Source organism: Pelobates fuscus, chromosome 4 (assembly GCF_036172605.1).
Source record: "Pelobates fuscus isolate aPelFus1 chromosome 4, aPelFus1.pri, whole genome shotgun sequence".
NCBI lineage: Eukaryota > Metazoa > Chordata > Amphibia > Anura > Pelobatidae > Pelobates > Pelobates fuscus.
The window spans coordinates 315,661,138-315,789,169 of NC_086320.1; the positions used below are offsets into that span (position 1 = coordinate 315,661,138).

At 43.6% G+C, this 128,032-nt stretch overlaps 3 protein-coding genes across 3 annotated transcripts; 2 read left to right on the forward strand and 1 right to left on the reverse strand.

Annotated features, from left to right (window-relative positions):
• Window positions 1–16,376: 16,376 nt before the first annotated feature.
• BTD (biotinidase) lies at window positions 16,377–46,724 on the reverse strand. The gene is made up of 4 exons (XM_063452319.1): window positions 46,619–46,724; window positions 27,038–27,270; window positions 20,415–20,564; window positions 16,377–17,698 (listed from the first exon to the last, which is right to left on the reverse strand). The coding sequence occupies exons 1-4, from the start codon at window positions 46,707–46,709 to the stop codon at window positions 16,523–16,525; spliced, it is 1,650 nt and encodes a 549-aa protein (XP_063308389.1). The 5' UTR covers window positions 46,710–46,724; the 3' UTR covers window positions 16,377–16,522.
• C4H2orf66 (chromosome 4 C2orf66 homolog) lies at window positions 35,772–41,183 on the forward strand. Its single transcript, XM_063450697.1, has 3 exons — window positions 35,772–35,838; window positions 35,943–36,063; window positions 40,887–41,183. The coding sequence occupies exons 2-3, from the start codon at window positions 35,944–35,946 to the stop codon at window positions 41,046–41,048; spliced, it is 282 nt and encodes a 93-aa protein (XP_063306767.1). The 5' UTR covers window positions 35,772–35,838; window position 35,943; the 3' UTR covers window positions 41,049–41,183.
• A 39-nt stretch (window positions 46,725–46,763) lies between the features above and the next one.
• On the forward strand, window positions 46,764–89,285 carry HACL1 (2-hydroxyacyl-CoA lyase 1). The gene is made up of 17 exons (XM_063452318.1): window positions 46,764–46,880; window positions 49,055–49,159; window positions 50,239–50,279; window positions 55,607–55,687; window positions 57,775–57,847; window positions 59,878–59,955; window positions 61,242–61,336; window positions 73,500–73,612; window positions 73,865–74,000; window positions 77,990–78,095; window positions 78,981–79,064; window positions 81,048–81,149; window positions 82,314–82,468; window positions 84,202–84,360; window positions 86,502–86,609; window positions 87,934–88,120; window positions 89,021–89,285. The coding sequence occupies exons 1-17, from the start codon at window positions 46,818–46,820 to the stop codon at window positions 89,051–89,053; spliced, it is 1,719 nt and encodes a 572-aa protein (XP_063308388.1). The 5' UTR covers window positions 46,764–46,817; the 3' UTR covers window positions 89,054–89,285.
• The last annotated feature ends 38,747 nt before the right edge of the window (window positions 89,286–128,032 follow it).

Sequence of the window (128,032 nt, forward strand, 5' to 3'; positions counted from 1 at the left end):
TCCCCAGTGGACAGAGGAGCGGACAGTGAGGGATTGTCCCAGGGGTATGACACACACTCTGACAGCGGGGTTAGGAGTGTACGGGAGGGCCATAAATGTTGCTCCCGGGGACGGCATGATTACAGAGACAACCCTAGGCCTGCGGAGTACAAGAGGCGGCGCAGGACAAGCGCCAGGCAAGACCGGGCAGGGTGTGTCAGGGAGAGGAGCCCGTCTACTGACGGGTGCAGTAGGCGGGGATCAGTCTGCAGGGCCAGGAGGAGAGGGGAACGGCGCTGCGAGTCTGGGTCCTCCGACGGGAGCGCTCAAGGACGGCCGGATAGTTCTTACGACTCAGAGGGCCTGGCTACTAGGCGAGAGAGGCGCAGGGTTGACGACAGGGAGCGTATGGAGGAAGGGCGGGTAGAGGGGCACTCGAACAGACTACCCAGGTGTTCTTCTCCCTACAGGTCGCGGAGCGGTACACCTACGGTCCCACGGAGGGATCTGGCGGAAGGGAGTCGGCGTCAAAGGGACACCCCGGAGCCGCACGCGGCGGAGGGAAGGAAAACGACCCCGCGGCCTTCCGCGGCCGGAGGCTCTGGCGGTGAGTTGCCTGTTACATCACATTCTGATTCCATGTTAACTTGCCTAAAATCATTGTTAGACTCATGGGGCGGTGGGGAGGGGGCTTCACCGCAATTTTCGAGGGTATGGGTTCCGGAAGTAGGTTCCGGGACGTCGGGGCAGGCGAAGGGGGTGGTGAGTGGTGTCTCCGGACGGAGCACGCCCGAACCAGGCGAGAGGACAGGCTTAAGTTCGGTAGGAGGAGGGGAGGTTTCTGACGCGGCGCGGCAGAATGTACATGTCTCTTTCGCGGGCCCCTTGGGATGTCACCTGAAGTCTGAGGTGAAGGACAGGATTTGGAAAGGTGAGTTTGTAGAGGTTTTTTCTCTCCTTCCTTTGGAGGAGTTCCTCGATCTAAAGGATGAGGATAAAAAGGATGCGAAGAAGGAGGAAGAAGAGAAGAAGCGTAGGTATCGGAAGATACCAAAGACGTTTGCGAACTGGTTGCGGGCTTTTTGCATACTGGCCAGCGTCATCGGGGAAAAGTTTCCCGATCGCTGTTCGCAACTTTTTTGCTATTGGGACGGGATAGGGGACGCTTACCGGACGTATGGTGGGATTGCTTGGTGGAAATACGATGAGCAGTTCCGCCAACGTTTAGCAGCGAACCCGAACATGAGATGGGATCAGATGGATCTGCCCCTGTGGATGCGGCTCATGATGGCGCAGAAGGCGGCGCCCTTTCACGGGGCGGCCGGTGCAGCACCTGGAGGAGCGGCGCCGGCCGGGCAAAAGAAGGGTTTCTGCTGGCTTTTCAACGAGGGCCAATGTAAATGGGGCTCGTCGTGCAGATTCAAACACGAGTGTTCCGGTTGCGGCGGTACACATGGAGTCAATAGGTGCTTCAAGAGAGGCAAATCGACTAGCGGGGGAGGTCCCAGTGGCGCCACGGCCCCTGCCGCTGCCTCTGGGGGCAACTCCGGTGAAGGTAGGCGAGATGCTGCCATGGCTAAAGCGCTACGCTAATCGGGCTGACGCGGAATTTCTGAGGGATGGATTCACGGAGGGGTTTAGGATACCGTTTAAAGGGACAGGGTCAGGGACTTTATGTTTGAATTTACGATCCGTTCGGGATCACCCAGGGGTGGTGCGGGACAAATTGATGGCGGAGGTACGGCTTGGCAGGATGGCGGGACCCTTTGCGGTCCCACCTTTGCCGAACTTGAGGGTGTCTCCGTTGGGGGTGGTCCCCAAGAAGGAACCAGGCAAATTTAGGTTGATACACCATTTGTCTTACCCAAAAGGGGCGTCTGTTAACGACGACATTGACGCGGCCCTGTGCTCTGTGTCATACGCGTCATTCGATCAAGCGGTGGAGTTGGTACGGAGAGCGGGGCCGGGAGCGTTGATGGCGAAGGTGGACGTGGAGGCGGCTTTCAGGTTGCTTCCTATTCACCCGACATGTCACCACTTATTGGGTTGTTTCTTTGATGAGGGTTTTTTCGTGGATCTGTGTTTGCCCATGGGCTGCTCTATTTCTTGCTCGTACTTTGAAAAGTTCAGCTCTTTCTTTGAATGGGTGGTGCGTCTGGAGTCGGCTGGGGGTGCAGTAGTGCACTATCTGGACGACTTTTTGTGCGTAGGTCCGGCAGGGTCCGATCGTTGTGGGCAAATACTAGGGGTGTTGCAGTGGGGGCGCAGGTCTTTGGGATCCCGTTGGCAGCTGAGAAGACGGTAGGCCCGACGGTATGCTTGAGCTTCCTAGGGCTGGAAATAGATTCGGTGAAGGGTGAATGTAGGTTGCCTGTGGATAAATTGACAGCGCTCCGCCAGCGGGTGGGGGTAGTCAGGGGTTCGAAGAAGGTGACCCTGAGGCAGTTGCAGTCCCTGCTGGGGAGCTTGAACTTTGCTTGTAAAGTGATCCCTATGGGGAGGGTTTTTTGCAGGCAGTTGGCTCGAGCAACCTGCGGGGCGCGATTGCCAGGTCATTATATCAGAGTCTCCGCTGCAATGAAGGCGGATCTGGATGTTTGGTTGTGTTTTTTACAGGAGTTCAATGGTCGGGTATATTTTAGGGAGGAGGCGACGTCATCAGAAGCGATAGGCTTATATACGGACGCTTCCGGGAGCGTAGGTTTCGGGGCCTACTTGGCTGGGAGATGGTGCGCGGAAGAGTGGCCAGTGGCGTGGAAGGAAAACGCCTTGATCAGGAACCTGGCCTTCCTTGAACTCTTTCCTGTGGTAGTGGCGGTATCTTTATGGGGCGAAGAGCTCGCGAACAGGAAGGTGATCTTTCATTCTGATAACATGGCGGTGGTGCAGGCAATTAATAATATCTCGGCATCTTCGCTGCCTGTGGTATGGTTGTTGAGGCGTTTGGTGCTGCTGTGCATGTCTTGGAACATTGTGTTTAGGGCGAAACACGTCCCGGGATTGTTGAATGTTATCGCTGACGCCTTATCTCGTTCGCAGTGGGAACGTTTTCGGGCAGCGGCGCCGGGAGCTCAGGAGACAGGTCAGTCATGCCCGGCGGAGATGTGGCGGCTCGGGACGTCTTGCTTGGGGGGCTTTATAAGAAGTTCCCTGGCGCCCGGAACGTGGACTGCGTACACCCAGGTATGGCATGAATGGGAGGAGATGATGGGGCAGTCTGGAGGGGCGAATTCGCCGGCAGGTAGGTTGGACACGCTTTTGTGGTTATTGTGTCGGTTATTCGCGGGAGGGGCCTCTCCCGCGAAGGTGGACCGTTACATGTCAGCATTAGCATTTTGGTTTAAATTCACGGGTAAGGAGGATATCACAAAGACTTTTTTGGTGAAGCAGGTGTTGAAAGGCTTTCGTAGAGGACGTAGGTCTGTAGACTCGAGACGGCCAGTGTCGTTTAACATTCTACAAGGCCTGGCTGACAGGCTGCATGACGTTTGTACATCTGCGTTTGAAGTGCTCTTGTTTACCGTAGCTTTTGTTTGGGCGTTTTTTGGGGCGTTCCGCATCGGCGAACTGGTCAGTTCTAATAAGTCCGGGGCGACTGGGATCCGGTTCGAGGATGTGTTGCTGGGACAGGACAAAGTCGAGATACGCCTGAGGTGCTCCAAGACGGACGTCTTGGGGCGAGGTAAGACGATAAGTTTGTTTGCATTGCCGGGGTCGGTAGTCTGCCCAGTAGCGTGTGGGCACAAATACTTGGGCGTGCGCCCTCCAAGCTCTGGGTGCTTCCTCGTTCACGAGGATGGCCTTGCGCTGTCGCGCTTCCAATTTGTCAGGGTATTCCGCATGGGGCTGCAACAACTGGGTTTGCATCCCATGCAATTTGGGACTCATTCATTTCGCATAGGGGCTGCAACGGAAGCAGCACGGCTCGGACTCGGGGATGAACGGATTAAACGGATAGGTCGGTGGGAGTCCGCGCGTTTTAGGACTTATGTACGAACAGATAAGTTGGTTTGAAGGGGGTGTCTGGTTGGGTTTGAGTTGTGGTGTCGATGCTCTGCTAGTTTATAACTTGTGTTTCTTTCCAGGTCGGGTTGTATGGTTGGTGGGTCACTCATACGTTTATTGGGCGCAGAAGAGGGCCGCAGTTCGGAGGAATGGAGCACAACTGGGCTTTCTTCAGGACACTGTACAGTTACAATGGTTTGGTTTTCGTGGTTTCAGTTGGCAGAGCATTAGCGGAGTGATTTTTGGTAAATTGTTGGAAGGAAATTCCCCGGACGTAATACTGATACATGGTGGGGGTAACGATTTGGGGCTTATCCCTCAGAGGGAGCTAATTAGGAGAATGAAGCGGGATTTGGATCGCATCCGGGAGCGGGTGCCGGGAGTGGTTATAGTGTGGTCTGAGATGGTTCCTAGATTTAATTGGAGGCACGCCAGGGACACAGCGGCGGTGTCGAGATGCCGGGGGAAGGTTAATAAGGCCATGTCAGTTTTCGTTAGAAGGTCAGGCGGGGTCCCGGTAAGGCATTGGGAGCTAGAGGGTATGTTACCTGGGTATTATCGTAAGGATGGGGTGCACCTTTCAGAGGTAGGTTGTGACTTGCTAAACCTCGGTTTTCAGGAAGGGATCTCCCGGGCCCTATTTCTGTGTGGTGGGGGGCGCTCGAGACATTAAGGGATCAAGTCTCGGGCTGTGGCGGGATAGGGCTAGGGTAATTGGGATGGAAGTGGATTAGCAAGTGGCTAGGCTAAGCTTAAGTTGAATTAGGCCAGAGTTGGAAGTGGTCTGTTGGTTCGAGCTCATCGGTGGCTCCGAACCTGGTGGTGTAGGGGTGTCTCGGTACACCCCTACAGTTAATAAAGTTACAATTATGGGGCCTCTTTGGTAGGCCGTGTGTTATATTTATGTGTTATTTATATTGTTATATATTGTTTATGGTATGGGGTCATTGTCTGGGTTAATGCTGTACGGATGGGGGTGGGGGTAAATTGATTTATTTGGCAATGACCCCAATTTGTTATCTTGTTTATTGAAATATTTAAATAAAGCTGTGGACTTTTATTTTCCAACAGAAAATTGGTGTCTGTGTTTATTGGTGGGTTATGGGAAAGAAAATGCCACAAGCCGAATAACGACTGTGCGCATGTCATGAAGCCCATGGATCAGCGCAGTCAGGGGAATGGGCCTTGACAGAGCCAAGGAGTAGGCAGGTGGAGCTATAGATTCGGGGGTGGGGTTAGGGTGGAGCATGCTAAAAGGGTGTGGAAAAGTGCGAGTATATTAAGCAGCCATTTTAGCAAACGGCCATTTTAATTCAGAATCCGCACTTACCTGTTAATTGTCCCTCCCACCCTCCCTAGGTTTTTTAGCAGGTCCCGTTTTGTCACAGCGGCGGGATAGGGCTAGGGTAATTGGGATGGAAGTGGATTAGCAAGTGGCTAGGCTAAGCTTAAGTTGAATTAGGCCAGAGTTGGAAGTGGTCTGTTGGTTCGAGCTCATCGGTGGCTCCGAACCTGGTGGTGTAGGGGTGTCTCGGTACACCCCTACAGTTAATAAAGTTACAATTATGGGTCCTCTTTGGTAGGCCGTGTGTTATATTTATGTGTTATTTATATTGTTATATATTGTTTATGGTATGGGGTCATTGTCTGGGTTAATGCTGTACGGATGGGGGTGGGGGTAAATTGATTTATTTGGCAATGACCCCAATTTGTTATCTTGTTTATTGAAATATTTAAATAAAGCTGTGGACTTTTATTTTCCAACAGAAAATTGGTGTCTGTGTTTATTGGTGGGTTATGGGAAAGAAAATGCCACAAGCCGAATAACGACTGTGCGCATGTCATGAGGTTTCTGAGGTAAATGAAGTGTGTTGTGTTCTTCCCAATGATATACGGCAGGTTGTAGCCACACTGTCATTCTCTGAAGTTCTGCCTGTGCATAACACTCAGATCGACAGGCGGATGCATATTAGGGACTTTAACTTGTGGCTTGGTGAATGGTGTTGGGAGCAAGGATTTGGCTTTGTTTCTCTATGGTAGCTCTATTAAGATGGTTTGCATCTTTCTCAAAAGGGAACAAATGTGATCAGCGAGCAGTTCAGAGGTTTTGCTAGGAAGTATTTAACCCCTTAAGGACACATGACGTGTGTGACACGTCATGATTCCCTTTTATTCCAGAAGTTTGGTCCTTAAGGGGTTAAACTAGGAGGGGAGGGGGGCAAAAGGGTGATAAAACATCAATCCAATTGCCCCATAAAACAAGGACAGAAAGTAACTGTAATGAGTGTGTTAAAAAATATAAGCTTAGAGTCATGCAGTTTAGGGAATAAGATCCATGAACTTGTGGCAATAATGGCAACTGATAGTGTAGATTTAGTGGCTGTAACATAGACATGGTATAATGAGAAAAATGTCTGGGACATAGCAATACCAAGGTACTCTTTATATAGAAAAGATAGAGAAGGCAAGAAAGGGGGAGGGGTGGTCCAGTATGTGAAGGATAGCATAAAATCTAGCCTAATAAAAGTTAGGGAGGCGAACATTTGGGTTACGTTAAAATTTGGAGATCACACAGTAACTCGTGTAGGTGTGATTTACAGGCCCCCAGGACAAATAGAAGAGTTAGATAATCTACTAGTTGAGAAAATAGCTAAAATGACAATGAAGGGGGAAGTTATCATCATGGGTGACTTTAATCTTCCTGATGTGAATTGGAAAACCAAAATAGCTGCTTGTGCCAGGAGCACACATATTCTAAACTCCCTACTGGGATTGTCTCTAAAACAACTCGTTGAGGAATCAACTCGTAAGGAGGCCATACTAGATTTAGTGTTAACAAATGGAGATTTGGTATCAGATATTACTGATCCAGTGATCATCAGTCAGTGTGGTTTAATCTAAGAACAGTGACTGAGTCACATCACACAAAAACTAAAGTTTTACACTTTAGAAAAACAGACTTTTCTAAAATTAGAATATGCGTAAAGGAGTCCTTGTCAGACTGGAGCAGTTTAAATGGAGTCCAGGAGAAATGGCATTATTTAAATGTTGCACTGCTGAAGGCAACATAAAATTGCATTAGGCTTGTCAGTAAAAGCCTAAAACATTTAAGAAACCACTGTGGTATTCTGCAGATGTGGCCAAAATAGTAAAAAACTAAAAGTTAGCATTTAGTAATTATTTTTTTATGTATCAATAATTTTTATTGAAGTGTTATAGGGGTACAGAAGAAAATAGGGATGGGGGGATTATTAGTAAGTAACGTATCATACATACATTGTATAGAAGGAGATAAAACATTATACATACATATTATGGTCAACATATTGATACGTAATTAGTGTGTCGTGTTAGGTGTGTTTGTCATGTCAAGTCTTCCCAGCATTGTGGGGGGATTCAAGTTGAACCTTGCAAGGTTCCCATCTTTATCTTGATTTGTCTCGTTTCTTCATGTCGTGAGCACCCCTTGCGTGGGGGAATTGGGGGGGTTAAGTGACAGATAGAAGGAAAGTAGGAGGGGGTGGGGTTTTAGGGTTTTCCCAGGTACCCAGCATTTAGTAATTATAACAAAAACCAGAGTGAGGAAGACAGACAGGTCTATAAGATTAAGCAGAAAGAGTCTAAGCAAGTAATGAGAGCCTCCAAAGCACACAGAGAAGAGAAAATAGCACAGTCAGTTAAAAAAAAGGGGGATAAAACACTTTTTAGATATATAAATGAGAAAAGTAAAGTAAAGCAAGGATTAGTTACATAAAAACAAAAGAAGGAAGGTATGTATAAGAGGATAAAGGTCTAGCTGATTGCCTCAATTAATATTTTTGTTCAGTATTTACAGATGAAAATGAAGGAAAGGGGCCTCAGTTAGGAAAATGGACAAATGAGTCATTTGTTACATGTGAGTTTAGAGTGGAAAAGGTTCTATTTCAACTTTTAAAAGTAAAGACAAATAAGTCGATGGGAGCTGATGCGATACACCCAAAGTTATTAAAAGAACTTAGTGATGTACTAGCAAAACCATTTGCGGATTTATTTAACCAATCATTGTTAACAGGAGTAGTCCCAGAAGATTGGAAATTGGCGAATGTTGTACCCATTCACAAGAAAGGTAGTAGGGAGGAGTCTGGAAACTATAGGCCAGTAAGCCTGACTTCAGTAGAGGGGAAAGTGATGGAAACCATGTTAAAGGATAGGATTGTTGAACATCTAAAATTACATGGATTTCAAGATCAGAGACAACATGGATTTACTTCAGGGAGATGATGCCAAACTAATCTTATTGATTTTTTTGATTGGGTATCTAAAATAATAGATCAGGGTGGTGTAGTAGACATTGCCTACCTAGATTTCAGTAAGGCTTTTGACACTGTTCCACAGAGAAGGCTCATCAATAAACTGTAACCTTTAAGTTTGGATTCCAATATTGTTGAATGGACTAGGCCGTGGCTAAATGACAGGTAACAGAGGGTTGTTGTCAACAAAGTATATTCGAAGCAAGGTCTAGTTACCAGTGGGGTACCTCAGGAATCTGTACTTGGACCCATTCTCTTTAATATTTCTATTAGTGATATTGCAGAAGGTCTTGATGGTAAAGTATGTATTTCTTGCTGATGATATTAAGATATGTAACAGGGTTGATGTTCCAGGAGGGATAAGCTAAATGGCAAATGATTTAGGTAAACTAGAAAAATGATCAGAGCTGTGGCAACTGACATTTAAATGTGGATAAGTGCATGATAATGCACCTTGGATGTAAAAACCCAAGGGCAGAGTATAGGGTATTTGATACCCTACTAACCTCAACATCTGAGGAAAGGGATTTAGGAGTAATTATTTCAGATGACTTAAAGGTAGGAAGACAATGTAATAGAGCAGCTGGAAATGCTAGCAGAAGGCTTGGTTGTATAGGGAGAGGGATTAGCAGTAGAAAGAGATAAGTGCTCATGCCATTGTACAGAACACTGGTGAGACCTCACTTGGAGTATTGTACGCAGTACTGGAGACCGCATCTTCAGAAGGATATTGATACTCTAGAAAGAGTTCAGAGAAGGGCTACAAAGCTGGCTCATGGATTGCAGGATAAAATTTACCAGGAAAGGTTAAAGGATCATAACATGTATAGCTTGGAGGAAAGACGACACAGGGGGGATATGATAGAAACATTTAAATACATAAAGGGAATAAACACAGTAAAGGAGGAGACTATATTTAAAAGAAGAAAAAATACCACAACAAGAGGACATAGTCTTAAATTAGAGGGGCAAAGGTTTAAAAATATCATCAGGAAGTATTACTTTACTGAGAGGATAGTGGATGCATGGAATAGCCTTCCAGCTGAAGTGGTAGAGGTTAACACAGTGAAGGAGATTAATAATGCGTGGGATAGGCATAAGGCTATCCTAGACTTAAGATAAAGCCAGGGACTAATTAAAAGTATTTCGAAATTTTGGGTAGACTAGATGGGCCGAATGGTTCTTATCTGCCGCCACATTCTATGTTTAACATTATACTCACTAACATAAGATTTATCTTGTTTATGTTATAATATAAAATTGTGCAATTCCTTTCTAATACCCCAATTGTAACGTATGATACTAGGCTTGAGAAATGCCCCCCCCCCCCCAAAAAAAAGAAATGTAAAAACAGCCATGGTCCTTAACAGTAAGAAAATGTAATACCGGTCTGGCCACTAAGGGCAAATCTAAATATCTATCTATTCCATCTATCTCAGTCATTCTGTATATAATTTTGTGGTTCATACATATAGTCAGATAGCTTATGAGGTGGGCATCCTTATACGAACACTATAGCATTAGGAATATAAACCTGTACAGGTAATGCTATAGTGTCCCTAGCTCTACAAAAGGTACCCTTTCTCCCCTTACCCCCCATGTTTGCACTAAAAAAATATAGTTTTTTACTTGCCTTTTTCCTCAGTGCGGTTCACCTCTCTGCCTCCCGCAACATCACATAGGAGGCATGGCTTCCTCCCTAGAGGAGCATTGGAGACATAATGAGCATGTACAGTATGTGTTGCACGTACATTCAATCGTCCCCAAAGGGAAGCATTGAGTCAATACAGTAGTTACATTAGTCATGGAGTGAATGGCAAACAGGTTCAGCCCAGAGCAACAGCATGTATAGGGGATCGTAGGAAATTGGCCTAATTCCCGGCATAGCGCACCGATGAGCCATCAGGATTGCAGATAGTGTAGTCTGGCTCGCTCTGCAATAATGTCTAAGGTATTACGTACAGAGAGAGGGGAAAAAAAAATAAATACAAAATAAACTCAGGCCACTAGCCCGGCACACATGATGGACCACGCAACACGGCCCAACATGGTCTTGCCCCGGCTACAGGCAGGGTCAGAAGGGAAGCCCGAGGGGCAGACTGCACCCAGGAAGAAATAACACTGACACCCCACCCAAGGGAAAGAGAACCCCCCCCCCCCCCGAACGAACGAGGCACGCAGACAGAGGGACACACCACTCCCCTACAGGTTCCGTCCCCGACCTTAGTGAATCCGGACTATAGGTGGAGAGCTCCCAAACGCCGTTAGGCGGGGGACGATATAGAACCCATCCACCGAACATGAGACGAATTAGCACACAACATTCTCTATGCAACATTTCCGCGGTGTGGCAGTCACATGGTACAGGAACCCCCATCTCATACTCCCCTCCAGTGTAGGGACATGGGACAGGGAACTGCACCCCACACCGACTAGGCAGTTAGTAAGACCAGGCCTCACTCTTCGATTGCTTTGCTCTTAATCTATTCTTTATACTACACTTACTTCTCTACCCCCTCTATTTTCAACCCCCTTCCTGCGTCAGAGTCCGTGGGCGAACGGTGCGGTGATCCGGCGACTTGCCAAGGGAATCCCACACAAGGACCACATACGACTGAGAACGTACACGCGAACAAACAGCAATCCCCACAACTAGGAATATGGCGTTAAAACTGTCATCCATTAACGTTAAAGGGTTGAACGCCCCCAAAAAGAGACGGCTGATGTTTTGGGAGACCAAAAGGATGGGATCGGACATTAACTTTTTACAAGAGACGCACATACCTAAACGCACGACATTCCAACTAAGGGACCGCACCTACTCAACCACATACGAAGCTAGGTCCCATCGAAAACACAATGGGGTAGCCATTCTTATACATAGTAAATGCCCAATCCACATCACGACCTATGATCCAGACCCGGAAGGGAGATATATCATACTCACCGGTACCTTACACTCCCATCCGATACACATGATCAACATATATGCCCCCAACTCACCTGATATAGCTTTCTGGGACACCCTATCCTCTAAGATTAAGACACTCCCGCACGGCATGCTTATTGTCGGAGGAGACCTAAATGCCGTATCGTGTCCGGCCGCGGACAGGAGCTCTAGACCGGGCCAGTTGAGGTCACAGGGCAGAGGTAGCCAAGATCGGTTGCTACACAGATTTACAAGAGACAGCGGACTGATAGATGCATGGAGAGCGCAACACCCCAGCACGCGGGACTACACATTTTATTCAGCTCCACACGGGACCTATTCCAGGATCGACCACTTTCTTGTAAACAACATATGCATGGCCAAAGTCGTAGGCACGGAGATAGGTTCCATAACGTGGTTGGACCACGCAGAAATCTCCCTCACCCTGGGAAACTTGTGTACAGCTTCATCCTGGAACTGGAGACTCAGCCCCCATCTACTGAGGGACCAAGACATGCAGGAGGCAATACGTAAAGACATACAAGAATATTTCAATACAAACAACATGGAGGACATGTCCCCGAGCACCATATAGGTGGCGCACAAGGCAGTGATCAGAGGCACATGCATCAAACTAGCCACACGGAAGAAGAAGCTCAAGACGCAGAGATTGACTCAACTGCTCGCTTCACTGAGAAAACAAGAACAGCAACACAAGACGGCACAAACTCCGCAAGTACTAGAAGAAATAGGAGGAACCAGAAGAACCATTACAGAACTCCTAGATGACACCGCCAAAGCCATCACCTGGTCCAAGAGAACGTTCTATGAGAAATCAAACAAGATGGACACGCAACTAGCTAGGACTCTACGCCCGTGACAAGATGGGACACATATCACTGCAATCAAACACAGGGACGGAACCATCAAAAACACTCCGACAAAAGTAGTCTTCACGGATTACTACAAGAAGCTCTACAACCATACCCCAAGAGACACTCCTGCACAGATGGCGGCGAGACAAAACGCACACGCGTTCTTAAGCAGCCTAGATCTTCCTAAACTTCCGACGGCAGCGGCAAAACTCATGGATGAAGACATCACGGGAGACTAAATCGACAGGGCAATAGCGCAACTTAAGTGGGCTTTATACCAGATCGACAACTGTTCGAAAATACCAGAAGGAACATAGACCTCATATGGCGACAGCAGACTACAGACACACCTACGGCAATCGTAGCAATCGACGCCGAGAAGGCCTTCGACAGGGTCGAATGGCCCTATTTGTTTCAGCTTCTGGAATATCTGGGATTCCCGGACAAATACGTGGCCACGATCAAAGCCATGTACAACCAAGTATTTGCCCAGGTTAAAATCACCGGAGCTAGGTCCACACCATTTAAGCTGGGTAACGGAACACGACAGGGATGCCCCCTCTCCCCGCTGTTGTTTGTGCTGACCCTGGAACCGCTCCTACAAGCTCTTCGTAAACACCCACGTATACACGGCGTTACAGTGGGGGGACAGGAGTTTCTAGTTTCCGCCTATGCAGACGACGTCCTACTGACGATTACAGAACCGAAAGATTCCATGGAAGCACTACAAGACGTCCTGGCACAATTCGGAGAATTCTCAGGCTATAGGGCGAATCTGGAAAAATCAAGTGCCCTACTTTTGAGCCTGTCCGCGGAGGAAACGGTGGCGTTACAGGCAAACTATAATATTCCCATAGCTAAGGAACACATAAAATATCTAGGGATACAACTTCCAAGTGACCCTGCTAAACTTTATCAGCTAAACTATACCCCACTTATGCGAACCCTAATACAAGATTTGGATAAGTGGTTAGATAAACCAATATCCTGGATAGGGCGTATTCACACAGTAAAGATGAATGTGTTACCCCGCATCCTGTTTCTGTTTCAGGCGTTGCCCATTAAACTGCTAAAATCTGATCTAGCCCCACTGCAAAAGGCAGTCGGAGACTTCATATGGCAAAACCGGCATCATAGAATTTCCCGCAACATCTTATATAGACACAAACAACGAGGAGGGTTAGGGCTCCAACATTTTTATTTTTATTATCTAGCCGCGCAGGTGGCCATGTGGCACGCACCCTTAGAGGTGAGGAGATAGGTGGACTTGGAGTCCCTCCTCACAGGCCCAGACCTACCACAATACCACATGTGGGTACCCAGAGAAGATAGGCCAATATTGAGAACCACCTGCCCGGCGGTATTAAACTCCCTAAGACTCTGGGACGCATCGACGTCCAAATACAAACTAGCAACCTCCCCATCCCCACTTACCCCACTATTAAGAAACAGGGCATTCCCCCCGGGAATGGCGGCTAGAGAATTCGCAAACTTGGAAAAAGCAGGTCTGCAGAGAGTCTGCCACATGTTTGAGAACGATGGCATAGTCACGTTCGAACAACTAAAACAAGCATCCCACCTCACCCCCAGGGATTTTTTTAGGTACCTACAACTTAAAGATTATGCACAACGCCCTCACGTACAAAGAATAGGGAAAACCCCATTGACATTTTACGAGAAGATGTGTCTAAACGAAACCATGCCAACAAGACTTATCACCACAATGTACGCACACATTTGCTCAGAAACAGAGGAATGGGGTACATTGACATACACTGACACATGGGAGAGGGAGCTGGGAGAGGTCCTGGAGGGAGTAGAGTGGAGAGAAATATGGGAGGCGAATAATGCAGTGTCCATATGTGTATCCCTCCAGGAACAATCCTATAAAACCATGTTTCGGTGGTACGCCACCCCAGTAAAACTATTCCACATGCACCAAACTCCGTCCGACGACTGCTGGAGGGGATGTGGCCACAGGGGCACATATATCCACATGTGGTGGGAATGCCCACGGGTACAAACCTACTGGTCAAACATATTCGACTTACTTAAAAAGATGTTCCACAGTGCACCCGAGCTAAACCCCTGGACATATCTCTTGAATAGATCCCTAGACGACTGGACCAACAGGGAACAAAAACGAATACATAAAGTGACGTTGGCAGCACGTAGAACCCTTGCACAGTCGTGGTTAAAGGTGGACCTACCTCCCATACGGAAGGTGATATGTCCAACCTAAAATAAGTATACTTAATGGACAATTTGACAGCCAGGGTAAGAGGTTCCACATCTAGATTTGAAAAAATATGGGAACCATGGACAAGTAGCAAACTTTCCCACTACATAAATTAGCCCATGCCCCCCTCCCCCTCCTCTCCTCTCCTCTCCTCCAGGGTAGAGGTCTCAAACTAGAGGAGTCACCTTAACAGATGGGAACCATTGGAGAGACGCTGGACACCAACGCGCTTCGAGGATATGACGCAATTTCCCCCCCCCCCTCCTGTTCTCTACCTAATCACAATCTTCCCCCCCTTTTTCTTTGCTTCATACTCTACCTCTTCTCTTCTTCTCTTCATTTCGTTCCAAGCATCGGAAAGAGGGTTGAACCCCAAATCCCTGCGTAACAGCGACATAACCACCCCTGGCCGGACCAGGACTGCATCATAAGGGATTGGTGACACAACCCCCCGACTGAAGTTCAAAGTTAACTACGTATCAACAACCACATTAGCGTAGATAGTTTGTCATTCGACACATGCTGCTGGTTTGATATTTAAGTTATGTGAAAAACAAAAAAGTTAAATGTCTTTGTTATATAGCATGCATGACAACGTTGGCGGACGAAGGATTACCTGTAATAAGTCAGAGATACTGTAAATGCCTATGTCATATACTCAAGATACAACGAACATTGTATGCTTTTGATGTAACAGGACTTTTGCACAAAAATAAAGTATTGAAAAAAAAAAAACGACAATTATTTTTCAAGGGCAAATGGATAACTGAAGACGTCAAGAAATTATGATGTTTTTTATCCAACAAACCTTTTTAATACACAACAATCTTAACCTGCAGATACCAAAGATAAATAGACAAATGTGTATCTTTCGATGTTTGGCAAACATGCGATGAGCATTTTCTAAAACCTGACTCAAGCCTACCAAATAGTCTGCTAAATTACAGCTTCTTAACCCCTTAAGGACACATGATGGAAATATTCCATCATGATTCCCTTTTATTCCAGAAGTTGTGTCCTTAAGGGGTTAAAGGAGTTTGCAAAAGTGTTTAACCCCTTAAGGACCAAACTTCTGAAATAAAAGGGAATCATGACATGTCACACATGTCATGTGTCCTTAAGGGGTTAAACAGCTTGTGTAGAGTTCAGACAGAATCTTTATGAAAAGCTCTTTTGACTGTGCTAGAATTTTTTTTAAATTCCATTGCAAGTAAAAGATATACATTTGACAAAGTATAGACTACTACTGTCTCTTGTGTAATTAGCAAAAATATTAGGTGGCAGCTGGTACCTCTCACAAAACTAAGGCAGGCCAGGAGATCTATGTCCAACCTACTCATTAACGTTTCACCAAAATCTGTTTTCTGCACTGTATGATGTCACCAAGGGCTTTTCTAGGTACATGCTACATTTCTAGGTGGGCCTGACCATTATGGGTGTCACCAGTGACCTAGGTCACCTCTCAGATCCTTCCAGATTCCATAACTTCCATTGTTGGAAATTATGCTATTCACCAAATGGTTCACAGTGAGAATAGTGCCCCGTGGGATCACCTAGTAAATTTATGTGTGCACGATTTAGTAAATCATTCCAACTATATAGGTATATCATGTCAAGACTTAATAGAACTTGTTCACAAAATACTAATACGGTGGGAACTAATTATTAAATCATGCACACAATGTAGAGCTCCATACTATAAAAGTACAAAAACCAATTAGCCCATATCCAGGTTCAGACAATCAGATGTAAATATTGGATGATTGGTCATTGTGGTTGGCCACCAAAGAGTTCTTGAATGGCCCATTCATACTGCAAGCTGCTTTGCTATGCAGCCTTGCTATCTCTATTTATTCAATTACTCCCACAAAGTTATTGTTATCGTGTGCATGTTCTATTAAGTTGTGAGCACAATTTAATTTAAAATGTATAAAATCCTCGGTGGAACCAAAATGCCAGCTAAGGACAGTAAGAATGGCAAAGACCCATTACAGATATCTACACAGCCCAGGAAGGTTAGTTGTGCACAAAAGAAAAGAAAAAAATACACACACAAAAAAACAAAACAGCTTTGTTTATGATGCGCAGTTCAATAGTCATTCTAATCCTCAGAGTAGTTATATAATTTACTGTGCTGGCCCACAAATCTTACAAATCACAAAATACTGGTTTCCACAGTTTGTACACAGTTAATGCACATTAAATCTTAGTCTCTTTCATAGTACCGTCCATACAAAGCAGCAGTCAATAGGCTAGATGACATGTTGTTAGCATTCATATAGAACGTATTGCCTTTCCAGCCGCTGAAGTCAGGTAATTGTACAGTTACACCTGATGTAAGCAATAGAGGAAAGATGTGCTTGGTGCTAAAATTCCCCCACAGCTGGAGATTTATCACACTGTCGGCATTTGTTACCTCGTGTCCACAAGTACTGGGCTCCAGTCCACCACATTTCACCAGAGCACAGATCTGTAGGGAATATGTGCCATGCACCGTATGAAGACCATCATATACACCTAGAGCATACAGTTCATCAGATAAAATGGTTTTCTTATACTTCAGAGAGCAGCAGAGTGTTCCAGCACAAACATCCAGCATTCCTTTATTTTCCAAGAGAGGAACAAAAGTGAAATTATCATACATCATCTCACTATAGAACACAGGATGTGGAATCTGGTCAGTGTTAACGTCTCGCCCACAGGTCTCCTCTGTTTCTTCTGTTTCACAAACTTGATGTTTAGTTAATGTATTACTGTATACCACCTCACTGTTCTCTGGCCAAATCTGGTCCTTGGGACCTACAATAACATCTTCCGATGGGTTCACTGGCAGCTTTGCCAAAATAAGAGTACCATTTTCATTTGTCATATCATAGTGGTAGGATGAGTGTGAGGGGCTAAATATCCCACTGCCCGTCATACCAAGTGTTGTGTGGTGAATGTTTGCTGTGATAAAATTAATGTTAAAAGCAGATGCAAAGCCTCTCTGTATTTGAATGGCAGACAAGAGCGGCAGCTGATTCATCCAGGCTGTTGGGTACACAACATGCTTTACGTTGTACTTCTCGATCAGGCTCACCGCAGGTTCAAAGAACAGGATATCGAAACATGTAAAAGTGGCAAACTTGCTGGCAAATGGAGTGTCAAAAACCACATGCTGGACCTCGGGAGGTGTATCAAAGCCAAATTCAAAATACAAGTTTTGCTTAAAATAGGTGGCAATGAGTGTGCCATTGTCATTAAACACCACATTTGTGTTAAACTGGAATCTTCCATCTGATGGACATTGGGCTTTCAAAGGTTTACATGACATCTTGGTTCCCAGGTTTGCAACCAGAAACATTCTGCCCTTTGTTGCCATACAACTTAAGCGTTGGAGAACCTGCAAACAGACAATGAGGACACAACACTGTTTATTAATGGACTGTACATAGTCCACACAAAATGCAGTTCATCCAGGCTAACCTTATTGCAATTCTACTGTTGATTTTCAGTAGCATACATTTCACATATTGCAATATGTATGCAGCTTTCATGCCCCCAACAGTCCCTATTTCGGCGATACATCCCGATCTTCGGTTTCTGTCCCACTGTCCTGGCTTTGTTCCCTGGTATCCCCCACAAGCACGTAATTAGACTGAAATCTCCCTGCATGTCCTGCCTTCAGTGGGTCGGCCTGCTTTATTAGTAGTAACCTACCAGTAATTGGGGCGGACTCACCCCCTTTCTGGGCATACCTGCGTCTTTTAGGGGCTACTGCATTTAGCCAAAGTGTTATGATGTTCTTCATATACAAGTCTGCATTGGATTTTATTTACTTATTTTAAGTGATTTTTTACTTTCTGGAGATTTGCCATCCCCTGGGTCTGAAGTACCAGTATGTTATTGACATTTTACTACTGGGTATGTGTGTAGTTCCTATTGGATTCTTTGGGAACCTGCGTTATGTTCATGTCGGCTCCCTGTCGAGATTTTAAAGATGATACCAGCATTGGATGATTTGGGAAATAACAGGATTATCCCAACTGAAATACTGAGACATTTCTCTAGTTGAAATGGGGTCCACTAATTATAAGGGTGGCCCTAAATATTTCTATAAAGACAAATGCAAAACTAGTAAAACATATTACCAAATCAATGTTCTAGAAAACTGCAGTTAATGGGACACTATAGTCACCAGAACAACTACAGCTTATTGAATTTGTTCTGGTGAGTAGAATCATTACCTTCAGGCTTTTTGCTGTAAACACTTTCTTTTCAGAGAAAATACAGTGTTTACATTACAGCCTAGTGATAACTTCCCTGGCCACGCCTCGGGTGGCTGTTAGAGATCCTTCCTGGGTCATGGCTGCCTAAAATGCATCCAAACATTCTGTGTCTCCTCCCTCTGCATGCAGACACTGAACTCTCCTCATAGAGATTCATTGATTCAGTTCATCTCTATGAGGAGATGCGGATTGGCCAGGGCTGTGTTTGAATCATGCTGGCTCTGCCCCTGATCTGCCTCTTTGTCAGTCTCAGACAATCCTATGGGGAAGCATTGTGATTGGATCAGGCAACCACTTCTGATGATGTCAGCAGACAGCTTGTTTTTCTGAGGCAAAATCATGCAGATCTACAGTTTTTTGCTATATTATGGAGACACGAGGGGCCCAGGGGGGCTAGATGGTGGTTTTAACACTATACGGTCAGGAATACATGTTTGCGTTCCTGACCCTATAGTGATCATTTAATTATAAAAATGAAAGGATGACCGAATGACAGTTATTGGATTTGGCATGGTTTCACAAAAAGTAAATATGTATAATAAGCACTTGATAATGAATAACCTCACTTGTGACTTCTTTCATCTTCACTTAGACAGAGAAAGCCAAATACATAAGAACCGAAACCCATTTAATGCACTGTGTTTGTTCTCTTTGATGTTCATAATGATATCAGGTACACATGCTATCACTTAATCAAAGCTATTAAAGTATTTATATCTTGAAGGCTGCAGTGCTTTAATCTTTGCTCTCATTCACCTCTAAACATAAAGGAACATTTGCGGCCACATATGTTCCAACAGTTCAGGCTTTGGTGATGCCATCTGCATTTGATGCCCAAACCCAACTACCTCTGTTTGCCCTGCATCTCTAAGTCTCCAGAAAAAAAAACCAATAAAAAGGTTTGAAAATTTTACCTGGGATCACTTGAGAAAAGACACCTGTGTAATGATGTGTTCTTCAGTGCTCTCTGCATGCATTAGCCTTTCACAAGACTTGTAAGTCACAAAGTCATGTCAGTACTAGCACACAAGTCAACCACTGACTGATATTGCTTAGCGTGGGGCAGATAACTATGGTTATTTTGGAGCCCCCACCCGCCAACCCTTGGGTGGAGGCTTGGGTGGGACACTAAGTCCCCCTTATTTGTTATATAACTAAAGGGCTTGGGAAGGACACTAGTTTCCCCATGTATATCATAATTAGAGCTCCCTCCCTCTTCCCATGGGTGTGGGGTACTCAAGGTCCACCTCTATTTCATAACAGATGGGGGCAAAAGGGGACATTAGGATGTCCAAACTCCCTTTTAATTAATAGTTCCTTTCCGCAGTCCAATGGAGGTATTATGTATATATAGAGCCCCACTATGGGGACACTAGGTAAAAGTCAAGGAATGTACTGTACACCTCCCTTCTCCTCTGTTTGAAACGCACATTTTAGTGTATGTGATAGACATACCAATGATTTTAATTGCAAGAACATACAGGTTTATTTACTAAAGTGAGAACTGACGGTGAATTCAAAGTGATTTTCAAATTTGAGATCAAACTCAAAATATTTAAAATAAAAACGGCAAACTAGAAAAATTCTTAAAGTCAGTCAAAGTCGGTCATGCTTTACATTCAGCTACTGTGGCTTTACATTTAAAATTTACTTTGAATTCTCACTTTAGTAAAGAACATTGATAATAAAAAATGAAAAAAACAAAAACAAACCGACCATAAAATAATGCAAAAAAGTAATGATGGTCCAGGCCCTCAAGTTCAATCCAGTGGGCAGATTTATTGGAGCAAAATCTAAAGATCATAAAATAACGCAAGTCAAATGTCTCACCTCTGTGTCAAGGAACTTGGAAGGCTCCAGACATGGATTCCATGGTAATAAGTGGGAAGGAGGGATTTGGTCCAAGTACGGGTAAATGGATTGTCTAGTGTAGTTAAATCCATGGATTCCATCTTCAGGGAAGACAATTATCTGTGCACCCTGACAACAAATAATTGTAAAAACATTCATTAAAAAAAAAAAAGGCAAAATGAACACATACTAATAAACATTATAAATATATAGTTTTTGAAATGTTCCTTTAAATACATTTATTTGCCTTACTGTATCTGATATTATAATAGTTTAACTGAACAAATACGTGTTGCTTATAATATACTGAAATTAGAAAGGTGACAGCAGAATGGGAAACCCCAATCAAACCGTTTCTTGTCATTTCAAGGCTAAGTCACAAGCAAATATAATAATGGATTGTCAAGATGTAATTACAGTGTGATGTGAAATACACCCACACGGTTCAAACAATTCTTTTCATTTATACCATTTCTAATATATGGCTCTGCCCTTCGTCGACATATTCTAATTCTACGTATTCTTTTCATTGTAACCATTTTTACTACATACCAGTATTGACAGACTGTGTTGTCGTGAGCACTGTCTTCCATTAGTCAGAGAGATCTATTGTTATCATCGCACTGCTTTCTGGCTTAATAAACATAATACAATTTGCCGGAAATGACCTTAATTAATAGTATATTATATAGATAATGCAAAAAAAAAGACTTCAAAGTTGCTAAACATGTTAGTGTCAGTAGCATGTGGACTCCTCTATGGTCAGGAAGAAGTCCCACCACTTGGAGCCTCTCCTTCTGACCTTATTCCATAAACCCATGTTCAGCAGTGTAACTGGTCAACAAACCAATGGCAGTAATACTATGGTTTCTATCAGTTTACACTCAGACTAGTTCACAGCTATATTGACAGCATGCACACAAAAATACAGTTTAAACAAATATGGGGATTTAGTTTTACCATATGAACATATCGTATTAAGCCCTCCACTATGCCACAGTAGCCCAATGTATATTACAGTAATTCCAAATTAACAATGGTAGCATTTAAAACAAAAGAAAAAAATTGAAATAACAGTTACTAACTGTACTTAGCAAGAGCTAAGTTTACAAAGTATCTAGTATATATGGCCATCCATTTATCTCATCCACCCTACCATTCCATCTCATCCATCCAATCCACGACAGTCCTAATTTGCATTACCTTAACTTATCTTCATATACACTTTCCCTTTTGATAATTATTATCGCCATTTATATAGCGCCAAGATTCCGTAGCACTTTAAAATATTATGAGAGGGGGGATTTAACTATAAATAGGACAATTACAAGAAAAACTTACAGGAATGATAGGTTGAAGAGGACCCTGCTCAAACAAACTTTCAGTCTATAGGAGGTGGGGTATAAAACACATTAGGACAGGAACTAGTAATTAAATAGGGTGGGAGTGGAGCAGAGCTGGAGGAGAGAGTAGAGTGCTGCCCTTTAGGAGAGAGCAAGAGACAGGTATGTAAGGTAGATGTTACTCTGGGAGGCCATAATCTTTCCTAAAGAGATGGGTTTTAAGGCACTTCTTAAATGATTGAAGACTAGGGGACAGTCTGATGGCGATAGGCAGGCTATTCCATAAGGAAAGGAGCTGCCCCGAAAAGTCCTGCAAGCGTGAGTTGGCCATATGGGTGTGAGCACCGGACAGGAGGTCACGGGCAGAGCGGAGAGACCGAAAAGGGGCGTAGTTATGGATCTGTAAAGAGATGTAAGAGAGCTAGAATTGTTCAGTGCTTTATAGGTACGGGTCAGCACTTTGAATTGACTCTTATAGAATACAGGAAGCCAATGTAAGGATTGACAGAGGGGTGAGGCGCGAGAGGACTGACTAGAGAGGAAAATCAGTCTGGCGGCAGCATTCATTACACACTGTAGAGGGGCAATACGGCAATACGGAAAGACCAGGAGAGGGTTACAATAATCCATGCGGGAAATTACTAGAGCATAGACAAGCTGCTTGGTAGCATCTTGCGTAAGAAAAGGGTGGATGCGGGCTATATTTTTAAGGTGGAATCTACAGGATTTGGCAACATAGACAGCGCGTTTGCAAGGATGGACTTATGTGGATACCACTAACTTGAAGGGAGAGCGAAAGAGAAGGATCGGTATTAGGAGGAGGAAAGACAAGGAGCTCAGTTTTAGAGAGATTGCGCTTCAGAAAGTGGGAGGACATACAGTCAGAGATGGAAGAAAGTCAAGCAGTGACACGTTGCAGGACGGCAGAGGAGAGGTCCGGGGAAGAGAGATATATCTGGGTGTCATTAGCGTACAGATGGTAGTGGAATCCAAAAGAGGTAATAAGTTTGCCAAGAGAGGCAGTATAAAGAGAAAATAGAAGGGGACCAAGGACAGAGCCTTGAGGGACTCCGACCGAGACAGGACGAGGGGAGGAGGTATCATTAGAAAAGGAGACGCCGAATGAGCGTTGGGAGAAATAAGAGGAAAACCACAAGAGGAGAGAGTCACAGAGACAGAGTGATTAAAGACCGAGTTTGAAGAAGGAGAGCATGATCAAAAGTGTCAAAGGCAGCAGAGAGGTCACGAAGAATTAGTATGGAGTAGTGGCCTTTGGATTTAACTGCGATTAGGTCGTTAGTAACTTTGATAAGAGCAGTCTCAGTAGAGTGGAGAGGGCGGAAGCCAGATTGAAGAGGGTCAAGGAGAGAGTTGGAATTGAGGAAGTGAGACACACGGGTAAAGACCAGTCTTTTCAGAAGCATTGAGGAAAAAGGGAGCAGGGATATAGGATGATAGTAAGAGGGGGAGGATGGGTCAAGAGATGTTTTTTTCAGGATAGGTACTACAGTGGCATGTTTAAAGTCAGCAGAGACAACACCTGAAGAGAGAGAGCAGTTAAAGAATGAGTGTTAAGGAAGGCACAAGGCAAGGGGAGAGAGATCTGATAAGGTGAGATGTGACAGGATCGTGCAGGCAAGTGGTGGGGCGAGAGGAAAGGAGAAGCACAGCCACCTCTTGTTCAGTAGGCAGGGAGAGAGTCTGAGGGGTAGGAAAGGCATGATCTACGTGTGGTTGAGAAAGAGAACGGCAAGGTGGGGAGAATTCTTTCCTTAGCTGTTCAATCTTGTCAGTAAAGTAACATGCAAAGCTATCAGCTGTAAGGCTAGTTTGGGGGGTGGCCACAGCAGGGCGAAGAAGAGAGTTAAAGATGTCAAAGAGATGCCTGGAATTGCGGGAGCATGAACTAATGAGAGAGAAAAAGTATGACTGTTTGGCGAGGACAAGGGCTGCGCTGTATGAACACAATATGAATCTGTAATGGAGAAAGTCTGACTGGGTGCGAGACTTCCTCCATGAGTGTTCAGCACAACGGAAGCATCTTTGCAGGTAGCATGTTGATTTGGGGCATGTCTTCCTTGAGGTGCATGTTTGGAGTGGGGCTGCAGCGTTCAAGGCAGAGGTGAGGGTAGTGTCAGGGCCGCCATCATGGGGTGACAACCATAACTTAGGGCCACCCGATGGGCCCACTCCTTCAGGGGCCCGGTCAGCGCTGTGGCCGGTATAGCGCGACCGGGCCCCTTTAAAAAAAAAAAAAAAAGCAGTCGCAAGTGCTGCTGGAAGGAAGTGGTTACTATCTCCCAGCTCACTCCACGCGCGAGGAGCGCGCGCGCGCAAGTAAAGAGGGAGCCGCGCCGACTTCCATCATCCCCAGCCACCCTCCTGCAAAGAAAAGGTAAGAGACAGGAGGGTGGCTGGAAAATGAGCTGTGTGTGTGTCTATGTATGTATGTATGTCTGTGTGTGTATGTCTGTCTGTGTATGTCTGTCTGTGTATGTCTGTGTATGTATGTCTGTCTGTGTATGTCTGTATGTCTGTCTGTATGTATGTCTGTATGTATGTATGTCTGTATGCATGCATGTCTGTATGCATGCATGTACGTCTATGGATGTATATATGTAGGTCTGTATGTCAGTATGAATGTATGTCTGCATATCATTATGAAGGTATGTCTGTGTGTATGTGTGTATGGATGTCTGTATGCATGTATGTCTGTCAGTAGGTCTGTATATATGCATGTCTGTCTGTGTATGTCTGTGTATGTATGTATGTCTGTGTATGTCTATGTATGTATGTATGTCTGTGTATGTATGTCTGTGTATGTCTATGTATGTATGTATATCTGTCTGTGTATGTCTGTCTATGTATGTCTGTGTATGTCTGTCTGTATATATGTCTGTGTATGTCTGTCTGGATGCATGCATGTATGTCTGTCTGTCTGACTGCATGCATATATGTCTATGTATGTATGTATGTATGTATGTCTGTCTGTATGTATGTATGTCTGTATGCATGCATGTCTGTATGCATGCATGTATGTCTATGGATGTATATATGTATGTCTGTATGTCATTATATATGTATGTCTGTATGTCAGTATGAATGTATGTCTGCATATCATTATGAACGTATGTCTGTGTGTATGTGTGTATGGATATCTGTATGCATGTATGTATGTCTGTATGTCATTAAATATGTATGTCTGTATGTCTGTATGAATGTATGTCTGCATATCATTATGAACGTATGTCTGTGTGTATGTGTGTATGGATGTCTGTATGCATGCAGACAGTAGGTCTGTATATATGCATGTATGTCAGTCTGTATGTATGAATGTATGTCTGTATGCCATTATGAATGTATGTGTGTATGGATGTCAGTGTCTGTATGTATGAATGTGTGTATGTATGTATGTGTGTATGTATGTATGTCGGTGTCTGTATGTATGTATGTGTCTTTATGTCCTCATGCATGTGTGTCTGTATGTATGTTAGTATGTGTCTGTCTTTTACTATGTATGCCTGTGTGTAAGTCTCAGTATGTGTGTGTCAGTATGTATGCCTGTATGCGTGTATGTCTGTTTCAGTATGTGTGTCTGTTAGTATGTATCTGTGTCCTTTTGTATCAGCGTGTATGTTTGTGTCTGTGTGTGTATTCCTGTGTGCGGTATTTGGTGGCGGTCCCAGTGGGCGGTATTTGGAGGCGGGCCCCTGGGGGCCCAGACCCTAAGCTGAGTTAGGGGCCCCAAAATTTCTGGTGGCGGCCCTGGGTAGTGTTATATGTGGAGATGGCCAGTGAGGGACAGGAAAGGGAAGGGATGGATAGCAGTTGTGAATCATTATCAGCTGCTGGAGTTCAATAGAATTAAGGTTCCTCCTTAAGTTGAGGGTGGTAAGGCTGAGGTTGTTGGATAATGAATAAATTAACATGTGAACGTGGAAACTAAATGAATTGGGTGCAATTCGTATTTTTATTTATAAGTGTTATGCCAGAGAAAAAATATGATGGATCACAGTAAACTGAGCTGGAGCTACAAAATGCTAACATTGTGAGCCAAGAGCTATGATGAAGAGTGTCTCAAACGCTGATAAACTGGCATTCACTCCTAACAGCTCATACTCTGAAAAAAATGTTTTGCAAACTCCACACACAGCTGATTCTGCTTGTTCATCCATGAAGTAGTTTTTTATGTTTTATTTGTTGTAGTGAGCTGGGCATGGGCTGTTTATATGGTCCACAGCAGGGGAGCTCAACCTTTGGAAGTCGTGGACCACTGTGAAAATTTAGCACATATAACAGGCCACACAAAAGACAACTCTTGTATACAGTGTAATAGCAATGAAAGGAGTGGAAGAGTAAGTTAATGAGAACATGGACTTATTTTTACTCCTTACTAATATTTCTGTTAGGAAATTGTTAGGAACTATTTCTGTGGTAACTAATCCTGATGACATTAATTTTTGTCTTCAATTTTGACTTGGAATGCTACCTTCTGGAAAACATCTGATCACAAGAGTATGTTCTTACAAAGAAGGTGATGATTCAAAATTCTTGCAACATGGGGAAAGCAGGTGCCTACTCTGCTATAACACTAAGCATGAACTTGCGGCTCGCCGGGCCACAAAGATGTCCATCGTGGGCCGCGAGTTTGACATGCTTGCTCTACAATAATACATAACACATCCCCTACACACATACACTCCACTCCCTGTGAGCGAACTCATGAGTGGGCCTTGTAGGCATAAGGCTTATGGGCGGGCCTTGCATACTCCTGGTCAGACCCAGTGGCCCCAGACTGTGATCTGTGTAAGGGGCCCCAAAAAAATGGAGCTGCTTGCTGTTAGTTTATTTTTGTGAGCACTGCCTCCAGAGAGCCTGTTTCAACACCAGACCAGTGAAGCCAGACTACAGCCTGAGCCCATCATCATCCTCTTGTCCTCATCTGGTGGTAAGTAGGCAATCCAATATATTATTAGTGGCACTAATCTCTAATTTACCTCACATTAAAGGGACACTATAGTCACCAGAACCACTGCAGCTTAATGAAGTGGTTGTGGTGTCAACAGCCTGTCCCTGCAGGCTTTTTAATGTAAACACACTGCCTTTTAGAATAAAGACATCGTGTGCAACACTGGCATTGGCTCATATGGGTGGGGTGTTGTGATGTCACATAGTGGGCAGAGCATATGGGGGACAGCAAATTTTTGTTAGCCTAGGCCGGCAAGAATCCTTGCACTGGCCCTGAAGACACGTTCTTACTTTTTTTGCAGCAACAGTCACTTGAGCTTCATAAATATCTAGATTTTTTGACATAAACTCCAGCGCAGACCTGCGGTCAGATAAAGCTGTAGCGTTGGGGTTCAATATTGCATGATGTTCATACACAGCTGCCATATAATAGTCCAAGGCATGGACTTCCCGTGATGTAAAGTTCCAGCAGAAAAGGTAAACAGCAAGATAATAAGCTGTAGGCAACATCTCAAATGCTTTCCCTAGAATAAAATAAACCACAAACGTTAACTGTCTGATACAGCAAAATACATAAAAAGAGAAGGCATGGATGTCATAAAAATATTAAAGGGAAACCATCACTTTTCAGGATTTTTACTATTATGTTTACTTGTCCCCTTTATTTCCCAAATATATGTGTTTATGAGCAATAAAAAAGCCAATTAAATGTACAAATCCACACATCTTTATTTCTACTGGGGGCTACCATCTTGGCTCCCAGTAATTCATTGATATATGTTCTATCTTGCCTCTGGTAGTCAGCATAGTCACGACATAGAAAGAAGAGGAAAAATCAAACCGTGTTCCTGGTTTTCCAGTGATGTATTCAACAGTGTTATATTTAGATAAGTGACACTTCCCGTTTAATTGAAAGCAGCATATTTTTTTTTAAAATGTGAGTTTATCATTCCAAAAGTGTCAGAATATGTGTATTGCTTGTATCATTGAATGCTAACAATCAGCTGAGATGGCTAAATAGGGAAGAAAAGCTAAATACCCCGAGGGGAGTCAGCTTGGTGTGTGTCAGGGGCGGCCAGAATAGGGAATAACCCTCACATTTGTGAAATAAAGAGAAACAGACCTGGTGGGTCTGATAGGAGTTGGACGCCCCCTGGTGGGTATATATATATTTAAAACTTAGCTTTTAATAGCACAAAAAAATAAAATAGAAAAACCCTCAAACAATGAAAACAATGAAATAAAATAATGAGTAAGGAGAGAGAGAATATATGCTCATAGATGGGACATTAAAATATCTAGAAGATGTCTTATAATAAGCACAGAAGGAATCTTCAAATAAAGATAAATCCCATACAGGTGCTAAAATCGTTATTGTGAGGACACCTGTATAGCCTCGGAACAAGGCGCGTTTCTCAGCGCCGAAACACGTGTCAGGCAACAGGCAGTTAGGTCAGATAGACGCTCGTGTGCCATCGTTATTACTACTAGCTAGTCAGATAGAATTGGACTCTTTTCATTTACCTCAACTAGCGGAAAGTGTACTTTATTTGGGGATTTGGTCGTGGATGCAAGGGTTGGTGTAAGGGATAGTGTAAGGGATGGTTCCAAGTTGGTGATTCTCTCTCTATCCTCTCAACATACTCCTATATTTCTCTTGCAGAATCTAGTTGCAGCCATTTGTTGTTCTTTAGCTATACACTGTACACCAGCAAATGGATACAAGCTGCAGCAACTCTGTACTAAATCCTCACTTATACAATTCAATTCAAACAAGCCTTCCCTTCTATGTAACAAATTGTTACACTTTGCTACTCTGTTAGACCTTAAGACTGTGTAAGTCTTTACACAGAGATCTCTAGGCAGTGTGATTTATTAACATAGAAGGTAATCTCTATTCAGTAGCTACCAGTAGTCTACAACAGCGGTTCCCAAAGTGTGGGTCGCGACCCACTGGTGGGTCGCAGGGCGATCCCCAGTGGGTCGCGCTGACCCACACATCCAGGGCCGCCGGGCAGTCAGGCATGCAGACTGACACCAGGAGGGAGCCCGGCGGCATACAGGGCAGCCCTGTATGCCGCCGCGCTCCCTCCAGTCAGTCTGCCAGCAGCTCCGGTCTGCAGCTCCGCCGGGTGCAGAGCTGCAGACTGTGTGATAGAAGTCTCGCGAGCTCCCAGAGCGTTACCATGGCAACACTCAGGGAGCTCGCGAGACTTTTATTACACTGTCTGCAGCTCTGCACCCGGCGGAGCTGCAGACCGGAGAGTTACCCCACCGGACCACCAGGGAGACACTGGACCACCAGGGATGTTTAAAGAAGGTAGGGCACAGAGCCCAAACAATGCCCCCCCCCACCCCAATGTAACCCCTTCTCTGTCTACCCCCCACCCACTGTAACCCCTTCTCTGCCTGCCCCCCTCCCCCCCACTGTAACCCCTTCTTTGCCTGCCCTCCCCCCAATGTAACCCCTTCTCTGCCCTCCCCCCTCCCGCCCAATGTAACCCCTTCTCTTTCTGCCCCCCTCCCCCTGTAACCCCTTCTCTGCCTGCCCTCCCCCCCCCCACTGTAACCCCTTCTGTCTGACCCCCTCCCCCCCACTGTAACCCCTTCTCTTTCTGCCCCCCTCCCCCTTTAACCCCTTCTCTGCCTGCCCTCCTCCCCCCCACTGTAACCCCTTCTCTGCCTGCCCCCTCCCCCTGTAACCCCTTCTCTGCCTGCCCTCCTCCCCCCCACTGTAACCCCTTCTCTGCCTGCCCCCTCCCCCTGTAACCCCTTCTCTGCCTGCCCTCCTCCCCCCCCACTGTAACCCCTTCTCTGTCTGACCCCCTCCCCCCCAATGTAACCTCTTCTCTGCCTGCCCCCCTCCCCCCACTGTAACCCCTTCTCTGCCTGCCCTCCTCCCCCACTGTAACCCCTTCTCTGCCTGCCCTCCTCCCCCCCACTGTAACCCGTTCTCTGCCTGCCCCCCTCCCCCCACTGTAACCCCTTCTCTGCCTGCCCTCCCTCCACTGTAACCCCTTCTCTGCCTGCCCTCCTCCCCCCCACTGTAACCCCTTCTCTGCCTGCCCCCCTCCCCCCGTAACCCCTCCTCTGCCTGCCCTCCTCCCCCCCACTGTAACCCCTTCTCTGTCTGACCCCCTCCCCCCAATGTAACCCCTTCTCTTTCTGCCCCCTCCCCCTGTAACCCCTTCTCTGTCTGACCCCCTCCCCCCCAATGTAACCCCTTCTCTGCCTGCCCTCCCCCCCCAATGTAACCCCTTCTCTGCCTGCCCTCCTCCCCCCCACTGTAACCCCTTCTCTGCCTGCCCTCCTCCCCCCCACTGTAACCCATTCTCTGCCTGCCCCCCTCCCCCCACTGTAACCCCTTCTCTGCCTGCCCTCCTCCCCCCACTGTAACCCCTTCTCTGTCTGACCCCCTCCCCCCCAATGTAACCCCTACTCTTTCTGCCCTCCTCCACCCCACTGTAACCCCTTCTCTGTCTGACCCCCTCCCCCCAATGTAACCCCTTCTCTGCCTGCCCTCCTTCCCCCACTGTAACCCCTTCTCTGCCTGCCCCCCTCCCCCCACTGTAACCCCTTCTCTGCCTGCCCACACTGTAACCCCTTCTATCCCTGCCCCCCTCCCCCACTGTAACCCCTCCTCTGCCTACCCCCCACTGTAACCCCTTCTCTCCCTGCCCCTCTCCCCACACTGTAACCTTTTCTCCCCCTGCCCCCCCACTGTCGCCTTTTCTCCCCCTGCCCCCCCCCACACTGTAACCCTTTCTCCCCCTGCCTGCCCACTGTACCCCTTTCTCCCCCTGCCCACCCACTGTAACCCTTTCTCACACTGCCCCCCACACTGTTACCAGTACACACACTCCCTCCCACACTGTCACCCTCACCTCCTGTCTCTGCGTGTCCTTTTGTGTCAGTGTGTGTGTGTATTTGTGTGTCTGTGTGTATCTGTGTACATTAGTGTCTGTGTATCTGTGTGTGGGAAACTAAGTGTCATTGTGTGTATCGCTGTGTCAATGTGTGTATTTGTGTGTCTGTGTGTCTGTGTGTGTGTGTATACACTGCACACATACTCCATACAAAAATCATGCTTACATTGAAACACACATTGTGTATATGTATATTTTATAAACACAATATACACACACTGCATCCACTACACACACACACACACACACTGCAATCAAACGCAAACATTACATACAAATACACCCCCTGCATTAAAACACTAAAATGATCTACAAACACCCCTTCATTCAAACACCAACACTACACACAAAAAGCACACCTGCATTTAAAGTCCTACACTACATATACAAACACCCCTGCATTCAGATGCAAACATTACGAACAAGTACACCACTACATTCCAATAGCAACAGTACATACAAATACACTCATACATGCACACATATACTTAATACAAAAACATGCTTACATTCAAACACTGCTCACAAATATAACCCTGCAATGATGTGCAAATGGTAGATCTCCATCTGGCATATTATTGTTGAAGTTCTCCGATGGAGATCTACCTTTTGGCCACACTTTCACTAGATGGGGGCCCAGAAAACATACTTGCACCACGGTCCTCTCTACATTAGTTCCACCACTAGGATAATCAATGTGAGGTGCCTGGATGAAAGAGCAGGACAACAAAATTTCTGATTCTGAGCCTGTGAGTAAGCAGTTGTATGTCTCTAAAACTGATTGCCATGATGTGTAAAGTTTCTGCCTCTAAAACTGCCATGATATATCAAAATTATGCCTCTAAAACTGCCATGTTATGCCAATTTTATGCATCTAAAGCTGATTGCCATGGTGTGCCAATTGTATGCATCTGACTGTTTTCAATGGTGTGCCAATTGAATGCTTCTGAAACTGATTGCCATGATGTGCCAAGTTTATGCATCTAAAAGTGATTGCCATGATGTGCCACGTTTATGCATCTAAAAGTGATTGCCATGATATGCCAAGTTTATGCATCTAAAGCTGATTGCCATGGTGTGCCAATTGAATGCTTCTGAAGCTGATTGCCATGATGTGCCAAGTTTATGCATCTAAAGCTGATTGCCATGCTGTGCCAAGTTTATGTATTTGAAGCTGTCATGATGTTCCAATTGTATGCCTCTATAACTGATTGCCATGATGTACCACTTTTATGCATCTAAAAGTGATTGCAATGGTATGCCAATTGTATGCTTCTGAAGCTGATTGCCATGATGTGCCAAGTTTATGCATCTAAAAGTGATTGCCATGATATGCCAAGTTTATGCATCTAAAGCTGATTGCCATGGTGTGCCAATGGTATGCATCGGTTTTCCATGGTGTGCCAATTGAATGCTTCTGAAGCTGATTGCCATGATGTGCCAAGTTTATGCATCTAAAAGTGATTGCCATGATATGCCAATTTTATGCATCTAAAGCTGATTGCCATGGTGTGCCAATTGAATGCTTCTGAAGCTGATTGCCATGGTGTGCCAAGTTTATGTATTTAAAGCTGTCATGATGTTCCAATTGTATGCCTCTAAAACTGATTGCAATGATGTACCAATTGTATGCATCTAAAACTGATTGCAATGGTATGCCAATTGTATGCATCTTAAAGGACCACTCTAGTGCCAGGAAAACATACTCGTTTTCCTGGCACTAGAGTACCCTGAGGGTGCCCCCACCCTCAGGGACCCCCTCCCGCCGGGCTCTGGAGAGAGGAAGGGGTTAAACTTACCTCTTTTTCCATCGCCGGGCGGGGAGCTTTCCTCCTCCTCTCCATCTTGATCGCGACGTCATCGGCTGAATGCGCATGCGCGGCAGGAGCCGCGCTCGCATTCAGCCGGTCGCATAGGAAAGCATTTACAATGCTTTCCTATGGACGCTTGCGTGCTCTCACTGTGATTTTCACAGTGAGAATCACGCAAGCGCCTCTAGCGGCTGTCAATGAGACAGCCACTAGAGGATTTGGAGGCTGGATTAACCCTCATTATAAACATAGCAGTTTCTCTGAAACTGCTATGTTTATAAAAAAAAGGGTTAATCCTAGAGGTACCTGGCACCCAGACCACTTCATTAAGCTGAAGTCGTCTGGGTGCCTAGAGTGGTCCTTTAAGCGGATTGCCATGGTGTGCCAATTGTATGCATCTAAAGCGGATTTCCACGGTGTGCCAATTGTATTCTTCTGAAGCTGATTGCCATGATGTGCCAAGTTTATGCATCTAAAAGTGATTGCCATGATATGCCAATTTTATGCATCTAAAGCGGATTGCCATGATGTGTCAATTGTATGCATCTAAAGCGGATTTCCACGGTGTGCCAATTGAATGCATCTAAAGCGGATTGCTATAGTTTGCCAATTGTATCCCTCTGAAGCGGATTGCCATTTTTAAAATACGCATTAAAAGCAAGTGGGTCTCGAAAAATTACCATTTTGAAAAGTGGGTCTCGGCCCATAAAAGTTTGGGAAGCCCTGGTCTACAATAACGATTTTAGCACCTGCATGGGATTTATCTTTATTTGAAGATTCCTTCTGTGCTTATTATAAGACATCTTCTAGATATTTTCATGTCCCATCTATGAGCATATATTCTATCTCTCCTTACTCATTATTTTATTTTGTTTTTTTCATTGTTCGAGATGGCTAAATAGCTGCCTAAATTTGGCAATTTCATTTTCAATTCACTAAAATGTGTGGTTTAGAGAATAAACCCCAATATTTTCAGAATTACACATGTACAGCTGTCTATGTATCATCTAAACTGTATCTGTCTGGGTGCAGGAGGTGTCAGCTGTCTAGGGGTAATATCCAGGGAAATTGGGGACCGTCATTATGTACCCAACATTAAGTCTGCTGGTTGTAATTGTAAGGGGCAGATTTATTTACACAGAGTTCTGTCACAGCTTCATAGCAGCAATGGTCACATAACTGCAAACATGGTAAAAGGGGGCTAGGTAAATACATATTGAGAAGAAGGACGGTCATGGACAAATATGTATATTGAAGCCTGTCTGTGGGCTGTGTGTGATGGGAGTAGCTGTCAGTGTGTGTTTACTCTCTGTAAAACATATAATCACTTCTCATTTTAAAATTTGACAAAATGCTAGAACGTGCACTATATAATGTTTTATTTAATGTGAAGTCACTACTTTTGAGAGATACATACAGGGAAATCACAAAATGACTATATTGCAGAGAACCACATCAATTAAATTGTACATAAAAGTAGCATTTTAAGACATTTTTCCAGTCACTGAAAAAGTAATTTGGTCGCCAATTTCAGTTATTTAGAGGAACAGGTCTAAATGTATGTGACCTGAAAAACCTACCACAGAAGAAAAAAAAGAGCATATTGAGTAATTCCTGTTATTAAATGGTTGTCTTATATTTTGTAATCACGGGGCAATCAAAAACACATTCACCTTACTGCTGTAAAATGTCAAAATGCCCTTTTAAAAAGACAGTTATTTATACAAAGTTCAACTCTTCCAGTGTGCTACTAAAAAAAAAACCCCCAAAAACCTAAAAAAAACAAACTGAAAAGTGGTGTTAATGCATCTATTACACAAGGGACTTTTCAGTCTTCCGAACAAATCAGTCTGGCTATTACCTTATCATTCCAAATGCATGTCACAAAAATATATCTGTGAAACATTTTGTTATGAGTTAAATATGGAGGATACGCATTGCAGGAAGCAACTGCAAAACATAGCCCAAGATGCTAGTCCATGGGGTTTATTCACTAAGCCGAGACTTATGGAGAATGTAGCCAAAGTGGATAAATTCTGTATCTCAGATATTAAAAAAGTATACCACCACCACCACAACAGGATTATTTTCATCAAGGTAAGCCATTATACATAAGCTGTGATCAGCTGTGGTTTTAGGTATGGATGTGGCCATTTTGGGATGGAATCCAATACTTTAAACTCTTCTTCAGAAATACTGATAAAAAAGAAAGTTGCTAAGAACATGCAATTTTCATGGTTGAGTGAGTAAACTAAGCTTCTAGAATTCGGTTGTGAAAAAAATGCACTACATAAAGAGTGCAGTGGGCCATTCACATACCGCCCAAGATTTCAAATGGATAATGAGGTACGCTTTCATTTTGGGGGTGTGACCAAGGACAGGGCTATTTAGGAGAGGCAGTCCCTTTTTTCAGTCCAAATCTAAATATCCCTCTTTTCTATCCTAATGTCCCTCTTTTCTAGGCGTGAGCGTATAACAGAGCTCCACAGCAATAATTCTCACAGTAATGTGTCTTTAAACCACAATAAATGTGTTAGAAATCAGTCTGTGTAAATAAGAGACATTGTTCTAAATTACATTTTAGTTGCATAAATTGTTATTAGTAAGTCACAAAAATAATTCTCAGTACAGCCTCGCATCTCAACACCCCTCCTCCCCCCCAATCACTCCCCTAAAATTAAAGTGCTCCTCTTTGTCCATGTGATATGTTGGGAGATATGGGTACATAATAACTCAAAGCAGGGGTAGGGCGTGTCTGACACATAAACCATATTGTCACACATGTGGCAATTAGTACGTGTTAGGCCTGGCTAGTAATGTACGAACTGAAATCCTGACCAGCACTACACCACATCAAAAGTTTTTTTTTGTTTAGTTTTTTTTAACAATAATTGCTCCTCTTTAAGTATATAAATAGACATTTCCTTTACAGGAAAATTACAGGAATTATAAACACACTTTTAGTCCTAAGTGTTTTAAAAAAAACAAAAAACGAGAGAGAATATCTCTGGGGGCAACGTCTATGACGTAGGATTGAAGCATCTCTCCAACACAAGGGCCTCTTCAAGTTTCATCAAACAAGACATTTCGTGAAACTTCTTTTCATGCGCAAAACCTTTTTGAGCGCACGTTGCAGCACTCTTACACATGACAGACAATCTCACAAGGACGCTAATTGCTACTCCATTTGTAGATGAACAAAGCAGGTCAACGCACGCAGCTCTGCACTATTTCAGTGTGGGATGAGTATTGTCATTAAGATGTATAAATTGAGGCTGTAAAGCAGACTGTCACTCTCTTTAGTGGATGACAAGAACGCGGTGGTGGACAGAGCAGCAAACACATTGTATTTGAGGTAGGAAACGGTTTCTCATTAAAAATATATGAAGCCTTCTCTAGCATTGAAGGTACGGGTACAGAGATGATTTATTTACGTGCATCTGTTCTGCTTTTTGTTAGGATGAAGCACACACAGTTTGCAGTAGCTACAATAATATCCTTATTTATTGCATGTGTTGCGGCTCAGTCTTCAAGGGAAGCAGAATGGAAATCCTTGGGGAACCCCTACAACAGAGATCTGGTAAATCTCAAATATTTGGATGCTTATTTTTTGGCATCTGTGTGCTCTGTTATGTGTCCAGATTGTGCTCAGCATGTTCAAACTAGTGTAAAAAGTAAATGAGCCGTTTTGTGGCAAGTAGAGTATTAACCGTAGCTAATTTGATGACAGAGAAATGGCAAGCTTATAAAGATTGAACCCGATAAGATATACAAATGTAAGCATTATTTATCTTTGGTTTTTAGTGAATCTTGACTTTTCAGATTGTCTTTTTAAAAAATAATTCTACTAAGTGTTTTTTTGTTTTTTTAGAATCTTGAATTTTCAAATAAATACCTTTTTTTTTAGTTATTAAAAGTTATTTAGTTTATACTTTTTATAGCATCCGACGACTACTTTCCACTTTGTAAATTAATCTGGGAAAGATGCATGTGCATACAGATTTCGAAATATCTGAAAATGTCAAACATTTACACGGTTATTCAAAGTGAGTTTTGTTAAAAATTCTAAGTGAATTTGAAATTTAAGGCCAAAGTAACTGGACTTTTGAACAGCTGATATCACCATTTTTTCCAGTTTGCTTATTTTGGTCTTTTAAAATTCCCAACAATTCTCACTAAAGTGAATAATACCCTGTTAGTGTTTGTTTGATTTTTTTTGTAATAACACTGTAATGTGTGTTACATTTTACATATCTGTTCATGTTGTGCATCACCTGAGTTGGGAAACTCTCCTGTAGCATAGAAACTCAGAGAAATCGTGTATCCCAGAGTTCCTCGCTTCATGGGCAAATGAACACAGAAAGGCAATGTGTTTAAGACTTCACCCTGTACCCCTAGCAACGTACACTTGTTTGTTTGTTTGTTTTTTAAAGCAAAGCATGGGTTATGATTTAAAGTGATCATTGACCAGAAACCAGTCATGCTCATTTGCATGTCAAAGTGGGAATTCTGGGGTAGTCGTGGAAACATGATCTCTCAACTTGAGATATGCAGGTGATGCACAACAGTAATTTTTCTGTCTGCACATTGAGTTTTTTCATGTCTGGTCTCTATAAAAATAATAATAATAATATATGTAGAAAAGGTAAATATTCACCACACATTTTTTCTGCTGGTGATTCAATATATATCTAATATGCCCACAAAAAAGAAAGAAAATTATAAAATAATATGCCCACAAAAAAAAAAAATTAAAAAAAATTCATCCTTGACTACAAGGTATCAATTAGACTTATCCTGGCATTACTAACTATCATAGTGTTGCATTTACTGCTTTTCTAAAATAGTATGCTTTTTTAAAAAAAAAAAAAAAAAAATCTACTGAATTTTATGAAGTAAGTATGTAAATAATGTATATATATCCTATCTGAAAATTCTTTATTGTTAATAACTAGTGATGTACCGAACTGTCCGCCGGCGAACAGTTCCCGGCGAACTTAGCGTGTTCGCGTTCGCCGCCGCGGGCGAACACATGGGCGGTTCGATCCGCCCCTATTCGTCATCATTTGGAAAACTTTGACCCTGTGCCTCTCGGTCAGCAGACACATTCCAGCCAATCAGCAGCACTCCCTCCCTTCCACACCCTCCAACCTCCCTCCCAGCATCCATTTTCGATTCATTCTGAAGCTGCATGCTTAGTGAGAGGAGGGAAAGTTTAGCTGCTGCTGATTAGATAGGGAAATTGATAGCTAGGCTAGGGTATTCAGTGTCCACTACAATCCTGAAGGTCTCATCTGATCTCTGCTGTAAGGACAGCACCCCAAAAAGCCCTTTTTAGGGCTATAACATCAGGCTGCTTTTTTTTTTTTTCCCCTGTGTAATGTAATTGCAGGTGCCTGCCTGCCAGCTTCTGTGTGAGGTTCACATTGGATACTGTGCCTACTTGCCCAGTGCCACCACTCATATCTGTTTTAACAATTGGTTAAGCTTTAGATTTAAAATAAATAATTTGTTTTCACTGTAATAGAAGAGCAGTTGCCTGCCTGCCAGCTTCTGTGTCAGGTTGGATGCCTTGCCCATTTGCACAGTCAGTGCCACCACTCATATCTGTTTTAACAATAGCTTAAGCTTTAGATTTTAAAGAAATCATTTTTTTTCACTGTAATAGAAGAGCAGTTGCCTGCCTGCCAGCTTCTGTGTCATATATAAACTACAAGCAGCGTGAAAACTATAAAAACTCAAGTGGCCATGCTGATCAAATTAAATAGTATGCTTTACACAGCGTATAAGGGTGATGTCACAGCACAACGGGAATCTAACAGGGGAAGAGGTGAAAGTCATCCTCCCCCTCCCATGACCCGCCATATCTGCCAAGTGACCCTATGTAGGGGTAACAGTCTCTATTCTGCTCTGTGTCAGTGTGTATCATGGTCTCTGAGGACGGGGAACAGTCTCTATTCTGCTCTGTGTCAGTGTGTATCAGGGGCTTTGGGGACAGGTGTCAATGTTAGGTGATTTCTGCCCTTTATGGATTAAAAGCAGACTCTGCATCAACTGTGTAATTTTCCATGGGAGTTTTGCCATGGATCCCCCTCCGGCATGCCACAGTCCAGGTGTTAGTCCCCTTGAAACAACTTTTCCATCACTTTTGTGGCCAGAAAGAGTCCCTGTTGGTTTTAAAATTCGCCTGCCCATTGAAGTCAATGGCGGTTCGCGCGGTTCGCGAACATTTGCGGAAGTTCGCGTTCGCCGTTCACGAACCTAAAATTTCGGGTTTGCGACAACACTATTAATAACTAAAGAATCAATTCCTCTAGCTAAAGTTAAACTTTATTTTTCAAAATCTCAATGGATGACCACTTGTTTTGTGTACAGTCATTAACAGTCATGTTAATGAACAAATCCCAAGATATATATTGTATATATTTGTATATTGGGCAAGCCCAGAGTTTCAACTTTATTCACTAAAATGAGAATTGTCAGGAATTAAAGAGACACTGTAGGCATCAGACCACTTCAGCCCATTGAAGTGGCCTAGGTGCCAATTCCCATCCCCCTTAATCCTGCAAGTGTAATTATTGCAGTTTCTATAAACTGCAAAAATTACCTTACAGGGTAAAGTCCTCCTCTAGTGGCTGTCTACCAGAGAGGGATTTCCGGGTTCTTAGACAACTTTTGGTTGTCTAAACGACGCTGGAAGTCCTCACGTTATGCATGAGGTCTTCCAGCGTTGCCGAAATCCCCATAGGAAAGCATTCACCTGGTAAACCCCTTAAGCTTACCAGGTGAAATGTCCTGGATACCTAGTGGTCCAGTGGGTTATCATATTTCTTGACTGTCTTGTGTGTGTAATAGTTCCCATGCAGTCCGGCACTTGGTGGGTCAAGGATTCTCAGCCCGTGCTGTGACACATTTGTGAATAATGCTTTCCTATGGGGAGGTCTAATGCGCGCGCGGCCGTTGCCCCACACTAGGTCTCCCCCGCTGGCAGATAATGGCGTGGGCAGAGCCTGACCCAGTACCAAGGGACATCGGCGCTGGATTCAGGTAAGTATCTGAAGGGGTTTTAACCCCTTCAGCGACGCGGGTTGGGGGGGGGGAGGGCTCCAGTATTCTACAGTGCAAGGAAAATGGGTTTGTTTTACTGGCACTAGTGAATCCCTTTAAAGGTTAAGTTCAAAGGGACACTAAAGCTACCCAGACCACTTTATCTCAATGAAGTGGTTTGGTTGTAGTGGTTCTGTCATTTTAACCCTGCAATTTAAAACAGTGCAGGTTTGCTAAAACTGCAAGTTTACACTGCAAGGTTAACCCACATCATGTGGCTGTCTTCCTGATGGCCACTAAAGTCACTTACTCTTCCAGAACTGAGTGACACGTGGTCATGGAATCAAATAGCTGATTATAGCAGCATTTAATTGGAGGACTACAGCATTTGGCTGCACATGAATAGTTCCAATCCAGTACTTCTCTATGAGATGCCCTGGATGAAGCAGATTGCAAAGCAGGCAGCTGCAACAGATGAGGTATGCAAAAAAAATAAAAAAAATAAAAAATACTGTGCATTACAGAAATTTAAAAATTAAAGGAACACTGTAGGATCAGGAACACACATATGTATTCCTGACCCTATAGTGTTCAAAAAACTATCTAGCCCCTAAATATAATAAAATCTTACTTTTATACCAATCTACTGCTGGCTCTGCCCCTGATCTACCTCCTTGGCTGACATAATCAGAAGTAATGATCTCAGCCAATCACAATGCTTTACCATTGGAATGCAATGGGTTGGTTGAGATTGTCAATTATGATGATCTCAGCCAAGGAATCAGGCAAGGGGGCCGAGCTAAATACCGCCCTGGCCAATCAGCATCTCCTCATAGAGATGCATTGAATCAAGGCATCTCTATGATAAAAGTTCAGTGTCTCCATGCAGAGGGTGGAGACACTGAATGTCAGGAAGAACCTCTAGTAGCCATCTGAGGAGTGGCCAGTGGAGGTATCCGTTGGCAGTAATGTAAGCACAGCCTTTTCTCTGTTTACTGCAAAAAGCCTGAAGGAATGATTATACTCACCAGAACAAATACAATAAGCTGTAGCTGTTCTGGTGTCTATAGTGCCCCTTTAAACTTATTCAGGAAGTGTAGGGAGGCACAGCCAGAGGAGTTGTGGCTACAACTGCATAAACAAAGTGATTTAACTCCTAAATAGAAAATAGTTGAGAGGCATGACCTATACAACAAAACCAACCACTTCAGCTAAGGTTGAGCTAACGTTATTTTGGTGCATAGTGTCCCCCTTTTAAGTGAAATCTATGGTATCTATGAAAGCAGACTATAACATGGTTTGCAATAATCTTTATAAATATTCCACCATTTATTGATTTTATTTATCTCCTTTTAGTTTTTCAAATTCTTGAAATCTTATATCACTGGAAGAGGGGGAAGTCACATGGTGAGCCCCGGAACAAAGGACAAGCTTGTGAATGATCTGAGAACAAACATGGACTCAAAGTATAGCAACCTTGAGGAAATTATGGACAACAATGAGATAGAAGATATATAATCACCGACGTTACGTTTTAACAACTGTAATGTAAGGAAGTGGTGTTCAACATGCCATAACAAAAACACTCATAACAATCCAAACAATTTATGCTAACATGTTTATTTGATTTCTAGCCTCTAGCTATTGCATTCCTTGAAAGTATGTTTTATTTTGAATTGATAATAAAAGTTGTTTATACACATATCTGCTGGATTTTTTTTTAATATTGTTTAATGTCAAAATATTCTAAAATAATTATAATAATTATTTACATTGCTATTTCTGCATCATACTTAAATAATTCAATGCATTATATGGTTGGCTTTAAACGTGAAAGTTGAAGGGAGACGGAAGGCTGGAGATGTTCCCTTTATTAATGCATTAAAAATTTGCAAAAAATAAAACAAAAAAAGAACAAAATACTTGCAGAATTTTTAAAGGACTTCTGTGACTCACTTTAACATCAGCATGGAGGTAGGCACTGTAACTGCTTCATCTCCTTGAAGGGGCTCTAATGACAAGGTTCAGAGATTAACAGGGGTATGAAAACTTGGAAATGTAATCTATTTTCCCTGTATTTGGTGAGTGCTGTTGGCATATTCTTTGTCCCAAACCCCCTTAGCTTACCAGGTGAAATATCCTGGATACCTAGTGGTCCAGTGGGTTATCATATTCCTTGACTGTCTTGTGTATGAGTGTGTGTAATAGTTCCCATGCAGTCCGGCACTTGGTGGGTCAAGGATTCCCAGCCCGTGCTCTGACACATCCGTGAGTGCCAGGACCACAAGGGAGTGATTACTATGGTCTGCACCCAATGGAAGAACAGACCACATGCTCCATGCCAAGACTGGACCCTCCCAGGTTCCCCTGCAGCAGTTCTGCCGCTTGCCCATGACCAGAGCCTGCCATTTAGTGCTAAAACCTGCTCAAAAATGGAGGACTGCACCAGAGGACTCCAGCTACCATAACCAATTCAATTAGATGAAATGGGTATGCTGCCAACTACAGTGTCCCTTTAACATTTTCAGCCAATCAGTTCTTTCTCATACAAATGTATTGGAGCAGCACCAAGCGCTCATAAGTGTGACATCTCATGCACGTGCACAGCATTCATGTGACTTTACATGCGTGTGTGCTACATGGTGTTTTTTTTTTTTTTGTTAAGCGCTAAAGCAAATGCTGTAGTGTTTGGAGATGACACTGACTTTAATGCAAGTGCTGCTGACTGCTGCTGTGGTATTTATGGACTCTTTTAGACATTTGTCTGTTTAGCCTTAGGTTAGCCCAAATATAACATCACAGATGCTTTATTCAATAAAGAATGAATTGAGGTAAATTGTAAACAAGATTTCAAAATGAAGGCTATATCGCCAAGCTGTTACTAGCTGTTACTGCTCTGCTCCGGTCCTCCCGTCCCACCACCTGTTCCCTCGATCCTATTCCTTCATATCTCAGCCGCACTCTGTCTTCCTCACTCAAATTTTCAATCTCTCCCTTTCCTCCGGCACATTTTCCTCACCCTTCAAGCATGCAACCATAACGCCGATTCTGAAAAACCCAACCTTGACCCCAACTCCCCATCACACTATCGCCCTATATCGCTACTGCCATTTGCCTCCAAGATCCTTGAGAGAGTTGCGAGATTGACAGACTTTCTCGAATCCAACTCTCTGCTTGACCAGCTTCAGTCTGGATTCTGCGCTCGTCACTCTGTTGAAACAGCTGTGACCAAAGTATCCAACGACTTAATTGCTGCTAAATCTCACGGCCATTACTCTATCCTAATCCTCCTTGATCTTTCTGCTGCCTTTGACACTGTTGGTCATCAACAGCTTCTTCTCATTCTCCGTAATCTCGGTCTACAGGATACTGCTTTATCCTGGTGCTCCTCCTACCTCTCCCAGTGCTTTTTCAGTGTTTCTTTCTCTGGCTCTGCCTCTTCTCCCCAACCCCTCTCTGTTGGCGTTCCCCAAGGTTCTGTCCTTGGTCCCCTATTATTCTCAGTCTATACTGCCTCCCTTGGTAAACTCATCAGCTCCTTTGGCTTCCAATATCATTTATATGCAGATGACACACAAATCTACCTGTCCTCTCCTGATCTCTCCCCGCCCATCTTGACTCGTGTCTCTGACTGCCTCTCTGCGACTTCTAACTGGATGTCTACTCACTTTCTTAAACTCAGCCTGTCCAAAACAGAACTTCTGGTCTTTCCTCCCTCAAGTGTTGCTACTCCCGTGTCTGTCTGTCTCCAAGTCAACGGCGCCACCATCACCTGTACCTCGCAGGCTCGCTGCCTAGCTGCTCTCTTTGACTCCGACCTCTCCTTCACCACTCATGTCCAGTCGATTGCCAAATCCATCCGACTCCATCTCAAAAACATAGCTTGCATCCGCCCTTATTTAACACCAGACACAGCTAAGGTGCTGGTCCATGCCATTGTTCTTTCTTGCCTTGACTACCGCAATCCCCTTCTCAGTTGTCTTACGTGTTCCCAGATTGCACCACTGCAATCTATAATAAATGCGGCGGCGAGGCTCATTTTTCTGTCCGCCCGCACCTCCCATGCCTCCCCCCTCTGTCAGTCCCTACATTGGCTTCCAGTTAGATATAGGGATCAGTTTAAGATTCTGGTGCTTGCTTACAAGTCCCTACATAATGCTGCTCCAACCTACCTATCCTCCCTAATACACAAGTATGTCTCGTTGTGGCCCCTGCGCTCTGCCGAAGACCTACATCTATCCCCTGTCAGTACTCCCACATATGATGCTCTGGAACTCCCTTCGCTTCTCCGTTAGACTTTCACCCAGTCTCCACTCCTTCAAAAAAAATTATGAAAACACACTTCTTCAGGAAAGCATATCATCTAAACTGTTAGCGAGTTTTCATCCTCCCCCTCCCAATGACTTCTCTCCTGCAACTGTCAAAAATAACCTACTAAGTTCTCAGTGATTACTTTTCTAGCAAACCTAATTCATTACCCCTACTTATACCCTTTGTGTCACTATACCCCACTCCCTCTAGCATGTAAGCTCATTGAGCGGGAACCTCAACCCCTCTGTGGCATCCATTTGTCTCGTTACAATTACGTGTCTGTTAGTCCACCCATTGTACCGCGCTATGGAATTTGCTGGTGCAATATAAATCATAAAATAATAATAGTAATAATAATTAGAGAATGCTTCTAATTTATCTATTTTGGCCTTGAATTTGCAATCCAGTTTTTATTTTACTACAAATCATTGTTAAATTAATAAACCCTCAATATATGATTTGATATAATGATAACAAGCCACGCCTGACAAATACATTTGTGTACGGGATTATGGAAGGGGCGCACATTAAACTGTGTGTAATTTAATATATGAAAGTCGGTTGAGGTGTGCCGAAACCGACGTGAGGTTAGGCCTGCAAAAGAGGGCCCACCCAGGTATAATGATATATGAAGAGGGTGTGGTGGGAGGGAATTTCCGAAATCGTCGCAGACAGGTGAGTAAGGGGATTTGCTGGGTTTAAATAGCCATAAAATCCCTCCCACAATTTCAGGCATACGCCTTCTATATATCTCCCAAAAATTCCAATGAAAAAAAAAAAAAAGGTCACTCTTGGGTCCAAGTGTGGTAAAAGGTCAGGACATGACTAAGAACCATTTTGTATTTATAGTAAAAACCAAAGAAAAAAGTTACCTGCGCTCGCTCCTTAATCCCTATGTGTTTTTAAACAAATGGAGGTCATTTAGTTACTCCAATGGCCACTGGAGGAAATGCCAGCCTGCCAACGTCAAGGCAGACCCCCCCTAGACGGGTCCTACTTTGACCCTTCACCTTGCTTCCTTGAGCTTCTGGCAAAGATATCTCTAATGAGACAAAAAGGGTTATTTCTATATACACCCCTATATACTTATTAACCCTTAATAGGGAACACATGGGTCAGAGTAGGACCCGTCTAGCTGGGGTCTGCCTTGACGTTGGCAGGCGTTTCGCCGCCAGAGTTGTACTTTCTCCCAATTCACAGTGAGGCTACAATAATCCCAATCACGATAATCAAAGTCACGGTATAGCTGTTCCCTACAAACATGAGATGAGACTCTATGTTGAGGGTAAGCAGGAACTGATTTATTGGCAGCCACAACTGGCCTTATATGCAGGTCCCTATGAAAGGGGCATTCCCCACTGGACCTGAGAGGGGACTATGACAAAGTACACAACTTAATGACATTAACTATCAGGTCCAGGACATACACATTAATAACACCCCAAAATGCATATAATAATAACAGGTACCCCCTCAAGTCCTATATCCCCGGACAGCCTGAATCTAATCGCCCAACATATCCTGAAAGCACTCAGATCCCACAAAATGCCATTGGGGTATAGTTTAGGGTCTCCTTAGGGGGTACGAAACACAGAAAATATACGAATGAAACTCTTCGTACATGCTCTCAATCTGTGTCCCTTGTTTGGGAGCTTGTTCCCACCGAACGCCACTCTCCTCATACGAACCCAATCAAACATACAGAGAGATGGAAGTCCCCGCAGTGTTCGCGCCGTCGAGTGTCTGATTTGAGTTCCATGCACTCGACGACCAAACACCGCGGTATGCGCTCGCGGCTAAAGATGGCCGCCACCACGTGTTCGCACATACGAATGACGGCCACCCAGCCGACTGTTCTGAACGTTGGGTTAATTGCAGTTACTGAGGTGAGACCAAGGGTCAACAGGGTCAATGAGCAGCACACGACTCCCCTGGGTGGTCTGGCTGTTTGGCAGTTTGGTCGGTATACGAACCAGATGTCTCAGAGGTTCGGTGAATCCCATATACCGAACCACCCAGTGTAGCAAGTAAACGGAATAAAAGGGGAAACAATCCAGGGATAGGGGGATCTATCACATGCACCTTCATTATTAATTTTAAAAATAATGGTTTACTATTTTTAACATCACATATATGCAGAATGTAACCAGTGCATCCCCCCCACCCCCCTCTTGCTGTTACTAGTGACAGACAGTACATGCTTTGCACCTTATACACAGTCACCCATGAACCAGACAGTCATACCCCAGGCTCTGCTGTATGATCAGACCTTTGAAAATACTACAAGGTTTTGGACTTTGTGACAGCCATGTGCACTTTGGCCAGCATTTATTATTGTTTTGCTAATATTATCAGTTTGGCTCCAGGTTTGTGCCTGCAGTATAACCAAGGTACAGCCTCAGCCTTGCTCTATGCTCTGTGTATAATTAATCTGAAAAAAGGTGGCCATTATGGACAAACATATCTTTATTTTATGCATGAAATAAGGTAGCACTTAGCACGGAAATGTTTAATCTGGCAACATATTCTACAATGCATCTGATCCTATTGTACTGCGCTGCAGAATTTGTTGGCGCTTTATAAATATTGATAATAATAACTGTACATTATCAGAGGGTAACATCATGACACCTCAACTATTTGGAATCATATTATAATGGAAACACATGATAATGATCACAAGCAGGTGCAACTTGCAGCTGATTTGATCCGTTTGATAGCAGGATGGAATTCTCATTGCTAACAGATCTACAAGAACACCGACACATGGAACTCACCTTTGATACAGTTACTCTCCAGCCATGGACATTGTAGCCACGCCCCGTGACAGCCAACAGCTCTGTGTCCGATTGGTAGGATCAATTCCATGCTTAGAACCCTAGCGAATAGCTGTTGCGGTGACGTCACGGCGGGCTGTTAAGGAAGTGCAGTGTGCTGGTGCAGATTGGCACAGAGTCCTCTCAGCCAGCTGGAGAGATGGCAACCCTTGAGGAGACTGTCACCGGGGCACAGATTGTTGCAGAAGCTTTAGTAGCACAAGTAAGGCTTCTTATGTGTTGTGCTTCTCTTGTGATGCTGACCTACCTATTATATCACTTGGTGAACCTATATGTCTTAATCTACCATTTAAACTAATTATAATAATTACCATGGTGGTTAGTTTTGGGCATAGCGTCCTTTGTAAGCTATATTTCCATGGAATGTCTGGCTGAGCATCATGGGATGCGTAGTCATTAGCAACTTGGAGTGCCAGAACTTGACCATCACTATATCTTAATGTTACATTAGTGATCCCAGGTGAATCCCATAACACTGATCAGCAGCTGTTCAGTGCACTAGCACTGCATTCCTATTGCAATGTAAATCAATATAACACTGGGGAGAATCTACAGTATTATTCTACAAGATTAAAGTGAATTCAGGGACACTATAGTCACCAGAACAACTACAGCTTAATGTAGTTGTTCTGGTGTCTATGGCCTGTTCCGGCAGGCTTTTTAATATAAACACTTTCTTTTCAAAGAAAAGGCAATGTTTGCATTGCTGCCTAGGAACACCTCTAATGGCAGTCAGTCAGATGGCCACTAGAGGTGCTTCCTGGGTCAGTGCTACAGTGTAGCTTTGCATGGATTTGCTGATTGTTCCAAATAGAGATGCATTGATTCAATGCATCTCTATGAGGAGATGCTGATTGGCACTAGCTTTCCATTGGGAAAGCATTGGATTGGCTGAGATTGTCAATTTTGATGAAGGGGGGCCGGCCATCTAATGTGTTTTTAACACTATAGGATCAGGAATACACGTTTGTATTCCTGACTCTATAGTGTTCATTTAAATTTGAAATTCACTTTGAATTCTCACTTTAGTAAATAATCCTGCTAATAAGTGTTTTGAAGAATTCATCTTAATACAATTGAAGAATGTGCCACTGAAATTATTTTAAAATAGAATTGTTTGGCAATCTCATTCCTTGTGCATATTTTTGGTCTCTGCAAAAAAAAGGTTGAGACCATCCATCCCGATACAAGTCTCAAACCTTTCACTGGACACAAAACACATAACTTTGTTGTGTAATAAGGCCAGAGGATGAGAACACTTGCTTATGAAACAGCATTTTACCAAAGCCAATAGGTGGTTGGGGTGAAAGAGCCATGTACTGCACTAGAATATTGCAGGTGCTATATATACATGGACCTATGTTCTTAACACTATAGTCACCAAAGCAACTTTAGCTTAATGAAGTTATGGTGTATAGATCATGCCCTGCAGTCTCACTGCTCAATTCTCTGTCATTTAGAAATGAAAGAACTTCTAAATGTGTTTATATTTTTTGTGATTTTATAGCCATATCTCCCCTGGCTATGACTCACACAGCTTGCATGATAACAAATTGGTTACTCTTTCAATCACATGTAACTTAATTAAAAGGTTTTTATCTCTGTAAATTGAATGTTAGCTATTAGCGGAGAAATGTTAAATTAAACAGAATCTACATTAAAGGAAGTATAAACATTAGATGATTCTTTACAGGAAGTGTTTAGGAAAGCTGTGCACATCGCATGCAAGGAAGTGTGACTAGGGCTGCAGAGAATTGAGCAGTGAGACTGCAGGGACATGATCTATACACGAAAATGGCTTCATGAACGGGACTCCATAGGCACCCAGTCCACTTCAGCTCATTAAAGTGGTCTGGGTGCAGTGTCCCAGATCCTTAACCCTGCAAAGATAATTATTGCAGTTTAAAAAAAAAAAAAAAAACACAATAATTACTTTTCAGGGTTAACTCCCCTACAAAACAGCCACTAGAGGGACTTCGAAGTTGCTGTTGGGCAACTCTTTGTCATCTAACTGACGCTAATCGTCCTCACGCTATGCATGGGAACATCGTGCGTCACCCAGACCCCATAAGAAAACCTTGTATAATGATTTCCTATGGGTAAATCCTAATGCGAGTGCAGCCATTGCCGTGCATGTGCATTAAGTCTCCCCAGCCAAGGAGCGAAGGCGGACCCGAGCCAGCGCTGGACTAAGGTAAGGATCAGAAGGGGTGATTAACCCCTTCTGCATAGCGTGTATCTCTAGTAAATTAGTTTGTTAATAGAACAGCCTGGAATTGTGTCATTAACAGGTCCTGTACATTTAAATCCTCAAGAAATCTGAATATCACTTTTAGAATTGTTTATATATTTGTATTATGTTTTTTTTTTCCTTAGAATGTAAAGTACATGTTTGGTATTGTTGGCATTCCTGTTATAGAAGTGGCTATTGCAGCCCAGGTAGCTGGAATCAAGTACGTGGGGATGAGGAACGAGCAAGCTGTAAGTTTTCCAAAATTTTCTTCAAGAAAGTAGAACGGTCATGTGAGATTTATGCACAAAATAGTTTTTATTTATTTATTTATTTATTTTTTAAATTCTCAACTTTTTAAAAACATCATTATTATTTGTTAAATTTTCATTGTATGACTAGCTATCCTGGCCCAGCCAGAGCATACTATTTCATTATGAAAAAAAGCCCGTATGCGGAAGCTTTTATATAGCATTTATCTGCAGATACCCATTCCTGTGGGAAAGCATTGTATTGGCTGAGATCATCAAGTTTGAGCCATGGAGGTGGTGCAAGTCGGAGCCAGCAGTGGCGAGACTGTCGCAGCGTGGGGGGGGGGGGGGGGTGAGAAATGCGAGTAAAATCATCTTTTTACTGCTCTGACAGCGGGGTCAGGGACCTAAATAGTGGGTTTAAAACTATAGTGTCAGGAATGCAGGTTTGTGTTCCTGACACTATTGTGTTCCTTTAATTGAAATAGGTCAAATTTTGCATTACAATCTTAGATTTTTTTTTACTTTGTTGTTTCACCCTACATGTAAATATTAATCACGACTTGCTGTCTTAGTTATTTTATACTTTGAAAATCACATTCTGAAGGCACATTTATTTAACCCCTTAAGGACACATGACATGTGTGACATGTCATGATTCCCTTTTATTCCAGAAGTTTGGTCCTTAAGGGGTTAAATAAAAAATTTAAGGAGAATAATCCGCATTATGGCAGAACTGTGAGCTCTGTTTGTGTAATCTATGGCATGGGAATACCCCAGCTTTAGAGAAGTGATATTTATGCACCATTCCCCAAATACCATAAGCCAATGGTAGGCCATCTTTGGCACTCCAGATGTTGTGGACCAAATGTCCCCTGATGCTTTGCCATTATTATGGCAGTAAGTGCGTTATGGGAGATGTAGTCTACAACGTCTGGAATACCAAAGGTTGCCTACTCCTGCCACGCTAATATTACTTAATATTCTTAGATGACCTTTTCTCATCACTGTTCAGCAGAAAGGTGTAAATGAACTTTGATATGGCTATTAACGTAGAATGCTAAAACCTCCTTTTGCAGGCCTGTTATGCGGCTTCAGCTGTTGGATACCTGACCGGTCGGTAGGTAAAGCTATTTCTAAATTTAATTCTATGGATCTTGATTTGTATACAGAAGTAAAATAATCTAAAGCCAATCACCGTGACTGGGGCTTCTCATTATGTAACAGAGTTATTCTTCTGAATTCATCGTAAACCTGCCTTTCTAGTTTGGCCAATCTCATAGTTTGTAGGGTTACAATAATTGGGTAGGGCAAAGCACAGACGTGTGCTATCATGAGCTTTGTACGTACTTTAATATTATTATACACAGAAAACAAGTAAAAAGTAGACGCTCGTAATATAATAGTCTCCAATTATGTATTATATTATATTATGAAGCTGCACCAAAAACAAGTGTAAAAACTCCTCAAAACACTCTTGTGAATATACTAAAATAATAAGGTGCGCTGTGTCTTTAAGACCCAATGTTACAAAGTGCAACAAGTGCAAAATTTTATAATAAAGTGCTAAGTGATATAAAGTGCACTTAAATGTGTAATATTAATAAAATATTATACATACATATGTCCTCTCGAATGAAAATATACATAAAGAGAAAGAGACACAAAAAAACACTAGTGTAAAACCATATTAAAAAATATAAATTTTAAATGCCAAAAGATGCACTCACAAACGTAGAGCAGAATGAGCCTGCTCTAGCTTAAACAGCTTCTTCAAATATAGGACTGCATAGACGGAGATACTTTAAAATATTTATTGCCCAGCACAGCACAGATATGTCACCTTCCTCCACATCCAATTTCAAGTATCAAACGTTCGGTAATAAGCAGCTTCAGGGTGTCGACTGTTCCCTCTGTTCTGTTTGCCACCGTTGTTACCGTCTGTATCCAAGAAAAACTTCCGGGGGAGGGACTTCCTCAAATGCGTGACGTAAGGTGCGTAACTTTCGTAGCTTGCGTGATGCCGTGTTTCGCCGTGTTCACGGCTTCATCAGATCTGCCCATCCATGTCCTATGCGTTCTTATATACCCATCTTAATGGGTGGATTCAGGTGGTTGGCATACAAAGTCCATTCCCTATCGCTGGTATCAATTAAATATATATACAAAAACCTAAAATAATACTTTATTGCGAAAACATCATAATTAAAAATATTTCGTTATAAAACCATATAGATATATTTAAAAAAAAAAGAGGAAATTATATATATTTGCAAACACATAATTTCCTAAAGAGTTATATTTAAAGAGACATACTCAAAAACTTATGAAAAACAGCATATTACTTAACCCCTTAAGACCGCAGGACGTACTATGCCGTCCTTATTTTGGTGGCTCTAAAAGCCGCAGGACGGCATAGTACGTCCTGCGATCTTATGTACTTACCCGGTCGCCGGCGATCGCGGTATGGGGGACTTACCTGGGAGCCCAGGGAGTCCCCCTGCGTCCTCTTCAGCCGCCCAGGGCCATGTGATCGCGAGGTCCTTGCGAGGACCCCGCGATCACATGGATGGCATAGCCGTCCAAGGCATTGCCAGCAGGGGGAGTGCCTGTAATGACAGGTACTCCCCCTGCTGTCTGAAAAAAAAAAAAAAAATGTTAAAACAGTGTAAAAATAAATTATATATACTTAGATCATATATATATTTATTATATATATATATGATCTAAGTATATATATACACACATATACATGCATACACTGTCTACGTGTATTTTAATATTAATATATACATAATTATATATATATATATTAATATCAAAATACACGTACAATGATATTGATTAAATATATATATATATATATATATATATATATAATTCATTATATATATATATTTATATATAATAAAAAATAAATAAATATATAAATACGTAAAAAAAATAAATAAAAAAATAATAAAAAAAATAGATAAAAAATATATAAACATGCGTAATTTCGTTCTAACTGTATTTTAAAATTAATATATATATATTGATATCAAAATACATGTAGAACGAAATAATATATATATCTATATACATAAGTATATACGTATATATCACTGTGTATATACCTATATATAAATAAAAATAATTAAAAAAAATTATATACATATATATACACACATATATATATACACACATATATATATATAATAATTCTACGCATATATTTATGTAATAATTTTACATAATTAGGTCATTTTATTAATTACAATTTGCAGGACCTGCCTGCCAACCCAGGCCAAAAGTTCAGGGAATTACATTGTCTAGCACTATATTTAACTCTGTAACTTTCCAAGACACCATGAAACCTGTACATGGGGGGTACTGTTTTACTCGGAAGACTTCGCTGAACACAAATATTAGTGTTTCAAAACAGTAAAATATATTACAACGACGATATCGTCAGTGACAGTGACATTTTTTGCATTTTTCACACACAAATGGCACTTACACTGACGATATAATTGTTGTGATACGTTTTACTGTTTTGAAACACTAATATTTGTGTTCAGCGAAGTCTCCTGAGTATAACAGTACCCCTCATGTACAGGTTTTATGGTGTTTTCAAAAGTTACAGAGTCAAATATAAGGTTTGCGTTTCAGTTTTTTCACATTAAAATTCGCCAGGTTGCCTTTGAGACCGTATGGTAGCCCAGGAATGAAAATTATCCCCATGATGGCATACCATTTGCAATAGTAGACAACCCAGGGTATTGCAAATAGGGTATGTTCAGTTTTTTTAGTAGCCACTTAGTCACAAACACTGGCCAAAATTTGCGTTCAAATTAGTTTTTTGCATTTTCAAATATTAACACTAACTTTGGCCAGTGTTTGTGACCAAGTGGCTACTAAAAAAGACTGGACATACTCAATTTGCAATACCTTAGGTTGTCTACTTTTGCAAATGGTATGCCATCATGGGGGTAATTCTTATTTCTGGGCTACCATATGGTCTCAAAGGCAACGTAACCAATCTGGCGAATTTCAATGTAAAAAAACTGAAATATGTAACACGCTATATTTGACCCTGTAACTTCCCAAAACACCATAAAACCTGTACATAGGGGGTACTGTTTTACACGCGAGACATCGCTGAATACAAATATGTGTATTGTATTGCAGTAAAAGCAAACAGTATTATGACATTCACAGTTAGAATGTCACGTAGAACTAAAAAAATTTAAAAAATTCTTATTTTCTCCCATTTTTTAAAATATTTTTTTCATATTAAATTATGTTCCATACCTAAATATTTGATGTTAAACGAAAGCCCCGTTTCCCCTGAATAAAATGATATATAATAATGGGGGGTGCATTTAATATGAAAGAGGTGAATTATGGTTGGACAGACATATTGCGCAAATGCCAGGTTTTGTTTACGTTTTTTTGGATCACAACTTGTACATTTGGCTGCGGTCTTAAGGGGTTAAACTCCTTCAAAAAAAAAAATATATATATGTATATATATATATATATATATATATATATATATATAATTTTTTTTTTTTTAGAAGGAGCTGTTTTTGAGTATGTCTCTTTAAATGTGTCTCTTTAGGAAATGATGTGTTTGCAAATATAGATAATTTCCTCTTTTCTTTAAAATATATCTATATAGTTTTATATGAAATATTTTTAATTATGATGTTTTCGTATTATTTTAGGTTTTTGTATATATATTTAATTGATACCAGCGATAGGGAATGGACTTTGTATGCCAACCACCTGAATCCACCCATTAAGATGGGTATATAAGAACGCATAGGACATGGATGGGCAGATCTGATGAAGCCGTGAACACGGCGAAACGCGTCATCACGCAAGCTACGAAAGTTACGCCACCTTACGTCACGCATTTGAGGAAGTCCCTCCCCCCGGAAGTTTTTCTTGGATACAGACGGTAACAACGGTGGCAAACAGAACAGAGGGAACAGTCGACACCCTGAAGCTGCTTATTACCGAACGTTTGATACTTGAAATTGGATGTGGAGGAAGGTGACATATCTGTGCTGTGCTGGGCAATAAATATTTTAAAGTATCTCCGTCTATGCAGTCCTATATTTGAAGAAGCTGTTTAAGCTAGAGCAGGCTCATTCTGCTCTACGTTTGTGAGTGCATCTTTTGGCATTTAAAATTTTATATTTTTTAATACGGTTTTACACTATTGTGTTTTTTTTGTGTCTCTCTTTCTCTTTATGTATATTTTCATTCGAGGGGACATATGTATGTATAATATTTTATTAATATTACACATTTAAGTGCACTTTATATCACTTAGCACTTTATTATAAAATTTTGCACTTGTTGCACTTTGTAACATTGGGTCTTAAAGACACAGCGCACCTTATTATTTTAGTACTTTAATATTATGACCCTACTATTTTGCAGATGTGCATTCTGTAACTGCAAAATGCATTTGCTCGGGCTCTCCTTAAGCTAAAAGGGTAATCCAGATATGGATCCAATGCTCACTGTGCCTAAATGGGTATAGAAACATAGGAACCTTTCGGCCCATCTAGTCTGCCCAATTTTCTAAATGCTCTCATTAGTCCCTGCCCTTATCTTATAGCTAGGATAGTCTTATGCCTATCCCATGCATGCTTAAACTCCTTTACTGTGTTAACCTCTACCACTTCAGTTGGAAGGTTATTCCATGCATCCATTACGCTCTCAGTAAAGTAATACTTCCTAATATTATTTTTGAACCTTTGCCCCTCTAATGTAAGACTGTCTTCTTGTTGTAGTAGTTTTTCTTCTTTTTAAATATAGTCTCCTACTTTATTGTGTTGATTCCCTTTATGTATTTAAATGTTTCTATCATATCCCCCTCGTCGATGAACAATCTACGGGGTTACAATCTCGTGCAGTGAGATGCTGGCATTTCGATTCTGGACTGCCCTTATGGGTGGGATTAGACTGATCTGCAATGCTATAGGTTCTCTATGAAATGGCACAAGTAAACAAAAATACTTTGAGATCTGAATGTGGACTAATCGAAAGGCATGCTATTTTGTCTGTTCTCATATTCTCTGTTTTTGTAGCAATGTGCATTAACATTACATATGTGAGTTCTAAAATTTTTAAATGAGCAAAAGTGTTCCACATATACTCTTTGTTCAGTTGCACATAATTTGTAGTGACAGTTTGCTGACGGAGGGTGGCATATGCCAAAATTGCACATTCCCCACAGTGGGGGCAGTAAAAGTGAGCAGAAAAATGTATACGTTTTCTTTTGCAAATTTTCTAAATGTGCAAAAAAACAGGAATACAATTTAAAGATATTGTCTCCATTTCTCTCTGGAGACTAGTGCAAGTTAGGTTATTGCTGAATTATTTGTATCCATCCTTAATTATGTAATAATCTGCATTTAAAAAATAAAATACAAATTATTTTACTTTCAGACCTGGTGTTTGTCTTTGTGTATCAGGACCAGGTCTCATCAATGCTCTCAGTGGCATGGCTAACGCCAATATGAACTGTTGGTAAGCTTTTCCTTTTCAACTTTATTGAATCTTGCAGAGTTATTGACTACAGTGAGTATTCAAAGTGAATTCAAACTAGATTTAAAATGTGAAAATAGCCGAACTGTGAGAATTCTTGAAGTCATCCATGCTTTCTGTTCAGATACTCTGGCCTTAAAATTAAAATTCACTTTGAATTCTCACTTTATTGAAAAACTCTGTAGAATTTTAAGTACATGGCAATTTAAATATAGTGTTATATTTGTATATGCATCATATTTTCACTTGTTGAATTATGCCTTGCCAAGAATTGTAAGGAGACTCTTCCTTCTTTTTATTTTTTAAACCTATAATTTTTTGTCCCCTGTTGCCATATTCCCATTTTTATTTGGCTGATGATGAGAGCCCCAGGAGACCTATTATTTGTGTGAACTCTCACATGTGAATGAGCACAACCAGTGGCTCATTGAAGATCCCATAAGACCTCTGGATCCTAAATGGTTTTTCTCACAAATAGCCAATTAGATGTCACAGAGCGCCTTTCGCCACATTTTGTCTGAAATCCGCAACTAGTCCTTACTTTGTCTTCATTTCGTTTTATTCTTTTTTAGTTATCTTAAGAATTTAAGTGAGGTTCTTTTGCAGTATATATCAGTTTTTCTTAACAATACTTTTGATTAAAAACTCAGAAGTAACAATGCTGCTTTCAAAACAAGGTTATTTCTCAGAAGTGATAGGAACCATACATGTATAGGATATATAGAGTTATTCACTAAAGTGGATTTAAGGCCAGAGTAGCTGAGCATAATGCATAGCTGACTTTAAGAATGTTTTCAGCTCGGCTATTTTGATTTTAATTTTGAATTCACTGTCAATTCTCCTTTTAATGAATAACTTTGGTACAGTATGTATATATGTATATATATATATATATATATATATATATATATATATATATATATATATATATATATATATACAGTTTTTTTATTACCAGAGCTGGATTTGAAAGTTGGCAGCTGTATACAGACTCCAGTCTACTAGTGGTGCCTACCTTGACTATAAATGTGCTGGTTTTTCCTTTTTTAGATATATTTTGATACACTTTTTCATTTTGATGCCACCTGTCCCTGTTTCCATTATCTCACTATATAACTGAATCAAATTTCTATTCAAATCGTTGAGAACAAAAAATACTACTTGAGATAAGTTATGTTACTTAGTTGTTGCTGTTACACAAATAAATTATGATGTTCTAGGTTTTGGAATACCTCCATTCGAGGGAAGATCAAATGAACAGCATGCCCAGTGTCTCTCTCTCTGATAATATACCATCATCATCTCTGAGTGCCAGGGGAAGGAATTTCTGTATTTCATGTTCTTGCCCCTCTGAATTTCTGGGGGTGCGAGAGGTCATACTTTGCTTCAGTAGTTGGTAGGTAGGAGGGGGACTGATGATGGTTTTGGCAGTGCTACCTATAAGCTCTGGCAGCAGTCATTAATGTCGTGGAATAAAGCCTTTAGAAAACCCAGATTGTTGCCTGGAATGAGTCAGAATTTGACACCATTTAAATATTATTCTTGTTTATTGTCCTGTGCCAGCAGCCTCTGCAGTCTAGGTAAGCAGTAAACATATTTTTTTTATAAAGATATGCTCATGCCTAATGTGTTTTTCAAAACATAATTTTACACTCTCATTGGAACAGTTTCGATACAGTTTATATTATTTATTTGTCATTGCCGATTTTTGTGTTCTTTTTATGTTCCACTTATCCACTTATATGTTGGGCAACATATGTAAAATAAAATATGTATGTAGGATTTTTGGATTGCTTCTGAAAACCAGAATTCCATAAAGTACTTAAAGGTGTTTGATGTTTTTGGCTAGTATTGACTAATATCCTTCAGAAATGCAAGGCTGGCAATCTTAGTAGAGACTAATGCAAAACAATATTATTATAAAAGTTGTCATTGGCTTTTTTATTTTCAGTGGTTACTCTTTTTTGTAAATTATATTTTTGTAAATTATATTTTTTAAAAATGTTTGCGCGTTCTCTCTCTCGATTGGGAGGGAATGTAGAAAGTCATGTTCTTCTTTCTTTTTCTAGGCCATTAATTGTGTTGGCGGGATCGTCTGACACCAATCAGGAAACAATGGGAGCCTTTCAAGAATTTCCCCAGGTACATGCTGTTTTCCACATGCAACTTAAAACTCTGTTTTACCACATAGTGACAAATGAATGAAACAAAACTTGGCAAAGAAGTAGATAAGATAAAAAATCAAGATAAGAGCCACAGTAATAGTTACACTTAAATGTAAGTGGTGCGGACACTGTCAGGAACTACCTAACTTTAAAAAAAACTGGTCATAACCGGACCGATGCATACTACTAGGTCTTAGAACAATTGGGATTAACGTGGGTACTCCCTGGGCTTTAGACAGGCTAGAATAGCTTAAGCAGCAGTCAATAGCTTAAGCAGAGGTGAAGGCGTTTTCAGAAATGTCACAATCTCATAAACAAAGCCAAGTCTAGGACGTCTCAGAACAGGAACTTTTGTCAAAGTATGTATGTGCTATTGGAGACATCTGTGGTGGGCAGAGGAGTTTAAAAATCAAACCCAAGGTGTGAAATGTGATGAAACTGAACTGACGCATAACTCTCTGAGTGGCACCGGGCTCAACACCAATAATTTGAGCTGTGGCAGAGCGTCAAGCATCACCAATGTTGCAGAGATACACAAATGGCATTGTAACGAACCCTGATGTGGTAGCTATGGGTTCGTCTGTTTCCACCTGAACTGCTAGGAGCAAGATGTCACGGTAGTGTACCCCAACACGCGAGATTTCTTCCAACAATAGACCAGATAAAGCAGATACGTCTTACTGGACCTTAGAATGGCCGGACTCGACGTAGAACAGAGAAGTGACAGAGTCAGGAGCGAGCCGAGGTCAAGGGAACAGAGAGACTGCGAAAACAAGAACTAGCCAAGGTCTGGTACACAGGAATCAGTAAGCCGGCAAACAAGAAAAAGCAGGGATAAAGAGAAAAACTGAGTCAAATACAAAGCCAAGGTGAAGCGCGAAAAAAACACAACTGAACGATACAAGCGCTAAAGGGAACTGAATCAGAAACCACGATAGGGCAGGGAGTTAAGGTAAGTATAAATACCCTAGTATTCAATTTGATTGGCCCCTGTCATATCCACGCCCCCAAAACGTGAGTGTATGGGGAATGTGGAATGACAGGGGCCAATGGGAGACCGTTTCACGTTTCGGCTCCCACTGTCCCTTTAAGAGCGCGCCCGAGACGTGCGGCGCGCTCTTAGAGCTAGGTGGGACATGTGACCGCGTCTCGTGGTCACTGCCCGCCTTCGTCTGAACTTCGGGTGAGCCGCGCGCAGCTCGTGCAGGACCGCGCGCGGCGGGAACAGAGGACCTCGACCTGCCCCCGGATAAGGTAAGTACCGCTACACAAGAGTGATTATAGCTCGCAGTTCGGGTTTCCATTAATTTCCTTCTCCAGAGCAGATACAGCTTACTCAGCAACTTCTCCCAGTGTAGTGAATAGTTACCCAAACATCAACCGAAACATGATGAAGGGTGTAACAAGACGCTGCCTCCTTTCGTGCAAACAAGATGGCCGCTGTATTCTCTCGCACGTGGCGTTCGGCTATACAAATGGCGGCCACACAGGGAGAGAGCTTAATTGGTGAATTCCTTTGGGTGAGAATGAGCCAGGGGGTGGTCGGTGGTTCGGTAATTTTGAAACTACCGAACGAATAAATGAACACTGGGGAAATGGGTGAAAGATTGTTCGAACCAAAGTTAGGAAATTCTGGTTTTCTGACAGGCATCAAAGAGGCTCGATTTGAGTCTGCGAAAATGATACACCTAAAGGATGTGAAATTTGTATAGCGCGACGCCCACAACATGCAGTTCTGGGCATCAAGCCTGGTGTCCTGCCCATACTATAGGCAAAGGGTAGGGCTGCTACTGGGGGCAGGGGGGTGGAGGGTTATTGCTGGGACAGGGATTGTGTGACTTGCATCTCTGAGCACAGCAGCTGGAATTCCCAGCCAAGACGTAGTTTAGCTGCTATTACCTTTTTGTGGTTTTGTTGCTTATGTGATCTGTGCAGAAGCATGTTTGGTTGCAATATAGAATTCAACTGATATTGGAATTTTATTTTATTTTTATTTTTTTTTTCAAGGTTGAAACCTGTAGACTTTACAGTAAATTTTCAGCCAGGCCAAGTAGCTTGGAGGCTATTCCTAATGTAATCGAAAAGGTAATTTTCATTTAAATATTTTTTGGGGGGGGAATTGAATAAATGTACTGATTCAGTAGGGTTTCTATCCTAAACTGTGAATTGCAAAGCGTTAAGGATGGAGTTACAAATGTTGGGTAAATTAGCTGTGCTGGAAATAGCAAAGTTGTAAGTTTCCCTTCTCATTTCTCCTCGACTGTGTGTGTAGCAAGTACATTGCATTGTGTTCTAACAGAAAATCTTAAAGGGTGTGGTTAGGGCTGCATAAACAAAGTAACTTCTTAATGACAAAGAATTGAGTTAGACAGCAGTGGCAAAACCGCTTTATTATGTTAAAGTTGTTTTGATGCTCACAATGACCATCTAATTGACCCACACTTGCCACTCCAAGCTGTAAATTCACTTTAAGTAACTGTTTTATCTCTCTTCCTTAGCCCCAAATCATCAGCTATACCTGCAAGGTCTTTTAATTATATTCCGCTCTACCCATCCGCTCACCCTGGTTCCCTCTAACTATATAGGATGCTCTTTAGAACCACAGCCAATCACCTCCTTATTCCCTGCACATGCTATCAGCTGCTACAGTTATCCTATCAATTCTCTCTGCCATCACATACAAATTCCTCTACCTCTTGTCTGATCTCCCCAGTTTAACCTTTAGATTTTAGGCTTACGGGCAGGGGCCTCTCTACCTGTTGTATTGGTCTGTTCTTATTGTGTGGTCTTTCAGAATTGTACAGCGCTGCAGAATATGTTGGTGCTTTATAAATGGCAATAATAAATAAAATAAAAAGTGTGTGTGTGTGTTTGCACTCCACGAAACACTACCAATATCTTTATTGTAATCTTAAGTCTGGCTGACTTTTTTTTTTTTTCATGACTGTAGGGGAAGGGGGAGACATAAACCTAAAGTGTAGGTAAGCTAGAGTGCGAGCTTTGGGGGATAAAATGTTAAAAGCAATTGGTCAGAGAGAAAGAAGTAGGTCTGGGGCCAGTTTTGGAACCTATCACAGAAAGTAAACCTGGTTAGAGAAAATGCATGGCATAACATAATAGCACAATGTTGGATTATATTTTTTAAAAATATATCCGTGTCTTACAGGTTTATTCACTAGAGAGAATTCAAAGTGAATTTCAAATTTAAGGCCAAAATAGCTGAATTGGAAAAATTCTCTAATTCAAGTGTTAACATTCACTTTGAATTCTCACTTTAGTAAATAATATTGTTGTCTGTTCTTCCACTTCATTATTTGGATCTTGATCCTTTTTTTTTTTTAAATAATGTGTGCATTATTTCTTCTCCCCAGGCTGTGCGAACCAGTATATATGGCCGCCCTGGTGCTTGTTATGTTGATATTCCTGGAGACTTTGTAAATAAGAGCATTAGTACGAGTGATGTGAGGTTTGTTTACCTTGTGTAATAAGGTTCTTGATTTTGTAAACCGGTTAGAATTTTGTAGTGGTATAGATAAACCATTAACATTCTAAGTTTTTTATATTCTTTTTAGAGCAGTTGTATATACATTGCAATTAGCAATATTTTTCGATTGCACTATGTATTATAGATCTGTAGTTTCACTTTAAAATGCAGCAAACTCCTGTTACTGAATCAACAAACTAACAAGATACACTTGACCCGTAGCTTTCAAGTAATCCTGGCCGGCCAAAGTTTGACAGTTAATGTAAATGTTAGTTTACAGGGGCCGGGTCATACAACCATTTTTTTATTTTTTTTGTCAAACTGCTAGAAAATAGAGATGACACCTAAGACTCATGATGAGCTGGAGTGGTTATGGTGTTAATGGTTATGGTGATAGTCTGATCTCTGAAAATCTGCTATTTCTTATACTAAAGAATAGCATTATAACATTAGGCATGTCTGATAGGGTTGCATTTTACTTGTAAAATAGAGGCCAAAACCGCTATGTTAAAATGTAGGTGCCAATAAAATACTAATCCGATTTATAATTGTAGACTGTATGTAGTACTTTTCCCTGATTTGATGTCATTTTCTGAATAATTGAGGTTTTGAGAGATTGTAAATATCTGCATCAACCATTGCCTACTGTTGGCACTACATGACTGCTGACTACTTCTATTCTCAATAAGTTTTTATTTAAACCAGCATAACAAAATACTGTCAGCTGCTGGTTTTACTCAGCAGACAGGTACACTTTAAACTTCTTCCAGAGCCTCTTCAGCCTGTTCTTTGTCATCAAAGCGACTCCCCAAGCCCGTCCGGGCATTATTCATTTACCAAACTTGCTGGCGCAGGACCGCCACCGCAGACCCCACCCCACAAAGCCAGCGCCTGTGTAATTATTGATTGTAACCATACAGTGCAATAAATGCTTTAATCACATCTTCCCCTCACATGAAGTGCATCAAAATTTGAAAGAGCTGACCTACCCTGTTCCACTGACACTGATATCCCACGATGCCGCAAGTCAGAAAGAAAGGCTATAGTGGATAACAGGTTCTTTCTGAAGAAGACCAACCAAATTCTCCTACCACACAAATCTATTGATCCCAAACTGTCAGGTATGCTGCTCAAGATGAAGGAGCCAGGGACCTCTCAATCAAGTCAGTCAAGTTCTGAAACTGAGGTTCCAGAAGCATTTGGGGCCCTCCACAAGCCTCTGGAGTCACAAAACTCCAAACTCCCAAAAGGCGAGTAAAGTTAAAAGGTAGATGAATACCAACCGCAGCCAAGGAAAGTCAGTAACTGAAAGCATGTTACATGGGCATGACTTAAAGACAAAAATCAAATGGCCCAGTAGGGATTACAGAATTCAAATAGCCCAATAGGCAGCCCCTCGAACCTGATCCACTAGAGATGACAACCAAAAGCTTGGTCTCCAGCAAGTGAAACACTTTATTAGCCAACTGTATGTAAATCCCCTGGAAGAAATAATCGTAGAGCCCTCTGTTTTCTCCTCAGCGCCTGGAACACCAAAATCTGCCATAAACCCTGTGAAAGTGGAACAACAAGTCTGTACAAACCTACTCGCAAAACCAAAAAAGGAACTGGATAACTATAATAATAAAATGTAAATCTAATAATAGTATAAACATGAAGGTACATGTCGTAAAATAAATTCCTATTAAACTGAAAACCCAGTAAATGAAAATAATCCAAAATGACCTGGCAAGAAACCAAATACAGATTGAATTTTAGATTTTGCCAACACTGCCCGATCAAAAGACTCATATCGTACTCGACAAACCTCTTTAGCAATGCCCTCATTCACCGACGATCCAAATGGGAAGGATAAATGGTGAATGATCCGTATGCTCAGTTAATTTTTAATTTTATTTATTTTTTTAAACAAAGACCAAAGGGGACACCCGCAAATTGTCAGTGACCCAGCCTAAACTTCTTCTTTTCAAGTTTCTCTGACAAGCTGTTCTCCTTGCCTCGAACCAAAAACAATTAGGCGCAAACGTTGCCTCCTGCGATACATCCAACAGAATATGGAAACCATCCTTAAAAAAACACCCTTTCATAAAGTTAAAGCATCCCTACACTTAGGTTACTGAACGAGTCATGTGAGCAGCCTTTCTGCCTTCACTGGGGTCCTCGCTCTAACTAATGTCGTTCTTGGGAGGGACTTATCCAGTTTGAAACCGTGCACTGTCATGTTTGCTTCCCTACAATGGGAACACTTGTGATTAAATCAACCGCTGCTATACCACCTACAGTAGCTCTCATTAAAGGGCCAACAGATGCCCTTCTTGTGACCTGCTGACACTCTTGCAGGAGTGTTGGTGGAAAATGGGTGGGCTACACAGAGTCATAAGTAGCAACCAAAGGTTACGGTGCTGTTCTCCAAAATCCAATTGAGCTCAAATCGCCAAATCTTTCTTTTTCTGCACTGCTAGTCATGCTGATCAAGCACTGACCTCCGTATAGCTTGTAGGCAACCCAAATGAGGTCCAAATAGGTGAAAAGCGACCAGAGCCCTCAGGAAAAAAGCCTTGGAACCACTTTCCAAAAATTCTAAGCAATTGCTTACCTTTGTCCCCCTCCCCGACTTCCCTTTTGCCGTGGTCTGTCCACTGACTCACCCTTAATAATTTATTAAAGCCAGCGTAGCAACATTACAAGCTGGACTCAGAGAGTGGGTACTACTTAACTCTACTGGTCCTGAATCCATAACTCCCAAAAGGGACACCTCAGGACAGGGAGGGTATCTGCCCATGGACCCAGCAGCCCTGAATCCTGCGCAGGGGTGAAGCGCTGTAACACTGCCCTGAGCAACTGCACTACTTCCCTGTGATACCCACTACCCCCCGCTGACTCGGTCTGCGCAGCAGAAGCGCAAGCATATTCATGACCCTGAAGCAGGGGAACCAGTCTCTCCATCCTCTGAGAACCGAATGCCAGGAAAACTGCACTTCGCTTTCCGAATTCCTCCTGCGAATTGCCTCAGAAACCAGTGACTGAAGAACATTCTAATCCCAAATGACATCCGAATTCAATTACAAACTTGCCTCAGAATGCAATTCGCAAACTTCTCCTGAATTTGATCTGGCACCACCGAATGACGTAGGGGCCTGTGAAGTCCATGCAGCGGTGCATATGGACATCACGTACGTGCCCCTGGGGGAGGTTCGAACATCACTCCATCTCCCTGGCATGTGGCCGCATGCTCTGATGTGACCTCTTGCCCAGCCAGAAGAGAGGGGCTAGGGCTCAGGAACCTTACCCGGAATCCGGCGCCATCTTGGGAATGCGACCCAGATCTGGAAATTTGACACCTGACACTCTACCAGACCTTCTCCTCACCGCAATCCCCAGGATTTTAGTCCCCAAACCAGCCTCACAGGTGAAGAAGCTACTTCTCTTTCCGTTCCATGTTTTCCCAAGCCCTCCATGAGACCTTCTGTTAAGGAAGCATAGGGCTCTCACCATGAGCCCTATGGGAAAACTTGCAGCAGAGTGAGTAATGCTTCCTTCGACATCTCTCAAACACTAGCCATTTTATTTGGGAGGAAAACTAAATTTCATAAATGTAATTTTTACAGAGACTACCAGAGGAAAGAAACTGGCAGGCTCCCTCAGCATTGTTCGCCAGTAGTCTGGTAATTTTTCTCAGAATTCCCTGCTTCCAAATGTATCAATTTGGTTGGTATGCCAACCCCTCAGGGCAGCAGTCATACTCCCCCCTCCCTCTTCGCTCCGGGGGTTGACCTGATATTTATGAACTACATTAAACATGTCCGAGAAAACTGGCCTGTGAGTTGTCCCTCTACTAGAGTGTTCTGTACGAAGTCTGCCCTTTTGGCCAATGGAGCAGCTGTCAAACATACATTAGACCATTGGATGTACTATTAGGGCCTTGATTTAATGCTCTTGGATACGCTTTTCAAATTAATATTAAGCTTTTTTTTTTTTGTGTCAATCTGTTTTTATTGAGGTAACGTTTATCAGAAATTCCGTAAGCATACGGTGTGTAAAACAATACAAGAGTACAGTACATACATGAGTAACAATATTTTTCAAAGGTAGACTTTGCTTAAGAAAGGTGAGTTCCGTCTGATTGCTAGTTAACACCCGTGGGGAAGGGAATTTGATAGTCCTGTGGATTAGTAAGAATGGGCCTTTGTGGCTGGGCGGCTTTCCCCTTTAGGGTCAGCGGACCATCTGGTGCGATTATGGCTGGGTGTTGGCCATCCTTGTGTCACTGCCTAGTACCCTGAAGTACTCTCCTTGTGTTCAACCGTTATCAGTTAGGGTCTGTCTATAGTGGGTGTTGTGTTGGGCTCCCGTGCCCTCTTAGTGAGTTTTGGGTCAGTTCCCTTAATTAGGTGTGGGTAAGTATAGATGTCCAGCAACCCGGTGGCATTGTGTCATCGCGTATTTGTACGCCGCCCCTCGGCTTGTGTGCCGGGAAGGGCGAAGGCCTGCTTTGCCGGGCTAAGTCTGTCTGTGGCGGTCATTGTGGGTGTAGATGTATGTTGTGTGTGTGTGTGTACGCGGCTGAGTGTTGTGGCTGTCTATGTGTAGTTTGGCGAAAGCCGGTTTATCCTATGCATCTCGAACTAGGTACGAGTATCGAAATATACAGGAGAGAAAGAATGAAGGACAGAAAAAGAGAGGAAAAGAGAGAAAAAATAAAATAAAAAAAATAATAAAAGTAAAATAAAAAAGGGTGCGTGGGGGGGAAGGTAGGTGAGGGAGGGACTGTGAGGTGGGGGGGACATGGTGTGTAAGCTGCGTGGTCCATCCTCCCCGCGGTGGTGCGGGGTCTGTGTGGCCCTCAAGCCTCGGATCGGGTCATCTAACTCGTGCGGGGGCTCAGATCTCTGGGGACTCAGGCTACGCCTCTAGAAATGTATAGTCTCCATGGGTACCATGTCAAGGCGCACTTATCCGAGCGCTCTCGCAGGGAGGCAGTCAACGATTCCATGTCGTAGATACTCTCCACCCTATCTATCCATTGCCTGAACGTGGGTACCGAGGGGCCCTTCCAGTATAGGGGTATGAGCGTTTTCGCGGCGTTAAGCAAGTGGATGGTCAGGGAGTTTTTGTATGCCTGCATGGGAATAGGTGTGTGGTGCAGGAGCATTGGTAGCGGCTGTAGGGGAACGTCATCGCCCGTGATCTCTTTGATCTTGGCCTTGATCATCTGCCAGTAAGGTTTGATACGGGAGCACGACCACCAGATATGTAAGCTAGTGCCCCTTTCGGTGCCACATCTCCAGCATTCGCCCGCGTCCGACCCGTATATGTGTCTGAGAGAGTCTGGTGTTCTGTACCATCGTGTTAACAGTTTGTATCCGGTTTCTTGAAACTTCGAGCTGATTGAACATTTATGGGTGAGGAGGAATATTTTGTTCCATTCTTCTTCAGTTAGCTGGGCTCCGGTCTCTCTCTCCCATTTGCTCGTGAAACCCAGAGGGAGGTTCTCTCCTGACCTCTGGATCATAGCGTATAGGAGCGAAACCCCGTGGTCTATATGCCGTCTGTCCGTGCACAGTCGTTCGAATTCCGTGAGTTGGCGTTGGAGTTGCGTTCGCCCCTGTTGTTTGGCATAGTACGTCCTAACTTGGTGGTAGTGGAATTTGTCTAGTTGAGTAGGTTGTCGTTCCGCCATCAGGGCCTCGAGTGGTAGGAGCGTTCCCCCCGGACTCCACTGGCGCATATAGAACCAGTCTGTCTGTCGGAAGTTGTGTAGGGCGGACGGTTGTAGGCCCCCCGCCAGTCCTGGGTTGTGAGTAATGGGTGTAAGCGGGCTTGGGGAAGTGGTGAGTTGATGGGCATACCGCTGTCCGCACCAAACCCTGAGGGTGGCGTCTATCATCGGGTTCTTAGTTTGGAGATCCGAGAAGGTGGAGCCCCCGAGCCAGAGCCTAGATGGGATGGTGCCCCGGGACTGTTGTATTTCCATGGATACCCATCGTTTGGTGGTGGGACGCGCGTGCCAGTCCACTATTCGGTGCAGGTGCGTGGCCCTGTAGTACGTGAGCACTAAAGGAAGCCCCACCCCTCCAGCCGTCTTCGGTCTCTCCAGGATCGACCTGCGAATGCGCGGCTGTCTCTGGTTCCAGACAAACCTGCGGATAGCTGTGGACACTGATTTGAAAAACGTCTGGGGGATGCTGGAGGGCAGCGCGGCAAAGAGATACAGCAGCCTAGGAAGGACATTCATTTTGACCGCATTAATGCGGCCAAACCAGGAGATGTATTTCTGTGTCCATCGCTGGAGGTCCCGTTGGATGGTCGCGAGGATAGGGAGAAAGTTCAACCTGTAGATCTGCGTCAGGTCAGCTGGGAGCCAGGTACCCAGGTAACGTATCTTTGTAGCGCACCATGAAAAGGCGAACTGAGTACTGAGCCGGCGGACATGCTCCTCCTCCTGCATTATCGGCATAGCTTCGGATTTTTCCACGTTTAGTTTCAGGTTGGATACCTGTTGATAGGTTTGAAATGCCTGTAGCAGGTTGGGCATGGAGATCCTAGGTTGTTCCAGGAAGAAGAGCATGTCGTCGGCATAGGCCGCCACTCTGTGCTCCTCAGCCCCCACCCTCACCCCCGTTATACCCCCGTCCTGTCTGACCGCCTCCAGGAATGGTTCTAGAGTGAGGGCAAACAGGAGGGGGGACAAGGGGCAACCCTGGCGAGTCCCATTGCATATCGGGAAAGACTGCGTCAGGGCTCCATTGATACGGATCCTGGCCGTCGGTGTGGTGTAAAGTGCTAACACCCATGTTCGCATGTGGTGTCCAAATCCCATGTGACGAAGTGTTTCGTCCAGGTAGACCCAATCCACCCTGTCGAACGCCTTTTCGGCGTCCGTGGAGAGGAGGACTGTGTCGCGTCCCGAGGTCCTCGCGCTATGTATGACGTTTAAGGCCCGTATCGTGTCGTCCCTAGCTTCTCGTCCTGGGATAAAGCCCACCTGATCTGGATGTATGAGATCCGGCAGGATCCGTGATATCCTCCGGGATAAGGCCTTTGTGAATAGCTTCAGGTCTGCATTTAGTAGGGAGATTGGTCTATAGCTCGAGCAATTGGAGGGGTCCTTTCCCTCTTTGGGTATGACCGTGACTGTAGCTGCTAAGGAGTCCGTGGGGAATCGTCCCCCTTCTTGTATGGAGTTTAAGCCCCTCAGGAGGCGGGGCAGTAGGTTGTCTTGGAATGTTCGAAGGTAGGCTATAGGAAGGCCGTCTGGGCCTGGAGCTCTGTGTGGTTTGGAGCATTTCATGGCAGCGGTCAGTTCCTCCAGTGTCAGGGGTTCGTCGAGTTCCTCAGCTAGTTCTGGAGTGAGTGTGCGGGACACGTGTCGCGTTAGGTATTCTGAAACTCTCCTGCGGTGGTTTTGGGCTGCAATCCCTTGTGTGAGCTTGGATTGGTTATATAGGTCCATATAGTAGGTCCTGAAGGCGGCCATAATGCCTTCAGGCATTCTGGTACTGTGACCGGGGCGTGTGTGTATCTGGTGGATATGTTGGGTTCTACGTTTCTCTCGGAGCACTTGTGCGAGAAGTCGACCGCTCTTATTTGAGTGTTCATAGAAGTGTCTGGTGGATTTCCGCATGGTGTGTAGTAAGCCCTGAGATAGGTGGTCTCGGAGTGCTCTGCGTGCCTCTGTAAGCCGTAGGTATGTGTCGTCTTCTAGGGTCCGTTTATGGGAGTTTTCTAGGTCGGCAATCTGTGTTGTTAGTTCTAAGATGTGACGGGCTCTGTCCTTCTTGCGTTGCGTGCTGATGGATAGGAAGTGACCTCGAATAACGCATTTATGTGCTTCCCATAGCGTCAGTGGCGGCATGTCGGGAGTGTCGTTGTTGTCAAAGTATTGTGTGATAGCCTGTAGTGCTGTGGTGCGAGTCTCCAGTTCGGTCAGTAGAGTTTCATTAAGTTTCCATTGGCGCTCGGCGGGTTTAAATAGCGGGGAGCTCAATATCACCGATATCGGGGCATGGTCCGAATGGTTTATAATCCCTATATCCGCATCCTGGAGTAGAGCTAAACTTTCTTGGGGCATAAATACATAGTCTATCCGACTGTAACGTTTGTGTACTGATGAGTAATATGAGAAATCTTTATCGTCCGGGTGGGCCACTCTCCAACAGTCGACCAGTCCCATTCCGTGCAGGGCTCGTCTTATTGAGCGTAGGCAGTGCGCTGGAATAGTGCTGGTCCCCCTGGAGGAGTCGACTCTCGGGTCCAGAGGAACATTGAGGTCCCCCGCCACTATGAGCAGGCCGGACCTGAATTTTTCTAATTTGGCTAGCGTTTTGGCTAGGAAGACATGCTGTATATACACGCGAATGTGTAGGTTTGGTGGGCAATGGTACCTTTCAGGAAGATATACCTCCCTCCAGGGTCCGACATCGTGTCTGTATGTTGGAATGGAACGGAGCTAGCAAAAAGAATCGCCACCCCTGTTTTCTTAGAGTCTGGGTGGTTGGCATAGAACCCCTGCGGGAAGCGACTGTTCTCCACCTTTGGCGAGTCTTGGCCCCTAAAGTGCGTCTCCTGCAAGAGCGCAACGGACGCTTTTTCCGCCCAGAGCTGGCGAAGAAGTTGGGACCGTTTCTCCGGTAGGTTTAGCCCCCGTACGTTGTTGGACCATACTTTAAGTTGTGCGGGGGTGAATCGTCCCATGTCTCTCTGGCGTGAGTCTCCCCCTCCGGGCCCTGTTGGGAGAGGCATGGAGCAGCAGCCCACACGTGGATTAGGAGAGGAAGGTGGGAGGGGAAGACGGGAGGGAGAGAGAGAAAGAGGAGGAGGAGAGTGAGATGAGGAGAAGAAGAAGAAGAAAAAGAAAAAAAAAAAAAAAAAAAGGGGAAAGTGAGCAACAATGAGCCTCGGTCGGATGGAGTCGTTCGGTAGCTGCTCTTCTGCAGTCCTGCCGAACTCCGACCAAAATATATACAGTGGGTCTGTTGCGTGGGGTGCGAGAAAGGTCACCTACGGTGTCTGTCGCACGAACGTGAGTGTTGAGTGTGTGGCTGTCCCCAGGGGCTCCCAACCCGCCGGTCGCAGCTATGTGATGAGTGTCGTAGTCTTCCCGTTATACCTCAGAGTATGGGGTGTCCCGGTCAGTTTGTCCGCGTCATCGTCACTCTATGTCTCTGGCCTGTCTCTCGTGGTATGTGGGCGGACCCTCTACTGTTTCTCTGGCCTATCCCCTGTTAGCAGCCCCCTGCCTCTCTACTAAATGGCTCGCCTGTGACCTCTACTCCCTAGGTCCTCCTCCCCTCTGGCCCGTCTGTCAGTCAATCTAGTCAAGCTAGGTCCTGTGTAGGCCGCAGTCCCCATAACTCTCGTGGTCCAGGTCAAGTCTGGGCATCCAGCTTTATAAGTGACGGTTTGCAGTGGTGAATAAACAACTGAACCAAACAACCAGTAAAACAATTTAACCAATTGTAGCGTGCCTCCTGGGCATAAGTTTGTGCTCCCTCTCGGAGCCTCCCGGGACGCGGACTTCCCACCCCTCTCCAGCCCCCCACCCTAGCCAGGGTGGGGGAGAGGCTAAATTGCCCTTGGGCCGTGAGGGGTGTGACGGGCGCATAACCATCTCTCCCTCCCCTCTCTCCCCTGCCATCCTGGCAGGTCACGGGCCCCCCCTCCCCAACCAACCCCCGATCTTTAAGGCCGCCTGCCAGCAAGCAATCCGTGAACCCATCTATCCCCCGTAGACCTTCAGCCCCCAGGGGACAGGTCATCAACAGCTAGCTGTAAACTCTGAGGCAGTCCGGATGATCCCCGCAAGTTCCCAAAAACATCTCCCCATGGCTGCCCTCCTCCTGGGCTTTCGGAGATTGACCTCTTCTGCTATATGAGCCCAGGCCCCCGGGAAGTGGTCACCACCTACCCCCACTGGGGACGGGGCCCACCCTTGGGATCCATCGGGCTGCTGTGAGCTGGGGAGTGTGAGCCCGACCCCCGAGCCCCCCTCCCAAACAAGCTCATACCCCCCTGGGACTGCTTGAGGCATTGGTGGCCTACCCTTCCTTGCCTCTCTCTGTATGCTTCCCCTTCTCGGCCCATACCCCACCCAATTTGTGACTTCCAGGGGGTAAGGGAGTGTTCGTGCAGCGTTAGGGACCCTTGGCCTGGGGGGATCACAGTACATACCCAGGTCGATAAGTCTCAGTGTCTCTGTGTGCAAACGCATTCCCAGGGAAGTTGGGTCACTTGCGGTATTCCGGTGTGATGGTCACAGGGGCCCCTGGGCCACCAGTCCGGCAGGAGCGCTCCGATGGGACCCGCGCCCGGGGAACCCCTACCTTCTACTCCTCTGAAGCATTGGGGCCACCTCGGCGCGTGGAAGAGCTAGGCGGATCCCCTTCAGCAAGGTTGTCAGCCGGGACAGTAGGGCCCGCGGGCCTAGCTGGCGTGTTGTCAAGTATCCAGTTAGGGATAGGAATCTCTGGGAGGCCCGCAGCGCGCAGGAATCGGGGAATGTCATTGGGCCATCTTACAGTGAGCCAGTGGTTGTCTATTCTTGCTTGCAGACTGAAAGGGAATCCCCATTTGTACGGGATCCGCTTCTGCTGTAGGAGGCCGGTGAGTGGCCGTAGCGCCCTTCGGGCATCGAGGGTCAGGGTGGAGAGGTCGTGGAACAGAGATACTTGAGAGTCCATGAATCTAATGGAGCGACTAGCCCTGGCAGCTCTCATAATAGTCTCCTTTAACTGGAAAGATTGCAGGCAGCAGATCAAGTCTCTGGGTAATCCGTCCCTCCTCGGTGCTCTGAGAGCTCTATGGGCCCTTTCCAGGCAAAAGTCTGACGGTGCTTCTTCCCCCAGGAGTTGTGTGAACAGGCCCTCTAAAAGTTCCTTTGGGGATTCCCCATCGGATTCCGGCAGGCCTCTAACGCGGATGTTGTTGCGCCGGCCGCGGTTCTCGAGGTCTTCTACCTGGCGTCGTAGTTCTAGGAGGAGGTTACCCTGTCGTGAGGTCGCCATGTCGGTGGCCTGTTGGTGGTGGTCAGCTTGCATGCGTTGGACCTCCAGGTCATCCACCCTGTGTTCCAGTGTGGTCAGGTCTCTCCGAACCGCCGTTATTTCTTCCCTAATAGCCGTGCGGAGTTCGGCTACCAGCTCCCTCTTGTCCTGTCTGGTAAGCATATTTGCCGATATGGATGCCAGTTCTGCGGACATTCGCGTGAAGGCGTCTCTCTGTGGGGAGTCTTGTGTAGGGCTCGCCCGGCTGCTCGATCCTGGGGACGCGGGCGCCATTTTGTCAGGGCCTCGAGCTCCGGTTATGCCTTGTGGGGTGGAAAGATATTCATCCATCGGCCCGGATTGCTGGCTCATGGTGGTCTGTCGTTGACCAGGGGTAGCCCCCCTTTTCGGTTTGCCCATATAGACGGGGACAATTGCTATGTTTAATGGGCTTTGGCGGGTTGGGGCCTAGGAGCTCTCACTGCCTGCGTCCTACTCCATCGGCAGCCTAGCCACGCCCCCAATATTAAGCTTTTAAAGGGATTTTTCAACAAATTCAAATATCATAGTATATGTAATATATTTAAAAAAAATTTTTTTTTTTTTTTTAAATTAGATTTTTAAAAATAATACATTATTTTAAATGTTTATCCCAAACAAATATTACCTCCAGGCCAAATCTCTGACACTCTGGACCCCTAAAGCAAGTTAGCTTGTTGAAATGCTTTATCTGTGAAGTGTTTATTTTATTTTTTTACAAAAACCTTGTTATATACTCCTGCTGTTATTTAGACAACCGGTCCTGTTATTTCCTGGTTCTCTAGCCCAGAGCACCTGCCTTGCAAAGATCTCTCGTTGAGCTGCATTGGGAAGTCTGTGATTGGGCAGCCACAGAAAGTGTGGGCGGGGTTATAATGGGAGGGTTTGCAATGTCTGCAGATAAGATATCTTCAGGTTTTGCAAGCTGTTTTTAGATAGATATACCCCCAATGAAAAAAATGCATAATAATATGCATGCATGTTTTAATTTGGGGTATACAATAAATGGTGGTTTTATTTTATTGCGGGCAATGGAGTGTCCCTTTAGACATGCAATATCTACAGATGGGCTGCTAGCACCATGAAAAGTGTTAACTACCATCTCTCTGATGTCTGACCTTCAGGTACCCTGATTGCTGTTTACCAGCTCCCATCAGTCTGGCTGATACATTTGAAGTGCACAAAGCGTTGCAGGTCTTAAAGAATGCTCACCAACCCCTTGTAATAATAGGGAAAGGTAAGTTACCTGCCACTTCACTTGGTGTGTTGCCATGGCAGTGTTTGCATGCAAGCTTTATGCATAGACCCAGTGAGAGCATGACATTCTGAAGTCTGGTGTAATAAGGGTCACTAGTTTAAGGAATCTTATCTGTACAAACAAAAACAAATCATACATTGAAACATGTACAGAAGGATTCAAATTTGTAATTAATCTATATGTGTGTTTTTTGTTTTGTTTTTCTTTAATTATCTTTTCTGTTATTTTAAGGGGCTGCTTCTTCACGAGCAGAAAACAGCATCCGAAGATTTGTGGAAGACTATGGACTTCCATTTTTACCCACTCCTATGGGTAAAGGAGTTGTACCCGACAATCATCCAAACTGTGTATCTGCAGCACGATCCAGGTGAGCTTCATACAGCATTTTTATAACACACGAGCAAACTGAGATTTTTCATTTGTGGCATTCAGTTATGGTAAACACATGTTGGCAGAAAAAAACAAAAACAAACTAGTAATTCAAATTTCCTTCCACCTGACTATTATCCCGACGCTAAAGAGCTGGTTGGATTTGAGAAACCTGAAATCGATCTCTCCCCATTGCTTTGTATTGTTAGACTTTGACCATTCATAGATTTTAGTTAAAGCGGCACTGTCACGCCAAACTTACCTTTCCCTAATTGCTTCCTCTTCTCTCCCTCTGTCAGGATCTGTTCTTCTTTTTCTTCCTAACTGATCTAGTTTTCTTTAAAACACAAGACAAGTAGAGACTATTATGTATTTTTTACTACGCTTGCCCAGCAATTCCCCAAGTAGTAATAATTCAAAGCAGGTATAGCTTTTCCCCACAGACATTGGTCGAGACTGACTGCTGGGAGTGAACTGTTTTATTCAGGGCCACACAAGGCCTTTTATACAAAAGCCCCTACATGGTGTTTCCAATACAACATTACAGGGTAATCCTGCCCATAATACTCTGTGCCTGAGAGATAATTACATGGGGGGGGGGGGGGGGGGGGGGAACATAATTAAATTATCTCTCCGGTACAGAAAAATCTACAATTTTTATGACACCCCAAAACCTACATAAAAAAACAACCATGTACCTCCTCAAGTCTCATATCCCTGGATAGCCTGGATCTATGCGCACAACATATCCAAAAATTGCTCAGATCCCGCAAACACAGCGAAACGCCACTGGGGTAAAGTTTTGACTGACCACACACGAGGCTCCTGCCCAAAATCGTTCTATAGAACAAGCGGTAGCGGTCGGTCTCTTTCGGGAGTACGAAAATACCGAACTTAGGCTTGAGCCGGTATGAAGATGGTGTTCACCTCATTCGTGGGGATGATTACACCGAACAGTGTTCTTCCAGGAGGTATAGAAACGAACGCAGGCGGGAATGGAATTTCAGCAGTGTTAGCGAGGTCAGGTGGGGGAGGACAATAGGTCCCCCCCCAACCCTTATTGTTATTTAGGGCCTCACCCTCTGCTCAGTGGTGGGGATTGGGGGGAGGGCACAATAGGTTCCCCCTTTAGTTTAATAGCCCCTTCTAAATTACAGGAAGTTTGGGAAAAGTGAAAGGAGGCATTGCGAGATCATGGAGGAAAGGTGAGAATTGTGGGGAAATTGCTTTGACCACTGGAAATTATTTATTTATAAAATATTTTACCAGGAAAGATACATTGAGATTTCTCTTGTTTTCAAGTATGTCCTGGGTCCACAAATCATTGCAAGCACACTGTGTTCCTCCACTGGTCAAGCGTAGGAAACTTCCATAAGACAAAGTAGTCCCTACTTTGTCTTATGTTTTAAAGATAACTAGAGCAGACAGGAAGAAATGAAGAACAGATCCTGACAGAGGAGGAGAAGATGAATCGATTAAAGAACGGTAAATTCGTCATGACAGTGCCGCTTTAATAATCGTAATATCTTAGAACCCACACCCGCCCTTATTGTATCTTAGGGCCTCAGGGGGCGGGGGAGGGTGGACACATCATGTGGCATTCACAGAGGGATTCAAATGTGGGGAAGTATGGGATACAAGTGTGAGATGAGGAAATATGGGCAGATGGACTATGTAAAGGGAGAGAGGGGAATATAGGGAGAGGAAAACCGTAGGGCAGAGGGACACAAGTGAAGGGATAATGGACAGAATGGTTATGCAAGGAGAAAGAGGAAAATATGAGAAGGATACCAGAGGACAAAGGGACACTAGTAAGGGAAGAGGGACTATGGACATAAGGATACAAGCAGAGGAAAAAGGGGTATTAGATATTTTGAACCTGATACAGCCATTTTATATGCTTTTGTATGTAATGCCAGAAGAACCGTTATCTATCCCCATCCTTGTAATTTTGGGGATTTGGAACGGATGAAACAAATTAACATTAATTCCTATAGGAAATGTTGATTTAATTCTCGAACAAATCGGAACTCTAACAGTGTTCTGAAATGGATTAAGTTCAAGTTCCGAGGTTCCACTGTACTAAGTAATCTTTACTTAGTATTAGTAACTTTGGCTGAAAGACCAATTTAGGCCTTTCCACCTTTTAGTAGATAGCTCCCTAATACTGTGGGAATTAGGGAGCTATTTACTAATCTGCTGCAAGATGCAGCCGCGGCACGAATAGGATTTGAGTTTCATTAATTTGAATGAAATTCTGATCCAACCAAAGTCCCGAACTTCGTCCTAACACGATAGGACAATCATTTTTAATATGTTTATTCGACACAGCCAGCCAAAGTGGGGCTACGCATGCCAGCGAGGTCTTGTGAGATTTCCTGTATCGGAGGGGGGAAATTGATTTAGTTAAGACTGGGGGAGTAGAACTCCAAGATATTTAATAGCTGTGGGGGGCCCAGATGAAGGGAAATTGTTCTTGAATGGACAATTTCACTGTAGGAGTGATGTTGAGTGCTAGGATTTCACTTTTTGTAAAATTAACTTTGAAATTAGAAAGCTTATTGTACCAGGTAATTTCTTTGAGGAGATGTAGCATGGCATCAAGGGGGTTGAAAACCATGAACAGATCATGAGCGAATGCTGCAACTTTGTGTTCGTGTCCAGCCTGTAGCCCTTGTATACTTGAATTGAATCACATACCTTGGAGGAATGGTTCCATTATCAGAACAAATTAAGGAGAGGAAAATGGGCACCCCTGCTTCGTGCCATTGCCAATGTTAATGGGATCTGATAGCTGTCTATTGATTTTAAGCCCAAGAGAAGGTGTAGAATATATCGCCCGAAGCCAATTGGTCCAAAGCCCATAGCTTGTAGTGTGCCAAATGGCATAGAGCAACCCTTCCTGTCAAATGCATTTTCAGCATCGATTGAGTGTAAAGGGCTCTATTTAATAGAAAGTTTGGAGATGTACATGAGATTCAGCAGTTTTGGCATGTTATTTTTAACCTCCCTCCCAGGCACAAAGCCTGCCTGATCAGAGTGGACTAGGTTTTGCAATAGTGTATGTGTGGATGTTTTGTGTTGCAGTTTTGAGCTGTGATCCTAAAAGGGTCAGGTAACTATAGATGTTGCTTTTGAATACTGAGGGTTTTGAACTCTTCGTTTTGCAGCTACAAGAGTTATATTACTTTTATGACTGTATTTCCTTTTAAATTAATACTCTTTAAAAAGTTCCTGATACTTGTTAGATTTAGATTTCTTTTTTCTGTTATTGTATTTTTTTTCCCGTCAACAATAGAATCACAATAAACGTTGTTAGTTATGCAATATTTCCTTTAGCCTGATCCCTCTTTGATGAAGTCATCAATACTAATATCTTTTGTCCAATCATATGCTTCTCAAAGGAAGTGTAGTGAACACACAGCACATGCACAAGAATTCCCACGCTCCATGGATCCGATGCCTCTCTGTGAGAAGCATTCCATACACTCAGTGTCAGCATGATGGGAATTATGATGCAAAAAATCCTTTGAAGGTCTTAAGGAGGAAGTGACTCACGTAGCTGTCTGACAGCCACTAAATGCGTTTTCACACAAATGTAAATATTGCTGTTTCTCACAAGTAGCAATGTTTTTGACTTTATCCAAGAAGAGGAGCAACACCTATGTTCTAAAATAGCTACATTAAGATGTAGTGTAGTGATTTTGCTGCTTGGTGTTCTTTTAATTTTGATTCCAGAAAGTGAGAACCATCATTTATAGAAAAGGCAGTTACTGTGTGGTGTATGTGTGTGTGTGTATATATATATATATATATATATATATTTTACCTCTCACCAGGTAAGATTTTTGTTAATAAATGAGTTAAACAAATAAAACTGACAAATGCAGGAAGGAAACTGCCAAGGCAGATTTCAGCTTTTCACAACTGTTGCCTGGATACCGTCTTTAAGTTTTGTTATATACTACTTCTTTCTTCTCATGTTAGTGCTCTGAAGAATGCTGATGTTATATTACTGCTTGGTGCTCGGCTTAATTGGATTCTGCACTTTGGTCTCCCACCAAGGTTTCAAGAAAATGTGAATATTATACAGGTAAAAAAAAATAATCAAATATAATACTATATGGTTCATAAAAAGGCTATGCATGGCACTGAAAATATTTATTGAAGGACACGCCACACCTCTAAAGCACTTCAGCTCTCTGAAAAGCTTTGTGTGAAGGGTGACATTTATTTTTTTTATTACAAAAAATGCAGATTAATAAAAATGGGCACTTTTATAAATGAACCTTGTTACACTCCCTGGCTGTCAATCAGATAAGTGTGGGTCCTGTTACTTCCTGGTATGGATAGTTCAGTGGAGCTAAACTCAAGATACAGGTAATTGCCCTGAGCACCTGCCTCACAAATACTTCTCATCGAGCTGCAAAAGTCTGGACTGGGTTAGAAGGGATTTCATAGGTTCCTGAGAAAAGATCAGCAGCTCTTGTAAGCAATATACTCCCAATGTAAAAAATGCATAAGTAAAAGCATGCATGTTTACATTTTTGGGTATACCTACTAAACAGTGATTTTTATCCTTTGTATTTGGGCAGTGTAGTGTCCCTTTAATATTAAATGCTGCAACCAATCAATGTTTTGTGCTGACAATAAATAAAAATAAAATGTTTAAATGTCAACTGGTGCCTGAAGAGATGTGGCTGCATTTAACTATAAATCCGCTCAGGTACAACAAATTCGTTTTTTATACAGATTCGGCGTTATGAGATACTTACAAGTGACAGTGTAACTTTTTAAATAGGCTTCAGCAGAAAGGGACATGGCATACCAGCTGCTCTCTCATCTGTATTTGTCCCCTCCTCTCGTCTGTCTCTGTCACACATCAACAGTTAAATATCATAGTCTTCATTAATTCGCAAGTTGCTTTCAGTTATAGCTCCGAAGTGACAATGATGAATTAATATTTGGTCCTTTACAGGTGGATATTTGTGCAGAAGAGCTTGGTAATAATGTTAAACCTGCAGCCAGTCTCCTGGGGGACATCGATGCAGTGACTAAACAGGTAACCAATAATAGATTTGAGCACACAGCATAAAGTAATAAGTGAGAGATAACATATGCACAAATAAAACGAAAGATTGAAAAATTATCATTTAATTTTCTCTGTGTCCTCATCAACAAGTATTTATAATCAAACAAACTCCTAATGAAATACCAATCCTAATATACATTCCAGACAGGGCCGTCTTTCTGCATGGTCTCGCTGGGCAGTTGCCCATGTACCAGGGGGCCGACAGGGGAGATGCTTTGATATCCCCTGCCAACCCATGGAGAGTCGGCCCTGTTCACTTGCTTTGGGTAAAGGTAAGAAGGGGGGGGGGGGGAGGGGAAGGGGAAGGGGAAGGGGAAAGAGCACATAAAGCTTTTATTTAATGGTTTTTTTTTTTAAATAATATACATATGCTCCCTTAACCCTCATACATACACTCTGCATTACTCACACACAGAACCCCTTGCACACTCTACACCCCTCACACAAACACACACTCTGCATCCCTCACTAGCACAGCACCTCTCATTGCACATACACGGCACATCTAACACACACAGCACCCATAATTAACACTGAGCTCACACATGCTTTACCCGGGGGCCTATAATGCTGTTAAGATGTCACTGATTCCAGATTGGATTGGTAGTGTCTGAAAAGGTGGGCTAATGAAACAAGTAATGGCTTGCTGACAGAAAATAAAACAACTGAAAAACAACTTTAAAAATGTTTAAAACAGCAGTTTGCACTAAGTTACTGGCTAGGCTTCATAAATTAAAAAGAAAGGAGGAATAGACTGATCTATTTCAGTCGCTTGTAGTAGAGTGATTCAGACTAGCAAATGGCTTGTGTCGAACACAATACCATCCTTGCCGACATGGAGGCCATTTTAATTTTGCCACAACGACTGGCAATGGTGTGAAATATAGGTTCAGTGCCTCAAGAACCGCAAAAGATTCTTCCCTGGTGAAGACGGGGATAACATTCACCAGTCCAAAGTGAAGGGGTGGAGACAGGGCACAAACGTTAGTTGTCAGAGGCACCCGCAGCTCCAGGCCTGGAGATCGGCCATTTCTCATCTCATCAGAACCCATTAGGCCATGTAGGCCGCAAACTGGATTTCATGCTGTAGGCTAAAAGGTGAGACTTGGTACAAGGGAGCCCCACTGTATGCTGCTGGACTGGGTAAGCAGTCACTTGAGTATGGTCTAAAAATAAATATGTCAGAACCAGAAGACGTGTGGCTACAACTGCATAAACAAATGCGATTGAAGTCCTAAATGGCAGAGCATTAAGCAGTGAGAATGCAGGGGCATGATTTATACCAGGGGTACCAGGTATCTGTAACAGAGTACCAGGGGTAGGAACCCGTGGACCATATCTCCCCTGATGCTTTCCCAGCGTTATGGATGTAAGAGCATAATGGGAGACAGTCCATAATATCTGGTGTGCCGAAGGTTGCCTACCCCTGATCTATCAACTAAAATTGCTTCATTAAGCCAAAGTTGTTTTGGTGTTTGGAGTGTCACTTTAACAGTTATCAAATAATGACTTAAAGAGGCACCATAAGTATAGGCTGTTGTAGTGGTTATAGTGCTAGTAGGTTTTTGACATCATCCCCTGGTTCTGTTGTAAAATGTTTGGTTTTTTTCAGTGGTTTAATACAGACCGAGGATACCACATGTGACCATAGCCTGGCCCCTATTTCACTGTATCATGAATGTAAAACTTATATTAGTGCATGAGGAATAGTAAATTTATCAATATTTAGATGCCATGGATTGTCTGCATGCACCTGTGTGGACCCTTTGATTGTGTCAAAGTGCTGGAACCCATTTGAAACACAATCCTGGGATAGTACCAGAAGCCTGCTAGCACCATAACCACTGTAACAGGCTGTTATGACTATAGTGCTCACAGTAGCCCTTTAGAATACTGCTTATCTTTGCTACCTAGATGATCACTTGAGTTTCAAAAAAAATTATGATCCTTCAGCTTTTAGAACATCAGCGCAGAACCACCTGGAAGTTCCCATCAGATTCTTCTTGGTGGAAGGACCTCAGGGCGAAAATAAAGGCCAATGAAGAAAATACAAACGTGAGTCTTTTTCCTGGAAGGGAAGTTACCATTTTTATAAACTGCATATGTCAAAGAAATATAAACGATTTAAAAGATATATTACCAACAAGCTGCTTGTTGTCACTACTAATCTGAGAAGGGCATAGTAAGCCTGAGTACGGGAGCACCGTTACAATCCTTGAATTAATTAACCCTTTCAGGCCAAGAGGTTATGCAAATATAATTATATTCTGATGGTCATATCATGCCATCTGTTATGAAGGGGTTAAAAATGTGAACATAATGTGCTGATTTCTTGCATTAAGATGCTGATGGCGCACCATGCCTGGTGTAAACTTACTCTAATAAGCTTGTAACCCTCAACTATATGCCATAGTCAGTTAGAAAACCACGCTGTGTACCTAATGAATAGCCACTCATAACTGACAAGTTGATCTACACCTCGATGAAACTTCGTTATATAAAATTACAAAATGTGCTATGTTCTAACTTGCCATGCAATTGTTCCTATATGTTGACAGATAAGGCAGATACTGCTGTTGTGGCTTTACCTGCTCCATTGTATGTTTCTTGCTATGCACAATAAAATAAAGAATTAAAAAAAAAAAAAAAAATGTGAACATAAATGTGTTTCTTTTATTGTGTAAAATTTAACCCATTGCATATGTTTAGGTGTAAATACAGTAGTGATAGCTTTGTGGATGATTTTGCAAGCCAATTCTGTCATTATTCTTCCATTTTTATTCCCTATCTTTTCTCAGATTGTCGTTCGGCATTCTATTATAGTCTACATGTTTTTTTTTTTCTCCCTCCACTGCTTCCCCCCCCCCCATAGTTTTTCTCCCCCGTATTGTAAATGCCTGTTTTTTCAGATCCTCTTCCCTTTTCCCAGAATTAATAAGCCGTGCCAGTAACGCTTGCTTGCTTTATATAATTAAATTAAAGCTGGTTTGAAAAACTGCCTCTTCACTGGTCATGTATGCTTCAAGGGATACCTATATATTTTATCATAAATGTACTTTATATATTCAAAACTTTTTTTTTAACCAAACTACACTTGTGTATATCATCTGGTGGTTTTTTTTTGTTTATTCCTTTTTATATTGTTTGCAAAGCTTTTGGTAGTGCTTATTTGTGTATTGTGTCCATAAAGATATGTATAAATGATGTATCTGGTTCTAGGCTTTGGCATCGCAAACCTCCCTTCCTATGAATTACTACACTGTGTTTCACCATGTCCGAGAGGAGTTGCCTAGTAACTGCATCATTGTGAGTGAGGGAGCTAATACGATGGACATTGGCCGGACCATGCTTCAGAACTACCAACCACGACACAGGTAAACAGCATTTTTATGGCTGCTTTACGATCTTGCACAAAATAATAGTACACAATGAGTCAACAGTTAATTAAATTGGACCTTTCATTGTTGTGTAATATGCAATTGTTTCCAATATACCCAAGTGTGCCATGTCTAACAAGTACACAGAAGGGTCCAATGAAGCTGTGGGGTTCTTGACAGTTGCATTTTCCAGCTTTCATAGAAATGCATAATGGTGCTCTTTGGAAGTGTGGATACGTTTCGTTTATATTGTTTAAGAAGATGCCAGTAATGTTAGCTATCAACGATTGGTGGATGATGTCCCTTGGAAGGCTTACCGGCAGTTAGGCTCTCTACGTACCTTCCACCATTGTAAGTACCCAAACTATTCTAGAATGGTTTGATTTCTTAATTGGGGCCCCCTGGGCACCGCTCTTTTAAATGTAAAAAAAAATAATCTACCTTTTATTAAAAAGTGTAAGGTCACAGGTTGACTTTACAGTGGTACTGTCATTTATGTGATCTTTGCATTTTTTACATAGACCCTCCAGAGTGACATGTTTGCTAACACGGGGAACCTGTGAAAATGGGGGACGGATTATTTGTAATGTTCTTGAAGGGGAAAGATGCTTGACCATCTCTCTCTGCAGTGGCACCATAATCCACTTGAGCTCTGCTAACCGGTCTGGTAGCTTCATCTGCAAGGAGCCCACGTTTATGATGATACAAAACAATGGTTTATGGAACATGCACGGGGGTCTCTACAGATGATTGTGATCAGGTGCCGTGAAATACCATAGGAATCTATTGGGCATCACATAAGATGCCTGTTGCCGTTAGTTGTTGCTTACAGTTGCAAGATGTGGAAGCAGAAGCTACCGATCCTCAATCCTTTGCCATATTTTGGCAAAATGTTTTAAGTCCATGTCGGGCAGTGAGTAAATGTAACTTACAGGGGAAAATCCAGTTAAGTATGTATACTCCCCTTGAGGCATATTTTTGCTATGTGTTTTTTCACTTGTTTCTGTACAAATCACCACACACTGTCTCATCTGCTTTTAGCTCTGTCCACTCCAGAAAGTAGCTTGTTGTTCTGAATGTTTGCACATGCGTATACCAATGCATGGATTAAACGTTAGTTGGGCACTTGCTTGCTTTTTTTTTTTTTGCAGAGAGTACAAATGGATCAGTCACTAGCGGACACAGATCAATCACGCCTGTATGTCTGCACTGTATGTAGTGAATACAGACTGCTTAGCAAGTTTCAAAGTTCTTTGTAAACTGCCCCACTCTAGGGTGGGTTCTGTGACTTCTCTGTAACTAGATCAGTTACCAGCTTTCTACTAATATTAGTTATTAGATTAATTAAACCCATAATTCTTTGCTGTGCTTCTGGTTGACAGCTGTGTTATTTGACATTGCATGTTTGCAGGGAAGTACAGAAAATCTGATATTTTCGTCTTACATACAGGTTAGGGACCAGCAAAAAATAAGTATTTTAGAATGGGGAAGGTGACAGAGGAAGCAGTGTTAAGATACAGATTGCTGTAAAATATTTTTTTCTGTAAACATAGTTCATAAGGCAAGCCAAAAGCTTGGAGTGTTCTTAATTTAAAGTTCTAGACTTAACCCTTCATTTTTTTATTTATTTTTCTGTGTTCAATTTGTTTCAGCATTTAAAAAATTGCATGTACATGTGTGTATTACACCATAAAATACATCCTCATTACAAACTCATTGTTTTGTAACAGATTGGATGCTGGCACATTTGGCACAATGGGAGTTGGCCTGGGGTTTGCCATAGCAGCAGCAATGGTAACAAAAGAACAGAGCCCTGAACAGCGAGTGATATGCGTGGAGGGAGACAGCGCCTTTGGTTTTTCTGGTATGGAAGTTGAAACAATGTGCCGGTAAGATTTCTTGTAAAGTAGTTTTTTTTTTGTTTGTTTTTTTCTTCAGTAGTGTCTAAGGATATGCATCATGTAGAAAAGAAAGTGATCTGTGGTAAATTTGTTTGAAATAAAACTCCCAAGGTTATTTGCTTTGTATGAACTACCCAGTCACTTCTAAAATAAAAGTAAATCTATCACTTGAAATATGAAACAGATTAAAGGAACACTATAGCATTAGGAATACATATTTGTATTCCCAACGCTATAGAGCCTATGTCACCTTTTAGGGGACAAGGGCCCCGTTCTGCGGCAAATAAATGGCTAATTAACCATTTATTTGCTTACCGTAATCCAGCGCCAGGCTCCCTCGGCACTGGTGACCTCTCCTCCTCCATCGACGTCGGTTCCCGAGTGGAGCCGCATTGAGCGCACATTTAAACCCACCCATAGGAAAGGATTACTCAATGCTTTCCTATGGGGATCTTTTTTGATGCTGGACTTCGTGAGGACGTCCAGCGTCAAATAAGTGCGATTTACTCTGTATAAATCGTGGAAGCGGCCTCTAGTGGCTGTCAGGGAGGCAGCCACTAGAGGCTGGATTAACCCTGCAGTGTAAACATCTCAGAAACTGCTATGTTTTCAGCTGCTAGGGGGACCTGGCACCCAGACCACTTCATTGAGTTGAAGAGGTATGTGTGCCTAAAGTGGACTTTTAACTATGGAAAATATTTTCAGAACAATCCTTACTGGTTCCAGATATTACATGTATTGAGTGTGATTTAAACATACTCTTCCACATATTCTGATGAATATAAAATGTTATAGCGTTACTAATCTATAGAGGACATTGTCCCTATTACTTTCATACCAATGTCCTTGGTTTGTGTATCAAATGTTTAAATATTAGACTTGTAATCAGTGGTGTATCCTGGTTTTGTGCTGCCCTAGGCAGGACAAAACTCAGGCACCCCCCCTCCCCCCGCGCCACCCCCACCCAACCTTTCCCCCCCGCCCCGCATTCTAAATACACACACACACACACACACATTCACTGACAGATACGCATACACTAGCTAACAGAAACACACACACTAACAGACACACTCAGTAACAGACAAACACACTCACTCACTAGCAGACACAAACTAGCAGACACACACACTCACAGGCAAACACACACTAACAGACACACACACACACACACGCACACACACACACACTAACAGACAAACACACACACACACTAACAGACACACACACACTACATACACAGACAGAAACACTAACAAACACACACACTAACAGACACACACACTAACACACACACACACACTAACCGACACACACACTAACCGACACACACACTAACCGACACACACACTAACCGACACACACACTAACCGACACACACACTAACCGACACACACACTAACCGACACACACACTAACCGACACACACTGACAGACACACACACTGACAGACACACACACTGACAGACACACACAGAAACCCTAACAGACACACACACTAACAGACACACACACACACACACTAACAGACACACACACACACCCACATTAACACATTTTTGTAAAATTAATTTTTAACACTTTTTTTTTAATTTAACACCCCCACCCCCCAGCCTCCTTACCTTTGGGAATGCTGGGGAGGGGGGTGTCTCTTCCTCCCTGGTGGTCCAGTGGCTGCTGGGCGATCGGGCGGAACTGCTTGGCGGTCGGGCGGCGCTGGTGGGCGGCCGGCGAGGGAGCTCTTCCCCTGAGCTGTCTGCTCAGCTCCCTCGCGCGCCTCAGAGTGAGGCTGGGAGCCGGAATATGACGTCATATTCTGGCTCCGCCTCCCAGCCTCACTCTGCGGCTGGCGAGGGAGCTGAGCAGACAGCTCAGGGGAAGAGCTCCCTCGCCGGCCGCCCACCAGCGCCGCCCGACCGCCAGGCAGTTCCGCCCGATCGCCCAGCAGCCCGCCGGCATGTCAGTTAGCCGCAAGGCTAACAAGACATTTGCCTTGGGCATTTGGGGGCGGCTTTTTTTTGCCGCTCCCTGGAAAATGCCGCGTTTGCCTCGCGGCGAATAGCCCCTGCTTGTAATCCTGATGGTAGTCTGTACTTTAACAAATCTTTTTTTAAATGTATTCTCTCTAGATACAACCTGCCCATCATTATCATAGTTGTAAATAACAATGGGATATACAGTGGATTTGATGAGGATACTTGGGCTGAAATGTTAAAGTCTGGTGATCCAGAGTCTATGTGAGTATACGCCTGCATGGAGGACAAACCTTGTAAGGATGGCCATGATATATATCAATAATCCCCAAAGTGTATGGGTTATGAATACATTCAAGTGTCCTTCCCAAGTAGAGGTATATTAGGTTCCATCCTCAGGCTTTTCCTTCAGTTTCTGGAGAACTCTCTCTGATTTTCCCAAAGTTTAGTAAGTCCACTACTCATTGCAATGAACATGTTGGTGTTCCACCCATCAATCCCAGTGTTATTCTAGTTGTACGTACACCAGACTGTGCATGATCTGATGCATTTCTTTGGGTGTCCAACAGCCTAATGTAATCAGAAGAGATGCACAGTGTCCTTAACACTTTTCTATCTCATATTTTTTAATACAGTTTATTAAATCTGTCGCATTGTTTCCAGCTGTTGCTTTTTCGTGCCTTAACTTTGTTTTTTGAATGTACATAATTGTAATCGACGCGGGGATTTATGAATATTTCCGTGGTTTTCTGAACTGATATTTCTAAGAAAACTAATGAAATTTGCTATTCTGAAAACCATCACTTACGCAAATATGTTCAAAATAATGATGGAATTAAACCTTCATGTGTGATGGCCTTTTACCGGAACCACCAGTCTCCGCTATGGGTGTGAGATCGCATCCATGTGTGTTATCAATATACATGTTATCCCCAGAGTTAAACCTGGTAGATTTCCATCTCCGTATAAAGCTTCAGGTGTCCTGCACTGAGAACAATAATCTCATAGTTTCCTTTATATCCTTTAATGATTTATTTATTTTTATTTTTTTGTATCCGGATGACCTGTGTGTGACTCCCAATTGTCCAATTCCTTCACATCATCATACAACTGATAGAAGTCTGCCCTACAGCTAGCTTGAATGAGGCCACAGCCTTAGCTGAAAGGATCCCTAGCCTTGCCACAGTCTTATTATACCTTAGTACTAAGCCTGGGTGTTGCGTCTTCAGTCAGTCCCTTCAGTAACTAGCACTGCACAGTAACAGGCTTTTTGGTGTCTTATTTCACTGGCCCGCTGAATTTCGCACAGGTTAGGCATATTTAGTTTGAGTTTTGTTTATGGTTTTCACAAGACTTAGTACTCCTTTGCCAAGACATAAGCCTTTGATGCTTGACTCATTTTTCAGGCATCCTGTAGTTTGTTCTGTTTGTCTGGCTCATCTGTCAAGAATTTGGTTAAATTGGGTCTCTAAATTTTTGTACTTTCTGTCACAGAATTCATAATTTCATAAGTGACAAACCAGACACCACTACGAATTGGGAACAATATTTTAGGCATTCATAGGTTTATTCTGTTTGCTATTTCCAGTGCACCTCCTCTTTCTCTTAAGCCAAATGCTCACTACGAGCAGGTAATGACTGCGTTTGGTGGGAAAGGATACTTTGTTCGTACTCCTGACGAGCTACAACTTGCGCTAAAACAAAGTCTAGCCGAAAAGAGGTTGCCATCGCTTATCAATGTCATGATTGATCCGCAGTCAGACAGAAAGAAACAGGTAACTTTTTACTATTTTGGGATGACTTACAATTTGATACAATATTTCTTCATGCGTCTGCACAATGTATATAAGACTCCACGGCCATCCCATACACACAAAATGTTAAACAGAAAAGTTTGAAACACGACTGTAGTTATCTAAATTCATGGCTACCAACCGCTGGGCTCTTCTTCCACCACACTGCTCCCCTGCTCAGTGCTAGGAATAATGTATCCAAAACAATCCATGCTTTAGCAGAAGTACGAGCACATTGAAGGACCAAACTTCAAATGGGACAACGCTGTTCCATTTCTTTAAATTGTAGCTTTTATGGGAACATTTAAAGTAAATGTTCCACATTCCAAGGAGGGGGCATAACAAAAGCAAATTAAAATAAACAGGAATATAAACATCTAATTGCAGACATGCATTCTTCATAGGTACAACCAACTCAAGCACTAAACACGCAAGCAGAGCTGTCTTAACACATGGACATGCTTGGCAGTTGCTGGGGGGGCCCCAGAAGCACATGAGCCCCACTGGCTTTCCAACATTTCAGTATATTATTCCGGGAGATTTATTTAGAACCTTTAAACAGTCTTTATTAAAACGTTTAGGTGTACTAATCACTTCAGTATCAGCCGTTATCTATACATGATATCTTGCTGTAGTGGGAAAGTAACGCACACATACTAATTATACATAAAGACAAAATCAACCCACAACATTTTTTGAAGCTGTAAAGCTATAATCATTTTTAAAAGTCCATATCAGTTGCTTCCCCCTGCCACTTTAAGAACTTGGTTTAACTCTGGCCATCTTTTGCCATAAATATATGGTAGTGTTATCTTCCTTGTGTAAATTCCAGTATTCATTTACTTGTTCTGATGTATTTTTTTCTTTTTTTTTTTCTTTCAGGAGTTCCACTGGCTGACCCGTTCCAATTTATGATTGATAAAGTCATATCTGCAGGCCCAGAAGATTGTATTTTAGATTTGAAATTATCCAAACCCTCCAGAATTAATATCAAATGTTGAAGCTTTCCTGCTCTTCTTTTCAAAACACCAGACTTGCATTCTTCTGAGTAAAATGTTAATAATAATAATAATAATAATAATAATAATAATGGGAAATATGTCTAACAACTAATTTCAAATTTTTTTCTCTAAGCTGATGCTTTACATGCTGATAATTATTGAATAAATGTGTAATTTATTTAACAAATTACTCTTTTTGTTATTTTATTCTTAATAAATACAAACCATGTAGATAGCATGTAAAAATGTGGTAAGTAAGGAAAGAAAAAAAGGTATGTTTTGGTTGGTGAACATAGGGTGTTGTCCATGAGAATCCTGGGAGTATCAACTTGTTATAGGCCTCCAAGGAGGGATGGATGTCTACAGATGCGTTGACCTCACAATGTAAGAAAACAACTTTAAAAGGACCACTAAAGCCACCCAGGTCACTTTTACCTCAATGAAGTGGTCTGGGTGAGGTGCTGTTTTAGCTTTAACCCTGCAATGTGCAGTTTTTAGAAACCGCAGTTTACATTGCAGTATTAGGTCCACCTATAGAGGATGTCATACTGACAGCCACTGTATGCACCTCCGCAAAACTAACCAAGTAAAACTGTCATGTGATGCGGAAGCATCCATGAGGAGCATTAGATTGGGCTATGCCTCCTCAATGACGTTGCAGATGGTGGAGAGGTAAGCAGCGCCGTTTGAGCCTCGTGGCTGGAAAACGGTAATTAAAACGTTTTGTTTGCAAAACCAAAAAGGTAAAGAGAATTAATAGTAAATATACATGAGTTCGAGAGATGGGTATAAGTCCTGATGACTGTCCTTGTATTCCTGCTGATCCTTTTTTAATATATGTATTTCTATTTTTGCACGTATGGGGGAAGGGACTAAGGACCAAGCACTAAAAGATAAAGTGAACTAACGACCATTTTACAACAAAGCTCAAAAAACTAAATTAGGTTGCATAACCACATTGGCTTGCAGGGTTGCCAAATCTGACTGGGTTATTCCATAAAGTCTGAACAGTCAAGCTGAAGTGAGACTTGGCTATCAGTCTGGTTGGTTGGCATATATTAGTTGGTTTTAGGGTTTTTGTTTTTTCCTTCGGGCATTATTTTTATTGGCCCTTCCTCACTATAAAGTATGTAGGGGGGTCGGTATGGCTGATTAAGTTTAATGCGGGGTGGCTTGGGGATTGGGAGGGGGTGCCATGCCACTGTTTGAGGGGGATGGGAAATGGCATGCCCAGTGCTAGTTTTAATTGTTTTTAATAAATATGCCCTAGGGAGGATAAGGACTTCTATAGGCTTTTTATTTCATTTGTTTTATTATTTTTTTTTTATTAATGTGGTGGCTGGTTAGCAAGAGCTGGGCGGTTGTTGCAGATCTGCTCAGGCCAGCCGAATCCCGACCATATTTGCTTTAGTAAGTATGAGGATTATCACTGCTGTCATAATATGGTAATTTTTACCAGATTTTGTTCACCTAGGGGGGGGGGGGGGGGGGGGGGGGGGGGGGGTGTCATAGGGTGTCTCTATTGCATGGTTTAATGTGCATCTTTTACCGCAGTAGTAAACATAGCTCACTTTGGTCAAATCATTTGAGTCCATTACAAGTAACATCATTACCTGTATTGACCCTGCTGGTGATGAAATACAGGATATACTTTGCAAGGATCCTTGGGGGTCATTTATTCATCAAGAAAAAGTACAGCCTAAATGTTTTAACAGGTTAAAGCAGCGGTTCCCAAATTGTGTGCCCCACGTACACTCAGGGGTGCCGTGGAATATTTTCCCGGTGCTATAATTATAGCACCAGGGAAACATTACTGCTCAACAGGGACCCGGTCGAGTGCACGGCTGGGCCCCTGTAATGTCGGCCAGCTGGGAGGAAGTGACAACCTGTCACTTCCTTCCAGCATCCTGCAGGGAAACAGCGCGGTAGGGAGAGGAGGTAGCCGCAGCGTGAGGGTAGAGGAGCATGAAGAGCTCCAGACCCCTCACTCCCACAGCAGCAGGACTCCAAACCAGATAAAATAGAAAGGTGAACAGCGCTAAAGATCAGAAATTGTACATACGTTTAGTAGAAATACTGACCAGCGGAGTAACTTAAAAAAAAAGGAAAAACAATGATACAAATAATGGTACAGTATGTATGAACGATATAATTCCACAAGAACAAAGGTGTTATATTCACACTCACACTTTGAGGAGCTATATCAGCTCGGTGTTAAGAGCTTGGACGGAATAATCCCGTCTATGGATTTCTTGAGGTTCCAGATCGTTGGTGAGTTTATAGGTGTAAGTATTCGTTATATGAAAAACAAGAGTAAAATACGCCACATGGTATAGTACGTAAATATAAAATATTGTAGTAAGAGTAGATGATCCTACTTACATATACTAGAGCAACGACCTGCTCTAGTTTGGAGAATTTCAGGTGGAATAATCCCCACCTCGGGATATAGTGGACCCAGGTATAGCAGCAAAGTAGTATTAAATAGGAAGGAGGACAAAAAAAATGACTGGATGGTTTAAAAATTATATATACTTTAATACAATAAGTAAAAAGTGAATAATACACTATAAAACCAGTCCTGTATAAAAGTCCAAAATTCTTCCTCACTTGACGCGTTTCGCCAAAGCTTTCTCAAAAGTGAATGCTTGCTGCTTGGGGTCCTTGAGATTATATACCTTCTCTGATGATGAAAATCGATTCTATTATGTGTATTTCCGCATTTCCAGTTTCCAGCAAGATAGCATAGACAGGAAGTTCTCCGGATGCCATCTTGGATGTGGGCAATTTGTGGGAAAATTCAAAAATAGGAATCAAAGGTATACAATAACATAATAACATATTGGATCAGATAAAAACTTGAATAATTACAGATGTGAACACACATGGAGTATATAAGTGATATAAAGGATATAATAATAAGTTACTTAATAGTGTCATAAACGAAACTATTCCGGACGCCATTTTGGATGTGGGCTAGTGACAGAAATTGAGCTCAAAGGATGCCATATCGGAAAAGGGCATACTTTAAATGGAAAGGGGACATGCATATGTTATGGTACTTTTTAGCAGTAAACCAAAATGTTTAAATGTCTATCTGTTCCTGTCCAAATTAATAAAATTGAATTGCGTATATACGCTGAAGTAATTAAGTCTGACACACAAGGTTCAGGTTAAAATAACTTCGAGAAAATTTATTGGCAAGTGATTAAAAAGCGGGCGCGCAGGCCCTTTTAAGAGGCATTTTACGTCATCATTGATTATTAGAATATCAGCAAATAAACATCATTAATTGGATTAATTGTTAAGTGTCGGGATTCGTGTCCACCTATCAATATTATTAATTGGCTCAAAAACTAAGTGATTAGTCCCGTGTCCACCCACCAAGAGGTGGGATTGTTCTGGACACGGGTGGGGACAAGGGGGTCTTGAGCGTCATTTTACACGGTCGGTGATCTCAGGCCTCGTGGCAAGGTGCAAGTTCTCTTATGAATAGAACATTTCATTACTACTGTGTTCTCATGGCCTTCAAATTATACTATGTTGCAAGTTAAGGAAAAGTCAGCAGTTCCTGTGTTAATCATGTCTTTATACTAAATACAGTCTTTGTCTATTGTATTAGATGTGCTGGGAAATTCTGTCATGTAAGGTAGTTTTAAAATGAACAAGTTAGGTTATGAGGACAAAATGGAGGAATGAAGAAGTCAGGTTAGGAGGACAAAATGGAGGATTCACAATATGAGGTTAAAATGGAGTTAGTACAATACTTGAATACAAGTACAATAAGTATTTTTAAATAATCCCACATCACATATACAGCTAGGGGAAATATAAATAGTATAAAACCACAGTAGTCTCTGCATGAAAAGGGTGTAAAAGAATTTATAAACACCCATTGAAAGTGGATTATAGAACATAATTATAAAAAATGGATTTTACAAAATGAGTTATAAAAAATGAACCAAATCGAATTCTATATTAAGTCCATTTGGGTGGAGGGTATCTAAACGATAGACCCACTCCATTTCTAACTTGCCTATGTTTCTGATGGTATCGCCCCCTCTCCAATGTGGTTTATATTTAGCAATACCCAAGAATATAAACAGGCTCCTGGTGTAAAAAGTGTGCAGATACAGAGTGATTTTTGTAGCCTTTTTCAATATTACTGCAGTGTTCACTAATTCTTACTTTCAATGGCCTTATTGTTCTGCCGACGTATTGTAGTCCACATGGACACTCTAACATGTAGATTACGTTATTACTATTGCATGTTAAAATTTCATTAATGTTAAAGAGCTTTTTGTTTCTGTTAGACTTAAGCTCTGATGTGCATTTTTCCATTTTGTGTGTTTTTCTACATGATATGCACGTGTTACATCTAAAAAAAACCTTTATTAATAGTTAAAAAATTGTTTTTTTTGTATGTTTTGATTTCTAGTGAAATTATTTGTAAGTTGTAGTTTTAGATTAGGTGCACCTCTATATATTATAGTGGGTTTATCTGGTAGGGCTTTACTTAGTATTGGATCCTCTTTAAGTAGATGCCAATTTTTGTTAATAATCTTTTTGATATGTTTGTTTTTGTTATTATAGTCGAATATCAGAGGAAAGGTGAATCTGTTGGTTTGAGGGTCCTTAGGTGGTTTTTGAAGCAATAGTGATTCCCTCTGTTTCTCATCTATTAATATTATAGTTTTGTCTATTGTTTTGGGGTTGTAGCCTTTTTGTATGAACTTTTGTTTCATGTTAGTTGCTTGAGTGTGGAATACTGATGCTTCTGAACAGTTTCTTTTCAGTCTGAGAAATTGGCTTTTGGGTATTCCATTAAGCCATATGGGGTTGTGGCAGCTGTCATAGCTGATAAAGGTGTTAGTATGTACTTCCTTAAAATGTGTGTGACTGTTTTCCTGTTTGTGTGAATGCCTGTGTGTGTGTGTGTCTGACTGCCTGCCTGTGTGTGTGTGGGGGGGTGTTTGTGTGACTGTCTGCCTGCCTGTGTGTGTGACTGCCTCCCTGCATGTGTGACTGTCTGCTGTGTGTAACTGTTCGTGATTGTGTGCCTGTAACTGTGTGTGACTGTTTTCCTTTAACTGTGTGTTTGACTCTGTGACTGTCTGCCTGTAACTGAGCGTGTCTGACTGTCTGCTTTTAACTGTTTGTGTGACTGTCTGCCTGTACCTGTGTGTGTGACTGTATACAGGCAACATGGTGGGGAGTAGGGGCTGGGGGAGGCGCCGTGAAGTCTTGTCGCACAGGGCGCCTAATGGCCTAAGGCCGGCCCTGCTTGCTGTATTGCTGTAAATTCTAATTCATTAGGGTTTGAATTATGTTTAATTAAGAAATGATTTGATACACTTTTCATACAACCTTATTTTAAGAGGTCTGGAAGTCTTGCCTATATATTGTAGGCCACAAGTACACTGCAATAAATATATAAAATTTTTAGACTCACATGTAATAAAATAGTTAATATTGTACCTTTTTTTCGTTATATTGGATACAAAATGATCTTTCTTTTTTATGCCTACTTTACTATTCTTACAAGCATGACAGTTCCCGCAGTGATAAAAACCCTTGGTTGTCTTAGACCAATTACTTTAAAAATTATTGCTCTCTCCTTCCTGTTTGTCCACATAATTCGTCGTTAAAATCTGCTTAAAATTTTTTGCCCCTCTAAAAATAAACTTTGGATTATCACCAATATATTCATGGATATCCTGATCTTAGTTTAAAATATTCCAATTATTATTTATGATCCTTTTTAATGACCCTATATTACTACAGTAGTCAAATATCAATGGAATCTGTTTAGTTGGTATATTTTGATCCCTCTTTCTGTAATTTAATAATTGGGGTCTATCTAAATTACTTACTGAAGTTTTTCTTCCGTGTACCCCTTTTGTAAAAATTGCTGTTTTAAAATTGACGACTGTGCTGTAAAATCTGAGCAGTTTCTTTTGAGTCTTAAAAATTGACCTTTGGGGATATTCTGAAGCCAAGGATCATAATGGCAACTACTGGTTTCTATAAAGCTATTTACGTCCACTTGTTTAAAAAAAGTTTGAGTCTTTAGACATTGTTCAGAGACATAAATATTGAGATCTAAAAAATCTATAGTGCTTGGGCTTACATTCTTCGTAAGGTTAACCCCCCATTCATTAACCCCTTAACGCCGTTACGGCGTTCTATGCCGTCGCGGCTTTAAAGGGCTTTAAAGCCGTTGCGGCGGCATAGAACGCCGTAACGGCTGAAGCCCCCAGGAGGTACTGTATACTCACCTCCGCCGCGATCCTCTTCTGGGGGGCTGCCTGAGAGCCTAGGCAGCCCCCCTCCGGCAAATGAGGCCCCCGGGGGCCATGTGATCGCTCTCAAAGAGCTGAACTCAAATATTAGTGTTTAAAACTGGTAAATTGTATTACAACGATGATATTTTAAGTAAAAGTTACGTTTTTTGCATTTTTTACAAACAAACGCCACTTTTATGGACTATATTATTGTTGTAATATGTTTTACTGTTTTAAAACACTAATATTTGTGTTTAGTGAAATCTCCCGAGAATAACAGTACCCCCCATGTACAGGTTTTATGGTGTTTTGGAAAGTTAGAGAGTCACATATAAGGCTTGCATTTCATTTTTGTGACATTTAAATTTGCCAGATTAGTTATGTTGCCTTTGAGACCGTATGGTAGCCCAGGAATAAGAATTACCCCCATGATGGCATACCATTTGCAAAAGTAGACAACCCAAGGTATTGCAAATGGGGTATGTCCAGTCATTTCTAGTAGCCACTTAGTCACAAACACTGGCCAAATATTAGTTTTTTGCTTTTTTCACACAAACACAAATATGAACGCTAACTTTGGCCAGTGTTTGTGACTAAGTGGCTACTAAAAAAGACTAAACATACCCCACGTTCAATACCTTGGGTTGTCTACTTTTTCAAATGGTATGCCATTATGGGGGTAATTCTCATTCCTGGGCTACCACACCGTCTCAAAGGTAACATTACTAATCTGGCAGATTTCAATTTGAAAATGGAACGTTCTATATTTGACCCTGTAACTTTCCAAAACACCATAAAACCTGTTAATGGGGGGTACTGTGAGACATCGCTGATTACAAATATGTGCATTTTGTTGCAGTAAAACCTAACAGTATTATGACATTTACAGCTAAAATGTGAGGCGGAACTACAAATTAAAAAAAAAAAAATCAAATTTCTCAGTTTTTTTTTAATTTTATTCATAATAAATTGTTTCATATATAAATATTTTATATGAAATGAAAGCCCTGTTTCTCCTGAACAAAATGATATATAATAAGTGTGGGTGCATTTAATATGAAAGAGGTGAATTACGGTTGAACAGACATATAGCGCAAATTCCAGTTTTTGTTTACGTTTTGTTTTGATCAGAACGTGCACTATTGACTCCGTCCTGAAGGGGTTAAGATTTAAATGATAAAAAAACAAATTAAAATCTGCTTCAGATCCTCTCCAGATGATAAAAATATTGTCTATATAACGTTTATATGAGACCAGGTTTGCACCCCAGTCATGTCCCTGGTATATAAACATAGCTGTACCTCTAATTTGTAGATAAAAGTCGCCATCGAACCCAAAAAAATTGTTGGTTAAAATCATTTCTATTCCTCTAACAATAAAATCAATTTGAATATCTAAAAACTGTTTAGACTGCTTAAGAAAAAAAGTTACTGCCTCAATTCCTTTTGAATGATCTATTATAGTATATAGGCTTGTGACATCGCAAGTATTCAATAAAAGACCTTCCTCCCATGTTTGTTCTTCTAAAGTTTTTAAAAGACTCATTGAGTCTTGTAGATACGAGGGGCATGTCCTGACTATCGGTTGGAGAAAGAAGTCAATAAATTGTGATAAGCAGGGGCGTACCTAGAGCATTTGGCACCCGGGGTGGACCCCGAGCGTGGCACCCCCCCCCCCCCCCCATAATAAAAATGTAAGAAAACACCCACAATTTTTTGCTTTCCTATGGACTGTTTGCAGGGGCGGACTGACCACTCGGGCACATCTGTCGTGGACCGAGGGCCCGAGGCAGCCAGGGGCCCGGATGCACTGATATGGTCTAGATGGGGAGATCGGAAGATCTCTCCATCTGACCCGGCATAATTGTAGTGTCCATTGCAGGCCTCTGCTGGTGTAGAGCCTGTGTTCTAAGTGCTATACACTTTTCAAACTCCTCCCACCAGGGGCCCGGTCGAGCACTGTATCTGCACATCAGACTGGGCCCCTTTCCCCCTGCAGTTCCCCTGCGCGGCAGCTGAATTGGGAGGAAGTGATTACTTCACTTCCTCCCATCGCATAGAGAGCCTCAAGTCCAAGGAGGATTGAAAGATGGAAGCCCCTGGCAGCCGATGCTATCATCCCCAGCAAGCTCCAGCCCCCCACTGGACCCAGAGAAGCCATCCTCCTCCTACACCAAAAAGGTATGGGGACATGAGGGTGGCTAACAATATGGTATAGTAATTTATTTGTGTGTATATGTTTCTATGTGCATCTGGCTGTGTGTGTCACATTGTGTATATGATCTGATTGTGTGTGTCACTGTATGTATATCTGTGCGTAAATATATGTGTGTATATGATCTTATTGTGTGTGTCACTGTATGTATATCTGTGTGTAAATATATGTGTGTATATGATCTGATTGTGTGTGTCACTGTATGTATATCTGTGTGTAAATATATGTGTGTATATGATCTGATTGTGTGTGTCACTGTATGTATATCTGTGTGTAAATATATGTGTGTATATGATCTGATTGTGTGTGTCACTGTATGTATATCTGTGTGTAAATATATGTGTGTATATGATCTGATTGTGTGTGTCACTGTATGTATATCTGTGTGTAAATATATGTGTGTATATGATCTGACTGTGTGTGTCATACTGTGTATATTATATGACTGTGTGTGTCACTGAATGTATATCTGTGTGTATATTATCTGACTGTGTGTCACTGTATGTATATCTGATTGTATATTATATGACTGTGTGTGTCACTGAATGTATATCTGTGTGTATATTATCTGACTGTGTCACTGTGTGTATATCTGTGTGTATATTATCTGACTGTGTGTGTCACTGAATGTATATCTGTGTGTATATTATCTGACTGTGTCACTGTATGTATATCTGTGTGTATATTATCTGACTATGTGTCACTGAATGTATATCTGTGTGTATATTATCTGACTGTGTGTGTCACTGAATGTATATCTGTGTGTATATTATCTGACTGTGTGTGTCACTGAATGTATATCTGTGTGTATATTATCTGACTGTGTCACTGTATGTATATCTGTGTGTATATTATCTGACTGTGTGTGTCACTGAATGTATATCTGTGTGTATATTATCTGACTGTGTGTGTCACTGAATGTATATCTGTGTGTATATTATCTGACTGTGTGTGTCACTGAATATATATCTGTGTGTATATTATCTGACTGTGTCACTGATTGTATATCTGTGTGTATATTATCTGACTGTGTCACTGTATGTATATCTGTGTGTATATTATCTGACTGTGTGTGTCACTGAATGTATATCTGTGTGTATATTATCTGACTGTGTCACTGAATGTATATCTGTGTGTATATTATCTGTGTGTCACTGTATGTATATGATCTGACTGTGTGTTCCACTGTATGTATATATGTATGTATATGATCTGACTGTGTGTCATACTGTGTATATGATCTGACTGTGTGTCACTGTATGTATATATGTGTGTATATGATCTGACTGTGTGTCATACTGTGTATATGATCTGACTGTGTGTCACTGTATGTATATATGTGTGTATATGATCTGATTGTGTGCATATTATCTGACTGTGTGTCATACTGTGTATATTTTCTGACTGTGTGTCACTGTATGTATATCTGTGTGTATATTATGACTATGTGTATATATTATCTGACTGTGTGTGTCAGACTGTGTATAACTGTGTGTATATTATATAACTGCTCATATTCGCACACAAACACTCTATCCCTGCATCAATACACAGACTCTCCACATTAATACAGACAGACATTCACACACCAGCCGTCTCCTTCATTTACACACACAGCTTCTTCAACACAAATGCATTTTATATCCCTTCATTTACTTAGACACAAGCACTGCACACAAATACACTCCTACACACACCGATACTTTAAACACATATACTCCTGTATTCACACAACAAAATTCCATAAAAATACACATATTGGCATTCTACAAACACATATGCATCCATAATAGTACAATATGCAAAAGTGTCCATTGACGATGATTTTAAATGCTCAAATGCAAACATGCAATCATAATCAACATTATAAGCAACAAAGGTAATACCCAACATTATATGAAACTTATATTTAAAATGTATCTAATACATATACAGGGAGTGCAGAATTATTAGGCAAGTTGTATTTTTGAGGATTAATTTTATTATTGAACAACAACCATGTTCTCAATGAACCCAAAAAACTAATTAATATCAAAGCTGAATATTTTTGGAAGTAGTTTTTAGTTTGTTTTTAGTTATAGCTATTTTAGGGGGATATCTGTGTGTGCAGGTGACTATTACTGTGCATAACTATTAGGCAACGTAACAAAAAACAAATATATACCCATTTCAATTATTTATTTTTACCAGTGAAACCAATATAACATCTCAACATTCACAAATATACATTTCTGACATTCAAAAACATAACAAAAACAAATCAGTGACCAATATAGCCACCTTTCTTTGCAAGGACACTCAAAAGCCTGCCATCCATGGATTCTGTCAGTGTTTTGATCTGTTCACCATCAACATTGCGTGCAGCAGCAACCACAGCCTCCCAGACACTGTTCAGAGAGGTGTACTGTTTTCCCTCCTTGTAAATCTCACATTTGATGATGGACCACAGGTTCTCAATGGGGTTCAGATCAGGTGAACAAGGAGGCCATGTCATTAGATTTTCTTCTTTTATACCCTTTCTTGCCAGCCACGCTGTGGAGTACTTGGATGCGTGTGATGGAGCATTGTCCTGCATGAAAATCATGTTTTTCTTGAAGGATGCAGACTTCTTCCTGTACCACTGCTTGACGAAGGTGTCTTCCAGAAACTGGGAGTTGAGCTTGACTCCATCCTCAACCCGGAAAGGCCCCACAAGCTCATCTTTGATGATACCAGCCCAAACCAGTACTCCACCTCCACCTTGCTGGCGTCTGAGTCGGACTGGAGCTCTCTGCCCTTTACCAATCCATCCATCTGGCCCATCAAGACTCACTCTCATTTCATCAGTCCATAAAACCTTAGAAAAATCAGTCTTGAGATATTTCTTGGCCCAGTCTTGACGTTTCAGCTTGTGTGTTGTTCAGTGGTGGTCGTCTTTCAGCCTTTCTTACCTTGGCCATGTCTCTGAGTATTGCACACCTTGTGCTTTCGGGCACTCCAGTGATGTTGCAGCTCTGAAATATGGCCAAACTGGTGGCAAGTGGCATCTTGGCAGCTGCACGCTTGACTTTTCTCAGTTCATGGGCAGTTATTTTGCGCCTTGGTTTCTCCACACGCTTCTTGCGACCCTGTTGACTATTTTGAATGAAACGCTTGATTGTTCGATGATCACGCTTCAGAAGCTTTGCAATTTTAAGAGTGCTGCATCCCTCTGCAAGATATCTCACTATTTTTTACTTTTCTGAGCCTGTCAAGTCCTTCTTTTGGCCCATTTTGCCAAAGGAAAGGAAGTTGCCTAATAATTATGCACACCTGATATAGGGTGTTGATGTCATTAGACCACACCCCTTCTCATTACAGAGATGCACATCACCTAATATGCTTAATTGGTAGTAGGCTTTCGAGCCTATACAGCTTGGAGTAAGACAACATGCATAAAGAGGATGATGTGGTCAAAATACTCATTTGCCTAATAATTCTGCACACATTGTATATTGGCCTTCAAAGGGCCCAGGACCTAATTTCGCCCGGGGGCCCAAATGGCTGTCAGTCCGTCCCTGACTGTTTGAATGTGCGCGCAGCTCTTGCCGCGCATGTGCATTCGGCTCCACTCGGGAGCTGACGTCGGCGGGGGAGAAGAGGTCACCCCTTAAAACCCATTCAGCCACTTACCTTTCTCCAACGTCGGGCTCCCTCGGCGCTGGTGACCTCTCCTCCCCCTGCCGACGTTAGATCCGAATGCGCATGCGCGGCAAGAGCCGCGTGTGCATTCAAACTGCCCATAGGAAAGCATTACTCAATGCTTTCCTATGGACGTCCAGCGTCTTCTCACGGTGAGTTTTACAGTGAGAATTGCGGAAGCGCCTCTAGCGGCTGTCAGTGAGACAGCCACTAGAGGCTGGATTAACCCTCAGTGAAACATATGTTTTCAGCTGCAGGGTTAAAACTAGAGGGACCTGGCACCCATACCACTTTATTGAGCTGATCCTTAGAAATAGCATAGGAAAGGGATTTGAGTTCAAAAGATGTAGCGGCTAGGGCAGAGGTTTTGTAGAAGGGGGCCAGGGCATGGGGTTTTGTATAAATGCGCCATTTTTGTAGAAGGGGGAAGACCAGTGCTTTTGTAGAAAGGGGCTGGTGAGAAACTTCTAGAAAACTCCTCCCCTGCCCCTTTCTACAAAGCCCCTGGTCTCGCCCCTTCTAGAAAACCCCTACCCTTCGCCCTTCATATAAAAACCCTGCACACTGATCACATAAATTTCATACACTCGCTACACATAAAAACCCTGCACCCCGATCACATAAATTTCATACATTCCTTACACATAAAAACCCTGCACAACCCCCTTAATTAAAAAAAAAAAAAAGCTGCACACCCCCTTAAAAAAACCAAAAACCTGCACAACCCCCCTTAATTAAAAAAAATCCTGCAAACCCTTAATAAAAACCCTGCACATCCCCTTAATAAAAAACAAAAACTTTCACAACCCCCTAACAAAAAACATGCACACACCCCTTAATAAAATCCCTGCACACCCCCTTAATAAAAAACAAAAATCTGCAGTGCACATTCCTCCCTTAATAAATAAAAATAAATAAATAAAATACTGCAACCCCCTTAATAAAAAAAATCTGCACCCCCCTTTAATTAAACATACCCCCTCTAAATAAACTTCCCCCGTGCTGCACCCCCTTTAATTAATCCACATCCTCTTTAATTAATCCACATCCTCTTTAATTAATCCACCCCCTCTTTAATTAATCCACCCCATCTTTAATTATCCACCCCCTCTTTAATTAATCCACAACCCCTCTTTAATTAATCCACCCCCTCTAATTAATCCACCCCCTCTAATTAATCCACCCCCTCTAATTAATTCACCTCCCTCTAATTAATCCACCCCCTCTAATTAATTCACCCCCCTAAGTAATCCCCCCCTAATGAATCCACCCCCTCTAATTAATTCACCCCCTCTAATTAATCCACCCCCTCTAATTAATCCACCCCCCCTCTAATCCACCCCCTCTAATTAATCCACCCCTCTAATTAATCCACCCCCTGTAATTAATCCACCCCCCTTTAATTATTTCAGCCCCTCTAATTAATCCACCCCCCTCTAATTAATCCACCCCCCTATAATTAATCCACCCCCCTCTAATTAATTCACCCCCTCTAATTAATCCACCCCCTCTAATTAATCCACCCCCCTCTAATTAATCCACCCCCTCTAATTAATCCACCCCCCCTTTAATTATTTCAGCCCCTCTAATTAATCCACCCCCTCTAATTAATCCACCCCCTCTAATTAATTCACCCCCTCTAATTAATCCACCCCCTCTAATTAATCCACCCCCCTTAATTATTTCAGCCCCTCTAATTAATCCACCCCCCTCTAATTAATCCACCCCCTCTAATTAATCCACCCCCCTTTAATTATTTCAGCCCCTCTAATTAATCCACCCCCCTCTAATTAATCCACCCCCTCTAATTAATACACCCCTGTAACGGATCGCCTGGCACCCCGACTTGGTACCTCCGTTAATGGATGCTCCTAGCGCTCCTGAGGACTTCAAGCACTGCAGCAGACACCACAACCACCGAATCTGAGAAGCATATGAATGCTCTCAAGCCTCTGAATGCTGTAGACAGTTGAATAGGAACCATACGAATAGGCTTGCACTCCTAGCAGTCAACCGGAACAGCATGCAATAAATCCTTCCCCCAATAATGAGACGACACTTCACTTTGAGGGTAAAACAGGAACTCTGGACTGGCACATCCAGCCTGGCTTTTATTACAAGAGTACACATACAGGCCACACCCAGGGGGAGGCATACAATAACCAATGACATAGATGTTACCTCCCACACATCCCCTCCCCTTAGTGTGACACATAATCCCATTATTCATACAGTTTAAAATATACTTTTTACACAATATTTATAACTTCAAAACCATACATCACATTCACACAAAATTACATATCCACAATCAATCCATTCAGGGGAACAACATATTAAAAAATGGCATGGATCAGACCAGGGGTTCAAAAGTTAGTAAAGTATCTTTTAAAACCCCTAGTTTTCCAGCTCAGATGGGTTTTTACAGAGCCTTCTCTGTGCTGGAGAAGTAATTCAATTATCTCCAGCACAGAGACAGACTCCATTGAGCACATGGGAGCACAAAGACAGTAAAACACTTTAAAATACATAAATTCACCTTTTACACATAACACGCAGACATTTCACCTATCCCCAGATAGCTGGGATCTGCGCGCACAAAACTACCGAATAGCGCGCAGATCCTACTCACACAGTTCACTCGCCACGGAGCCGAAGTCTTTAACTACACGAATGGGCTCCATGGCATAACTATCTGGGTTAACACATTCACATATGGTCTGGTCCATAGTCCAAAGGCAAGAGGCGGGCAAGCAGCCCCCTCCAAGGACACGTGGCGAGGTCGGTTTCGCCACAACCCCCCTCTAATTAATACACCCCCCCCTAATTAATACACCCCCTCTAATTAATACACCCCCCTCTAATTAATACACCCCCTCTAATTAATCCACCCCCTTTAATTATTTCAGCCCCTCTAATTAATCCACCCCCCTCTAATTAATCCACCACCCTCTAATTAATCCACCCCCTCTAATTAATCCACCCCCCTAATTAATCCACCCCCTCTAATTAATCCACTCCCTCTAATTAATCCACCCTCCCTTTAATTAATCCACCCCCCTCTAATTAATCCACCCCTCTAATTAATCCACCCCCCTCTAATTAATCCACCCCCTCTAATTAATACACCCCCCTCTAATTAATACACCCCCTCTAATTAATACACCCCCCTCTAATTAATACACCCCCTCTAATTAATACACCCCCCTCTAATTAATACACCCCCTCTAATTAATACACCCCCCTCTAATTAATACACCCCCTCTAATTAATACACCCCCCCTAATTAATACACCCCCCTCTAATTAATACACCCCCCTCTAATTAATACACCCCCTCTAATTAATACACCCCCCTCTAATTAATACACCCCCTCTAATTAATACACCCCCCTCTAATTAATACACCCCCTCTAACTAATACACCCCCCTAAAATTAATACACCCCACTCTAATTAATACACCCCCCTTTAATTAATCCACCCCCTCTAATTAATACACCCCCCTCTAATTAATACACCCCCCTCTAATTAATACACCCCCTCTAATTAATACACCCCCCTCTAATTAATACACCCCCTCTAATTAATACACCCCCCTCTAATTAATACACCCCCTCTAATTAATACACCCCCTCTAATTAATACACCCCCTCTAATTTATACACCCCCCTCTAATTAATACACCCCCTCTAATTAATACACCCCCTCTAATTAATACACCCCCTCTAATTAATACACCCCCCTCTAATTAATACACCCCCCTCTAATTAATACACCCCCTCTAATTAATACACCCCCCTCTAATACACCCCACTCTAATTAATACACCCCCCTCTAATTAATACAACCCCCTCTAATTAATACACCCCCTCTAATTAATACACCCCCCCTTTAATTAATACACCCCCCTTCTAATTAATACACCCCCCCTTTAATTAATTCAGCCCCAGACATAAAATAACTACTTTATACTTACATTTTGATGATGCCTTGCTTGCCCGCCGAGTCCGACCACTGGGTGCCTCACCGCCCGGAAATGGATCCTTCCGCTGAAGATCCGTGAAGGCGGACTGACGGCGCTGCGCACGTCGTCATCACGTTGCGCGACGCCGCGGCCCGCAACGCTCCTCCCCCTCCTCCTCATAAAGAAGGAAGTCCCGCCTGTGTTTTTCCGCAAAGGTGCTGCGGCTGTGCGCAGCGTAATGATGGGGGGTGACACATGACACTGGAAGTCATGGCACCCCCCTAGTCAGTGGCACCTGGGGCGGGCCGCCCCCCCCTTAGTACGCCACTGGTGATAAGACAGATAAAATCGAGTCAATTCCAGACACAATTGGTCTGCCTGGTGGATTAACTAAACTTTTATGTATCTTAGGTAGAATATACATAACTGGTTATTCTAGGATGTTTAGTCTGGAGAAAAGCTAACTCAGTTTTATCTAGTACTTCATTCTCAAGGCCTTCTGCCAATAAACTCTCATACTTTTTTATTATTTCGGTAGTAGGATTTTTATTCAATTTCTTATATGTAGTAATATCTTGAAGTTGTCTTTTTATCTCATTTAAATAATTTTCTTTATCAAGAACTACCACCCCACCCCCTTTGTCTGCTGGCTTAATTACAATACAAGGGTCCTGTTTCAAGTCTTTTAACATTTGTTTTTCTTTTAAAGTCAAATTTTGTTGGTATTTTGAGAGAGGTTTTATATTATATAGTTCTTCAAGGCACGCCTTTTCAAATACTCGCATACTTTGTGACTTAAGATGTTGGGGATAAAAGGTGGATTTTTTCTTAAAATCGGTATGAATTATCTTAGGTATCAGGCATTGATGTCTCCTGTACATTAATTCTTTCTTAAATATTAGAAAATAATTTTTTTAAACAGAGCTTCCTCGTGAATCTATTTATGTCAATAAAAGCCTCGAACTTATTAATCTGACAGCTAGGGGCATACTTGAATCCCTTTCTTAAAATGTTTTCCTCTATTGGTAAGAGTGTTTTTTTTAGATAGATTAAAGATTGTTATTTCATTATGATTGTTTTCTTTCTTTCTTGGTCTATTTCTCCCTCCTCTAGTTCCTCTTCTGATATCCTGTACCTCTTTGTCGGAGTTTTGTATTGGTCTGCTCTGCTCTCCTCCTCCACCCTTCTTCTAAAAAAAGTCTCCATTTTTTTTCACTTTTTTCTTTCCTCAAGGTCTCAAACCTATTTCTGGTGGGGATTTGGAAAGATCTATCATAATCATCCCTTCTTTTTTGGAGTTCTCTCTTGGGTTTTGGTGAATTTGGCAGGGGTGTTCTATTAGTGTACCTCGATCTGTATTGATTTTCTTTGGGAGGACTCTTCCAATGTACCTTTTCTACATTTGGAAAAGTCTTCCTCCTTACTTGCATGGGGGAGGGGTTTTGGGTTCATAATCTGGATCCCTTTTGGTCGGATTCCTGTTTGTATGAATTTTAGCCTCATATCTATTATTAGTTCTTTGAGGATATCTTGTTCTACTATAGCCCTTGGTCTGTTTCCCAGGTATTTTTCTAACATTGTTAGTAGCGTAATCCTCCATATCCCTTTTATATTTTTTCTTTTTATTTCCAATTATAGAATTTTCAACTTTATCAATATTTTTCCTTACTCTTTCTGATAACATGTCAAAGTCCTTAGTCCCTATAAAGGGTTCCAATTTACTATGCAACTTTTTAATAGTTACATCAAGCTCTTTCAGATCCTCCTTTCTTTGAGTGATGATAATATTAATCATTGTGATTGAGAAGGACGCTAATGCAAAAGTCCATATACCCATAAATTTAGTGTTTTCAAGATCAAAAGTGGGGAATTTGGTGAATCTTAAACCCCTAGGTGTTATCTTGTCTTTTAAATATTTTTCTAGGGTAAACACTTCCCACTTAATTTTGATTTCTCTACTTAAAACTTTCTCTAATTGGTAAACCATATCATCCAGATTATCTGTCACAATTAACTCTTCTTTTGATTGGAATTTATCATTCATAAATTTATCAATAGCTGATTTAAACCAGTGATTTCTCTGTTCAAACAATGTATGTTTGTATGTGTGTATGTATGTGTCGGTGTCTATATGAATTTGTATGTGTCTGTTTATTTAGATGCATCTGTTTGTTAATGTGCATGAATATCTGTGTAAGTATGTATGTATGTATATACATCCAAGCAGTCAAACAGCACAACATACAAGCACACTCCTGCAATCTAACACAAATATTACATACAAATACAAATACTTCACACAAACGTACATCCATATTTTAAAGTGAACAATACATTCAAACACACCCCTGTATTAAAACACAATAAATGTATACAAGCGCTAGTAAATGCGGCAGCGCTGTACAGATATACAACCAAGACATTTTGACTTGGGGTGCCTTGGAAAAATACTGAAATATTAAGGGCTCCTTGAACCTAAAAAGATTGGGAACCACTGGGTTAAAGAGTTGCTGTAGGAGACAGGACCCCAGCCCTTCCTCCTGCAAAGTCGATGATAATGTACGAAATAGTTTTGTAGACTTGTTAGTATTTTTGGATAACTGATCTGTGATCCCTGCTTCATCAGTCTTATGAATTCTGGCTCTACCTTGCAGCACTGATGTATAAGACATATTGAAAACTGTAGTGTTGAAAATAAATACTCTGAAAAGATTGTAGCTGTTCCTGTACAGTTAATGGCTAACCACTAGAGGTCACTATTTACCTGTACAAGTACTATTCAAGCCCAGGTACTTTTTTTCCTCTTCAAGAAATTGATTTGTCAATGAGTATATATATTTTTTTGCATGCTCACTGATCAATCGCATTGCAATACTAGTAAGTGAGCTAAGAACACTGCGGAAAATTAACAATAATATTGATTGACAGGCTGGTATAACTTTGTTACATAGTTCCCTAGTGATTACTGTTATACTGATAGATGTGCCCCATTAGTTTGATTACATGCCTAATTGAAAATAAGGAAAATTGTGTCATATTTACCGTACTTTTATTTTCCTGACCATTATACATGGCAGCATTTACTTATGGGTTAGCTCCTACCCTCACAGCAGAAAGGACCGGAAACAGAAATTGGTATAAATAGATCCTTCCCCTTCCCATCAGGCAGTCTTTGTAACTAGCTTCACAACTCTCAGTAGATGAGTGTGAACGTAATACTGCCATGAATAATGATCAGGAAAAGAAAATTACGGTGAGTATGAAACAATTTTCCATATTCTTGACCAAACATGGCAGCATTTACTTATGGGAATACCAAAGCAGTATATATAGAGGGAGGGGCAGAGTTAAAATACAGCCAATAGTTATAGAAACCAATATTTAGCTGCACAAGCCTAATAAAGCCAAACAAGTAATCAATTGGATATTGCCATAATAGCTGCTCTGACAAGTCATTGTACTCCAGAGTCTGCTCGTCAGTAACCCCATGGTATTCAAAGATAGGGAAGATCCTATCCTAGGTGTTCGCTTTGACTCCAACTTCTCCTTCACCCTCATGTTCAATCTATCACCAAATCCTGCCGCTTCCATCTCAAAAACATTGCACGCATTCGCCCCTACTTAATGCCAGATGCGGCTATGGTTCTGGTCCATGCCGCTGTCCTCTCTCGCCTTGACTACTGCAATCTGCTTCTCAGTGGTCTTATGTGCTCCCAACTTGCGCCGTTACAGTCAATAACGAATGTGGCGGCAAAGTTCATCTTCCTGTCCTTCCGCACCTCACCCCTCTGTCAGTCCCTACATTGGCTTCCCGTAAGATATAGTGCTCAATTTAAAATCTTGGTTCTTACTTACAAATTTCTACATAATGCTGCTCCCACCTATCTATCCTCCCTTATACACAAGTATGTCCCGTCTAGGCCCCTACTCTCTGCCGAAGACTTATGTCTATCTTCTGTTCATACTCCTACCTCTGATGCTCGCCTTTAAGACTTCTCTAGAGCTCACCATTCCGCTTCTCAGTGGTCTTATGTGCTCCCAACTTGCGCCGTTACAGTCAATAACGAATGTGGCGGCAAAGTTCATCTTCCTGTCCTTCCGCACCTCACCCCTCTGTCAGTCCCTACATTGGCTTCCCGTAAGATATAGTGCTCAATTTAAAATCTTGGTTCTTACTTACAAATTTCTACATAATGCTGCTCCCACCTATCTATCCTCCTTTATACACAAGTATGTCCCGTCTAGGCCCCTACTCTCTGCCGAAGACTTATGTCTATCTTCTGTTCATACTCCTACCTCTGATGCTCGCCTTTAAGACTTCTCTAGAGCTGCACCATTCTTATGGAGCTCCCTTCCCTTTTCCATCAGCCACTCACCCAGTCTCCACTCCTTCAAAAATCATTAAAAACGTACTTCTTCACAAAAACATATCAATTAAACTGTTAATAGCTCCCAACTGATTCCTCTCCTGCAACTGTCATTACTTCTCTAATACTATCCTTACCTTTTGTGTCACTTTACCCCACTCCCTCTAGCATGTAAGCTCATGGAGTAGGGCCCTCAACCCAGGGCTGGCCCAAGACATTGAGCTGTCCGGGTTGAAGGATGAAATGCTGCCTCCCCAAACCTCATGCACATCCAGGAGATGCAGTGTGTGTATTGTATGCAGTGTGTATAGTAAATGAATTGTATGCATGTGTAAAGTGGATACAGTGTGTGTGTGTGTGGTGCAGGTAGTGTATGTGTGGATGCAGTTTCTTTGTAATGGGTGCATTGTCTGTTTGTGTAGTTGAAGCAGTGTAGTGTGTGCAGTGTCTGTGTATTGTGTAAACTGTAGTGGATGCATTGTCTGTGTGTAGTGCATGTCCTCGATGCAGTATATGTGTAGTGTATGCAGTGTGTGTATGTAGTGTATGCAGTATCTTGTGAGGGGTGATATTTTTTTTAAATGTATGATTAAGTGTATTCCCCCTCCTCCCTGCCTCTTACTTGTGGTCAGGGAAGTGGGGCACTATTGTCCATAGTGGTTCAGTGGCACATTTTGCTGTGTCCTGTGGAGAGGAGGCCCAGAAGTCTGATGTTTCCCTCCTGCAGCTTCCTGTAATCTCCTCTCGCGACCTGAGTGAGCTTTGCCGCGGGTTGCTATAGCAACGCTCCGCGCAGCAAGTAATGCACATCGGAGCATTGCCATGGCAGACAGGCTCATACACAGACAGTCACATACACACATTTACAGAGAGTTACACACAGTTACATTCTCACACATAATGTTACAGACAGACACACAAACAGTTACAGTCTCTCTGTCTCACACACACACACTTGCAGACAGTAGCTCACACAGACACACATGTACTTGCTTCCATTATGTGCTGCCTGGCGGAGCAGGGGCACTGCAGTCCCTTTTGTTTATGGGGAGCAGGTACTCCTTCATGCATCTCCCACAGCTCACAAGTTCCAGCTGAATGTAGCCCTGCCCCCTGCCTTATCTACTACACCTAGGTGGAGGATAACTAAATCCTCCTCAGGTGCAGCGCGGCCACGGTCCTCATAGCACTCCTGCATTGTAGGAGAACTCCCTTCACTCCCTGCTCATATATCACCCTGCTGCCATGGCGCCCTGTGCAACTGCACAGCTCGCACACCCCTAAGGCCGTCCCTGCCCACAGCAGGCACTTTAAAGTGTACAGGGGCCGCCAAATGCCATCCCTGTAAAAGTGCCACCTGGAGCCGTGGCCCCACTGCTGCCTATAGACGGGCCGGTCCTGCCTCAACCCCTCTGCTTCTGTGCGTCCACTTGTCTGCTTACAATTACATGTTTGTTAGTTCACCCATTGTAAAGTGCTGCGGAATTTGTTGGTGCTATAAAAATATTAAAAACAATAATAATAATCCTGGATAAATATAGTGCCAGGTAGGAATTAACGTCATGATAACTAGACCTATAAAGGAACAATTCTTCATGATTGATGTTCACATGTCTAGATTAATACAAGTGAAACTACTATAAGAAATTACACCAGTCTTGGTATAGATAATAACAACATCCTCCTTAAAACATAGAGTCACGGTCTGGAAATTACAAACATATTTTGGAGAAAACAACAGACGTTCATGTCCTTCTCTAATATAGAGGAAATACCCAATGGTTAGCACTTTCAAATCAGAACTTTGTCAAAAGCATAACTTCCAGACACCAGACTGGAACAAGCCCTAAAAATTACAGACAATGCTGAATGAACACAGTCCTACCCTGCTATCACACAGCGAGGAGAAATTAAACTGAAAATCCCACTGAAAATGAAGTCTGCTTAATTTTGCCTTGTGAGATTCTTAACTGTAGTTATAGAAAATACAAAACAATATCAGCCTGTAAGAAAAGGCAGAGCCTCATGGATTCTTTGATACAGTAATCATAATTTACAGGTAGAAACCAACAACACAAATAGTATATATTAATGAAGGCCCGAAAGAGCACATCATACAGCTAGTAGTGAAAGAATATCAGGATTAACCTGCGATAGTGGCAGATAATTGCGCAGTGAAACTTCAGAGGCACGATCTATACACCAACACTGCTTTATTAAGCTAAAGTTGTTTTTGTGACTATAGTGTCCCTTTAATTATAAGGGAAAGCTGGTCAACAACATCAGGACATTAAAAAATACTGTAAATAGTACAAATTATGTCCAGTGGTGTACCTAAAGCGGTCGCATACCTTCACGGCCAACGCACAACCGCACCGACCAGGGACACACGGGCGCCGGCAGTAGGGGAGCACATAGCACAGTGCTCCCCTGTTGCTGGTCACTGTATGTAGCATGGCAGAGCGGTCTGCGGTCTAACAGGAAGGGCTCACTGAGAAAGCACTTAGTGTTAGACCAGATACGGCGGTCCACTCAGCCACGCTACATGGAGGTGAGGGGGTTTGGGGAGGAGACATACGGAGGGGCTGGAAGGAGAAAATTAGACACATGGAGGGGCTGGTGTGGATGGAGACACATAGATGGGGCTTGTGGACAAAAGGAGATACATGGAGGGGCTGGGGGAGGAAAAGAAACACCTGGAAGGACTTGGAGACAAAAGGAGATACATGCAAAGGTTGAGGGGGAAAGGAGACAAATGGAGGGGCTGGGGGGAGGAAAGGAGACAAATGAGGGGGCTGGCGGCGGGAGACACATGGAGGGGCTGCGGGGGAAAAGAGACACATAGAGTGCATAGAGGGAAGGAAAGGAGACACATGGGGGGGTCTGGTGGTGAAAGGAGACACATAAAGAGGCTGGTGGAAGAAAGGAGACACATTGGGGGCTAGGGGAGGAAAGGAGACACATTGGGAGGTTGGGGGAGAGTGAGACATAGAGGGGCTAACGGGGGAATGAGACACGTGGGAGACGAGACACATGGAAGAGCTGGGGGGAATGCGACACATGGAGGAGCTGGGGGGAGAAAGAGAATGGGGGGGCCCCAAGACAATTTTTGCACCGGGCCTGGTGGTTTCTAGTTTCATAGTCAATAAGATTAGATACTATTGATCTATATAAGCAGATATTATGTAATAGGCAGGACATCAATGAAAAAGTGTAGCCAGTGGCACAGGTCAATGTGTATTTGCGCAGTAGAATATTTGCAGAGTGCAGGAGTAGTGTATTTGCAGAGCAGAATCTTGAAATAATTAAAAATCATTACTAAAGTTGTAACCTGGTAAAATAAACAGCTAGTTTTCACAACTTTTAAATCAAAGGCAAGTTTCCCTTGGCAATGTAAAGCAGACCTATGAAAAACAGTCAGGTAGTTGCTTCAGAGAGTTAACTGTTCATGGGAGTCAATAATTCGTCCAAGCTGTACACCTACAATCAAGATCCACTAATATGTGTACCTGTAATTATCAATATATACCAAGGTTAAAAGGACACTATAGTCACCTAAACAACTTTGGTGTTATGAAGCAGTTTTGGTGTATAGATCATGCCCCTGCAGTCTCACTGCTCAGTTTTCTTCCATTTAGGAGCTCAAGATAGGACTGACCCAGCTAAAGCAGAAAAGCTGGCCACTATGTAGAGTGGTAATTTTTCTAAATGAGCTATTTTTACAAATTGTTTTTTTTTTTTTCTTTTCCTTTGTTGTTGTTTATTTCGCTTTTCAAATTGTGGAAAATGTCACAAATGTGTCATGGTTTTTGACTCCTACCTTCCCTGCAGGGCATGGTATAACTGTAGCAACAATTCTTCATTTTTTAACAGTTGCAAAATATAATGTCAAGTCAGCCATTCTGCCTTGTGGTGACTTTCAAAGATTTCCTTAGAATTGTTACCGCAGATCTGCCTCTTTTTAGTATTTCATTAAGATACAATCTTTATGAAATACTGATTAAGACTACGTTGGAATTTTACTGAAATCCAAAGATGTCACTACTTTGTCTCATGGTAAAGCCTGAGGTTGACAAAAAAAAGAGGTCAATTTTTGACCAATTTCAGAAGCTGTGTCAAATGACAGCTGTGGGATTCAGGCATTGTCCATGGAGGATTCTCCATGGTTCTGAGTGTTGTACTCTCATACATGTGTGAGAGTAAAGCATTGATGTGGTTCCTGGCAGCTGAAGCTCCATTAGTCAAAGAGGACCTTCATCATGAAAATGACGGTGGCTGCGAGGATCAACTCACCTTCCCTGCACCCCATGGCCACTGGACCCTTAACAGATCCGTTTCGGGGGTCTTTGCAAAATATGCAATGACCCTCGAAATTGACAGATCCACTTTAAGGTGAATGAGCATAGCATCAGGACACTATGACAATTTCCATTTAAATGGTAAATTGGTAGCGCTTTATTACTTAAAGGAGCACTATAGGGTCAGGAACACAAACATGTATTCCTGACACTATACTGTTAAAACCACCATCTACCCCCCCTGCCCCCACCCCGGCCTCCCTAAATATAGTGAAATCTTACTTGTATTCAAGTCTGGAGCTGCTAGCTCTGGCTCTGACCTGTCCCTGTCTGCTGACATCAGGCCCGGACTGGCCATTGGGAACACAGGGCAAATGCCTAGTGGGCCGCAATGGCCGTAGGCCGAGGCCGACAGGGGAGATCACAGGGCCAGAGCTATCCAAACGCCGGCCCTGCTGTGTGCCTTCGTGGGCCGGTGGGGAGATCAAAGATCTCCTCACCGGCCCTCAGGCAATTATAAGCGGCCGCCAGCTGGAGAGGGAGGAAGGCAGGAGAGAGGACCCGGTGGAGCTCAGACCAGCAGCTCCGCTGGGTTCCTCTCGCGAGGTCTGAGCGTTGCCGCGGTTAGATCTCGCGAGAGTGAACTCTAGCCCGCAGGCTAGAGTTCACTCTCACCACTAGGACCACCAGGGAAGGCAGCATGGCTCCCCCTCCCAGGCAGAACAGCTCCCCTCCCCCACCTCCCAGGCTAAAGGTAAGAAGGCAAGGGGTGATTTAACCAGGGGTCAAGTCCTGGGGAATAAAGTGTGGGAACTCACTCGAGTTCCACCCTCATCCCACCACCAGAAAAAAACAAAACTTGCATGCATATATAAACACGTACACACACACTCAGGTGCACACATACACTCACACATACATACACACACTCACATACACATACACACACTCACAGACACACACACCCACTCACAGACACACACATACACATACACTCACAGACACACACATACACATACACTCACAGACACACACATACACATACACATAGGCGTGCGCAGCCTATTGCATTAGGGTGTGCACCCTAAAGCACAAACACACGGCGCATGTGTATATATGTTATATATATATATATATATATACATACATACACACATACACTGCTGTGTATGTGTGTGCTGCTCGTGTGCTGTGTGAGGGTGGTGTGAGGGTGCTGGTAGTGTGCTATGTGGGTGAGGGTGTTTGTGTGTGTGTGTGTTTGTTAGGGTCCTGTTACTGTGCTGTGTGAGGGTGCTGTGTGTGTGAGGGTGCTGTTTGTGTGATGTGTGCGTGTGCGTGTGATGGTGCCGTTTGTGTGATGTGTGTGGGTGTCGTGTATTTGTTAGGGTGCTGTTTGTGTGTGTTTGTGAGGGTGCTGTTAGTGTGCTGTGTGTGAGGGTGTTGTGTGTTTGTAAAGGTGCTGTGTGTGTTTGTGAGGGTGCGGTTAGTGTACTGTGTGTGTGAGCGTGCGGGCTGTATGTTTGGAGGAATTGTGGAGGTGGGGGCAGATTAGTAAATATCCCCCCTCCCTACCTTATATAGGGAGGGGGGATCCTTGCTGCCATGTGCCATCCCTGGTGGTCCAGTGGAGAGTGAACTCTAGCATGCGGGGCTAGAGTTAACTCTCGCGAGATCTGAGTGTTGCCGTGGCAATGCTCAGATCTCGTGAGAGGAACCTGGCGGAGAAGCTGTCTAGAGCTCCCCGGGTCCTCTACTGCCTCCCTCCATGTTGCTGTGGGCTGGTGAGGTAGATCTTTGATCTCCCCGCCAGCCCATGGAGGCTTAGAGCGGAGCACTCTGATAGTGCCGACTCTGCGTGAGCCGACAGGGGACATCCGGAGATCTCCAGTGAAGTCCTGGGGAATAAAGTGTGGGAACTCTTTTCCCACCTCCCAAAAAAAATAATATACACGTGTGTGTGTGTGTGTGTGTATATATATATATATATATATATATATATATATGCGTGCACACACACACTGACACACATACACAGACACACACATATATACGCGTGCACACACATACATTCACAGACACCCACACACCTACAGACACACACCCATACACACACACACACACACTCACAGACAGACACACACATTCAGACACACACACTCTCAGACACACACACCTACATTTACAGACACACATACACACATTCATAGACACACTCACTCACAGACACACTCACTCACACACACACATACATACATTCACAGACACACACACACACACACATTCACAGACACAATCACTCACAGACACACACACATACATTCACAGACACACTCACGCATACACACACATACATACATTCACAGACACAATCACTCACAGACACATACATACAGAGTATTATTTTTTAATTAAAAAATGTCCACCCAGCCTCCCTACCTGGAGTGCTGGCGTGGACTTGTCCCTGGGGTCCAGTGGGTCGGTCAAGCGCCGGTCTCCACTCAGCCGCGGCGAGGGAGCTGTGTGCTCTCTGCTTCCTCTCACCGCGCGGGCTGTCTGCTGTAGCTGGGAGCCGGAATATGACGTCATATTCCGGCTCCGGCATCAGCAAACAGCGCGCGGCGAGAGGAAGCAGAGAGCACACAGCTCCCTCGCCGCGGCTGAGTGGAGACCGGCGCTTGACCGGGGGGTGGGGGTCCTTCACCTCTTGGCCCCCCCTCTTCCCCCCCATGACAGGGGGAACATAGGGGGAGGTAGGGGGAGCTGAGTGCCTGCAGGAACAGCGTTCCTGCTCAAATAAAAGTGCAGGAACGCTGTTCCTGCAGGACTTAATACATAGGCGTGCCATGGGGATTAGGGTGTGCCCAGGCACACCCGGCACACCCCGTGCGCACGCCTATGCACATACACTCACAGACACACACACACATACACTCACAGACACACACATACACTCACAGACACACACACACACTCACAGACACACACACTCCCAGACACACACACTCCCAGACACACACACACTCCCAGACACACACACACTCCCAGACACACACACACTCCCAGACACACACACACACACACATACACACTCAGACACTCACATACACAAAAATTATTTGTATTTTTTTTTTTAATTTAAAAATGTCCACCCAGCCTCCCTACCTGGAGAGCTGGCGTGGACCTGTCCCTGGGGTCCAGTGGGGATTCAGTGCGGCCGGCTCTTGTCTCGCTGTCAGACGCGGCGAGGGAGCTGTGTCCTCTCTGCTCCCTCTCGCCGCGCGGGCTGTCTGCTGATGCCGGGAGCCGGAAATGACGTCATATTCCGGCTCCCAGCATCAGCAAACGGCGCGGCGAGATGGAGCAGAGAGGACACAGCTCCCTCGCCGCGTCTGACAGCGAGACAAGAGCCGGCCGGGGGGGATCCTTCAGGCCCCCCATGACAGGGGGAACACGGGGACATTTGGGGGCGGCATTTTTTGCCACCCCCTGAGTGCCTGCAGGACCACAAACTGGAACGGCGTTCCTGCACTAAAAAAAAGTGCAGGAACGCCGTTCCCACGCGTTCCTGCAGGACTCGAGCCCTGGATTTAACCTTTTTTTTTATTATTAATAAAAAATATATATATACACATTTAGATAAAAAATAAATTCACACACACACAGCACCCTCAGACACACACACACAGCACCCTCAGACACACACACACAGCACCCTGACACACACACACAGCACCCTCAGACACACACACACAGCACCCTGACACACACACACAGCACCCTGACACACACACACAGCACCCTGACACACACACACAGCACCCTGACACACACACACACAGCACCCTGACACACACAGCACCCTGACACACACACACAGCACCCTGACACACACAGCACCCTGACACACACAGCACCCTGACACACACAGCACCCTGACACACACACACCCCTCAGACACACACCCCTCAGACACACAGCACCCTCAGACACACAGCACCCTCAGACACACAGCACCCCTCAGACACACACCCCCCTCAGACACCCCCCCCTCAGACACACACCCCCCTCAGACACACACCCCCCTCAGACACACACACCCCTCAGACACACACACCCCTCAGACACACACACACCCCTCAGACACACACACACCCCTCAGACACACACACCCCCCTCAGACACACCCCCCCCCCTCAGACACACACCCCTCAGACACACACCCCTCAGACACTGTAACGGTGATATACCCCAACACGCAGGATACAGCTTAACAAATGACAGCACAGAGACGAGATACGTCTACCGGACCTTAGAATGGAAAGGGAAAAAGGTGAGTATATATACCTTAGCAATTAATTTGATTGGCCCCTGTCATATCCACGCCCCCAAAAGGTGAGTGTATGTGGAATGTGGCATGACAGGGGCCAATGGGAGACCTTCTCCAATTTAGGCTCTCCACTGTTCCTTTAAGAGCGCGCCCGAGACCTGCGGTGCGCTCTTAGAGTCAGGCGGGACACGTGACCGCTTCTCGCGGTCACTGCCCGCCTTTCTGTAACAGCCGTCGGATGAGCCGTGCGCGGCTCATGAAGCAGCAGGACCACGTGCGGCTCGAACAGAGGACCCCGGCCGGCCCCTGGAAAGGGTAAGTACCGCTACAGACACAAACAGCACCCCCAGACACACACAGCACCCTCAGACACACACAGTACCTTCACACACACACAGCACCCTCAGACGCACAACGCACCCTCAGACACACACAGCACCCTCAGACACACACAGCACCCTCAGACACACAAAGCACTCTCACTCACACAGACAGCACCATCACTCACACACAGCACCCTCAGACACACAGCACCCTCAGACACACAGCACCCTCAGACACACAGCACCCTCAGACACACAGCACCCTCAGACACACAGCACCCTCACATATACATACACAGACAATACACAAGATCCAGCGCACTCACCTATCCACTAAACAGCAACTTCAATGTTGAAAGATTTTATTTGTTTTTTTAAAAACCACCTAATCTAGGCAAAAATAATGGTGGTTTAGTTACATTATATGAACATACATTGCATAAGCCTGCCACAACGTCATTGTACCCAGGGCCGGCGCGTCCATAAGGCGGCACAGGCGGCCGCCTTAGGGCGCACCGGCTCTGGGGGCGCCAGATTTCAGTGACTGGCAGGAGGGAAGCGCTCCCTCCTGCCAGGTCACCTTCTGGACCCCCGGCGGGCGGCAGCATTCTAATGAGAGGCTGCGAGGGAGCTCTAACCTGTCTGCTCTGCTCCCTCGCGCGCCGTGTGCTGATGCTGCGGGAGCCGGAATATGACGTCATATTCCGGCTCCCGGCATCAGCAGACAGCCCGCGAGGGAGCAGAGCAGACAAGTTAGAGCTCCCTCGCAGCCTCTCATTAGAACGCTGCCGCCAGCCGCACGGAAGCCCCACTGGACCCCAGGGACACATCCACACCAGCTCTCCAGGTAGGGAGGCTGGGTGGATATTAATATTTAATTGTGTGTGTCTGAAAGTGTATGTGTGAGTGTCTGTGTCTGAAAGTGTATGTGTGAGTGTGTGTGTGTGTCTGTGAGTGTGTGTGTCTGAAAGTGTGTGTGTGTCTGAAAGTGTATGTGTGTGTGTCTGTGAGTCTGTGAGTGTGTGTGTCTGAAAGTGTATGTGTGAGTGTGTGTGTCTGTGTCTGAAAGTGTATGTGTGAGTGTGTGTTTGTCTAAATGTGTGTTTGTCTGTGAGTGTGTGTCTGAAAGTGTGTGTGTCTGAAAGTGTATGTGTGAGTTTGTGTGTGTCTGTGAGTGTGTGTCTGAAAGTGTGTGTGTCTGTGATTGTGTGTGTGTCTGTGTCTGAAAGTGTATGTGTGAGTGTGTGTTTGTCTAAATGTGTGTGTCTGTGTATGTGTTTGTCTGTGAGTGTGTGTCTGAAAGTGTATGTGTAAGTGTGCGTTTGTCTGTGAGTGTGTGTGTATGTGTCTGTGAGTGTGTGTGTATGTGTCTGTGAGTGTGTGTGTATGTGTGTGTGTGTGTATTTGTCTGTCAGTGTGTGTATGTGTCTGTCAGTGTGTGTATGTGTTTGTCTTTGTGTGTATGTTTTTCTGTGAGTGTGTGTCTGTATGTGTTTGTCTGTGAGTGTGTGTATGTGTGAGTGTGTGTATGTGTTTATGAGTGTGTGTATGTGTTTGTGAGTGTGTGTCTGTGTATGTGTTTGTGTGTGTGTGTCTGTGTATGTGTTTGTCTGTGAGTGTGTGTATGTGTCTGTGTGTGTCTGTGAATGATTGTATGAATGTGTGTGTCTGTGTGTGTGTGTGTGTTTGTGAGTGTCTGTCAAATCAGTGAGAGTATGTTTGTGATTGAGTGTGTGTCTGTCAATGAATGAATGAGTGTGTGTCAGATCAGTGAGTCTGTGTCTGTCAGTGACGTCTGTGTGTTTGTCATTGAGTGTGTGTGGCTGTTAGTGTGTATACACCACTGAGTGTAGCGTGGCGGAGCGCAGTACAGGAGCTTCTGTTTCCTGTACCCGGCCAGACTGAGAGGAGGTGCTCACTGAGAGAGCACTTCCTGTCAGTCCAGCCAGGTACAGAAAACTGAAGCTCCTGTAGAGGGTCTTCTCCGCAACGCTACAAGACAGGTAGGAGGCACACCAGGGAGTGGGGGGTGCACCAAGGGACAGAGAGGGGAGGGGAGAGAAAAACCAAGGGACAGGGAAAAGAGGGGGGAGGGGAGAGGAACACTAAGGGACGGGGAAGAGGGAGGGGCTGGTTAGGAGGCACATAGGTGAAGATGTTAATTTTAGAGGGGGGAGGGGGGGGGCGGAAAAATTCATCTTCGCCTATGTACCCAAAAATCCTTGCACCGGCCCTGATTGTACCCCATCTTTAGCAGGTCCTACACTAACACACTACGCCACCTATGCACACACACTACAGCCCGTATACACACACTCGCTACATCCCCTATAACACTATGTTTTCTATACACACACTCACTACAGCCCCTAGCCACACATATTACACCACAAACACAAATTAAATTGACCTATTTACACAACACCACACCACATTCTACACACACGCAATCCCACAAGCAGGCTCCAAACACATGCACCATACACTTTCCTGGCCCTTTTGTCCTCTGGTATCCCACTTATGGAGACACCAGAGACAATTTAAAAGCAAGCACAGCGCAAGCATGTTATTAAATTTGCTTGCACTGCGCAGAACAAATACAGGGCCTTTTTCTAATGCTAGAGCTCTTCAGCGGGGCTCTGCGCATTGAACCAACATGCTCACTTTGAGAGGGGGCGTGCTTGTCATTAGTGATGACAAAACACACTCTCTCTGGCCCCGCCCCCTTCTTAGGTGGCCACTCTGATTGAAAAATGCCCGGGCCTAATTTTTTTCCCCAGTCCGGCCCTGGCTGACATCATCACAAGTGGTGGCCTGATCCAATCACAATTCTTCCCCATAGGATTGGCTGAGACTGACAAAGAGGCAGATCAGAGGCAGAGCCAGCACAATTCAAACACAGCCCTGGCCAATCAGCATCTCCTCATAGAGATGAATTGAATCAATGAATCTCTATGAGAAAATTTCAGTGTCTGCATGCAGAGGGAGGAGACACTGAATGTTTGGATGCATTTTAGGCAGCCATGACCCAGGAAGGATCTCTAACAGCCATCTGAGGAGTGGCCAGTGAAGTTATCACTAGGCAGTGGCGTACTAAGGGGGGGGCGGTCTGCCCCGGGTGCCATCCAGTAGGGGGGTGCCACACTCTGTACCTCCTGCTGGTCGTCCTCTCCCTCGCGGCTCAGGCGCTCAGTGAGTCAGAGCACAGGGAGGGGATTCCCAGCCTGTGTTCTGAGTAATCACTGAGCACCAGGGATGCTGTTATGGAGTGTGCCAGCAGGGGGCGCAGAGTGTGCATTCTGCCAGGTTTCTCCCCTGCGGCCACTCTGCCTGCACCTCCTGCACTGCCTGGGCTGGGATGGAGAGAGACAGCCCCTGAATCATGGTAAGACAATATTATTATTGTAAATTCACCCTCACCCCCTCCCTCAGTCACCCTCTCACCCCGTCACCCCCCCCACTCAGTCCCCCCCCTCAGTCACCCTGTCACCCCCCCCACTCAGTCACCCCCCCCTCAGTCACCCTGTCACCCCCTCCCTCAGTCACCCTCTCAACCCCTCCCTCAATCACCCTGTCACCCCCCCCTCAGTCACCCTGTCACCCCCCCTCAGTCACCCTGTCACCAGTCACCCCCCCTCAGTCACCCTGTCACCCCCTCCCTCAGTCACCCTGTCACCCCCTCCCTCAGTCACTCTGTCACCCCCTCCCTCACTCTGTCACCCCCTCCGTCACCCTGTCACCCAGTCACCCCCCCCCAGTCACCCTGTCACCAGTCACCCCCCCTCAGTCACCTTGTCACCCCCCCTCAGTCACCGTCATCCCCCCCTCAGTCACCCTGTCACCCCCCTCAGTCACCCTGTCACCCCCCCCAGTCACCCTGTCACCCCCCCTCAGTCACCCTGTCACCCCCCCTCAATCACCCTCTCACCCCCTTCCTCAGTCACCCTCTCACCCCCTTCCTCAGTCACTCTGTCACCAGTCACCCCCTCCCTCAGTCACCCTGTCACCCCCCCTCAGTCACCCTGTCACCCCCTCCCTCAGTCACCCTCTCACCCCCTCCGTCAATCACCTTCTCACCCCCTCCCTCAATCACCCTGTCACCCCCTTCCTCAGTCACTCTGTCACCAGTCACCCCCTCCCTCAGTCACTCTGTTAACCCTCACTCTGCCACCAGTCACCCCCTCACTCTGCCACCAGTCACCCCCCCTCAGTCAATCAGTCCGTCACCCCCTCCCTCAGTCACCCTGTCACCCCCCCCTCAGTCAATCTGTCCGTCACCCCCTCCCTCAGTCACCCTGTCACCCCCCCTCAGTCAATCTGTCAGTCACCCCCCCTCAGTCACCCTGTCACCAGTCACCCCCCCTCAGTCACCCTGTCACCCCCTCCCTCAGTCACCCTGTCACCCCCTCCCTCAGTCACTCTGTCACCCCCTCCCTCACTCTGTCACCCCCTCCGTCACCCTGTCACCCAGTCACTCTGTTAACCCTCACTCTGCCACCAGTCACCCCCTCACTCTGCCACCAGTCACCCCCCCTCAGTCAATCAGTCCGTCACCCCCTCCCTCAGTCACCCTGTCACCCCCCCCTCAGTCAATCTGTCCGTCACCCCCTCCCTCCGTCACCCTGTCACCCCCTCCCTCAGTCACTCTGTCACTAACCACCCCCTCACTCTGCCACCTGTCATCCCCTCACTCTGCCACCCCCTCACTCTGTCACCTGTCACTCCCTCCTTCCCTCACTCTGCCACCTGTCACTCCCTCTTTCCCTCACTCTGCCACCTGTCACTCCCTCCCACGCTCTGTCACCTGTCACTCCCTTCCACGCTCTGTCACCTGTCCCCTCCTCACTCTGCCATCCCTATCCCACATCACACTATGTGCCTTACAATGCCCTACACACACTACATCCCTATCCCACCCCCACACTATGTGTCTTACCCATACTACATCCCTATCACCCCTACACCAGGTCTGTCTCCTAAATTACTATCAATAAAGATTTGTATCAGGACAAGTAGATTGTCACAGCAGAAGTAGATTGGGCAAACACTTTAGTCCCTGGACAAGTAGTTTTTTTTTTTTTTTTATTTCAACACCCCTGCCCTCTCTGCCATATACACCCCCCTGCCTTGTCATAATATCCTCCCTGCTATAAACCCACTACCTGGTCATAATTCCCACCCTGGCATATACCCCTTTAACATGTCATATAATACCCACACTGCCATAATCCCCTCCCTGCTATATACCTCCACCTTATCATAATACACACCCTGCCATACACCCTGGCCCTGCCTTGACATAATATCCTCTCTTCCATATAACACCCAATCCCATTGTTCCCACCCGTGACATAAAACACCATATACTCACCACCTCACCTGCAGTCACCTCCTTCAATCCACTGTGTGCAATGGCACACACTGTCATAGTATCCACCACACTGTCCCACCCTGCCATATACCTTTCTCCTGATAGTAATACTCACCCACTTACATATACATCCACGTTGTCACATTCCCCCAGACAGATAGGACAGATATATACTGGAAGGCAGTGAGATTAAACATTTTTATGGACCATATAGGAGTTTGTGTACGCCCTGCAGTAAGCCGGCAGCCGGGGTATGACGTCATCCTGGCATCGGCATCACTACTGGTCGTGCAAGTGAGCTGTGAAGGAAGAGCACAGAGTCCCAGCCCAGCAGCAACCGCTTGTCACTCCCAGAGTAAGGTAGGGAGGTTGGTTGGACCTCTTAATAACTAAATGCGTGTGTATATCTGTGGTTGTGTATATGTTTAGTAGATAGCTCCCTAATTTGGTGTCCTTAAATATGTCAATCCCACATAAGGATAACAAATAAGTGAGTTATCTACTAAACAACCTAAACAGGCCCGGACTGGCCATCGGGCACACCGGGCAAATGCCCGGTGGGCCGCGGTGGCCATGGGCCGAGGCCGGCAGGGGAAGTCCCAGGATCTCCCCTGCCGGTCTATGCAGGGCCGGCACTATCTGAGCGCCGGCCCCGCTGTTTTCAATGAAGGGCCGGTGAGGAGATCAACGATCTCCCTCACCGGCCCACTTAAATAGAGCTGCGGCACATGCGGCTGGGGAGGGAGGGAGAGGACCCGGCGGAGCTCTATCTTGCAGCTCCGCCGGGTTCCTCTCGCGAGATCCGGCGCGTTGCCATGGCAACGACCGGATCTCGCGAGAGTGAGAGTTCACTCACCCACTGGACCACCAGGGAAGATACCAGCGTGCCGGTCCCCTCTCCCACTCACCAGCGTGCCGGTCCCCCCCCCCACCTCCCAGGCTAAAGGTAAGAAGGGAGGGGAGGGGAGGGGGGACATAATGCTACACTCAATCCCTTCTAACATTCACACACTGCACTCTCACTCCCATCACACACAGCACTCTCACTCCCATCACACACAGCACTTTCACACACAGCACTCTCACACATCACACTCAGCACTCACACACATCATCCACAGCACTATCACACACAGCACTCTCACTCCCATCACACACAGCACTCTCACTCCCATCACTCTCACTCCCATCACACACAGCACTCTCACTCCCATCACACACAGCACTCTCACTCCCATCATTCTGACTCCCATCACACACAGCACTCTCAAACCCATCACAGCACTTTCACACACAGCACTCTCACACACATCACACTCAGCACTCACACACATCATCCACAGCACTCTCACACTCAGCACTCTCACACACATCACACTCAGGACTCTCACACACATCACACTCAGCACTATCACAAAACACATCATCCACAGCACTCTCACACACATCACACTCAGCACTCACGCACATCATCCACAGCACTATCACACTCAGCACTCACACACACATCACACTCAGCACTCACACACACATCACTCTCAGGACTCACACACACATCACACTCAGGACTCACACACACATCACACTCAGCACTATCACAAAACACATCATACACAGCACTCTCACACACATCACACTCAGCACTCACGCACATCATCCACAGCACTCTCACACACATCACACTCAGCACTCACGCACATCATCCACAGCACTCTCACACACAGCACTCTCACACACAGCACTCTCACAGCACTCTCACATTACTCTCACACACATCACATATCACACTCAGCACTATCACAAAACACATCACACACACAACACTCTCACACACAGCACTCACACACATAACACACAGCACTCACACACATAACACACAGCACTCTCACACACATCACACACAGCACTCTCACACATCATCCACAGCACTATCACACTCAGCACTCTCACACACATTACCCTCAGCACTTACACACATCATCCACAGCACTATCACACTCAGGACTCACACACATCACACTCAGCACTCTCACAAAACACATCATACACAGCACTCTCACACTGCACCCTCACACACATCATACACAGCATCCATCATACACACATACTGCACCCCTCACATACACACAGAACCTCCCCAACACACTGCACCACACACATACACAATACTTCCAAACATATATATATATATATATATATATATATATATACGCACACACACACTACATTCCTGACATACACACTCTGGATCCCCTATACACACACTAGATTCCTTGTAAGCAAACACATACTACACCCCTAAACACAGGGGTCAAGTCCTGGGGAAAAAAGTGTGGGAACTCACCCAAGATTCCTGCCCCTCCCTCCCCCCCCCCCCCCCCCCCCTGTTAAAAAAAAATTACACTCCTATGCATATAGTGCAGTGCAGGGTGTGTATAATGCATGTGGTGTGTTTGTAGTGAATGCAGAGAATGAATAATGAATGTAGTGTGTTTGTAGTGAGTGCAGTGTGTATAATGAATGTAGTGTGTTTGTAGTGAATGCAGAGTATGAATAATGAATGTAGTGTGTTTGTAGTGAGTGCAGTGTGTATAATGAATGTAGTGTGTTTGTAGTGAGTGCAGTGTATATAATACATTTAGTGTGTTTGTAGTGAGTGCAGAGTGTGTATAATGAATGTAGTGTTTGTTGTGAGTGCAGTGTGTGTATAATGAATGTAGTGTGTGTAGTGAGTGCAGTGTGTATAATGAATGAAGTGTGTAGTGAGTGCAAATTGTGTATAGTGAATGTAACGTGTTTGTAGTGAGTGCAGAGTGTGTATAATGAATGTAGTGTTTTTGTAGTGAGTGCAGTGTATATAATACATTTAGTGTGTTTGTAGTGAGTGCAGAGTGTGTATAATGAATGTAGTGTGTTAGTTGTGAGTGCAGTGTGTGTATAATGAATGTAGTGTGTTTGTAGTGAGTGCAGATTGTTTTTTATAAATGTAGTGTGTTTGTGGTGAGTGCAGAGTGTGTATAATGAGGTGTTTGTAGTGAGTGCAGTGTGTATAATAAATGTAGTGTGTTTGTAGTGAGTGCAGAATGTGTATAATGAATGCAGTGTGTATAGTGAATTTAGTGTGTTTGTAGTGAGTGCAGGGTGTGTATAATGAATGTAGTGTGTGTAGTGAGTGCAGTGTGTATAATGAATGAAGTGTGTAGTGAGTGCAAATTGTGTATAGTGAATGTAACGTGTTTGTAGTGAGTGCAGAGTGTGTATAATGAATGTAGTGTTTTTGTAGTGAGTGCAGTGTATATAATACATTTAGTGTGTTTGTAGTGAGTGCAGAGTGTGTATAATGAATGTAGTGTGTTAGTTGTGAGTGCAGTGTGTGTATAATGAATGTAGTGTGTTTGTAGTGAGTGCAGATTGTTTATTATAAATGTAGTGTGTTTGTGGTGAGTGCAGAGTGTGTATAATGAGGTGTTTGTAGTGAGTGCAGTGTGTATAATAAATGTAGTGTGTTTGTAGTGAGTGCAGAATGTGTATAATGAATGCAGTGTGTGTAGTAAATGTAGTGTGTTTGTAGTGAGTGCAGAGTGTGTATAGTGAATGTAGTGTGTTTGTAGCAAGTGCAGATTGTGTATAATGAATGCAGTGTGTGTGTGTGTGTGTGTGTGCTGGATGATGTGTGTGTGTGTGCTGGATGATGTGTGTGTGTGCGCTGGATGATGTGTGTGTGTGCTGGATGATGTGTGTGTGTGCTGGATGATGTGTGTGTGTGTGTGTTTGTGTGTGCTGGATGATGTGTGTGTGTGTGTGTGTGTGCTGGATGATGTGTGTGTGTGTGTGTGCTGGATGATGTGTGTGTGTGTGTGTGTGTGCTGGATGATGTGTGTGTGTGTGTGTGTGTGTGTGTGCTGGATGGTGTGTGTGTGTGTGGGTGTGCTGGATGGTGTGTGTGTGTGTGTGTGTGCTGGATGGTGTGTGTGTGTGTGTGTGCTGGATGATGTGTGTGTGTGTGTGTGTGTGTGTGCTGGATGATGTGTGTGTGTGTGTGTGCTGGATGATGTGTGTGTGTGTGTGTGTGTGTGCTGGATGA

Coding starts and splice junctions, on each gene's coding strand:
- C4H2orf66 (XM_063450697.1), top strand. CDS start 35,944: ATGAAGCACACACAGTTTGCAGTAGCTACAATAATATCCTTATTTATT. Junction 36,064..40,886: donor ACCCCTACAACAGAGATCTG/GTAAATCTCAAA, acceptor ATCTCCTTTTAG/TTTTTCAAATTCTTGAAATC.
- HACL1 (XM_063452318.1), top strand. CDS start 46,818: ATGGCAACCCTTGAGGAGACTGTCACCGGGGCACAGATTGTTGCAGAA. Junction 49,160..50,238: donor GGATGAGGAACGAGCAAGCT/GTAAGTTTTCCA, acceptor CTCCTTTTGCAG/GCCTGTTATGCGGCTTCAGC. Junction 81,150..82,313: donor CCAATGAAGAAAATACAAAC/GTGAGTCTTTTT, acceptor ATCTGGTTCTAG/GCTTTGGCATCGCAAACCTC.
- BTD (XM_063452319.1), bottom strand. CDS start 46,709: ATGGAATTGATCCTACCAATCGGACACAGAGCTGTTGGCTGTCACGGG. Junction 27,271..46,618: donor GGAGAGTAACTGTATCAAAG/GTGAGTTCCATG, acceptor ATTTTATTCTAG/GGAAAGCATTTGAGATGTTG. Junction 20,565..27,037: donor TGACTGTTGCTGCAAAAAAA/GTAAGAACGTGT, acceptor ATTTGTTGTCAG/GGTGCACAGATAATTGTCTT.